At 38.1% G+C, this 144,179-nt stretch overlaps 6 protein-coding genes and 1 long non-coding RNA gene across 7 annotated transcripts in view; 4 read left to right on the plus strand and 3 right to left on the minus strand.

The window, feature by feature from the left end:
• Window positions 1–23,698: 23,698 nt before the first annotated feature.
• Window positions 23,699–50,036, plus strand: LOC137073712 (deoxynucleoside triphosphate triphosphohydrolase SAMHD1-like). The gene is made up of 13 exons (XM_067442415.1): window positions 23,699–23,818; window positions 28,748–28,830; window positions 29,204–29,364; window positions 31,894–32,009; window positions 34,691–34,747; window positions 37,392–37,405; window positions 37,883–38,050; window positions 38,143–38,243; window positions 40,502–40,637; window positions 44,591–44,682; window positions 49,148–49,233; window positions 49,431–49,819; window positions 49,944–50,036. The coding sequence occupies exons 1-13, from the start codon at window positions 23,722–23,724 to the stop codon at window positions 50,034–50,036; spliced, it is 1,593 nt and encodes a 530-aa protein (XP_067298516.1). The 5' UTR covers window positions 23,699–23,721.
• Window positions 50,037–57,120: 7,084 nt separating this feature from the next.
• On the plus strand, window positions 57,121–65,843 carry LOC137072724 (uncharacterized). The gene is made up of 3 exons (XR_010904665.1): window positions 57,121–57,237; window positions 62,458–62,529; window positions 65,815–65,843. It is a non-coding gene; the product is annotated as an uncharacterized lncRNA (long non-coding RNA).
• Window positions 65,844–66,357: 514 nt separating this feature from the next.
• Window positions 66,358–69,394, plus strand: LOC137073713 (deoxynucleoside triphosphate triphosphohydrolase SAMHD1-like). Its single transcript, XM_067442416.1, has 5 exons — window positions 66,358–66,537; window positions 66,634–66,734; window positions 66,841–66,949; window positions 68,747–68,838; window positions 69,277–69,394. Exons 1-5 carry the CDS (start codon window positions 66,358–66,360, stop codon window positions 69,392–69,394), a joined length of 600 nt encoding a protein of 199 aa, XP_067298517.1.
• Window positions 69,395–70,236: 842 nt separating this feature from the next.
• On the plus strand, window positions 70,237–78,896 carry LOC137073714 (deoxynucleoside triphosphate triphosphohydrolase SAMHD1-like). Its single transcript, XM_067442417.1, has 7 exons — window positions 70,237–70,404; window positions 74,990–75,139; window positions 75,236–75,336; window positions 75,443–75,551; window positions 77,349–77,440; window positions 77,879–77,991; window positions 78,751–78,896. Exons 1-7 carry the CDS (start codon window positions 70,237–70,239, stop codon window positions 78,894–78,896), a joined length of 879 nt encoding a protein of 292 aa, XP_067298518.1.
• A 16,561-nt stretch (window positions 78,897–95,457) lies between these two features.
• Window positions 95,458–102,869, minus strand: LOC137072663 (NLR family CARD domain-containing protein 3-like). Its single transcript, XM_067440566.1, has 7 exons — window positions 102,832–102,869; window positions 101,630–101,807; window positions 98,853–100,736; window positions 98,606–98,779; window positions 96,456–96,629; window positions 96,100–96,146; window positions 95,458–96,020 (listed from the first exon to the last, which is right to left on the minus strand). Exons 2-7 carry the CDS (start codon window positions 101,779–101,781, stop codon window positions 95,473–95,475), a joined length of 2,979 nt encoding a protein of 992 aa, XP_067296667.1. The 5' UTR covers window positions 101,782–101,807; window positions 102,832–102,869; the 3' UTR covers window positions 95,458–95,472.
• Window positions 102,870–107,695: 4,826 nt separating this feature from the next.
• LOC137072664 (NLR family CARD domain-containing protein 3-like) lies at window positions 107,696–128,169 on the minus strand. Its single transcript, XM_067440567.1, has 7 exons — window positions 128,065–128,169; window positions 123,493–123,646; window positions 115,662–117,524; window positions 115,286–115,459; window positions 115,003–115,176; window positions 114,452–114,498; window positions 107,696–109,125 (listed from the first exon to the last, which is right to left on the minus strand). Exons 2-7 carry the CDS (start codon window positions 123,618–123,620, stop codon window positions 108,563–108,565), a joined length of 2,949 nt encoding a protein of 982 aa, XP_067296668.1. The 5' UTR covers window positions 123,621–123,646; window positions 128,065–128,169; the 3' UTR covers window positions 107,696–108,562.
• A 1,870-nt stretch (window positions 128,170–130,039) lies between these two features.
• The window catches only part of LOC137073715 (glutathione hydrolase 1 proenzyme-like), a 16,368-nt gene continuing 2,228 nt past the window's right edge, over window positions 130,040–144,179 (minus strand). Inside the window, exons 4-13 of the mRNA XM_067442418.1 lie at window positions 144,035–144,145; window positions 143,667–143,856; window positions 140,610–140,770; window positions 140,374–140,523; window positions 138,557–138,693; window positions 133,777–133,961; window positions 131,534–131,649; window positions 131,063–131,178; window positions 130,613–130,720; window positions 130,040–130,509 (exon numbers count right to left, since the gene is read on the minus strand). Coding sequence (XP_067298519.1) covers window positions 130,366–130,509; window positions 130,613–130,720; window positions 131,063–131,178; window positions 131,534–131,649; window positions 133,777–133,961; window positions 138,557–138,693; window positions 140,374–140,523; window positions 140,610–140,770; window positions 143,667–143,856; window positions 144,035–144,145 — 1,418 coding nt within the window. The 3' untranslated portion in view covers window positions 130,040–130,365. The remainder of the gene's footprint in view (window positions 130,510–130,612; window positions 130,721–131,062; window positions 131,179–131,533; window positions 131,650–133,776; window positions 133,962–138,556; window positions 138,694–140,373; window positions 140,524–140,609; window positions 140,771–143,666; window positions 143,857–144,034; window positions 144,146–144,179) is intronic.

The raw sequence follows: 144,179 nt of genomic DNA on the forward strand, positions 1-144,179 counted from the left end.
TATTAAGAAAATCAAGAGGGAACTGGTACTCTTTTAATTGCAAAATGTGTTTCAAATATTTCATTATGGCATTTGGCCACTTGAATGGTACTAGAAAGTACAATTCCTGAAGAAATTGTGAGTGGTGCTTGCCGTGGCAAAACTCGGGGCCCTGTGGCATTTGTGATGCAAAAAAGCCAAGCAACATGTCTGTACGATGTTGTGGGGCTGAGATATGGCTCCTTTATGTGTTTGTACGGTTGCTAAGGTACTGTAAATGGTTGCTATGGAGTGGCTTGGCACCATCCTATAATCACCCCAAAAGCTCCTTGTCAGTATGAATGATATAAACCAACCCCCATGTGTCTATGATGTACTAAAGCCGAGATATAGGTTTTGCTAAACAGTTGCTAGGCTACTCTGTTTGGTTGCTATGGAGTGGCTTGGTAGCATCCCATAATGATAGGCCAAAAGCTCCTTGCCAGTATGAATGATATAATCCAACCCCCGTGTCTCTATGACATTCAGATGTGAAGATATACACTGTGGGTTTGGGTTGTTAGGGTGCTCGATAGTGGTTGCTAGGGCGTGGCTAGGAGGTGTTGAAGGTGATTTGTGATTGGCTGTTGATGCCCTGAGTCAAACAAACCCACCCCCATGTTTCTATGGCACTCCTATCCAGAGATATAACTTTGATCTCTTTCAATGGAAGTCTATGGGATCGGTTGCTAGGCAGCTCTAAACGGTTGCTAGGGCGTGGCTTAATAGCATCACAATGATCCTGAGATAGTGATTGGTTGTCTGAGTAGATTGAGCCCACCCCCTTGTCTCTGTGAGTCTGTGAAGCAGAGATATGTATAATTCAAATGGGATTTACCAGTGTAGGAGAAACGCATGCGTTTGATGGGACAACCACCCCATTATAAGTCTATGGGGCTTTTTTTCGGTTTTTGGGGAGCTCTAGCACCCCAGGGGTACAACTTACACCCCTTTAAGATGTGTGTCCTGAGAGATCCTATCAGCCCCTTCAAATTTCGTGTGATATATGTGTGTGTACGAAATCCTCGCTCGGAGCTACGAGGGGTCAAAGTGCGGCCTTCAAGAAAGTCATGTCTGTCATTAACATGATATTGCACTTAAAACTATCCCTGTACAATTAAATTATTATTATTTTTTATTATAGTGTGCGCAAAGACATGCAATGATATGGGATAACATTCAAACACATTGTCAGCAAAGACCTCCTTGAAAAGTACCCCTTAACGCACAACGTTGCCCTGAGGCAACAAAAAGAAAAACTGAATTTTTGAACATGCTAAATAAAAAAAAAAGTGAATAAAACCTGACAATATGCTTCTCTATAACTTCATGCACACATATATTTTTTTTTATTTACAGTTCATGTCATGTTAAATAAGATTACTAAAGCAAATAATCTCACCTTCTTCTCACACCATGTGCTCCTGTGACCACGTGTCAGAAAAGGAAGTCCCGCCTTCAAATGATGCTTGATAGAGACTCCAATACCTTAATGGACTGTTCTATAATAATTGTTTGACCATTTTGATTGGTTGCAAACATTTAAAGAAACATGCACTGGAAATGGGGCTTAAGAAAACTTTCCCTGCGTCCCAATTCGCATACTATCCATCCTAAATAGTATTCGAAAATAGAATTAGTATGTCCCAAATCATAGTATGTTGAAAAGAGTATTCCAAAGATTCCCGGATGGTTTACTATTTCCGGTCCGAATTCACAGTATGGATCGATGGGCACTCTAACAGCTGATATTGCCCACAACCCATTGCGAGTTGGACGAGGATTCGATTAGAACTACAAACGCGGATAAAAAGCGTTAAAAAACTACAAACATGGCAGATGTGCGAGTTCGACGGTTAAGTAGAGAAGTTTAGATAAAGGGGTTTGAATGACCAACTATCAATATTTAACCTGACAAAAATATATTTATTCAGTGTTGTCACATTATATTTCACCCGCAGCAGCATTGAGAACTTTTGAAATGACACGTTTGGCCATTAACTTTTAAATGCATCATTATATTTAAACTGTAAATACATGAAGAGAGTCTCTGCATTAAAGACCCACAAATGGCAGATCAACGAGCGGCTACATTTCTCTCTGATACGGCAGGAGATTAAACTGAATGTGGAGGATTTGAACTGTGATGAATCTGACGATGATTGACAGGGCAGATAAACGGTGACGGGATGCACGTAACTAAGCGACAGAGTCCGTTAAAGATGGCGAAGTAGTATGTCCCGAAGCTTGCATACTTTTCTGCTACACACTCAAAAGTATATACTTTTTCTTCACAAAAAGAGTACATACTTTTAGGACGTAGTATAAGTAGGCGAATTGGGACGCAGCATTTATGTTGCCTGAGGGCAACGCTATGCAGTAGATGGTTAATTAATCACTTAATTATCTCATCAACTTTGACACTAAATCAGTTTTACATTAAACAGTCTGTAGTGTGCACACTGAGCAGTGTTCACTTTATCTGGGCTAACCCATGCGGAGCCTCCATGGCTCTGCTGGCTGAAAAACACCCCGCTAGCGGTGACAGTTAAGGGGTTAATGATCTACAGCAAAATAGAGCAAGCTTTGGTGAGACCTAAACAAATATTTAATTACTACGTTTTGTCGCGCTAGAAATGACATCAGAAGTGGAAAATATTTGTAAAAAAACATACATTTACACACAAACTGACCAGCAAACGCAACTTTCGGACGTCATCTTTTTTCCCCAGCTCAACTGTCACTGAATGGAAAGCACAGGATTGTGGGATACCAAAGGCAGCAAAGGATACAAGTATGATGCCTTCAACAATCCATCAGATGAAGGTCTCTCAGGAGACAGGAAGTGAAGGAAACATTAGATTCGGGTGGTGCTTGATGCCTTTCTGCCTTGAAATGTGTTCTCCGAAGGCAGCATTTTCCAGGTTTTGGACGCAGCCCTTGTGTTTCTCTGTCCTTCAGTGATTCTGCTTGTTTTTATCAGGTGCTAATGAGATGATGCTCAGTCGTCACTCAATCACTTAATTATCTCATTATCTCCAATAATAATTAAGTGTTACATTTAACAGCCTGTAGTGTGCACACTGAGCAGTGTTCGTTTCATCTGGGCTAACCCATGTAGGACCTCCATGCAACATTGTGTCGGCCCAGATCTGGCCCTCATCTGGCACATGTGGAATACGGATCTGGCCCACATGCTGCGATGAATGACGGCCCTTGAGTGGCCCACTCCTGTTTGCCAGATCTGGGCCACAAGTTGGCCATAACAATGCCACATGTCAGCCAAGAGCAAAGAAATAAACCAGAACTAGACCTTATCTGAGTCACAAAATCTGTGAAAAATAAAATCAGCATTAATAAGCCTGTTAACAAGCAGAATTACTGAAGAAAAGACGAGAACAGAAAAAGAGATGAGCAGAAACACAAGAACTACAACTGACTTCAGCAACAGCTTTAGATGAAATCAACTGAAGATAAAAGAAGACATTAACCTGTTAAGCTGAATCCCAACTTTTGAAAAAATCCTAAGAAATGTATACTCAGACTAAAACAAATACAGTTTGTGAATCCTTTGCATTAAAAGCATGATTATGGTCTTATTTGAAAGCAGACACTTGGCAGTTTACTGTAAAGTCAAAATGATAATATTTTTTATAATCAAAAAAAGCTTCAAAGTTTTGTAAAGTTATTAGAAATGTATTTGTATGAAATAACTTTATGAAAATAAAATTGAAGTGGGCCTTGGAGAAATCTAGAAATGCACTACAGCTAAAGCTACAAGTCTGACCATGTTATATTTCAGATCTGAAGATGATCCGTCTAAAACTCTGAATTTTATTAAACATTTTACAAGATCGTTTCATGTGATTTTATTTTAAGATATCTCTGAAATATCAACTGATGTTTATTGCCACATCTTCTCAGCTTTCATTCGCGATATTGCCTCTATTGTTTAGAGGTGCAAACTGCCCCATTCAGTTTGTCTCCCCGGCACACATTCACACTTCTGCGGACTGGTTATGGCTCTAATTATTATTCTTTTGTCTGCATTATAATTACTAACGATTCTCTATTCAAACTGTTCTATTCAAACCTCATTTCTAAATCAAACCTCTCACTTTACCCTCACTGAGACTCTATCGAATGCATTTCGTCCAAATAAGCATTTCAGTAGTTTTACATTTAGAAAATGTTCATAAAAATAAAGTATTTACTCAGTGGCAGGTGCATCTAGGGCAAGCTAACATGTTAGCTTAGCACACCAGCAAAACAACAATTTATACAATTAAAATCATGTTTTAGTCAAAAATCGGACAGAAAATACACAATGCTAAAAGCTATGTGGAATAGCATTGCATTATAAATATCATCTATTATGAAAACACCCAACATGGTATAAAGAACACAGACCAACCATATATTGCCACGACTGTGTGTTTATTGTCTTCAAACGTGTCTATCTGCATAAAATAGCGATCTAATGATCTCTGGAAGCTGTTTTGGTTATGTCAGATACTTCCTGAATGTCACATGGTGTGTCTGTTCTTCATGAGCCATATATATATATATGGAGTGAATTTTCAGTAGTACAGCTTTCCAGCGCCCTCCGGCTGCCAGAATGAACACAGCACATCACAGTTTACTGCGCTCATAATGATACATCCGCGGATTTTGGATAAAGATTGAATAAATAATACTTCTCTGCATAGAAATTTGACTCAAACATGTAAGAATCTATCAATATTTCTCCACATCTGCACACATTTGAAGTAAAAGCCCTGAGGGAAGTTGTTTTGTCGAGAGTCTTCAGGACGACCACAGAGGAGTTTTTTATGAATGGGAGCAAATGGGATTACCAACCAGCTCTGGTTGCCAGTAAATTGCAGTTTTTTCCAGTACTTTTCCGTAAATTAATTTACAGCTACTTACCGTTAATTTACGTTTCACTCAAAGTCAAATCCAGTCAAATCCTGTAGTCACCAATGTGCTATGAATTCTGGGATAGGGAAGGCTGCAAAGTTGTGGGAAGGTTCCATCTGCTGTACCCTTCCTTTGCCTGAGAACCGAAGGGCACATTTTAAAGTCGCTCATGAATTACGGCAGCCTTCGTTGCACCGCTGTGACGCAATCGCACTTCAAAAGCGGCTTTCAGAGGTGCAGTCTTCACAATGGTACAGCCTTCGTAGTGCCGCTGTGACGTAATCGCACTTCAAATGTGGCCTTCAGAGTTGCAGTCTTCACATTGGGACAGCCTTTGTAGTGTCGCTGTGACGTAATCGCACTTCAAATGTGGCCTTCAGAGGTGCAGCCTTCACATTGGGACAGCCTTCGTAGTGCCGCTGTGACGTAATCACACTTCAAATGTGGCCTTCAGAGGAGCAGCCCTCACATTGGGACAGCCTTCGTAGTGCCGCTGTGGCGTAATCGCACTTCAAATGTGGCCTTCAGAGGTGCAGCCTTCACATTGGGACAGCCTTCGTAGTGTCGCTGTGACGTAATCGCACTTCAAATGTGGCCTTCAGAGGTGCAGTCTTCACATTGGGACAGCCTTCGTAGTGCCGCTGTGACGTAATCGCACTTCAAATGCGGCCTTCAGAGGTGCAGTCTTCACATTGGGACAGCCTTCGTAGTGTCGCTGTGACGTAATCGCACTTCAAATGTGGCCTTCAGAGTTGCAGCCTTCACATTGGGACAGCCTTCGTAGTGCCGCTGTGACGTAATCACACTTCATATGCAGCCTTCAGAGTTGCAGTCTTCACATTGGGACAGCCTTCGTAGTGCCGCTGTGATGTAATCGCACTTCAAATGCGGCCTTCAGAGGTGCAGTCTTCACATTGGGACAGCCTTCGTAGTGCCGCTGTGACGTAATTGCACTTCAAATGCGGCCTTCAGAGGTGCAGTCTTCACATTGGGACAGCCTTCGTAGTGTCGCTGTGACGTAATCGCACTTCAAATGCGGCCTTCAGAGGTGCAGTCTTCACATTGGGACAGCCTTCGTAGTGTCGCTGTGACGTAATCGCACTTCAAATGCGGCCTTCAGAGGTGCAGTCTTCACATTGGGACAGCCTTCGTAGTGCCGCTGTGACGTAATCGCACTTCAAATGTGGCCTTCAGAGTTGCAGTCTTCACACTGGGACAGCTTTCGTAGTGTCGCTGTGACGTAATCGCACTTCAAATGTGGCCTTCAGAGGTGCAGTCTTCACACTGGGACAGCATACGTCGCACCGCTGTGACGTAATCGCACTTCAAATGTGGCCTTCGAAGTGTGCGCATTTAAGTGCGTTCATTTAAAACGGGAGATTTTGCTGTGGGGTTAAAAGGGTTAAAGGAGAAAATCCACAGAGGGAGACGTAAATTAACAGTCAGCAACTGTAAATTCATTTACGGAAAAGTACTGTAAAAAACGGCAATTTACTGGCAACCAGAGCTGCCAATAGATTACCGTTAAATCAAGGAAAAACAGTAATATACTGTGAAACGTAACAGTCAGATTTACGAGATGAATCAAGATATTTTCACTAAAATATTAGTGCAAGTTAATGATTTCTGTTTAACCTGTATATGCTGCCACTGAGCCAAATAATGAAAAAGAACAATATTGCTGACCACAGCTATGCTGACGACACCCAGCTCTACTTAGCACTATCACCTAATGACTTCAGCCCCATTGACTCCCTGTGCAAATGCATTGATGAAGTTAACGACTGGATGTGCCAAAACTATCTTCAGTTAAACAAAGACAAAACTGAAATCACTACATTTGGAAACAAAGATGACATTCTCAAGGTGAACGCATATCTTGAGGTGAAAGGTCTGATAACAAAAAATCAAGTCAGGAATCTTGGAGTGATTTTGGAGTCAGACCTGAGTTTCAGTAGTCATGTCAAAGCAATAACTAAATCAGCATACTATACTATATAAGTTGTTATTTAGTTGTTGTTTTTTGCCCCCCAAAAAATACTTGTCGCTTCATAAAATGATTGTAGAGCCGCTGTAGTGAGATGGGCTTTGTAACGACGTCTTTAGTGCCTTTATGGGTCTTGAGAGAGGAAATGACATTGGTGTCAATGAAGGCCTTTCTGAGCCATCGGATTTCAACACTAATATCTTCATCTGTGTGTGAAGATGACGAGTGTCTTACGGGTGTCCAACGACATGAGGGTGAGTGATTAATGACAGAATTTTCATTTTTGGGTGAACTTTAAATTATAATACACAACCTCCTCCTCTAACACCACAGCCACATAATTTTCCTTTGGGATAAGATTTGCAGTGTTCTCCTCTGTGACCACGAAGATTCCAACATTCATTCCCATTCCATACACCTCTTCCTTTACAGTTGGTTAATGAGAGAAAAAGGAAATTATTATGAATTACAAAAATCACAGATTTACAAAACATTTGTAGACTAACAATGAATCAATTTCAAACACAGACCTGCGCGCATCAGAATAATATGTGAATAAACTATAGTACAATTAATGGTACTATAGTTACCATTAAAAATTATTATTTTATTATTTTATTATAATTATTTAAATAGAATTAAATATTAAATATAATTTATTCTGAAGCAATATTCTCACCAGTGTTCAGTCAGCTTTTGACCTTTTATAAAGGGCAGTTCCCCCCCTAATCTAATTAAATATAGGCTATAATTCAGCTTTTATTTTATGTTCTTAAATTTGATCTATTCATTCATTTAATTAGAATGAGACAATATGGGGCTGTTACCAATCAAATTAAAGGGGGGGTGAAACACTCAGTTTCAGTCAGTGTCATGTCAATCTTGAGTACCTATAGAGTAGCATTGCATCCTGCATATCTCCGAAAAGTCTTTATTTTTTTTATAATTATATAAGAAAGATGCGCTGTTCCGAGTCTTTCCGAAAAAAGCCGAGCGGGTGGGGGCGTGTCGTGTGAGCGGAGCTAAATAATGACGTGTGCTCGCTGCTGCTATTGTGTTGAGTCGAGTGCGTCGTAAAGCTGTGTCATCCCTAACAGCGGGAAAAAAACTTTATTCAAAATAAAAATATGGCTTTTAATCAGATACAGCCATACATCTATGATCCGGAATCAGACTCAGAGGCTGCAGTTGAACAGGAGCAGCAGCAAAAACGACTAGAGCAGGACGTCTCTATGTGGTACAAGTTATACACTAACTATATAATATGCTTAACGGCTTGTGTTATTTACATATTTATACTTGAATTATATCGTCGTATTTTTGTCTTTGAAGGTGTACATGTGGGAAGTGCAGTTGTGCACGTGTGTGTGTGTGTTTACGCGTGGTTTGTGTAGACAGTAAGCGGACTGGTTTTGCACGGCAGGCTAGTTAGTGTTTACATAGAAAGACACGGAATAGTAGCGCATTTGAATGAAGAAGCGCGCTTATTTAGTTCAACATATTTCCCCACTCTTTGTGTATTGTTGTTTGGAGTGCTTGTACAATACACAAACATAAAGTTACACATATAGTGGCCAGCTAAACAAATGTCCACGCACTACACATCGCATGCTCCATTGATCAATTAACTATACGTGATCATGTTTGGGCTACATGATGAGCATAGGCAAAAACACAGACATTTGAAGCAGTCTCACTCACCGCCTGCGGTTCTAACGTTGGGACCTTTATCGTTGGGACTGCTCCATCCTTCAGCATTAGGCGATCGGAAAATCCTGTGTCGAGCTGGGCCTTGTTTATGAAACAGTCGGCACCGAAATGCAGCGAACAGATATAAACATTTGCGCAACTCAGTTGCTGATCCGGAAAAGCAAATTACATCCACTGTTGCCTTATCACGGGGTTTTGGGGAATCTGTGCAGGACTGTCTTGGTCTGGCAACCAAAAACGCACTTTTTTGGTGACATTGTTATGTGCACATCACCCTTTTCAGTGCATCCTACAAGTCAGCGCTTTGATGGGCGTAGGCTGTTACTTTCGCTCTCTCCCTCTCTCTCTCTCTCACGCGCTTCCGGTAGAATTGTCCGTACGGCCCATACAAGGAAATTCCGCCCCCATTAACGTCAAAGGGGACGCATGATCGCAAAAAACTTGCCGAAACTTATGACTAACCGGAAGTAGTATTTTTGACAAAGAAATACTCCCATCAAACGTCCACCTTAACTTTTGAAACTTTGTCTATGTTTAGGATGGGATTCCAAGTCTTAACAGTGTAAAAAGATCAGTATGCATGAAACAGCATTTCACCCCCCCTTTAAATTATTTAATAATAACTGTTGCTGTGGGATGCATGTTATGGTTCTGTGGTGATCTTTAAATGGAAATAGGCCTATTTTCGCTACTGAAATAGAACAAAAACAGTCAATATTGCATCTAAAATGTAAGTGACTTAATGTTAATTGTTTATGGAACTGTTGTATGAAATGAGTATCACATTTTCAATCATGACGGTATTCAGGAAAAAAAAACACTCTTGCTTGTGTGATGTTGCTTAAAGCCCCACTTGGCTACTTTTGCTCTCGGGGTCCCCCTACAGTTTGGAAAAAATAATGTCCTCAACTACTGTCGTAAGATCTGTCCTCCTACAACAGGGGATGCCATCGCGCGTGCATTTGTTGACATGACAGCCCTAATAGCCCTGAACTAGTGATGCGCGGGTCGTCTCATAACCCGCGGACCCCGTATGTCTATTTAATGGTCGCGGGTGCGCGGCGTGTTGTAAAAATATATACAGTGGTGCGGTGCGGGCCAAATAACTTCATAAAAGCGTCCCGCGGGTCGGTGCAGCACTAACAGTTGCCCTGAACACTGCAAGAGGAGTTCTTCTGGCGTCGCGTGTGAAATGTCTTCATCCCAGGTAACGTTACAGTCAGTGGCATATGTTTCAGCATGTCATATGAATATAATTTCATGGGTTTTATTTTTTTCAAACGCCAAATAATCACGATGCTCACGTTTACAAGCCAGCGTTATTATAGTAGTCTATTGGTTACCATTTTACAGAATCTATATGATACTTCAGTTCAATGTTTGAGTGGTAGGTAATCACCATAAGCAGGACCGCATCGGTCGGGCACGCCTCCTTCAGCTCACGCCGACGAGCAAACCCTGGTCACATTTTGATTCTTGTCCTGCCTTTAATCCCATCATTTTTTCATTTCCTCTTATTGCTTTCCTCCAACAAAACCTTTTCTTTCTTATTTGTCTCTGCTGCTTCGGACATGACTATATTATCCGACGAACAAAGTTGGGCTCGCACGTCTGAATGTAAGGAAGTGTGGGTGTTGGTGGAAGTGACGTATATGCCGTAAAGCAGTCGAATTTTGTAGTTCTTTTTGTTCTCGGGTTACTACCCGAAACCCGAAGTTTAAAAGTACGATTAAAAACGATACAGACCCCATCAGGCTATGGCAGACGTGTCATTCAACCTATTGTAAGTCGATTTATCATCACAAGAGTCTTAAAAAATATATTATGAAGGTTGAAAAGTTACCTAGTGCTGATTTAAATGTATCATATTATAAATATACAATTTTGAATTTTTACCGCAGTAAGTTAATTGAGTTTCTCAGTGTGAGCTGTGCTCATTTGTTTTGGATTTCTCCTTGAGAAGTGGATGTCTTGAAGGGAGAGCTGAAAGAGAATTTTACTTGCCCGACGGACAAGAGCCTGATTAAAACACCAATAACAACAAAATAACTAACGGATCACCAAAATGCAAGAATGATTCTGCATTATTTAGTGTAAGTGGTGATTGATAGTGGATAATATATAATGCAATCAATGACGGTAACAACATGCTGTTGATGCTCGTGCAGCCTCTCGATGAGAAATCAAACAAATGTGTAGTTTTTATATTTATAACATGATACAGTTAAACAATGTGACACAACCAAATGTGCTTTTTTCCTGAATACCATCACGATTGACCGTGATTTCATGTGACAGTTCCATAAACAATTTATTAACATTTAGTCACTTACATTTTAGATGTGCAATAGAGTGTTTTTTTTTTTTTTTTCAGCAGTGAAAATAGTTTTAAACAAAGATTCCAAGCAACAAAGTTCCAAACAGCAGAACCATAACGCCTCTCACAACAGTGTGAGATACTGAATGATTCAGTGTTTGAATGAATCGGTTGAATCAAAGATTTAATGACCTGTTTGTAAACGACTGCCTCTTTCTTGAACAAATCAGTTTTGAATGAATGACTTACTCATCAAGAAAACAAAACATGTAAACATTAAAGGGTGAGTTCACCCCAAAATGAAATGTATGTCATCCGTTCATCTCACCTGTGTTCAACACACAGTTTAAGATATTTTATATTTAGTCCAACAACATATGCTAGTGTATGCACAATATACTGTCCATGTCCAGAAAGGGAATAAAAACATAATCACAGTAGTCCATATGAGACATCAGTGGGTTAATTAGAGGAAGCATCCAAAATACATTTGGGTCCAAAAATAACAAAAACTACGACTTTATTCAGCATTGTCTTTTCAACATTTTTTTGTGTGTCACAGACATCTTATTTTCAGTTCAATTTACAAAAGTTGAGTTAACAAGAAAAAGCTTGGGGAAATTAGTACTAAGACTTTTTTTTTGTTGTACAAGATTTTCACAGTATGGATTTTTGCTGAACCAACAAAACAAAATCAGTCTTCTCAACTTTTTTCAATTTGTCTTTTTTACAGATTCATATGCATTGTTGAGATTCATATGCTGAGAAAAAATAAAATAAATAAACAATAGTTTCTTCTGACAATGTATTTAACAATCAAAATTCAGATGGCTTGATCTAGGCAAGAAAATACTGTTGGTGAAAATCCATTAAAAACAAGTAACTGCTTTTGGTTAATGATATAGTTGTGGTTTCTGTGGGTTATGCTCGTCGTGTTCAAACCAAAATGCCACAGCTGACATGATGAGAAACACACACACTAATCAATGCGGTCCAATGCTGTTTCAACACCAGCCTTCCTCAACATATCTTCCTCTGAGGCAAAAGAATAGACACGACAGCAGTGATATAACAGTTATTCAACACTGAGATAAAGACTTTTCCATTACACCTCACAATGAGCATTTATAGATCCAGGAACATCTGATAAAAACTCTCCATGTGTAACAGGTTTGCTGGGGTTTATAGTTAGTATTTTGATGTTTAATATCTTTTGTTCCTCATTCATGTCAAGCCTTTGTTTGATCAGGTTTGTAAGTTGATGTGACCGGTAATGTCCTGAAAAACAAAAGACACACAAACACCCATCTGAAATACGCACCTGAACAGGTTCAAACTGTAAGGTGTGGAGTGTTTCCTTTCAATGATCACATACATTAAATATTTCTGTGGTTGACTTTAATAAAGTGTTTTTAGTGGAACAGGATCTGTGTGAAGAACAGGTGGAGCAGCTTCAGATGATAAACAGCTGATCTTTGTGTGTTTCCATTGTGAACTTTCCCTGTTTTACACGTCACTGTTGTTGTGGAGTGTGCAAAAATAAAAATAAAAATGACATTGAAGCTGTGAAACAAAAGGACAAACATTACAGCCGCATAAAAATGGTATTATGCTAAAGTGTTGTTCAATAAACCATACATAAATCTGAATATTTCACCTCAAAAATACAAAACTTAGCTGTTTTTAATTGAATCTGGAGTTGAAAATTGTTGGTATAATTTTTAAAATTTAACAGAGGTTTAGATGTTGATGTTTTATTGAAAATAATAGTTCTGTTTGAAGTCACCATTATGGAGATCAGTGTTTGCTTTATGTGGCATTACGAAGGGAGGGTTATAGATTTAATTCAGCGACTACACCACCCTGGAAATTCGCGAGAAACGATACCAAGTAAATTCTCTTTTGTTAAAACACCACAGGTTCGTTATCTATATGGGTGAAGAGATGCAGGTCGCATGTATAAAAAAATACTACTTTATTTTATTGCATATCTTGAGGCTAAAGACCTGATAAAAACAAATCAAGTCAGGAATCTTTGAGTGATTTTGGAGTCAGACCTGAGTTTCAGTAGTCATGTCAAAGCAATAACTAAATCAGCATTCTATCATCTGAATAAAATATTGCAAGGATTAGATGTTTTGTTTCCAGGCAAGACTTATAGAAACTGGTTCACGCTTTCATCACCAGTAGGGTGGACTATTGTAATGGCCTTCTCACCGGCCGACCCCAAAAAGACCATTAGACAGCTGCAGCTCATACAGAACGCTGCTGCCAGGATTGTGAGCAGAACCAGAAAATATGACCATATCACACCAGTCCTCAGGGCTTTACACTGGCTTCCAGTTACATCTAGGATCGATTTTAAAGTACTACTACTTGTTTATAAATCTCTCAATGAGCTAGGACCTCAATAAATCACAGATATGCTGATTAAATACAAACCCAACAGATCACTCAGATCAGCAGGATCAAGTCAGTTAGAAATACTAAGAGTTCACTCAAAGCAAGGAGAGTCTGCGTTTAGCTATTATGCCAGCCGTAGTTGGAACCAGCTTCCTGAACAGATCAGATGTGCTCCAACAGTAGCCACATTCAAATCCAGACTCAAAACACATCTGTTCAGCTGTGCATTTACTGAATGAGCTCTGAGCACTGTACGTCTGACTGATTACACCTTATCTATGCATCATTTTTAAAATTCTTTTTATAACTGTTTTAGTTTGCCTGTTCTTTTCTTTGGTTATCATTTTATTATTTTTAATTCTCTTTACATTGTATTATTTTTCTTATGCATTTTTTTTATCCCTATTTCAATTCCTTTCTATGTAAAGCACTTGGTTGGTTATTAACGTTACTGTAGTGAAGCAGAGCAGGAGCGAGTGTTGTGGAGCTGAGCACGGCTGCTGGAGCGATTGGTTATTAACGTTACTGTAGTGAAGCAGAGCAGGAGCGAGTGTTGTGGAGCTGAGCATGGCTGCTGGAGCGATTGGTTATTAACGTTACTGTAGTGAAGCAGAGCAGGACTGAGTGTTGTGTAGCTGAGCACGGCCGCTGGAGCGATTGGTTATTAACGTTACTGTAGTGAAGCAGAGCAGGACCGAGTGTTGAGGAGCTGAGCACGGCCGCTGGAGCGATTGGTTATTAACGTTACTGTAGTGAAGCAGAGCAGGACTGAGTGTTGTGGAGCTGAGCACGGCCGCTGGAGCGATTGGTTATTAACGTTACTGTAGTGAAGCAGAGCAGGACCGAGTGTTGAGGAGCTGAGCACGGCCGCTGGAGTGATTGGTTATTAACGTTACTGTAGTGAAGCAGAGCAGGACCGAGTGTTGAGGAGCTGAGCACGGCTGCTGGAGCGATTGGTTATTAACGTTACTGTAGTGAAGCAGAGCAGGAGCGAGTGTTGAGGAGCTGAGCACGGCTGCTGGAGCGATTGGTTATTAACGTTACTGTAGTGAAGCAGAGCAGGACCGAGTGTTGAGGAGCTGAGCACGGCCGCTGGAGGGATTGGTTATTAACGTTACTGTAGTGTAAAGCAGAGCAGGACCGAGTGTTGAGGAGCTGAGCACGGCTGCTGGAGCGATTGGTTTTTAACGTTACTGTAGTGAAGCAGAGCAGGAGCCAGTGTTGTGGAGCTGAGCACCGCCGCTGGAGCGATTGGTTATTAACGTTACTGTAGTGAAGCAGAGCAGGACCGAGTGTTGAGGAGCTGAGCACGGCCGCTGGAGCGATTGGTTATTAACGTTACTGTAGTGAAGCAGAGCAGGACCGAGTGTTGAGGAGCTGAGCACGGCCGCTGGAGCGATTGGTTATTAACGTTACTGTAGTGAAGCAGAGCAGGACCGAGTGTTGAGGAGCTGAGCACGGCTGCTGGAGCGATTGGTTATTAACGTTACTGTAGTGAAGCAGAGCAGGAGCGAGTGTTGAGGAGCTGAGCACGGCCGCTGGAGCGATTGGTTATTAACGTTACTGTAGTGTATAGTAGAGCAGGACCGAGTGTTGAGGAGCTGAGCACGGCCGCTGGAGCGATTGGTTATTAACGTTACTGTAGTGTAAAGCAGAGCAGGACCGAGTGTTGAGGAGCTGAGCACGGCCGCTGGAGCGATTGGTTATTAACGTTACTGTAGTGAAACAGAGCAGGACCGAGTGTTGAGGAGCTGAGCACGGCTGCTGGAGCGATTGGTTATTAACGTTACCGTAGTGAAGCAGAGCAGGACCGAGTGTTGAGGAGCTGAGCACGGCTGCTGGAGCGATTGGTTATTAACGTTACTGTAGTGAAGCAGAGCAGGAGCCAGTGTTGTGGAGCTGAGCATGGCCGCTGGAGCGATTGGTTATTAACGTTACTGTAGTGAAGCAGAGCAGGAGCCAGTGTTGTGGAGCTGAGCACGGCTGCTGGAGCGATTGGTTCTTAACGTTACTGTAGTGAAGCAGAGCAGGACCGAGTGTTGAGGAGCTGAGCACGGCCGCTGGAGCGATTGGTTATTAACGTTACTGTAGTGAAGCAGAGCAGGACCGAGTGTTGAGGAGCTGAGCACGGCCGCTGGAGCGATTGGTTATTAACGTTACTGTAGTGAAGCAGAGCAGGACCGAGTGTTGAGGAGTGTGTTCATATGTACATATTATATATATTATATATATATATATATATATATATATATATATATATATATATATATATATATATATATATAGTAGCCACATTGACGGGGTCTGTTCATCTGGCAAACGGCCGGATGCCTCTCGTCTCTCGCGAGGCGCTTATCAGATCATGGTAATACGATTGTGGCCGGGGAAAGGCACCACGATGTCTGGAAACCACGCTTTGATCTCCCTTGGGAGACATCAAGCAGGCCCCGTAGTGACTTTTATTGCCCCAAATGGCCCTGCACGATACCTGACACCCCACACACACACACCCATAGAGCACTGCCAGAATCAAAGGAATGTATGAATAAAAGTCACTCCAAAAACGTATTAAATGTATGATTTTCTGCTTAAAGTGTTTTTATATGTGTCTGAAACAATTATGAGAATTATTGGATGTAACTCAAGCTGTGTAGGCCAACAGACAGTGGAAAGCCTGTATTTGTGTATTCCCAGATCTCAGACTTATGATCCATGGTATCCTTGTAATCAGAAAAATGCGATCGTACCGAATCTTGTAAAAGAATTTACAGAACATACATTAGTACAAAATTACCAGCATTGTAAAGAAAAATGCATTAAGCATATCTTCCTCGGAAAGAACCAAAAAGGAGGGATTCAGCTGAACAAAGAACTTTTTTTCGCGCCGAAAACGCTCTGATCGATTGGACCATCCAGGAAATGGGCGTCGCTCGACTTGATCTACAAATGCCAATGTGACCCTCACCCTTTCGCTTTTGCATCGCATCAAACGCCGCAGGGCCATCCGCCATCCGCTTCCCAGCCCCCGAGGGCATTCTGCAGAGGGGAGAACTCAGCACACTTCAAAGAGACCCTCCACTCCACACTGACCTCGGAAAGAACCGCCGGACACGCAGGACATTTGAACTCAGAATACACGCACACACGCGAGAAGCCAAAACCAAAGCAAGTATTCTTATTTCTAAAACCCAAACTGCTGTTAAAAGGGTCGTGTTAACCCGTTTGGGACAAGTTAACTCCGTGAGGGCTCTGTGTAACGAACTGAAGTGGACACTGTCTCTACTCTACTCTACCTTCTTTATGCATATTTAGTGTGTACTTTCTGTGTGAATTGTAGTGTTATTTTTAGTCTGTGTTTATTAAACTTCCAAAAGACATTTTTGAATTGAATCTTTTACTCTTCCACATACACAAAGTCAATGAAACTTACGATCCTAACGTTACCTAAACTGCTTATGCTACTATTTTAGTAAAGTAAACTGTACGAACATTTGAAATATTGATTTTGTCCTGATCAGTAAAGTTAATGTTTCTTATGCGCTCGTAAAGCAGTAATGCCTTATTGAGAATTTATTTGAAAGTCTAAAACTAATTTGCAGTACAAACTTAGTAAGATAATTTCAAGCAATTCCGTAAAGGGTTACTTTTAATTAAACATTTTTGCTTATCGGAAAATTTTAATACGTAGGCTAATGAACGACTAGCAAATTATATTCATAAATTCATGAATATTGAATCCCTTTTGAGTTAATTATTCCCCGAGACATTAAACTCATAGTCATTTTTATTACATATTATGGTGGAGAAATTACAGAGCAAGTTTCAAACGTTTGAGTATGTGTGAACGATATTCATATTCTATTCATTGTGTATTTATGGGGTATTAATAACCCGCACGCGTGTTTTTGAATTGTGAGGTACCGCGCAAAGCGAACCCAAGCATAAACAGATGCTAAAACATGTTGAAGTAGCCGGATTATATTAATGAAAGTATAAACGGCACGTAAATCCAATATTGAAACAGAAAACCACGAAAACCTCTGCAGCCGTAGGCGCAATAAGGTTCATCCGCGTGATTTCCAAAAAAATTTATTGTAGAATCAACGCGAGGTATTGACTCGAGCAATATAATACATGTTCCATCAAAATAATGAGATTTTGGTGTGGTCTGTAGACATGTACGTTGCGTATCCCGTTTGATCTGAACGACGAAAATCTTCTATCATTGCGGTAGATTGGAACAGGACGAGACTCTCCTGTCTAATAATAGGCCTAATAATAATATTATATCGTTAAGATAAACGATAACTCCTGGTTTAAGTCTGGCTTAGCTAACCAAAGATCTGAGACCTAAAACATTTGAATCAAAGATGCTGAAAACCGTCAGCCATATTGATAAATGTCTATTAGAGTCCTTGTAAATGCGTGATAGACAGACGGTAAATTCCTGTATTCACCAGTTTCGTTTCCCGTGCCCAGCACCAAAGGTACCGGAGTCATTTTGAGTGATTGTGAGCAAGAAAAGTGTTTGCAGAACGCCAGAGGGCGACTCAAAAATTGCAACGCCGCTTGCAGAACGCCCGAGGGCAACTCTAAAACCAGACAACGCCATCTGGTGAGCATTTCCGCCGAACTAACTAGTCTAGGGCAGACGCAACAGCGCCATCGCGTGGATAAATTCGGATAGTGTCACTCTCCCCTATTTGATTCTGCCTTAACAAAATAAGTTTGAGCCTATACATTTTTTATTGCTTACTTTTGTGCACAGTTTCATTTATACAATTTTTCTAACAACCAAGTCTCCTTTCTCGCTGATTAAACACCCTTATTCGAATTTGAATTTTAAAAAGAAACATAATTTTCTTTTTAACTCAAAGTGAAATTAGGTTTAAATCACAGACAGTCCACTTGGAAGGAAGGACGTCACCTTGTGGCTGTACCCTGCTAAGCCAGCGCACCACTATCTCCCTATTTCCTTTCTGATTAATTCTTTTATTTGGACAACTCCCACTTAGAGATTAATCATTATAGGATAGTATTTTGATTTGCTTTCTTTTATTGGATTTTCCTTACAGGCTTATTTAAATTTCATTTAAACTTGCTTTGAATGTAATTTGAATTAAGTTGGGCTTCTAATTTTTTTATTATTTATAATTTTTTATTTTTATTTTTATTTTAATATATATATATATATATATATATATATATATATATATATATATATATATATATATATATATATTTTTGTAATTACTTTTTTTTTATTATTATTATTTTTTTTCCCTGCAAAAGTTTTTCTCTTCCCCTCCCATTGGGAATAAAGCTCATTTTGGTAATTACAAACCGTATCAAAAGTGCTTTTTGTTTTATCATTACTTGACAGAAACTTTTGCCTTTTTCTAAATTGCTCTTGATATGTAATCTTCCACTTCCTTCTCACCTACAATCATAAAGCCTTTGATCCGGTGAACAGGAGAGTTTTTAATTCATGTTAATTCCACCTGTTTACCCTCTTTGTGTATTTATTGTAGGGCTCACAAGCATCTATGGTGAAATGAGAATCGTCTCAAACTGGTCTCCAAAGGGGGGGCTGCCCGACCGACGTGACCGACACCGGCTGTGTGTGAATCTCGGTTTCTTGTATCTCTGTCCGCGGCTGCGGCCCGCAGTGGCGACATTAGCAATTTGACACTCCAAAGAAGTCAACCAGTCCAGCTTACGCACGCAAGGCAATTTCTGGGACCAATACCCAAACCAGGGCCTAATAGGGGGCCACTCTCGAAAGAGAGGGTTCTGGGGAACGTACCGATTTTGCTGTGCGGGCCGGCGGTTGATGGATTGGTGTGTCAGGTTGTGTTTAAAGTCATAAGCTGTTTGAGTGGGCGCAACGCGACACAGAGTAGCGAGGGACCGGGGACACGGCAGTTGGGTGTTTGGAAACGTCTGAAAGGCCGACCACACCGCTGGGTTTTCCACCTGAGCGACCTCAATTCACCCCGGATGAGTTAAATGGGATAAAACCCATAGTATTAGTATAAGCCGAATTTTAGTATATCTTGAGCATTTGGCCTATTCATTTTTCCCTAACACTTCCAGCGCGCACGCTGACATTCCTTTCATTACAGACCAATTCATTTTGTGTTTGTTTCCACTGTGCTCTTTCCTATCCGCACTGTTGGACTGTCCCGATTGTGTTTCCTTCAGTTCACCAAGAGACCCCAATGAGAACTAAGTAGTTAAGTGACGACCGAGCAGCGGGTCACCAAGTGACCCCTCCGAGGGCTGCCGCCCAGCTAATTGTCTAAATTGTCTAATTGTCTAACTGCCCAACTGTCTACATCAGTTAGCCAAAATTCCTAGCTATCCCGTACGATAGCTCGTCAGCTTTAGAATAAGCTTGCATTGGCCTCTCTCTGTGTGTGTGTGTGCTGTGTTTCTCTCATCCACAGTAAGCCAGCAATGTCCCGTTCATCCAGTCCCGCCGTCCTGTGGGATCACCTAACGACATGGCTGGAAGCGCTAACGGCCACCAGTCAAGGAAATCTGGGGCAGCTGAGCCAGGAGCAACTGGACACCGAGCTAGACCAGCTGATGACACATAATCCAACGCAGAGCTACTCCAACAAAGAAGTGGCCAAGATCCTCGGAAGCCTCGCCCACGTCCTCATCGCTCAGGCACGTTTAAGCGAAGGGAGCTACGCCAATCTGGATCAGGATGCAGCAACGCTAAAGCTTCAAGCCGAGGAGGCCTGGAGAGACCAAGCCCTCACGCTGCTTCGTCTAGATCAGCTTCTAGACACAGAGAAAGAGGATGAAACGGACAAGGAACAAAGAAAGGAAGTAGAAAGACTTCAAAAGACCCTGGAGGAGCTCCGTCGTGATGCCGACCGACGAGTACAGTCAGAGAAAGACGCCAGGAAAGACCTTGACGAACAGCTTCGGCATGGCGAATCCCTCCTGGAGAGAGCCAATGATGAACTTAAAGACGGAGACGCTAGAGCCAAAGCCTATGCAAAACATTTGCAGTCGGCACAAGCTGAGATCGATGAGCTCATCCAGCAAAGACACGAGCTCGAAGATGAACTTGACATGGTGCAAAGAGAACTGAGACAATCATATAAAGTGCAACATTACCGGAAGGGGGAAACACGCAACACAAACAGCCCCCTGTTTAAAAGGTCACCCGCCAGTCTCCACGAATCCCCATCAGCAGCAGAGGAAAGGATGCCCTTCCAGGAAGTCAAGGTCAACAGCCACGAAACTTCAAAGAACCTTGACAAGCTGGCCAGAAATATCCTACCTTCAGCCCAGACCCGGCAGGAGGACACAACGTCCACGCATACTTAAAAGACATAGACTTTTACCTGCAAACTGTCGCTCACGCAAACAACTGGGACAGACTGTACCTACTCAGGGCCACGTCTAGTCGTGACGTACGGAGCTTTCTGGATCGACAACCAGAGGCCATCAAAGCTTACTACTGGCATCTACGACAAGCTCTAATTCTTGAGTACTCTGATCCTAAATCAGACCAGGGGGTTCATCACTGCCATGGACCTCAAGCAAGCCAGACTTGAGACCTCACAGAACTTTTATAACCGACTGTGACGTGCTTACTTTGGGGCACGTAACGACCCAGGCATGGAGGAAGACATCAACTTCAGAACTCTGTTCCTCCGAAACCTGCACCCTACCATCAGTCACCACCTGGGGGTGCTGGCGTGCCCGCACAGTATGGATACGCAACAGCTAAGAGACTTAGCTCACAAAAAAAGCTTACGTCAAACAGAAAACCATTTCTGAAAAGACTGTAAGACCGCCCACCATCTGCCCTGTCTCTGAGCACCGCCCAGAGCTAAACCTAGAGGGCGCCCAACAGAACCACAGTTACCAACCCGTCAACAGAGAGTCCAAACCACTCCAAGGCAGCAGAGGGCAGCGTGGTCATGGTGGCGACCGTCCACGGCACCAGAGCGATCGCTCTGAAGGATCCTGGGACCCGCCTCGCCCCTTTCACAACCAAAAGGGGGTGAGCACCTGGGAAGCTGGCCGGCAACCCAGACGGAGCCGAAACGAACCTCCGAGACCACCCAGCCCAGAAAGCCAGCGAAGGGATCACTATCGACGTGACAATGGTAAGCTCAGACCTGAGCCCACATCTGACAAAGAAAGTGCAGCCGCTTCTGAAGTTGCAGAGCCCTTGTGAGGTTTCTTTTTGGAGAAATTCTTTCAGTGTTTAAGAGTTTCTCCAAAAAGAAACCTCACAAGGAAGACAAGAAGGACGGACCAGGTACAGCATGACTGGACCTGATACCTGAAATCAACTTTCCCGACCTTCCTGCAACTGAACCAAGCACCCTGAACACTGTTCCTCACCCACAGACTAGTGAACTAACTGTTGCACCCCCACACGTCAGCAGCACACACTCATTACAGCTAACAACAAGCCAGTCAAACACCAACACCTGTTCCAGGAATGTGACAACATCACGAGTACCCTAACCCTGGGCATCGCCTTCCTCCTGTACAGAAAATTCAATAAGATGAGAACCTCCACAGCCAAGCTCACAACGGCCGTGTCCGGAGGTCTGATGGAAACCACGGAGGGAAATTACAACGCCCGGAGCAGAGACGGACTTCATCGAGCTGGCTCCCCAGCCGTAACAAACACCTGCTGCCCGACTGTCCGACTCAACTACCATCCGTCCATTGTGACAGGAGGTTGTCCGATAATGACCACAGGACATCAGCCAAACAAAAAGGGGGAATGTAGCCACATTGACGGGGTCTGTTCATCTGGCAAACAGCCGGATGCCTCTCGACTCTCGCGTGCCGCTTATCAGATCATGGTAATACGATTGATGGCCGGGGAAAGGCACCACGATGTCTGGAAACCACTCTTTGATCTCCCTTGGGAGACATCAAGCAGGCCCCGTAGTGACTTTTATTGCCCCAAATGGCTCTGCACGATACCTGACACCCCACACACACACACACCCATATAGCACCGCCAGAATCAAAGCAATGTATGATTAAAAATCACTCCCAAAACGTATTAAATGTATGATTTTCTGCTTAAAGTGTTTTTATATGTGTCTGAAACAATTATGAGAATTATTGGATGTAACTCAAGCGATGTAGACCACCAGACAGTGGAAAGCCTGTATTTGTGTATTCCCAGATCTCAGACTTATGATCCATGGTATCCTTGTAATCAGAAAAATGCGATCGTACCGAATCTTGTAAAAGAATTTACAGAACATGCATTAGTACAAAATTACCAGCATTGTAAAGAAAAATGCATTAAGCATATCTTCCTCGGAAAGAACCAAAAAGGAGGGATTCAGCTGAACAAAGAACTTTGTTTCATGCCAAAAACGCTCTGATCGATTGGACCATCCAGGAAATGGGCGTTCACCCAAAAATGAAAATTAGACCATGTTTCACTCATCCTCAAGTCATTCTAGGTGTTTATGACATTATTCTTTCAGACAAATAAAATCGGAGTTGTATTAAAAAAGGTCCTGGCCAATCCAAGCTTTTTTAAAACAGTGAATGATGTTCTGTTTTTGAATGATGTTCTGTTTTTTTTCAAGGAGTTCAATTTCGGGTTGAACTCCTTAAGGTCTTGAAGTCTTCCATTGTAACCCAAGTGTAAGGGTTTTTCAGTCACACGATGGCACCAGACAGTCGACAGGTTAAGATAACTCGTAGTACCTGGATGAGCGGTCACTTTGGAATCACTATCTGGGAATAACATACTGCTGGAATGCACGATTGCCCAGTCAGAATCAAGTATTCCACAGAGCGGCGTAATAATTCTCAATAAGAGCTTCTATAGATGTCTTTCAGGGTTGGAACCAAACTCTGCAGGACAGCGGCTCACTGGGACCAAACTGAGGAAAACAATGGTATATTTGTACCCTAAGGATCAATTGTGTACCTTTTAAAGGTACATTTAAATGTTTTGTGCTCCAAGGAAAAATGTTTTACCTCCAGTGTACCTTTTTTTCAAGAGTGTAGTTGTTTACTCTCAATGAATGTAAACTCTCTCTGTGGCCCTTGAGCAGCTGCTCATCAGCTGTGAATTGGAGCCTGGTCTCTCACTAAACAGAAAAACCAGTGCCACTGGGTTTACTTGCTTTACATGAAACCACATAATGTTTTAAATACGTTTTTTTTTTTTTTCTCAAGATATATGCCTTACCTTTACCTCTTCTCACGTGTCTAGTGTCAGTGATCAAACTCACCAGTCTCTGGGACACACCCCTCACAGTCCCTGGGTCTATAAAAACTGAAAGCAGATCAACAGATCTAAGTTAACATCAGTATCGTTCACTACAGCTGACCAAAACAACGACATTAAATGCTCCAAAGCAAAAGAAAGATGTCTGGTACTGACGAGGCAAACTTTGAAGGCACTGTTGAAGCTCTAAAAACATTGTATAGCAAAGATACGACAGGTAAGAAAACAAAGTCATGTGAGTTTTTACTTTTGTAAATCTTTTCAGCAAATTGTTTTGATTTCAATGTGATTTCTCTAACTTTTATTCATATGTATATTGTGTTTCTTTTACGATGAGCCACAATATTATACACAGTACTGTGCAAATGTCTTAAGCACATTAGATGCTTCAAGCAAAAGATTATTTATATGTCTTGCTTTAGCCACAGCTTTAGATGATATCAACTGAAAAAACATTAAATCTCTTATTACAATCAAAATAGATTATTTCTGTCAGACGTCTACAGTTCCTTTTGAGAATAAACAGGTTGACGTTGATGAATTATTGAAAATATGCTTTAGTTAGACAATATGACTATTGGCTTGAGATCGTTGTAGTAGTGTTTATCAAACACATTGTTTTTTTTTGTTGTTGTTGTTGCTGCAGAAAAGCCATAAAATAAAGATGGTTAGGTGATATATACTTCCTCATCTTAAAAATGTTGATTAATATAATCCCTGACAAATTTTGGTTATTTGTTATTAATAGATTATCAACTATACTTTCTTTCCATGGTTTAAACACTGAATTTTGATTTTTAAATATATTGTGGCTTAATTTTATTGAAGATCCACATACATCAAGAACCATATGTAGGGCCCTATAAAATCCGTTTTATTTTTTCCCAAATTCCGTTTTTTCCGTTTTAATTATTGCAGATTCCTTTTTTTCCGTTACAATGTTTGGCAATTCAGTTTTTTTACCCTTTACTGTTATTTTGGTGAAAAAAAGAGTTTGCTTTTAATGTTAATATAATAGAACATAAAACAAAAAAATAGGAATGACCTTAAATTTATTGAGGTAACAAACATCACATTTACTTTTTAGGACAAATATGATGCAACATAACAATGCACTTCAAGTACTTCAGATATTAATGGTTATTAGCTTTAAACTTTCTGGTAAAATACATTATAGTAGTTTATATAAGTTTAAAATGAAAGCGCTCCATTAGCTTTTTCTTTCAAATAAAAAAATTAAAAAAGAACTAAAAAAAAATCATAAGAATTATCTTTTACATACAGTACTATTAAGTAAAACATTTAAAGCTGAAAATTAACATGAAAAAATTACACATTTCACCATGAAATCATGTAGTGAAATGTTCTGTGTGTTTAACAATCACCATTATGATATCCAGAGCTGTGAAAAATAAAGATACACGAAAACACAACACTGCCTGAAGTTTTTTTCCCCAACTTCAAAGGCCCCTTTAAATGATTAAAACTAGATGCTTATCTTAACTTTTAGGTTACTTTTATCATGTAAACTACCCATATACAGCATGTTAAATGCATATGTTTGGAACAGAGGGGGAAACGGTCGCATTTGCAGCAGATATGCATTGCTGCCTAATGTGCCCATTATAAATCAAAGCACGAGATGACAGGGGTCGAGAAGAACACCGGAAAATCTGACAGAATGGACAATAATTGTCTGTCTGTGCAATCCATGAGCCGCGGTTCAGCTGCGCGCGCGACCAATGCTGCCTGAGCACAACAAGCGCACGGCTCCCGCTCTCCACATGCAAAGCTTCTGCGCCGCCTGCAGTGTGAAACCGCCGTTAGCGTCGAGTTTCTTAACTTTTTTGCTACCGAAAGCAGAGCCGTGGAGACCAACTTCACCGTACTTTCATTGTTTTGAGGGGCGAGCTGAAATTACGGGAGGGGTTGTGTCGCGAAGATTTGCTTCCCCCGGTCTGCATTTTCCTCAGACATATGTTCTCCACCCACATGACACAGAATTTCATTACAAATACGTAAAATTCCGGGAAAATCTGCGTTAACACCAGATTCCGTGTTTATATGCAGATTTTGGTTAATATGCCAATTCCGCAATTCCGTCCGCGATTCCGTGATTGCGGAAATTATAGGGCCCTACATATGAATCTCAACAATGGCGACATGCTGCAGTACATTGTGGGAGCCATCATAGTAGAACACATCAACATTGTTGAGATTCATATGGTGTTTCTTGATGTCTGTGTGGCTATAATTTTTAAATGACTGATCTGTGGTAACCATTGTTAATAAAAATCTATCAACAACAAATAACCATTTTAGGTAAGTGATATTATATGTTTTGTCTATGGCTTTGTTTGCTGCAAATTATGTGTTTGGTAAACACTGTTACAAAGACCACAAACTGACATAAAAATCCAAGCATCAAACTGACCAACTAAAGCAAACACTGATTCTGAATATCATCATAAATATTTTCAATAAAACATCAACATCTAAACCTGTTAATTCTCAATAAGAGCTGTAGACATCTGACAGAAATAAAATCAGTCTGGTTTGTAGTTAGAGAGATGTAATGTGTTTTCAGTTGATTTCATCTAAAGCTGTGGCTGAAGTCAGTTGTAGTTCTTGTGTTTCTCTGTCCTTCAGTGATTCTGCTCATTATCATCAGGTGTTCATCATTAACGCTCAATCATCACTCAATCTCTTAATTATCTCATTAACTCTAACCCTGCTTCAGGGTTACTTTAACACCCTGCTGGTGGTTCCCATATGAACACTGACCTGTGTTAATTCAAAATGGTTTGTTTTGTGTTTGTGTCCAAAGCATATGTCCAGGGGCCTGTACCATGATGGTAGTTTAACACTCAGGGTTACAGGATTAGTTTCAGGTTGACAAAACCAAACCAATCTATTCAGGCTTTGTTGGTCCCATGATGCTGATCATCAGCTTTTTCTGTCAACTCAGGCTTTGATCCTGAGTTCAGCAGTTTAGCTATGACATCCATAGTGAACAGCCAATCCCATGCTGTTTCACTTCTCACGAGAAAGCAGCGAGATTAATTTCTCTCTTCTGCAGAATATTTTCTAATTTATACAGCAAGAAGAAAAGAGCTGTCTATGAAAGAGGACCACGTAACCACTTCAGCTCTGTGACCCACATTTGGGTCCAAATTTGCATACGTCATAATTATTTGAAATTTGCTGCAGAGCTGAAGGGGTTAAAGAAAAATCTTACTATGTCAATGGAAGTAAAAGTTATGAAATTAGTTTAGTTAATATATAGAGATAATTGAACATTTAAGCTCACATCATGTAGTATTTTTTTTTTACCTTCATTTATTGAATTTAAAGTAATGCAATAAATAAATTGCCCCCCCCCCCCCCCCCCCCCCATACATATCTGGCTAGCCAGCTAAACCGGCTTCATGGTACAGGCCCTGCAGTCCTCATAATACATTACATTGTTTGTTGGGTCAAAGACGGGCCACTCATGCCTAGGGATGGGTACCGAAAACCGGTATTAAACGGGCCCCGGGGGTGAATTTTGAAAGACCGTTGTATCGATAAGCTTGGACGTTATCGGTTCTGCTGTCGGTACTTTTGAAAATACACGTGACGAGAGAGAGAGAGAGAGAGAGAGAGAGAGAGAGAGAGAGAGAGAGAGAGAGAGAGAGAGAGAGAGAGAGAGAGAGAGGCGCAAAATGACAGCCGAGGACAGAACCAAACCTTCAAACATAGCCTGGTTACACTTTAGATCTGTGATAGTCTGCTTTTACTTTAGATTTTGGCTTCCAAAGATTATAATAATATTTATGTCTAGCGCAACTTAATTCCCTTTACAGCAGTAGCCTACGCTGCCATTTCTCCCTAAAACTCAAACGTAATGACAGAATCAGCACGATCAGTGATTGTTGTAACATACTAGCAACTGCTGGTAAATTGTGGGACGCGTTTAATAATAAAAAGAGCGATTAAAAGCACAAAAATGTGCGCAAGAGGCTGTTCCCAAGTCGGCGCGCGCTCCGAAACAGCCGCAACGAGACGAGCAAATTACACTTTCGGTTTCACACTCGCGTCTAAACGATCAAATGTACACAAACATCTATGTCAAAATGACCGGCTTGGAGAGTCTCTTAAACACAGTTTGTGTCTAAAATGGACGTTGTTATTATGGATATAGTCTGGAGAAAATAGTGCATCTGCCTATTATCAGTCGCCTATAGATCTGCACACCTGTCTTAAAGAGGCAGCGGTGTAAATAAACATGCTGATGAATTACTGCGAATTAAACAACCAAATGCAGAGAGAAAATCACTCACAGCTCTTGAATGAATAACTTCAGCTTTAATAAGCATTATTTTGGCTATTTATGATAAACTATGCAGTGTTATTTTACATTTGATTAGTAGAATTCTTCCTGAAATGAAAGCACTGCATGTGTAGGCTGTGTATTTTTGTTAATTGTGTGTGTGTATGTGTATGTATATATATATATATACACTCAAAAAGTACCGATAAGAATACCGTTAAAGTACCGGACCGATAAGCAGTATCGGTAAGAGTAGTAATACCGTTAAAACCTTAACGATACCCATCCCTACTCATGCCCAGCTTGCTGTTGGTATTAAAACATCTAAATATATTTTATTGGTTTTCTTTGTTGTGGTTCTTTTCACTGGGGTTATTTACCCTAGACAAGCACCACATTATTATGTATTTTTTAATCTTCGCTATTGCTTCAATGCAATTGAACAAGAGCACCGTTATTTGTTGCATAGTGACATGTGCAAGTAAGCCAGAAATGTGCAGATTCTGTGCAAAATGCTGTATTTAATATATTGTGATGACTCACAAGTGGAGTATTTGCATTAAATCTATGCAGATTTGGCTTAAACAAACTTCCACAGCAAAGTGAGTCAACATAAGTAACATAAGTAACCCGCCAAATAGGCTAGTAATTTGACAGCATTACCCGCCACAATTGATTTTTACCCGCATTTGGCAGGTGTTAGTTTCAAACCCTGCTTGTAATTTTCTCATATTCAGTGGATTGGAACTGATAATATCATTCACTTTATCCTTCTGTGTTTTGAGTTGTTCTTAAGATGAAATAAATTATTTCTATTTGTACAATGCTATTTAGATGCCACAAAGAGAAAAAGGATCCATGGAGAGTTGCTAAACATTGAAGATAAATATTCATTGAGCCTTCCTACTGAAGTGAAGGTAAGCTCAAAGCTTAAAGGTAAGCTTATAGAAAAGACCTGAAAAAAGTCAAGACAAACTTTAAGTTGGGTTGAGAAATCCAGACGATAAAGTTAGACGTTTTAAAATCTTGAAGTTTGAAGATTTCAATTTGAAGTAGTTTGAAGTTTAAAGTAGTTTAAAGTTTTACAGTTTTGAAGGCAATATCGATCATAGATTGCTGTGAAGGTTTTATAAATTCCTTTTTACCCCTAAAAAAATGTATTCTGAGTAGATCAGGACCTTTGTGGCATTACTGAAAGTTAACAACTGCTTAGTATATAACAAGGCATAATGTGGAGTGCACTGTGAATGACTAGCACTAAGTAATTGTTTTTTATTTTGTAACCTGTAGGTTGTAAATGACTCTGTTCATGGTCACATTGAGCTGCACCCCCTGCTGGTGAAGATCATTGATACGCCTCAGTTTCAGAGACTCCGTAACATCAAACAGCTCGGAGCGGGATACTGGGTCTTTCCTGGGGCCTCACATAACCGCTTTGAACACTCCATTGGGTAATGCAAATATACAGTGTGTGTGTGTGTGTGTGACAGCAAAACCTGTCAGTGAGTCAAAATCGGAGCTAAAATCGGGCAGTGTAAAGTAGTGACCGACCGATATATCAGATTCCCAATATTTGTACCAATATTTAAACATTTTCCCATAATCGGGTATCGGTTTTGTAATATCGGAGTTTCTGATAAATGGCGCCATCTTTATGGACTTTTGAGAATTGCATAGGACTGCATCTGAAGGGAAATTATCAACAGCGGTGTTCAGGGGTAAAAAAACCTGCATCCCTTAATTAATGAACTTTAACATAACAGTAAAGTAAAATGTAAGATGTTATGAGACAATGATATGTATAATTATTTAGTTTAAACTTGGCGCTAGAGACGAACTCACTGAGTCAGTCAGGTAATCCGTCATCATGTCACATTAAAGACGTAACTTCACATGAATGAAATAAAACAGCCATGAATGAGAGCATGATGGAAATAAAAGCGCCAAACTGTGTTTATGCTCAGTCGCGTTCAGCCGTTCCCTCACCGAGTTGTTGCTCTAGCATATAGGCTAGTTCATAGATAAGGGCTAGTCACAGTATGTAAACAAGACCGACTCGTTTAAAACTCCTTAAATTATATTAACGTCTGCTATATAACATTTAACATTATATAACAATTTGATGTTTTATAATAAACATCAAAATTAATTACAGCTCCGTGAAAATGAATTACTATGCCTATCTCGAGATATATCCGCGGATCTGCGAGACGTGTAAGTTAAACGCAGAGATGAAAATAGCGCTCTGTCATCAGGACACAAACATTCATTTTGATACTGAACTAGATGAGATTGACATAAACCACCCGGCGAATACATCAGCTTTTACAATCTTTGCATATTCCAGAGAATATTCACTCTTTAGTCTATTAAACACATAAACCTTTTAAAACTGTAGTTTAAAATAAATGCTTATATTTATGCTCATAGTTATGGGGATTTGATAGACTCAACTCTCATTTATGTTCTCCATTTGAAAATATTAGACTTTATAAATGTATTTTGCCTGTTGTAAATATGGCTGTATTTATGAATAAAAAGGTAAAACAGCATTAATATTAAAAAGACTTTGCCCTGTATTTAAAAAAAAAAAAAAAAATCAGAGTATTTATTGATTTAGATGTCTTTTGTTCTGTATGTAAGGGAGTGAAACTGCAAACATTATAGTGTTTAAAAAGCGCAGTTCAGTGCTGTTGCTGTAATTGTAAAAACAGAAATAACACAAAATAAATAAATATCGGTTCTATATCGGTTATCGCCACATAAACATCCAAATAATCGGTATCGGTTATAAAAAATCAAACACTGCTACAGCATTACTTTAACACCCAGCTGGTGGTTCCCATATGAACACAGAGTAGTGTTGATCCAACACCAGTGAATTTTAGGGCTGTGTATTGCCAAGAATCTGGCGATACAATACGTATCACGATACCGGGGTTTATTATTACAAAGGCAATTTGGCACTTTGAGAAGCTTGATAAATACAGGCCCTTGGCATATTTATTTTGATGTTGTATATTAAGTTTTTGTGTGTGTGTGTGTGTGTGTGTAATCTATTTTTTTTTTTTTTTTGGCTTTTGTTTTAATTTATTTTAGTACATCAAGTTGAAACTAAATAAAATTAAGAAATGTTGCCTTGGCAACTTACTAGCTTAAATAAAATTTATTGTATATTTTATTTTATTAACATGCATTTAATTACAATTTTATTTCAAGTAACAAAAATGTTGTTTTGTGGTTTTGCAATTATCTCTGTGATACACTACTGTATGCTTAAATATCACAGTCCACTTGTGTGTGTAACAAACAGCCTACGCTACACACCACAGTACCAGTATACGACCGTTTTCAAAATGTAAAAATAGGACAATACACAATCTCACTACAGAAATATGGAAAATCAAAAATATGAGTAATGCAACACGATTTCAACAAGTTGCAATGCAAGTACGGCAGTGGGAATACTGTACAAATAGAACAAAACAACATAAGTACAATTGTTTTATATTTCCCACTTACACATCATTTGAGTGAAAGGAGAGAAAATAACACTCACATAACGATCAGCTCCTACATAACATAGTCTACCACCACATTCACTTCTTCACAAGAGCTGTAATCACCAACATTATATGGTACACCGTGGATAATCAAAAAACCTCCACACTTTCCCGAGAGTGCGCGTCTCTCTCTCTCACACACACTGCTCGCTGCACGCATGCGCATTGCTTTGCACGCACAGTGCCACCTGCTGACGACTCCAGAGAACCACAGCTTTTCTTGTCCTTGCAATTCACTGAACACAGTAAAGGACAATGAAATAACAGTTTTAAACATGCAAGGAGATAAACAAAATGTTAGGGTATTTACCACCCGGTTACATATATTTACTTGTTATCTTTGGCCAATTAAATGATTCATCTATCATGTTTTCCTAGAAGTTGACTGACTTTCTGTTGCTGTTGTTGTTGTGCTAGTGTGGCACATTTAGCAGGATGTCTGGTCAAGAGTCTGCAAGAGAAACAACCAGAGCTACACATTAACAACCGAGATGTTCTTTGTGTTCAAATCGCTGGTCTCTGCCATGACTTAGGTGAGTGCCATGAACGCACACCTTTTGCAAACCAATGACAAATATTTTTTTTATGAAAGGTTAGATGTTTAAATGTAATATAAAATTATTAAACACAATTTAGTAAGAATAATCTGTACAATATATGTTCCTTTGCCTTGTATTTTATGTTTTTAGGGAAGGCTTAGCTGACCAGGCTATTAATACAGTTAACTACAACTCTCTTTTGTTGTTTTACCCATATGTCATAACAATGTCAACATTATAAAACATTTAAACCACATTTTATACATTTGGTCACAGATTTACTTTCTGATCATCCCCCCTCGAGGCTCTATATGTAAACGTTGTCTGCTGCTTTAAATACTCAAGCTCTTTCCCAGTAGGCACAGGATGTGGACTCCTATATGCCAGTAGGATGTTGGATTTTGGTTGAAAATGAAAGTTGGAATGACGTCTAAATCCATCGTTTGTTTAATGTCAAGCATGTTGGGCAGACCGCAAATGTTGGTTGGAATAAACACCCCCCAAAAATGTCTTTAGTGATCTGGCCCACATGCTGCGATGAATGACGGCCCTTGAGTGATCCACTCCTGTTTGCCAGATCTGGGCCACAAGCAGGCCATAGCAATGCCACATGTCAGCCAAGAGCAAAGAAATAAACCAGAACTAGACCTTATCTGAGTCACAAAATCTGTGGATGATAAATATGGAGTCATTTCAGCATTAATAAGCCTGTTAACAAACAGAATAACTGAAGGAAAGTAGAGGACAGAAAAAGAGAAGAGCAGAAACACAAGAACTACAACTGACTTCAGCCACAGCTTTAGATGAAATCAACTGAAGATAAAAGAAGACATTAAATCTCTGAAGATCTCAGCAGAGGATTAAACAACTCCACAAACAGCATTACCAGCTTCACACATTACTAACCAGACTGACTTTATTTCTGTCAGACGTCTACAGAAGCTCTTTTTGAGAATTAACAGAGGTTTAGATGTTGAAGATTTATTGACAATCTTTAGTTTGAAGTCACCATTATGGAGATCAGTATTTGGTTTAGGTGTGCAGTGTGACGACTGATCTGATGATCATCATGTAGCGCTTGCTTCACTGATCATATTCAGAGTCTATTATTTGTCAAAATATCATTAAGCATGTCACCATTGTTGAGATTCATATGCTGATAATTGATGTCTGAGTGAGTCTAATAGATAGCTTAGAAATCTAGACGCATCCTAGCGGCAGCAAATTTAATCTGCCGCGAGTGTAATTTAGGAATTCTCAATACCCTTCTGAGCGGTATTCCTCTCAATCTGGACGGGCCAATCACATCATGTATAGAGTCGGTGGGCGGGGCCATAATGACGACGGCCGAGTGGCGTGTGCGTGCTTCTAGTAAACACAGAAACTGGCGAACGGACTCGAATCAGCTTTGACCGCGACTCTGGAAGACTTGAGTTAAGCTTTTCTCTGAGAAAAGAACAAAGAACGGCACTGAAGTCATTCTTAAAAAGGGAAGATGTGTTCGGAGTTTAGCCGACCGGATACGGCGAATGTTTAATCAGTCAGTGAGCTCTGCTTCACCTTCGTTGCTCTGGTTGGTGTAGCGCTATCCTATCGCGTGCAGAGGGAGTTTGACAGACAACCGTTTATCCGCCCCTCAGATTGAGCTGTCAATGGTGAGTTTCCAGACCAAACATCTTGATGTGGGTCTGGCTTGTCAGGCTATGCTGTAGTGGAAAATTTAATTACAGGGTTGATTATATATATATATATATATATATATATATATATATATATATATATATATATATATATAAACAGTGTTGTGCAAACTTCCAACCTGTAATATATTATAGATTACTTATTACTGCTATTTAAAAGTAATTATTTACATTACAATATTACTGTCTCAGAATTGTAATGCGTTACATTACTCTTGTATTACTTTTGAGTTACTTTCACCAAAATAACTACAGAAGTAGCTATTAATAGCTTTCTTGAAATAAGATGAAACCGAAAGTTAAAGAATGACACATTCATTGCATTTAATCGTGAAATGAGAGTCCAGCGTCATTATTAAAATTATTAAAATGTTACTTTTTATTACTTTACCCACCTGACCCGCGGATATAACCGCAATCTGCGCAGTAGGCTATGCGCTAGTCCTCTCACAAAAAATGTCTTTCTGCAACATGACCATGCAATGATTTTTTTAATTTGAGTAACTCAATTAACTCGAGGAATCGTTTCAGCTCGACTTCCAACAAACATTGGGCTTAGACATCAACTCGACTTTCATTTTCAACCAAAATACGACGTCTGACTTATGCTGGATTAGTTGGAGTGAAAGATGAACAAATACTGTAAAAAAAACAAAAACATATATATATATATATATATATATATATATATATATATATATATATATATATATATATATATATATATATATATATATATATATATATATTGTAAATTGTTAGTTAATCTTAGTTAATACATTAATGTTAACAAATGAAACCTTATTGTGAAGTGTAACCAATTTTTTTTTTAAGTTTGTAAATTTCTGAAAATAATATGTGTGTAATAATATGCAGACAACAAGGGGTTTGTGGATGTGTCAACAACCATTGGTACCATCAAATAATTTTTACTAATACAGATATCAGTTTTACACTTACATTTTCATTCCTAAGGTCACGGTCCGTTCTCTCATTTGTTTGATCTGCAGTTCCTTCCTGAAGTCAGGCCTGGTAAATATCAGTTTATTTAACTTCTGTTGGCTTGTTGTTTGCAGTTAAATGTATAAAAGTGCTAATTATTACGTTGTGCTCCTAATATTTTTATAATTAAAAACCCACATCATTGTGGATAAAAAAGAGTTAACTTTCACACAGCTGTTTTCCATAAAACAACACACACCAAGTGTCCTGAAGTCATACTCACTCTCAGAAAAAAAGGTACAGTGGAGGTACAATTTTGTTCCTTGGGGAACAAAACATATAACTGTACATTTAAAGGTACACAATTGGTCCTTAGGGCAGTGGTTCCCAAACCTGTCCTGGAGTACCACCAGCCCTGCACATTTTGTATGTCTCCCAATATCTATCACGCCCATTTTAGGTCTTGCAGCATAGACATCATATACGTAGACGCCCCATGATGTGCTGGAGCGTGATCCAGCGTCGCCGCCATATTGGTTGGGTCTCTCCACTCAACGCTAGCATTCAGAGTCAATGGAGAGCGAGCAATTATGCCCGTTTTTTATGCAGCTGACGGTTGCAATAACGCAATATTAATACCAGATCGCATGGGATTACATTTTACAAGTAAGATTAAACAATAATTTAGGTTATTTTACAATTTATACATCATTATCATTTCATGCTTGTGTCATGTGTGGTGTCTGTAGGCCTATTTCACAAAGTAAGGCTGCAGCACATCAGTTACAGAGAGCAAGCATACGCAAGAAGCTGTGCAAACCAGTTCTTCTTAAAGGATTTTAGCTCCCCAGTCCCAGTTGCAAGCCTGACAGCGTAATGTAAGATGCTGGAATGACCTGGAATTATAACGTTTACTTTAGGCCTTTACAAAAATAATAATTCTGAGCTGGTACAGTATATATGGGAGCTTGTATGTGTCTCAAACTGCAATCAAACTGGTTTCTATATAAAAAAATATAAAATTCATTCATTTATACATTTATCAATATGTCACAATCTACCATATGTCTTTGTTAAAGCTGGTAATACAAAGTCTTTCTACATGAAAGCAGAATGTTTCAATGTGTGACAGCGTCCTGTATCATAAATAAGTGTCTGCAGTTTGTAACAAACCAAACCGTGTGAAAATCCGGTAAAAACTCGGGGAGTTATGATCATTGTAGTTGAGAATACATCTTCCTCATTCGAAATAAATCCGTGGGGCGGCGCATTGGGGACCCATCCAAGATGGCGCCGCGCTGATACGTCCGCTCCAATAGGCCGCGTAAGTCTATGGGGCGTCTACGTATATTATGTCTATGTCTTGCAGTCTCTACTAATGAGCTCATGAGTTGAATCAGGTGTGTTAGATGAGGGATACATACAAAATGCGCAGGGCTGGTGGTCCTCCAGGACAGGTTTGAGAATCACTGCCTTAAGGGTACCACCCCAGTGACGGCCACTTGTACCTTAAAAGGTACAATTTTGTACTTTTTTAGTTTTTTTGAGAGTGCTGTATGAAAAAAGGTTTTAAAAAAACCAAACAAAACAAACAACAGTCAATGACTCAACAAAAAACATAACATTAAAGTAAAATATTCTAATATAAACAGAAGTGCAAAAAGCAAATTGGTAGTTTACAGGTAATTATTATTATGAACAAACACATTCACAGTAAATTAAAAAAAAAGTTTAAGCATCAACTTAATATAAACCATTAAAGGTCCCGTTCTTCACGCGTTTTAGAAGCTTTGATTATGTTTACAGTGTGCAATATAACATGAGTTCATGTTTCTGTACAGCGCTGTTTCCTCTGTCCTAAAAACAGCCTGATGATTTCACGTAGAAACACGTAACGAGTTCTGATTGGGCCAGCGCTTCCCGTGTTGTGATTGGACAGCAGCTTAGCGCACTTTGCCCAGAAAGGTCCCGCCTCTTACCATAACGGGGCGATGCAAGCGCTGAATGCGCGCTCTTCTCCACGCGGGAGCAACGAGACCACGGCCCCTATTTTGCTTGTTCTTGTGGGCGGAGCTTTAGTCAACAAACGGTTCTAGTGACGTCATTACAGCAGGAAGTGCAGCGGTGTAGCCCAAACCGGCCGCTCGCTGTAGGCTTTGAAAGAGAACTTCTGTTAAATAAAATATCTCGCTTGGCATTGAACTTTGAGCTTTATAATTGTACAGGTATTATTTATGCTCTAACAGCAACATTACACACTAACTAAAGTTTGAAAGATGGAATCGCAAAGAACGGGACCTTTAAAGTGCAAACATTTTTTACAGAAAATTATTCTGTAAAATATAAAATATAATATAAAATAATAAAAATAATATAATTATTTTTATTTTTTTCACAATGAAGGTGTTTGATATTAATTCAGGAAATACCTGTAAAATAAGCGTTTTTCTGTTTATTTCATGTAGGATATTTTAGTTTAAAGTATTTTAATTGGACCATTTTGTCATTTATCTGCTTTGTTACTGTTTAATTACAGATTATTTTTGTAAATGTGTATTTAGTTTCAGAAAACACAGTCATTTCTTTGTCTGTAGCTTTCATTTTGGCATGAAGTCTTGAAAATGTCACTGTCTTGTGCTGTTTTGGTGGTAAATCGCCTTGATTGAAAAACAAATTGATATATAATCTTCCCATTTCAAATATATTCCATGTTGTTGTTTTTCTCTAACTGTAGATCTGAAATGGAAGGTGCGTCCGTCTACAAACAATACGTCAGGCTGAGAGTGAAATGAGAAGCTCTTTAATGAGAGCGCAAACAAACTTTTGTCACAAACACGCATTACTCAATCTCATGCTACTATTTACTTAACACAACTACATAAAATAATGAAATAAAACAACATACTTTGCCCTGGTCCAGTCAATGTTACAATGTGATGTTGGCTCAAAATCATGCTTGCACTATCTGAAAATCAAATCCAATGATTTCAGGCTGTGTGGCTTTAAGTCAGTTTTAGTTGTTGTGTTTCATTTTCTGAGAGTTAAAGCATGATATTGAACCAAAATCACGTGATCACATCACATCACCGATTCAATGACATCACGTGATGATGATTCAATGTAGTTAACATTGACACATTAACATTGATTTAACATTATTTCGATGATTGCTTGCTATCTGGGTAATAGTGTGTGTGTGTGTGTGTGTGTGTGTGTTACTTTCAGCATGAAAAAGGCTCAGTTGACATGTTGGAGTTCTTGATAAAAGAGAATGGACTGCAACCGCAGATGAAAGATTATGGACTGAATGAAATAATCCAAAATAATCCAAATGAAAATGACCTTTCATTTATTAAAGAATTAATTAAGGGTGTGGATACTTCAAAGAGAGAGGTATAAACTCATGTAAATTGTGACTACAAACCTTCAGTTCATATAAAGATTTAATAGTTGATATTTTAATAGTTGATTTTTCATTCTTTCAGTGGTCAATGAAGGGCAGGACTGAGGACAAGGCTTTCCTGTATGAGATTGTGGCAAATGAACGGAACAAAATTGATGTGGACAAATGGGATTATTTTGCACGGTAAATATAAATGTGGAATTTCGTATAATTTCGTATTATATTTTTGTCTGCTGTATCCGTTTTTAATGGACGAGAAATAACCCCTGGATATCCATATGGATGTGTTGACTCATAATTTATTATGAAATTTTGATTTTCTTCACATATTTGCCACTGAGAAACATTGCTTACTCCAGGAAAAGAGTGCATACACTGTAAATTCTAAGTTCAGTTTCCTTAAAGGGGGGGTGAAACACTCAGTTTCAGTCAATCTCATGTCAATCTTGAGTACCTATAGTATTGCATCCTTCATATCTCTGAAAAGTCTTTAGTTTTATTATATTTATAAAAAAAATATATGGGCTGTACCGAGTCTTTCCGTAAAAACAGAGCGCCTGGAGGCGTATCGTGTGGGCGGAGCTAAAGAATGATGAGCGCGCACAGCTGTTGCACGAGAGCGTCTGAAAGCTGACATCCTCAAGCGTGGAAAAGAAAACGTTACCCTAATAAACCATGGCTATCAATCATATTCAACTAATACAGATATGATCCAGAATCAGATCCGGAGGACGCAGTATGTCTCTGTGGTACCGTAACTGTATTAAGCGGCCTGTCAACATCTGTGTGCGTTTACTCGTGGTTTATGAGGACATGATTTGGTTTATAGACTAGTGTATGCGACTAAACCTTAGCAGTAGCAAGCAAAACGGCTGGGGTTTTATGTTTGGGTGGTTTTACAATAAACAAACTGACATCTATAGTTGTCAGCTAAACAAATGTATTTAAACACACACCATAGATCGCATGCTTCATTGATAAATTAATAACGTTATACTCGATCGTGTGGTTTACTGATGTTTACTCATGCGACGATAGCCGACTACACACAGAAATTTTAAGCAGTTTTACTCACCGCCTGCTTGCAAAGCACGACCGTGAACCTTTATCACTGGGACCGCTCCATCAAAACACACTTCTTTGGTGACATAGTTGATTTGGTGAAGTCCTGAGACAGCAGTGAGTGCAGAGAGTGTTTACGGGCGTGCATTTCCTCTCTCTCCCTCTAGTCACGCGCGCACCCTACCGGGAGAAGAGCCCGTACGGCCCATACAAGGACCTTCCGCTCTAATAACGTCAAGCCGACCCATACTCGAAAAAAACTCTCTGAAACTTGTGAGAAACCGGAAGGAGTATTTTTGACACAGAAATACTCCATCAAACGTCCAACATTAGTTCTTGAAACTTTGTCTATGTTTAGGATGGGAATCCAAGTCTTTAACAGTGTAAAGAGCTCAGTATGCATGAAACAGCATTTCACCCCCCCTTTAATAAAAAAGTTTGGAAACCGATTGCCTTATTTTTGCAAAACAAACTTAAAGGGTTTGTTAAATTAAAAGTTAATTTAATATTCAGCTAATACTCAAGTAAAGAAAGCTAACACCTTCCAAGTGAATAAAGTAATACATATCAAGTTAGTTTAATGCAAATTCTAGTTAACATGCTCTAGATATTTACTAATAAGATTTAATCGTAAGAATATTTGAGTAGTTTCATTTAACTCAATTACGTAAGCTTAATTGCATCAAGTTATTCTTACTTAAACCCTTTAAGCAAAGTTATGTCCAAAAGACATCCACTAGAGGCAGACGTTGAAAAGACGTCCACTGAGGAGCCAGAATGAAAGTTTTTATGACGTCTGTTTTGGACGTGATCTGCACGTCTGATATAGACCCTCATGGACCTCAAGGTTAAACACTAGTTCAAATCTGCTCATTGTGGACATATGTTCTATTTGTAATTACAAAGCAACTCACAGACAATGTGTGTATAGGGTATTAATATCAAAATTATTACCCAGAATGCATTGTTTCTACAGTAAATTACTGTTTTCATTGAAAATAGTGTGTTACTGTCAGAATTTGGCCGTGTTGTACAGCAAGGTTTAACAGTGCAGATTTCGCAATACACTTTGCTTCAGCTTGAAAAAGGCAGAAAACCAAATTAATATAATTATTACATTAACAAGAGGCCTGGTTGTCATATTTTGTGTAATTCTACAAAAAGGGGAAACATGTATTGAAAGCATGAAACTATTCTTGTTCTACAAACACTATGCAAAGTTACAATTTGTGCTATTATTTTAGATTGTTTTTGTTAGAAGCTTCTGTTGTTCAAGCTTTAAACAAAGCATGTCGGGAAAATTATAAGGTTCATAATAAATAAATTATAATTCTGAATTATTGTACTTGAATCATCATTATATTATCTTTATTTCACAGAGACTGTCATCATCTTGGCATCTCAAAGAGCTTTGACCATCAGCGGCTGCTGAAGTTTGCTCGAGTGTGTAAGGTGGAAATAAAGGATGAAACAAAGGATGGAAAAACGAGACTGTCTATCTGCTACAGGGACAAGGTACCTGATCCATTTGCTAACCCTGTCAACAATTTGTCTCACAATGATCTGAAAGTGTATCCCCACAGCGCATACACTTTGTGCTCATACTATGGCCACAACGTGAGTTCACACCAGCTAGAAATTGTATTGGAAATGTGTAGCAACCAAAGGGGTAAAATCCAGGGGCCCAAGAGTAAAGGTCCTGTCATATTTGTATTCCACTCATGAACTCAGTCAGCTGATTTCACTAATTCATTCTACCTCCTGGCTGAAAAACTGTACTATTAGCAAATCCAGGTGTTTGGAACAAAATACAGAGCCAGACTTTTTATCTTCTGAACCTGGACTTTCCACCGCAGTCCCTCCAGCACAGCCACCTGGAGCCAGATGGGTTTGACCTGGACTCTAGACAGTTTTGTCCTCAGTTTCCATGGAGGTCCCACATGGGTTAGCCCAGATGACATGAACACTGCTCAGTGTGCACACTACAGACTGTTAAATGTAACACTGCATCAAATCATGTTAATAGGGTTAATGAGATAATTAAGTGAATGAGTGATTACTCAGCGTTATTGAAGACGCTTGATGATAATAAAGCCTAGTTCACACTGCTCGATTTTTGCCCCGATTTTAAGTCGCCGACAGGTTTTGTGAAATCACCGACAAATGCCCGAGATCATAGGCAAATCGGTACTCATGCACGTGAATGACAAACACACAGGGCCCTATCTTGCACCCAGCGCAATTGACTTTGTACACCGACGCATGTGTCATTCCTATTTTGCACCAGCGCAAAGCGCGCTTTTCCCTCCACAGAAGCACATCACTAAACTAGTGAATGAACTTGCGCTCCCTGGGCAATTCAGCACACAAAAGGAGGCGTGTTCCGGCGCAAACAATCCCTGGTGCTATTTTGCTGTTCCATTAAACAGTTGCGCCACTGACCAGAAAAAACCTGGTCTAAAGTCAGTGGCGCGTTGTTCATTATGCTATTTTAAGGGCGCATGCTTGACCATAATGTATAGCGTACACAACGCGCATACACTTTGCTCATGTAATCTACAGATGCAACAGTTATTTTTGCAAATCATAAATTGTTACACTAAAAAAAAATATTAACACATTGTGGTGTGCCACGAAGATGTGAAAAAATAGGCATAAATCTAGCTTACAAATTATTCAGGCTTATTGTAGTAATTAAGGATCAGACCTGTTTGCCCAATAGTGGCCAGACATATCTGTATATAAGGACGTCTGACAAATTGGTTTGTCCGTCAAGAACCAGGAAAAAAAATCGACTGAAAAACTGAAAAAACTGTTTAACCGACGCTCTTTTAGGTGGGTTTCTCCCATCCCCATACAACACAAATCCTCTGTCTTTCACTCCCTTACGAAAGGACAATATATTTACCAATATATTACTTGAAATATATTTTAATATATTGTAAATATATGGAATAATATTTTGATGGTATTATAAAATATATTATATATTCATGTAATATATTGCAAAATATACAAATGATTGCCGCTTTCAATATATTGCAATATATTGAAAGATATAAATATTAATACCCATATATGTGAATATATTGCCTAATGTATTGCATTACATTTTCCAATATACTGCAATATATTTTTGTTTCGTAAGGGCTTGAATCTTGAATCTCAGCTCTTTATAGACATGTGGATCATGATTCTAGACCAATCAGAGCCCAAGATCTCCCTTTACAAAGTTGAAGAGGCGGAGCCTTCCTTTTCAATTTCCTAGTGGCCAGTTTATGTCAATGCAGATGCGTAGGAGTTGTTTGACACTTTGGTCAGATAAATCTCAATAACTTTTATTTTCAAGGAGATATCAAGAAAATTATTTTTTCCCCTGTTTAGTGCCAATTGATAGAATCAACAGAAACTTCCAAAAAGCCATTTATCCCGCCGGGAATATAGCAACAGCGCCCAGACCCGCCCACAAAGTTACTTGCGCTTCACGCTTTGACACTTGCGTTTCAGATCATTTAAATAGGGCCCACAGTGTGAATAATCAAAGACGCGATCAGAGAGAATCGCCAACCAATCGCAGACGCCGGTGATATATTGGCATGCTAAATATCTGGACCTGTCGGCGATTGAAACTCCTGCTGTGTGAACTGCGTTCTGACTGAAAATTACATCGGCGATGACCGACAGCCAATGAGAGAGTGAGATACAGGGCAGCGGGAGGTTCAGGGAGGAGTTATGCTGCTTTCATGTGCTATCGGAATTATCGTAAATACGAGTTTTGACGTAAATATTGCACATGAACGCCGTCTGATCTCGTGTTTACCATTGGGAAGTTCAGAAATAATTTTGATACCCAGGTTCCCGAGATGGGCGTGGCATAACCGTTAAAAATGGCAGATGGGAGACGAATTTCTTCTGTGGCAGGTGTTTTATTAGTTTTTTTTCCACAACAATGTAATTTTCTTGTCTTGTCGTTAAAGTACATATTTACATATTTGTCGTTAAGTACATATTTACATAAATTAACAATCATTTGAAGCATATTGTGTATTTTAAACACATCGGAAATCACATCTAGTTGACCATCATTCCAGAATAGTGAGCTAGCTGACTATCTATAGATCGTGTGGTAAAAGTAGCCATACAAAAGGATCATGTATGGCTGAAAACTATTGCCATTTTACTCTTTAAGCAGCCTTTATTGTCTACATTATGCCTTTATTGCGAATCTTATTATAAACAATATGATTTTGTGTTGTGCTGCTATGTTTGCCAGTGATTCTATGAATTTCTGGGACCGGGAATTGACTGAAATGGTTATAGTGCTAAAATAACATTTTCCAAAGACGCACAAAAGTATGAACCTGGCGTCCTCCATTCTTTCCGACAACAAAGCCCTTGAACACAACAAGCTCGTAATCACGACCTCTGAAGTGGAAAGTAGGAAACTTTCGATAGCACATGAAGGCAGCATTATAGACAGAATATCAGTATTTTAATAGATATATTTACAATTCTATCAAACAGAAAGCCCAAACATTTGCACATCCAGCCACAGCAGCAGCACATTACAAAATGATTTAGGTATTTACCTCAAACTGTCTTTGCAGAACACAATCCTTGCTCCCTTTGTCTCTTCAACAATTTTATCTGCCATAATCTTATTTATTTTTCTCCACAAATCAGTGCACAGACAATTTGGTGCAAACTTTGTGAAGTTTATAATTTTTTATAACAAATCCAGTCTCGCGTGAGAACTGGAGTGTTGTTTACTTGTCACATTGCATGTGTGTTTAGTTGGGAAAAGTATTTGCACACCAGAGAGAGAGAGAGAGAGAGAGAGAGAGAGAGAGAGAGAGAGAGAGAGAGAGAGAGAGAGAGAGAGAGAGAGAGAGAGAGAGAGAGAGAGAGAGAGAGAGAGAGAGGGAGGGAGGGAGGGAGGAGGAGGGAGGAGAGAGAGAGAGAGAAGAGGGGAGGAGGAGAGGGAGGGAGGGGAGGGAGGGAGAGAGAGAGAGGAGAGAGAGGGAGGGAGGGAGAGGGAGGGGGAGAGAGAGGAGAGAGAGAGGGGGAGGGAGGGAGAGAGAGAGAGAGAGAGAGAGAGAGAGAGAGAGAGAGAGAGAGAGAGAGAGAGAGAGAGAGAGAGAGAGAGAGAGAGAGTTTTCACCTTTCTTCCTCTTGTAGTCATACAGAATCAACTAAAGATAAAAGAAAAGATTAAATCTCTGAAGATCTCAGCAGAGGAGGATTTGGAAAGGCAAACAAAAAATCTGTTTATCATACAGATTGAAAGTGTGAATGGTCTCTCTCCCACTCTCCTATAATATAATATATATATAATATAATATAATATAATATAATATAATATAATATAATATAATATAATATATACATCATATTTTTTTTTAGTAATGTATTGAAAATGAATGCCTGCTTTTACATCACATTGTGGTGTATTTGTCTTTCTCTAACAGGAGGCAAGTAATATTCTTGACATGTTTCGCACCCGATACACACTTCATCGCCAGGCCTACCAGCACAAGACTGTCAATATCATCGAAATCATGTAAGCTTTGGTATTTTAGTCTATTTATAGCAGGTAAACTGTGTGTGTGTGTGGGGGGGGGGGGGGGTCGAATTCAGACCATATTATTTTCTTCTATATAATATAAATGCAGAAGTTATTGGGTTATTAAGAAAGCTGAGCTACTAATCTTTCAAATGATACCATATATGTCTAGTTTTGTGGTGCGTGAGTTATAGATAATTTTTGTATACTCCTAATGTATATTTGTTTCCTCTGTACATGATCGCTATAACTGTAATCTGGTCATAATTGTAATATGTCGTCATCTGGACTGTCGGCTCGTGTTCTATCGAGTTGTTCATGAGAACGGTTTGTGTTTTGTGATCGCTATAACTCTAATCTGGTCATAATTGTAATATGTCGTCAGCTGGACTGTCGGCTCGTGTTCTATCGAGTTGTTCATGAGAACGGTTTGTGTTTTGTGATCGCTATAACTCTAATCTGGTCATAATTGTAATATGTCGTCAGCTGGACTGTCGCTCGTGTTCTATCGAGTTGTTCATGAGAACGGTTTGTGTTTTGTGATCGCTATAACTCTAATCTGGTCATAATTGTAATATGTCGTCATCTGGACTGTCGGCTCGTGTTCTATCGAGTTGTTCATGAGAACGGTTTGTGTTTTGTGATCGCTATAACTCTAATCTGGTCATAATTGTAATATGTCGTTAGCTGGACTGTCGGCTCGTGTTCTATCGAGTTGATCATGAGAACGGTTTGTGTTTTGTGATCGCTATAACTCTAATCTGGTCATAATTGTAATATGTCGTCAGCTGGACTGTCGGCTCGTGTACTGTCGAGTTGTTCATGAGAACGGTTTGTGTTTTGTGATCGCTATAACTGTAATCTGGTCATAATTGTAATATGTCGTCATCTGGACTGTCGGCTCGTGTTCTATCGAGTTGTTCATGAGAACGGTTTGTGTTTTGTGATCGCTATAACTCTAATCTGGTCATAATTGTAATATGTCGTCAGCTGGACTGTCGGCTCGTGTTCTATCGAGTTGTTCATGAGAACGGTTTGTGTTTTGTGATCGCTATAACTCTAATCTGGTCATAATTGTAATATGTCGTCAGCTGGACTGTCGGCTCGTGTTCTATCGAGTTGATCATGAGAACGGTTTGTGTTTTGCGATCGCTATAACTCTAATCTGGTCATAATTGTAATATGTCGTCAGCTGGACTGTCGGCTCGTGTACTATCGAGTTGTTCATGAGAACGGTTTGTGTTTTGTGATCGCTATAACTCTAATCTGGTCATAATTGTAATATGTCGTTAGCTGGACTGTCGGCTCGTGTACTGTCGAGTTGTTCATGAGAACGGTTTGTGTTTTGTGATCGCTATAACTCTAATCTGGTCATAATTGTAATATGTCGTTAGCTGGACTGTCGGCTCGTGTTCTATCGAGTTGATCATGAGAACGGTTTGTGTTTTGTGATCGCTATAACTCTAATCTGGTCATAATTGTAATATGTCGTCAGCTGGACTGTCGGCTCGTGTTCTATCGAGTTGATCATGAGAACGGTTTGTGTTTTGTGATCGCTATAACTCTAATCTGGTCATAATTGTAATATGTCGTTAGCTGGACTGTCGGCTCGTGTTCTATCGAGTTGATCATGAGAACGGTTTGTGTTTTGTGATCGCTATAACTCTAATCTGGTCATAATTGTAATATGTTGTTAGCTGGACTGTCGGCTCGTGTTCTATCGAGTTGTTCATGAGAACGGTTTGTGTTTTGTGATCGCTATAACTCTAATCTGGTCATAATTGTAATATGTCGTTAGCTGGACTCGTGCCCGTGTTCTATCGAGTTGTTCATGAGATCGGTTTGTGTTTTGTGATCGCTATAACTCTAATCTGGTCATAATTGTAATATGTCGTCAGCTGGACTGTCGGCTCGTGTTCTATCGAGTTGTTCATGAGAACGGTTTGTGTTTTGTGATCGCTATAACTCTAATCTGGTCATAATTGTAATATGTCGTTAGCTGGACTGTCGGCTGGTGTTCTATCGAGTTGATCATGAGAACGGTTTGTGTTTTGTGATCGCTATAACTCTAATCTGGTCATAATTGTAATATGTCGTCAGCTGGACTGTCGGCTCGTGTACTGTCGAGTTGTTCATGAGAACGGTTTGTGTTTTGTGATCGCTATAACTCTAATCTGGTCATAATTGTAATATGTCGTTAGCTGGACTGTCGGCTGGTGTTCTATCGAGTTGATCATGAGAACGGTTTGTGTTTTGTGATCGCTATAACTCTAATCTGGTCATAATTGTAATATGTCGTCATCTGGACTGTCGGCTCGTGTTCTATCGAGTTGTTCATGAGAACGGTTTGTGTTTTGTGATCGCTATAACTCTAATCTGGTCATAATTGTAATATGTCGTCAGCTGGACTGTCGGCTCGTGTTCTATCGAGTTGTTCATGAGAACGGTTTGTGTTTTGTGATCGCTATAACTCTAATCTGGTCATAATTGTAATATGTCGTTAGCTGGACTGTCGGCTCGTGTTCTATCGAGTTGATCATGAGAACGGTTTGTGTTTTGTGATCGCTATAACTCTAATCTGGTCATAATTGTAATATGTCGTCAGCTGGACTGTCGGCTCGTGTTCTATCGAGTTGATCATGAGAACGGTTTGTGTTTTGTGATCGCTATAACTCTAATCTGGTCATAATTGTAATATGTCGTTAGCTGGACTGTCGGCTCGTGTTCTATCGAGTTGATCATGAGAACGGTTTGTGTTTTGTGATCGCTATAACTCTAATCTGGTCATAATTGTAATATGTCGTTAGCTGGACTGTCGGCTCGTGTTCTATCGAGTTGATCATGAGAACGGTTTGTGTTTTGTGATCGCTATAACTCTAATCTGGTCATAATTGTAATATGTCGTCAGCTGGACTGTCGGCTCGTGTTCTATCGAGTTGATCATGAGAACGGTTTGTGTTTTGTGATCGCTATAACTCTAATCTGGTCATAATTGTAATATGTCGTCAGCTGGACTGTCGGCTCGTGTTCTATCGAGTTGATCATGAGAACGGTTTGTGTTTTGTGATCGCTATAACTCTAATCTGGTCATAATTGTAATATGTTGTTAGCTGGACTGTCGGCTCGTGTTCTATCGAGTTGTTCATGAGAACGGTTTGTGTTTTGTGATCGCTATAACTCTAATCTGGTCATAATTGTAATATGTCGTCAGCTGGACTGTCGCTCGTGTTCTATCGAGTTGTTCATGAGATCGGTTTGTGTTTTGTGATCGCTATAACTCTAATCTGGTCATAATTGTAATATGTCGTCAGCTGGACTGTCGGCTCGTGTTCTATCGAGTTGATCATGAGAACGGTTTGTGTTTTGTGATCGCTATAACTCTAATCTGGTCATAATTGTAATATGTCGTCAGCTGGACTGTCGGCTCGTGTACTGTCGAGTTGTTCATGAGAACGGTTTGTGTTTTGTGATCGCTATAACTCTAATCTGGTCATAATTGTAATATGTCGTTAGCTGGACTGTCGGCTGGTGTTCTATCGAGTTGATCATGAGAACGGTTTGTGTTTTGTGATCGCTATAACTCTAATCTGGTCATAATTGTAATATGTCGTCAGCTGGACTGTCGGCTCGTGTTCTATCGAGTTGATCATGAGAACGGTTTGTGTTTTGTGATCGCTATAACTCTAATCTGGTCATAATTGTAATATGTCGTCAGCTGGACTGTCGGCTCGTGTTCTATCGAGTTGATCATGAGAACGGTTTGTGTTTTGCGATCGCTATTACTCTAATCTGGTCATAATTGTAATATGTCGTTAGCTGGACTGTCGGCTCGTGTACTATCGAGCTGTTCGTGAGAACGGTTTGTGTTTTTTTGATGGAAAGGGTGACTTTTTCATTGAATATTCAACCTGGATTAGTAACACACAGATTCTGCCATAGTCGTTGCCTGGGTTACGTATATGTGGGGCGGAGCTATCAAAATAGGGGCGAGACACTTTTGGGGGTAGGGGCGTGTTTGTTTTGGTGATTTGAAATAGCAGCAACGGTTACCAGATAGCACTTACCCCACCTTTAAGTAAGGCGCCCTTTTTGAGAGTTGACAATTGAGTGCATAGGAATCAGATTAGCTGATATGGGCAGGGTTTGAATTTTTCCAATCAGCTGATAATGGAGCTTGACTATGTGGTCTGTCTGAACTAAAAGAGATGCTTGATTTAATGTATTAACTAATTCTACATTTGTTAATGTGTTTGTTAATATTTGTTTACTTTAGTTAAAAAAAATACAGCTGTTCATGTTAGTTCACAGTACATCATTGTTAACAAGATTTTAATAAAGTATTAGTAAATGTTGAAATGAACTTTAACAAAGATAAATACATTATTTATAAGTGCAGTTCATTTTTAGTTCATGTAATGTTAACAAATGAACTTTATTGTAATGTGTTACCTTTGCATTTTAGGATTAAAGAAGCGCTGGTAAGTGCTAATGACCATTTCCAGATCTCTGAAGCAGTACATGATATGGGAGAATACACCAAACTCACAGGTCAGTGGGAAACTTGCATATGGGCCTAAAATAAAAGGGGAATGGAAGGACAGGAAATTATATCCACATTTGGTAAAATAATAAATCTATAAGTCTACTTAGTATGTTGTTTGTGGATTTATTATTATGATTGTTTTAACTAAAATGCAAAAATAAATAAATAAATACAAATAGATATGTTCTCCCTTTTCTAACAGATAATATTCTTGAGAAAATGTTACACCCTGAGTATGATTACAAAAATATACTCAAAAATGCCCAAAGAAATCTTAATGACAAAAAACCAGATGTGACCAAAATAATACGTGAGACTGCTGTAAAACTCCAAAAAGGTGCAGACAAACTTAAAAAAGCTGCAGAGGAACTCCAAAAAGGTGCAGAAAAACTTGAAAAAGCAGAAGAGGAACTCCAAAAAGGTGCAGAAAAGCTTGAAAAAGACAAAAAAAAAGCACGAAAAATGCTTCAGGCTGTCCAAGAAATCCTTCAGCCAGAAGATCTTCAGGATGCTAGAGAAAAAGTGATGAAGATTCTCAAAAGGGACCTGCCAAAATGTCTGGGAGAGGTCAAACTGAAGAAGAGCCCAGAGGTATTGGACCGCATACAACTAAATAAACTTAGCTCATATAATCTTTATTGCCATATGACTTTCAGGTAATGAGATAATTTTTGCCATTTGGTTTATTTTACTGTTGATTTTCTTATTTCTTAAGGTAAAGGATGACTGGAAGAAAGCAGTGGAGAAAAAAACAGATCTGAAGGCCGAAGATTTTGTGGTTGATGTATGTTCAAATATAAATCTTTAATATGCATCTCTTGATCTCTTCAGTTTAAGTTATCTCTTAAATTATTTGAATGGATATTGGTTCTCATCCAGGTGGTTCAAATTGATCATGGCATGAAGGATAAAAACCCCATGCACAGTGTCTATTTCTACAGCAAAAGGGACCCAAACACAGTCTTCCTGAAAAATGATCAGGTACCTATGTGATTTTTAAATATTAAAAATACATATTCAATTAGAGACCAGGATTATAAACAAATTAGTTACACAAAGAAGCCCATTCATTCCTCCATGTATACATGTCTAAAAAAGGTTAACTATTTCAAGTAAAGTCATATTTATTTCTATTGTGCATTCCACTTGTCTTTTTGAAGTAATGTAATGGAAAACATGTATAATCTTTTGAAAGCTACCATTTTTTAAAGAAAAAAGTATACAATATAGTTATAAAATATTATTCTATTAATTTCTGACAACTCTTGTTATGACAGATGTTCCAGCCCAAAGATTTTTATGAACAGCTGTTTAGAGTGTACTATAAAGGCCCAGAAGAAAAGCTCAAGGACGCTCAGCAGTTCTTTGAGGAGTGGAAATTGAAAATCGATCCTAAAGCGATGGTATGACCTGCCCTCTCATGTGTTAATACCTCCTCAGTGTATGCACGTGTTCATATGTATGTATGCAGGCTCAGCATATATTTGTGTGTTAAAATTATGATTTTAGTCATTTTATGTTCCAGAACACAACCCAGTAAGATCATAGATCAGGTTATGGTAAGTTAAGATAACAGTTTGAGGAATCTGGTTGTTTCAAATCCAATATTTACAAGGACCATAAACTTACTCTATTTGTCCACTTACAGAGGCTGTCTGAAATCACACCCTATACCCTCATTTTCAGGCTGAACCTTATGACAGACATGTAGATGACAAAAATGAAAAATCTGTGATAAAGTAGCATCATTAAAGTATCTAAATCCAAGTAACAGTTATAAAACTAAAGTGGAGGGACATTCGAACTGGAGCTGACCTTGGGTAAAATTGCTGGCAATGGGATGTTTTAGTTCTTCACAGATATTAAACATATTTATGCACAATAGCAAATTGATATTCTATTTGCTTGCTATTTTTTTCACACAATATGTTGGATGTTAGATAGGTACAAAATCATGATTAACTAGAGGATGGTGAAGGGTTATGCTATAACAGGCTTGTTTGGTGATTGATTAATACAGGTAAATGATGAATCATTTAATATTATGCCACTCCTTTGTGTGTGTGTGTGTGTGTGTGTGTGTGTACTGATCTTAAGATATATTTTGGGGGTTTACATATTTTTTAGGAATTACATTTTATATATCTTTCTAGATGTCTTTCTAGATCTAATCTTTGACATTGTTTCTTGTTATTTGAAAGTTACGAAAAATGCTTTTCAGCTGTTAGAAACTGACAAAAAAACTGTATTGTGTTTACAGCAATGGTGGACCAATGATTTATTCTCTTTTATCTACTGTAATAAATGTAATATTTCCTTTATTTTGTGCACAAGTTCCATAGATGTTGTATGATTAATGAATCTCTAATTAATCTAAAAAGTTCATTAAAATATGAAGGTTTCATACACTAATGAGTGTGTTTCTCAAGGACGGATGAACAAGGATGCAGTTTGCTCTTGAGCCATCAAGAAAATTGTTTCAAAAACTCTCAATGTTTTTATGAAACTGTACTAGAGATGTTGTATTCTGATCAAATGGGCGTAAATAAGGCGTAAGTAGGTAAATAACACTGTAAAAAGTTGTTTAAAAATATGAAAGAAACTGAATTTTCCAAAACTGGTTTCAGTACAAAAATACACAGAATCAAGCGAGCACACTTCATTAAATAGCATGCTAAAATAATACTAAAAAAGCTATTGTGATTGTCCAATTACCTGCAGGGAGCACTCAAGAAGTTGTTCTGACCACTAGGACTTTAGATAGACATCATTGTTAAATGACCTGTTCACAGTGTCTAATAACAGGTAGAATGAGAATCTGACTGTATAGAGCTGGCCATGTGACCTCAATGTTTAGGCACATTTTATTTTACTATAGTTACAATTACAATGATTGCAACAACATATTTCATTAAGAACAGAACTAACAAGCTTAAAAAAAAAATAGTGGTTTTAAGAGTGTTGTTAATGTGATTATTAATAATCATGATAAGAGTTTTGTTTTGTTCCCTTCACAGTTTAGTGTAGAAAGACTGAGCATAAGACTGAAAGATGATCTACATTATCATTGTCTATTTGCTCAAATATTTCTCATCTGCAGTCCAACAGAATTATAATCTGAGGGCCACTAATCAAAAGAGAAACGAAAAATAAATATTTCAAATATATATATAAATAAAACTAAGAAATAAAACACAGAAAGGTTTCATACGAGTCACTGCTTCAACGCTGAACATCAGTAAAGGTTCATTTTCAGAGAAACAAGAAATGCGTGTCAGAGACAATTTTGCTGCAATCAAACAGAGGAAGAGATTTGTGTAAATTTGAGAAGGGATTTTATAGTTTCCTAACGTTGAAATGAGCTGGGATTTAATTGTACAGTTTTCATGAGGATTTCTTTCTGCTACACAGATGAGATTGCATACATCATGATTGCTTGTGATGGATAGTTATGATCATGGGAAGAACTCAAAAGACAAAAAAAGTGTGTTCAAAAGAGGAGTCTTCAAAATACACAGCTCTGCACACTTTGAATGTCTCCCTTATCTAACACACATGATTCAGATCATCAGCTCATTAGGTGAGAGCTCCATGAATTCAACTAGGGGTGCATCTCAATCAGGTCCATAGTTCAGTATCAGGGCACTGATCAGGGAGTCGGCTAGCCTAGAAATCTAGACGCACTCTAGCGACAGCAAATCTAATCTGCCCGCGAGTGTCATCTAGCAACTCTCAATACCCTTCTGAGCTGTAAAAGCCAAACTCGGGGCTTAACATAAATGACGGCAGAGTTGCGTTTGCGTGCTTCTAGTAAACACAGAAACTGGCGAACAGTGGCGGTCTTTCGAATCAGCTTTGACCGCGACTCTGGAAGATTTGAGTTCAGCTTTTCTCGGAGAAAAGAACGGCACTGAAGTCATTCTTAAGAAGGGAAGATGTGTTCGGAGTTGCCGTTCGGACACGGGAAATGTTTAATCGATCAACAAGCTTTGTTTCACCTTCGTTGCTCTGGTTGGTTATCCCGCCCCTCAGATTGAGCCAAGGCTGGACTGGGGCTAAAATTCGGCTCTGGCATACCCAGCCCATCCGGCCCATGAGTTCCCCGTGAAGGTTTTTGCTGGGGTTGGGGTCTTAAATTGGAGTATAGAAATAAAACTAGGACAAGGACAAATAATGATAGATATAATCGAATTTGCTGCAAATGCTGATAAACTTAATATTGCTTTTTTTGTCACACAGAAATGCCCTTGGCAGTAAAGCACTGATGATTTTGAGCTAGGATGCAGTAAAGTAAATTTACTTCTTTTAAATGCCGTCATCATTTACTCACTCTCGTGTCTTTCCAAACCTGTCTGACTTCTGTGAAACACAAAAGAAGATGTTTTGAAGAATGTTGGCAAGCAACCCATTTTGGTTAGGCTACCCTTTGAATATTGTATGAACAAAAAAAAAAAGACTCAAATTATTTTATTTTATGCTACACAGAAATAAATTCATTTAGGTTTGGAATGACATTAGGGTGAGCAAAAAATCAAATTTTTGGGTTGAACAATCATATTTTTCAAGAGTTAACACATCATTTCAGTAAGACACTGATATCTATCTTTCATGACGCTATTAAATTTCATTAAATTTATTAAAAAAAGTTCATTCAACTTTAAAGAGGAAAAAAAGCTTTGTCCTTTATTCATGGGATCCAGACTTTAAAGCTGTTTTATGGACTGTAGTTTAACTGTAGGCCAGTTTCATTTAAATGTAAGATCACGGTAGTCACCGGGTAAAACACAGACTGTACAAACCCTGCTCCACATTATATGGCTATATGGTTTCTAAAATATATATAAAACATATAATAAACTATTATATTTGTAAGTAAAAAAAAATGTAAACACCTGTAGAAAATATGAAAACAGCCTCTATAAAAGTGATTTATATTCTGCAATATTAAAGTAATATAGCAACATTTTTAATAAATGTTTCTTCCAAAACACCATATTTCTTCGCTGTTAGCTGCAATGTAAATTGTGGTTCTGCTAAAGTGAAGCGTTTCTGTGTTGCCGTTTTTTACCTCGTCATGAACACATGCTCGCGGCTGTTTTCAGCTGATTCAACACAGAACCTGTTATGTTTCCATATCATACACAGCAAAAACTCCAGTGTTAAATTAACTCTCCTGAGAGTACATGTGAGACCACACTCAAGAGTGTTAAAGTGTTAAAATAAGAGTGTTAAAGTAACACTGAAGCAGTGTTAAAGTTAATAAGATAATTAACTGATTATTGGCAATTATTGAAGATACCTGATGATAACAAGCAGAATCACCAAATGAGAACATCACAATTCACAAGTGGACATATTTTCCATTTGTAATTGCAAAGCAACACAGTGTGTGTTTGTCCGAAAATCATAAAAATAAAAGAAACTTCACTCACACCTTTAGACACTTTAGACAACTTATCATCTGTAATTCACACATTTTTGGATCATGAGAGAAACCAGACCTGAAGGAAAGACTCTCTGGCTCAGGATTCAATCCAGGATCTTCTTGTTGTGAGGAGCCAGTGTTTCCCACTGAGACACTGTGCTGCCCTTAATCACAGATATAAGACACACTTTGACTATTTCTGTCAGAGTCAGACGTCTACAGAAGCTCTTACTGAGAATTAACAGAGGTTCAGATGTTGAGGATTTATGGTTCATTTGAAGTCACCATTGTGGAGGGAAGCGTTTGCTTTAGTTGGGCTCTTGGTCCCCGTACGTGTGTTAGCGTTTCTGAGGCTGCTGTAACTGTGTGTGTGTGAAACACAAGAGTTGTGGCTGAGAAAGCAAAGCTAATGTGACATCAGATGTTGTTAGCTCCTTGTTGATGATAACTAAATCATCAGAAAGTGAGCATCTGATGTTGTTTTTTGTGTTCTTGTTTGGCACAATAGTTATTTGTTTATAGCCTCTATAATCTTGTAAATCTGCATTATTTGGCACCAATAGCAATAAAAGGACCACCTATCCTGACGGATGAGAAAAAAAGTATGTGTACCCAATGTTTTGAGAAAATATTTCCCATGGTCACACACAGATATCAAGATTTGGCCTATGATTCACAACAATGGTGACAATCAAGCATCAGTTTTGTACTACGAAGCCACCCATCATGCATTGCAGCAGGAAGCGTTTTTGTGTCACCGTTGTTGTGAAACATAGGCCAAACCTTGATGTCTGTGTGTGATCATGGGAAATATTTTCTCAAAACATTGGGAGTATGTACTTAATCATCCTTCAGGATAAGGCTATTGGTGCCAATACTGCAGAGGCTATAAACAAATTACTATTGTACCAAATAAAAATATAATATCAGATGCACACTTTCTGATGATTTAGTTATCATCAACAAGGAGCTGACAACACCTGATGTCACTTTAGCTTTGCTTTCTCAGCCACAACTCTTGTGTTTCACACACACACACACAGTTACAGCAGCCTCAGAAACGCTAACACACGTACGGGGACCAAGAGCCCAACTAAAGCAAACGCTTCCCTCCACAATGGTGACTTCAAATGAACCATAAATCATCAACATCTAATTATCTGTTAATTTTGTTTTTATGATTTTTGGATAAACACACTTTGTCTGTGAGTTGCTTTGCAATTACGGATAAAACATATGTCCACAATGAGCAGATTTGAACTAGTGTTTAACCTTGAGGTCCATGAGGGTCTATATCAGACGTGCAGATCACGTCCAAAACAGACGTCATAAAAACTTTCATTCTGGCTCCTCAGTGGACGTCTTTTCAACGTCTGCCTCTAGTGGCAAAGAAATCATTAGAATTATATTGAAAATGCTGGATCTCATGTTATAATCAACCAGATAAACCCAACTAAGAGACTCTAAATTAGTTGAGTGATTCAGATCAAGTAATGACAACATCAAAACATAACCAACACCAAACAATCAGCTTTTCTCATGGCTTGTCTGACTGTTGGTTACGGCATCAAACAAAATATAATCTTACAAAGTCAAGGGTCAAGAGCCCAAGTTAAACAAACACTGATCACCAAAATGGCCTCATTTGGTAATTCTGTTATCATCAGGTATCTTCAATAATTGCCAATCATCACTCCATTAATCAGTTAATTATCTTATTAACTTTAACACTGCTTCAGTGTTACTTTAACACTCTTACTTTAACACTTTAACACTCTTGAGTGTGGTCTCACATGTACTCTCAGGGGAGTTAATTTAACACTGGAGTTTTTGCTGTGCAGCGTCAGCATCAAATAGAAGGAGCACTGCAGTGGCAGTATCGAAAACGGTGGAGCACTGTAGCATCAAAAATAGGAGAAACACTGCAGCGGCAGCATCAAATAGGAGGAGAACTGCAGTGGCAGTATCAAATAGGAGGAACACTGCAGCGGCAGCATCAATTAGGAGGAACACTGCAGCGGCAGCATCAATTAGGAGGAACACTGCAGCGGCAGCATCAATTAGGAGGAGAACTTCAATGGCAGTGTCAAAATGGTGGAGCACAGCAGCAGCAGCATTAAATAGGGTGAGCACTGCAGCGGCAGCATTAAATAGGAGGTGAACTGCATCGGCAGCATCAAAATGGCGGAGCACTGCAGTGGCAGCATCAAATAGAAGGAGCACTAGAAGGCGAGATGGGAGAAGAAAGGCCTATAGCATTCTTAAGCAGGAAACTGTTAGACAGAGAGAGCAGATACTCTACCATGTAGAAAGAGGGTCTTCCGATCAAAACTGAGTACTTAGTTTTTGACTGGTGTCTGGTGTAAACTGGTGTTTACTTTAAGTGAATGACTGTGTATGTGTGTGTGTGTGTGTGTGTGTGTGTGTGTGTGTGTGTGTGTGTGTGTGTGTGTGTGTGTGTGTGTCAGTGTGGCACATTTAGCAGGTTGTCTGGTCAAGATTCTTCATGACAATCAGCCAGAGCTGAAAATCACCAAACAGGATTTCCTATGTGTTCAAATCGCTGGACTGTGTCACGACTTAGGTGAGTAGCACTGATGCTTATGAAAAGTGAAAATCATTGAGCAGCTTTATTTAACCCTTTCCCCACCTGCCGTTTTTTTTTTTTTTTTTTTTTTTTTTTTTTTTTTTTTTTTAAACCATTTTGAAAACATTTTTATGGCCTCTGAATTGTTGTTATATGAATATCTGAACATGCAATATAGAGCCTCTGCTTTTAAAAAAATGTTTTCTAGCTTCATGCATTCCTTTTTATTAACATTTTAATGTACGTAGAATTTGAAAACATTTTTAGCAAAAAGCTGAGAAATTGTGTTTTTATCAAAGTCTGCATCCAGATCAGATTCAGAACAATGATAAAACAGAGTCCATCAGCACCCTCAAAGCTTCACAGTGATAGCTCACCCTGGGTCGACATTTCATTCAGTAACATTAGACAGTTTTGATTTATATACTGTTTAATGTTGGTGGTTGGTCATTTTACATTTGCATATGATTACATATGCTATTGCTTGTTTCTGCTTCTTCTTCACATGTGTTTTGATCAGGAGATTATGTACTCTTTCAGATGTGTAATAGAAAGCCAGAAAAGTATATCATAGGTGGGGAAAGAGATAAAACTAGAGGTGCAAAAAAAAAAAAAAAAAAAAAAAAAAAAAACATACTGATCTCCATCAAACTAAATAATTATTTTCAATAAAACAGAATTGACAGAAATACAGTCAAACTGGTAATGCCCTCTCGGGCATGCAAGTTCTCGTCCGGTCTAACGGGCAAAGCTTACACAGCCTGCGGAGAGAGCTTTGCATGCCATGGCGCTCCTGCAGGTCTACCAGGCCAAAGCGCTCATTGAACTGCACGAGGTTAGTTCCGACCAGGGCGTTATGCAGGAACTGCGTCCGGCGACGGACCTCGCCTTCCGGGTGACGAAAGGCACCGCACGCTCCCTGGTTCGGGTGATGTCCACCTTGGTGGTCCAGGAACGCCACCTGTGGCTGAACCTGACAGACATGCGTGACTCGGACAAGGTGCAGTTTCTAAATGCCCCTGTCTGTCAGGCCCGCCTCTTCAGCGACGCCATCGAGGACTTTGCCCAGCAGTTCTCGGTGGCCCAGAAGCAGACGGAGGTCATCAAAAACATCCTGCCCCGGCGGCCAGTTGCTGCTGCCTCCACCCAGTCGCCGGTGGCAGCACCCCCGTCCGTTCGTCGCAGAGGATGTCCCCCTGCGTCCGCCTCCGCCTCCGCCCCTGCCAAGCCAAAGCAGGAGCCTCCACCGGCAAAGCAGCTAAGCCGGCCGGCAAGCGCAAGGGGAAGTGGCCCTGAGACAGGCAGCCCAGGGAGAAGAGGAGCTGCTCTGAGGGAGATGATGTACGCATCCCTCCCCCACCTCCCGGTGGAGGACCGGGGAGCCCCGACTTGTACAATAACACCTATGCCGCTGGCTCTCCTGAGTCCAGTGTTATCCACATTCTCACAAAAAGAGCAGTTTCCTCTCTCTCTGGGCCCCAAGAGGGTCAGGTTGGCAGTGTACGACACCCCAGGCCTTGTCACTCATTTCCTCCCCTCCTTTTGCCAGGGGGCAGCAGTGTGGGCCTCGGGGACGCCTCCGGGCCTTCTCCCCCACCTTGGAGTACTCAGTCAACACTCCGGGCCACCCCCGGGCCTTCTGAGTCGGGTCTGAGTGCTCCATCTCCCTGCCTCTGGGCAGTGGGCAGCAGAGTGGGCTTCGAGGACGCCCCCGGGCCTTCTCACCCACACTGTGCCCAAACCAGGAGTGCTCGCGCAACATTCCGGGCCACCTCCGGGCCTCCCGAGTTGGGCCAGAGCACTCCACCTCGCTGCCCGACCCCGGGTATATCTGTGGCATGGCACGTTGGTCCCGTCCCACTTTTTCGGTCCCTGGGGGCCTGGCACGGTCTCCTCAGGCCGTCTCGCTGGCTCATCCGTACCATCAGACTCGATTACGCGATTCAGTTCACTCACGGGCCACCCAAGTCCAGGGTCATTCTCTTCACCTCTGTGTGAAGCAGCGATGCTAATGTCGTGAGGTCAGAGATCGAGGTACTGCTGGTGAAGGACGCGATCAAGACGGTTCCTCCAGCCGATACAGCCCCTACTTCATTGTTCCCAAAAAGGGGGGGTTGGTTATGACCAATCTTGGACCTGCACATTCTGAATCGGGCCCTGCACAAGCTCCCGTTCCAGATGTTAACGCAGAAACACATTTTCGAATGCATCCATCCCCAAGATTGGTTTGCAGCTATCGACCTGAAGGACGCGTACTTACATGTCTCTATCCTTCCTCAACACAGACCATTCCTACGCTTTGCGTTGGAGGGGAGGGCATACCTGTACAAAGTCCTGCCCTTCATGGTGTCCCTGTTGCCTCTCATCTTCACGAAGGTCGCCGAGGCAGCCATTGTTCCGCTCAGAGAACGCAGCGTTCGTATACTCAACTATCTTGAAGACTGGCTCAAACTCGCCCAGTCGCGGGAGCAGTTGTGCAAACACAGGGACATGGTGCTCAGTCACGGGCCTTCGGGTCAACTGAGAGAAGAGCAAACTCTGTCCCACACAGAGGATCTCTTACCTTGGTATGGTGTTGGATTCGGTCAACTGGCCTGCATGCAGGAGCTCACAGGAATGAGTCCAGTCAGTGTTGAACTGCTTGAATTCATTCAAGACCAGGACAGCGGTCCCACTGAAACTTCATATGAGACCACTTCAACACTGGCTTCAACGCGGGCGTGGCAGAGCGGTCAGTACCAGGTCCCAGTGACTCTTACCCTTACTGCCGCCAAACTTTCAGACCGTGGTCCAATGCTTCGTTTCTCTGGGCCAGGGTGCCCCAGGCATGCTGTGCTGTTCACGAATGCCTCTGCTACGGGCTGGGGGGCCACGTACAACGGGCATGCAGTTGCAGGTGTGTGGACAGGGCCTCAATTGCATTGGCATATCAATTGCCTCGAGTTACTGGCAGTACACTTGGTACTGCATCACCTCAAGGGACCGCTACGTGGCAAGTATGTACTGGTTCCGTATGGACAGCACCACGGCCGTTGCGTACATCAACCGTCAGGGTGGCCTTTGCTCCCGTCGTTTGCTCCAACTCGCCCGCCACCTCCTCCTGTGGAGTCAGAACAAGCTGAGGTCGGTTCGAGCCATTCACATCCCAGGTGCGCTCAACCAGACAGCCGAAGAGCTCTCTCGGCAGCCGACACTTCCGGAAGAGTGGCGACTCCACCCACAGGTGGTCCAGCTGATATGGGACCTTTTCGGAGCCGCACAGGTAGACCTGTTTGCCTCTCCGGACTCGACCCATTGCCAGTGGTACTATTCCCTGACAAGGGGTACCCTCGGCACAGATGCAGTGGCGCACAGCTGGCCCCGGGACCTACGCAAATATGCGTTTCCCCCAGTGAGCCTTCTCGCACAGACACTGTGAAAGGTCAGGAAGGACGAGGACCTTTTTTTAAATAAGTTTAGTTTTAGTTTGTTATTTGATGCTATAAAAACGGCTGTGTGATATCATGATTGGCAGCTAAGATCGACGTCTTCGAAGTTGTCACTGAGGCACTAACAGACTTTTTGCGGGATTTTGGGAGCAGATTATTTAATTTAATTTAATTTCCATAACTGTTTATTTCACACCAACATAATTAATTGTTCTGCATCTTTGAGAGTATGGGTGTGCTTTTGATATCGCTGTTGTACTTCCTGCTCTGCGCAACTCCGGTCCCAGACTTTTTTATATTTACTGTTGCACTAAAATCCAAAAGTGAAGAATTTATGTTATTTATTACTTGATTGTTCAAGCTATCTCACAGAAGTGCTCTGTTTGTTAGAGTTGTTGAATGTTAAAATAGGTCTTGTTAGTTGCGCCCTGCTGGCCCAACTGGACCTGGTTCTCAGAACTAACTCTCCTCGTGACAGCCCCTCCTTGGCCAATTCCCCTGAGGAAGGACCTTCTTTCTCAGGGACGGGGCACTCTATGGCACCCGCGTCCAGACCTCTGGAATCTCTATGTCTGGTCCCTGGACGGGGACGCGGAGGTTCTAGGTGGGCTACCACAGGCAGTAGTAGACACCATCTCTTCAGCTAGAGCCCCCTCTACCAGGTGCCTCTATGCTCTGAGGTGGAACCTGTTCATTGAGTGGTGCTCTTCCTGCCGGGAAGACCCTGAAGGTGTTCGATTGGTGTCGTGCTTTCCTTCCTGCAAGATGGGTTAGAGCAAAGGCTGTCTCCCTCCACCCTCAAAGTGTACGTCGCAGCGATAGCTGCGTATCACAACGCAGTTGAAGGTAAGTCCGTGGGAAAGCATGTCCTAATCGTCAGGTTCCTCAGAGGTGTGAGGAGACTAAATCCTCCTTTTCCAAACTCGGTACCCTCTTAGGACTTGACTCTGGTGCTCAGAGCACTTCAGAGCCCTCCCTTTGAGCCTTTACAGTCTGTAGACCTAAAAATTCTGTCGATGAAGACGGTGCTCCTGGCATTGGCTTCCATTAAGTGGGTAGGGGACCTGCATGCACTTTCGGTCAGCGAATCGTGCCTAGAATTCGGGCCCTGTAACTCTCATGTTGTCCTGAAACCCCGGCCTGGATACGTGCCCAAGGTTCCTACCACTCCCTTCTGGGACCAGGTAGTGAACCTGCAAGCGCTGCCCTAGTTTTGTTATGTCCGGTTCACGCTCTTCGCGCTTATGTAGAGCGGACTCAAAGCTTTCGGACCTCAGAGTAACTCTTCGTCAAACAAAACACGCACAGGTGTTTGCGAAGAACTGGAATGAAAGCAGAATAGGGGTCTTTCTAAAGCACAAGCAGTGCTATCACGCATATGCAGTTAAAAACTCTAAATCAATTCTCAATTTCTCGGAATTGATCCAGAATCGATGGAGAGAGACTCATGATGCATTGCTTTTTTCTTGCATTCCTAGTTAAAACAACAAACAATGAATCCCTTAATTTACTTTAAAGTCTTTTATTTGGTGACCAATAAACTGTATGCACTGGAAGTTCAGGTTAATGATTGTAACATTTTTCAAATGTACTATTCACTTTTAGTTTTTATGTGGAGAAATAAGAAACATTTTAAAATAAATATTTACTGATTGTTGTCTTTATGTCTGTCTATTTCCACTGCTTTTAGAAATTGTTTATGTATTTTTTTGAGGGTCTGAACTCTGCCTGGAATCATAATGAGGAAAAAATGTAAACATTTTTTATTTATTTTATTTTTTATCTTTAGGTCATGGCCCTCTCTCTCATGTTTTTGATTGTCTGTATATCCGTAAAGCCAAAGAAGAGAAGAAAAATAGAGGTAAGTGCAAGTGTGTGTAAATTTGTGCCATTGGTATGTTTGAACATGCACAACTCAAGCTGTTGTAAGTGTACACCGTTAAAATAAAGCAAAATGCTGGTTAGTCTCCTGGACTGAAGCACAGGCTCTGCTCTTCAGCACAATGGTTATTTACAAAACACGGACCACAGAACATTAACCACTAGCAAATCTCCCTCATCTTCAATAATAAATTTTAAAAAAATGCACAAATAATCACAAGCTAATGAATGCCTCATGAAGAACTAAACCATTTATTAATGTTTACTGCATTTGCAACTAATGAACATTCTAAATGATTAATAGATTAAGAAATCAATAAATTGTTATTAGTTAAATGTGCACAGTAAATTCCCCAGTGTTGAATTAACACCGGTCGGTGTTCATATGGGAACAGGTTCTTAAAGTAACACTGAAGCAGTGTTAGAGTTAGATAGATGCTTAAGTGATTTATTGAGTGTTGATTGTTTGATTATTGATGACACCCGATGAGAATGATCAGAATCACAAAAATAAACATTGATCACCATATTGGTGACCAAACACTTTCAATAAATCACCAACACCTAAACCTCTGTTAATTCTCATTAAGAGCTTCTGTAGACGTCTGACAGAAATAAAGTCAGTCTGGTTAGTAATGTGTGAAGCTGGTAATGCTGTTTGTGGAGTTGTTTAATCCTCTGATGAGATCTTCAGAGATTTAATGTCTTCTTTTATCTTCAGTTGATTTCATCTAAAGCTGTGGCTGAAGTCAGTTGTAGTTCTTGTGTTTCTTTGTCCTTCTTATTCTTTTGAATTTAATGGAACAAACACAAAATGGTGTTTTTACTCACCTTCAAAAAGTGATAATTTTAACATGCTATACAAAAAGTATTTTGAGTATTGTTTTTATATATATATATATTTTTTGTATTTTGAAAATGTTTATATTTTGAGCTAAAACTTTACGCGCACACACACACATAGGGATGTCCCGATCCGATCGCGTGATTTCAGACTCGATTGGAATCGGACATAACATCCCGATCAGGACTCGGATATTCTGGGGTGAGGTGACCAGGGGTGCCGTGTAAAAGGTGCCGGGATGCACTTGCACCGCGGTTCATCTCACATCTGATGACGCATCAATAATATGGGTTGTAACTTGAAAATAATGCGTTATGTATGTTTCTGCAGATGGATACACGCGCTGGCTCCTCAGTACAACAGTGCTAATAAAAGAAAAACGTGGGCAAAACGGTCTATATGTGTAAACTTTGTTCAATTCATGCGAGTGCTGCATGTTCAAATATGACCAGTCATTTTCACCGTCATCTCCTGGGTATATTCGCCAGAAGAATCGAATGAGAGCGCGCCCTGATCTGTCTCTGTGCATCATCCGAAAGCGTGCACTCGTCTCACAGCGCGCAAATATTGAGTTCTCTTTCAAGTCTTGTGCTTAAATGGGCCAACTCACACAAGAAGTATGTCAGCATGTCCATCTTGATGAGTATCCAAGCAGACATAGCCTGAATATGCCTTAAGAGGACTTTATACAGCCGAGAAAGACGACGCAGAGCCTTCCATTAGGTCTTAAAGGGGCAGTAACCTTTACTGCTGTCTGTTTAATGTCAAACAAAAGATAAGGAATCACTCTCTTACTGCACTGCTCTTGATTAAATAGCTTTTGTAATGATTAGTCTTTAATTTAAACAGTTAAATATGCAGCTATTTTACATTTGATTAGCCTACTTTATTCAATTTCTCTACCTAAAACTAATGTTAGACCTATAAAAACCTGAAAAGCATTGTTACTTACACTTCAATCAAATCACACAATTTTTTCCCCAAAGTTAGTTTGTCATTGTAGGCAGTTATCATCACGATGATTTCATTTCAAGTGTTCGTTTGTTAAATAAGTTTAGTTTAGTTAGTTATCTGATGCTATAAAAACGGCTGTGTGATGTCATGATTGACAGCTGAGATCGACGGCTTCTCTGAGTGAAGTTGTCACTGAGGCACTAACAGACTTTTTGCGGGATTTTGGGAGCAGATAATTTAATTTAATTTAATTTCCATAACTGTTTATTTCACACCAACATAATTAATTGTTCTGCATCTTTGAGAGTATGGGTGTGCTTTTGATATCGCCATTGTACTTCCTGCTCTGCGCAACTCCCGTCCCAGACTTTTTTATATTTACTGTTGCACTAAAATCCAAAAGTGAAGAATTTGTTTTTATTACTTGATTATTCAGGCTACCTCACAGAAGTGCTCTGTTTGTTAGAGTTGTTGAATGTTAAAATAAGGTGAATAAAATAAAAAATAAGGAACATCCTGGTTCGTTTTTTCGCTCTTCTTTATTCTTTTTCAATGTATTATAGAAGTATCGGATCGGGACTCGGTATCGGCAGATACTCAAAATCAAATGACTCGGACTCGAGGGCAAAAAAACCTGATCGGGACATCCCCATCCCCATCCCCAGACACACACACACACACACACACACACACACACACACACACACACACACACACACACACACACACACACACACACACACACACACACACACACACACACACACACACACACCCTAAATCTACCTATCACAGGAAACATTCTGCATTTTTACTTTCTCAAATCTCATTCTGAATGATTTATAAGCCTTTTGAAAAGTGGGGACCGCTTGCTGGTAATCTCAGGCTTTACTATCCTTATGGGGACATTTGGTCCACACAATGTAATATAAACAAGGACACACAGACACACAAGTCGGGACATCAGAGATCATGTTACATTATAAAGGGCATTATACCACCCCTTTAAAATGTTATGAGGAGTTGTTTTATGAATGTTTATTCCAACACCCCTAAACAAGATCTCAACTCTTCATAAATCAATAATCATCTTACAGTGTGGAAATCTCCCTCCACTGTCAATCGCTAAAGTTCATATTTATATAAAAAAAAAGGTATTTGATGCGGAAAAGTGCTTAGCATCACATCAGGGTCTTAGCAGACCAGTACTTTTCCTTGAGACAGAAAGTCGGAGAACTTCAGGTATTTGGAAATCTAAAAAATTCTTGCTGCTCGCCGTTCTCAAGAGAAGCATTTGGACATGGATATTTAAAAAAAAATACAGGACAAATCTATAAATTATAAAACTACTGTAAAATTACAGATATATATTTTTAACAGTGTACATCTGGTTAATGAACCTGGAAAAAGTTTACTAATGTACATACTATGAAATAGTGAAATCTGAAACCTGCTTCTTTTTCTTAGGCTTGCCTGATGACATCGATGGAAATTGGAAGGTGAGTACATTATATCTGTATGTCACAAAGTTAGCTGACTCTTGTTCTAAATAAAACTTGAGAACAAAGTGATGCATTTTACATTCATGACAATACTTCATTAAGTATAGCATGTCTATCATGTAAATATATCGTAATGGTTCCTACAAAAATATCATCATGCCCTGCTATTCCTGTTCAGATTATTATATTCTTCTTTTTCTTCTTCTTCTTCTTATTATTTAAAACATTTTTTTATTTTTTTTTGTAATTCTATATTATATTTTATTAGCAAAACTGGCACCTTCCAAAGTGCAGAATAATTAATCAGAATAATCTTAAAAAGGACAATAATCAATAAAAACTTAACTCATTATCACAACAATTATATGATTATGAAAATACCCATTAAAGAACACAAACACACAGCAAGAAACAGTGACAAACAGAGATATAGTCAGCACTAATTGGCAATCAACAGAAAGAGAAAGAACTCAATTCTGCTCACCAGTGGATCTGTTATGTATTTAAGATGTCATCTGTCTGTGTGTCTTTACTGCAGCATGAGCAGATGTCAGTTCAGTTGTTTGATGACATTGTGAAGAGTTTGAAGGCTGAGAATGAGAACGTGTTGAAAGAGAACGGCCTGGACAATGGAGACGTCACCTTCATTAAAGAGTTAATCGAAGGGGCAAAAGCTTCAGGTGATGAGGTACATACTGATACTCCAGCTGTGTTAATACAACTGAATGACTTGCTGCCCTTGTGGAAAATGTTGAAGTGAAACAGATATTGCTGTTCTTTTCAGTGGACATACAAGGGCAGAGATAAAGACAAATGCTTCCTCTATGAGATTGTGGCAAACAAACAGAACGGCATTGATGTGGACAAATGGGATTATTTCGCACGGTAAGGAAAAATCGGATTAGTAGATATACTGTGCTTCTGTCATTTATGATTCAGCTTAATTGTGTTTAATCACCTATATATAATAAATTTATCTTTTACTGCATAGAGACTGTCATCACCTCGGCATACAAAACAGCTTCGACCATCAGCGTCTGATGAAATCTGCTCGAGTGTGTAACGTGAATGAATGGAATCACATCTGCTTCAGAGACAAGGTTCGTGATTCAATTATTTACAAGAAGCACTTCCAGAGCGTGCTGATTTAATTCAACATTTACCTAAACAACTAATTTAGGTCCAGGTGTTCAAAAGTTTAATCTGGATCAGAATGATCTGATACACTGCAAAAAAAACCTTTAAAAAAACAGTTATTTTCTGGCAGCAGGGGCACCAGAAAAAGTCTAGTAAAAAGCAGAAAAATACTGTCAGGAAAAAAACATAGCTAAACTGTAAAAGAAACAGTAATTTCTTAACCTAAACTTACAGTTTATTACTTTTATTCTACACAAAACGGTTATTTTCTGCTAAGAAAGAAACCAAGTTGATCAAGTGTTCAGCCTCATAAACTCTAATAAATCAATATTATTATTTCTGTCCAATATTTTACCAGCAAAACTTTATTGCAGTAGAGCAGACCTTCTGAACTTGAAATCCATTATTGGGGGGAGTGTTTTTCCACACACAGGCATCAAGAATCAGCATGTGAATCTCAACAATGGTGACATGCTTCATGCCGCAATGCATGCTGGGAGCCATCGGTGTATTAAAATGAGTGCCCCCAGCATGCATTGTGGCATGAAGCATGTCACCATTGTTGAGATTCATATGCTGATTCTAGATGTCTGTCTGTGTCTAAAAAAAAAAAAAATCCCACAATGTATTTAAAAATCAAAATTCATATTGGCTGATCTGCTGCAAAAAAAAAAAAAAAAAAAAAAAAGCTTTGGTGGTAAATATAATGTACCATTATTTAAAAAAAAACCTTCATTTTAATCATGAATAAAGTGGTCAGCTACTCCCCTTTATAAACCTGTTATCTAGATCACTTGATCATTATTTGCAACAAATTATGTGTTTTGTTACAAACTCATACAATTTGCTCAGACTCAAACTGCCCAACTGAAGGAAACACTCGTCACCAAAATGGTAACCAAACATTTTCAATAAAAAAGTCTACATCTGAAGCTGTTCATACATATACACACAGCAGCATTTGCAACTCGATTCGGAAACCCATAAAATGTACATGAATAATAGATGTGGTTAGGAAATTTAGGGGAGAATTAGTCAAAATTAACAAAATTTTTAAAAAAAATAACAAAATTAGCTTTTTTTTTTTTTTTTTGCAAGACAAAGTTAAAAGATAAGTTGAAAACCTACAGATACTATTATTTAGCCTAAAAAACTCGCTTTAACAAGCACATTATCTTGTTACTGTGTTAAACAAGACAATACACATTAAAAATGTTGAATGGCTGCTGATTTCTACATTAATTTCCTTTTTCCTATTTTTACAGAAAAAAATCTGTAAAAATACAAAATTACATAATCAAACTTATGTAAAAATACAGAAATTTCCTCTTAAAAAACAGAAATTTCATGTAATACCAAAATACAAGCAATTCCTGTAAATTTAATAGTATTATTAGTAAATATAGTATATATATATATATATAAATAAATATATTATATAGTAAATTACAGCAAATATCTGTAAAACAACAGGTATTTCACTGTATAATGAAAAAACAGGAAAATCCTGTAAAAAAATACTGACCATGACCTGTAAAATTACTTTTTTTTTTACAGTGTAGAATAGATAATGTGATTCAAAATTAATTAATACAGTAATTGGCATGTCACTAATGCATTCAATCAGCAATAGGGGCAGGAACCAAAGCACAAAAGCAAAAACACTGAAAAGTGAAGACATGACTAACTAAGAGACAAACAGGATGAAAAAAAGCCACAATTATGTTACAGTTTGATGCTTTAGGTTGTATTTTTAACAGGAGGCAGACAATGTCTATGACATGTTTCGAACCCGATACACACTCCATCGCCAGGCCTACCAGCACAAGATCGGGAATATCATTGACATCAAGTGAGTTTCTCTGTCATTAGGAGGATGTGGATATAAAACACACAAACAAACAGCAGTGAAGGTGACAGTGTTGTATATCCTCATTGTTATTGTTCAAACAAGACATTATATCTTTAGTAAACCAATTCAATTAATAAATATGGCAAAGTTGCTGGTAGTTATTATCATTAAACAGATAATGTGATCTTCATTTCCACTTGTGTCATTATGTTACTGCTCATTTGCTTAAATTCAAACTATACAACTTTGTTGCATCATCAGTGTTCGGTTGGTAATGTCCACTCATATCTTGAATTCTAACTGTAAATGAATGACTGCAGTTTGCTTTGTATCTGAAAATAACTCCTCCATTTACGTTCAATATAAGGTATTAGGCTAACTGCATTCTTTACTCACACCTGTTTGAAATATTGATTTATGTATTTTATTGTTTACTAGGTTTACAGAGGCCCTCATACTAGCTGATCGTGACCTTCATAAAGACAAACCTAAAGATATGTTCACAATTTCTGCAGCCATAAAGTCGGTCAAAGACTACATTAAGCTCACAGGTTAGATGAAAGTTAACACTTTTCTCAGAATTATCCATTTAAATAATAGACTGTCTATTCACAATAAGTGCAAATAACATGCCTTGTTGGTAAGTGCTAGTCGCACTAGCAATGCCTGGCTGTGCCAAACAAGATAAAAAATAAAAAACACCCATAATTCAACATCCTCAGAAGCGCAGTCAGTAAAGTGTATGGCTAATGTATCATTGTTTTATCACGATCAACATGGTTTCAAATCCGACTTTTGCAGAGCTTGCTCTTCTCTCTTTTCTCATCACAAATCATTTTGGAAAGAAAGAAATGTTCTAAATCTTTTAGTGTTCCTTTAAGGCTGCATCCATTTAATAATTTAAATAAAAAGATTAATTCACACTCTGTTATCGCATCCTGTTAATCTACAACAATACTGAGGTGCAAATATATGTATCGGTTTAAAATAAATTATAAATTACATGTAATTACTATTTATATAGCAAATAACTGCTTTTATATGGTGTAAATAGAATATATATCACTATTTTCACTTAGTAAATAGAAACTACAGCTATTTGCAAATAAATATCATCAATCCATCACTGATTGTAAATATAATCTAGTTGCTATTAACACAGTGCAAATAGCCACGGCTTTTAAATAATATATCTACTGTTTAATATTTTCTCTGCATATAATCTGAGGAGATAATCTTGCATATAATCTGTCCATACAGTTATCAGAAAGAATAGTTTAGTTAGAATAATTATCTCATCCCTCCATCAGATGATATCATTGATCAGATCTCGTCCTCAGAGCACTTCAGAGCCCTCCCTTTGAGCCTTTACAGTCTGTAGACCTAAAAATTCTGTCGATGAAGACGGTGCTCCTGGCATTGGCTTCCATTAAGTGGGTAGGGGACCTGCATGCACTTTCGGTCAGCGAATCGTGCCTAGAATTCGGGCCCTGTAACTCTCATGTTGTCCTGAAACCCCGGCCTGGATACGTGCCCAAGGTTCCTACCACTCCCTTCTGGGACCAGGTAGTGAACCTGCAAGCGCTGCCCTAGTTTTGTTATGTCCGGTTCACGCTCTTCGCGCTTATGTAGAGCGGACTCAAAGCTTTCGGACCTCAGAGTAACTCTTCGTCAAACAAAACACGCACAGGTGTTTGCGAAGAACTGGAATGAAAGCAGAATAGGGGTCTTTCTAAAGCACAAGCAGTGCTATCACGCATATGCAGTTAAAAACTCTAAATCAATTCTCAATTTCTCGGAATTGATCCAGAATCGATGGAGAGAGACTCATGATGCATTGCTTTTTTCTTGCATTCCTAGTTAAAACAACAAACAATGAATCCCTTAATTTACTTTAAAGTCTTTTATTTGGTGACCAATAAACTGTATGCACTGGAAGTTCAGGTTAATGATTGTAACATTTTTCAAATGTACTATTCACTTTTAGTTTTTATGTGGAGAAATAAGAAACATTTTAAAATAAATATTTACTGATTGTTGTCTTTATGTCTGTCTATTTCCACTGCTTTTAGAAATTGTTTATGTATTTTTTTGAGGGTCTGAACTCTGCCTGGAATCATAATGAGGAAAAAATGTAAACATTTTTTATTTATTTTATTTTTTATCTTTAGGTCATGGCCCTCTCTCTCATGTTTTTGATTGTCTGTATATCCGTAAAGCCAAAGAAGAGAAGAAAAATAGAGGTAAGTGCAAGTGTGTGTAAATTTGTGCCATTGGTATGTTTGAACATGCACAACTCAAGCTGTTGTAAGTGTACACCGTTAAAATAAAGCAAAATGCTGGTTAGTCTCCTGGACTGAAGCACAGGCTCTGCTCTTCAGCACAATGGTTATTTACAAAACACGGACCACAGAACATTAACCACTAGCAAATCTCCCTCATCTTCAATAATAAATTTTAAAAAAATGCACAAATAATCACAAGCTAATGAATGCCTCATGAAGAACTAAACCATTTATTAATGTTTACTGCATTTGCAACTAATGAACATTCTAAATGATTAATAGATTAAGAAATCAATAAATTGTTATTAGTTAAATGTGCACAGTAAATTCCCCAGTGTTGAATTAACACCGGTCGGTGTTCATATGGGAACAGGTTCTTAAAGTAACACTGAAGCAGTGTTAGAGTTAGATAGATGCTTAAGTGATTTATTGAGTGTTGATTGTTTGATTATTGATGACACCCGATGAGAATGATCAGAATCACAAAAATAAACATTGATCACCATATTGGTGACCAAACACTTTCAATAAATCACCAACACCTAAACCTCTGTTAATTCTCATTAAGAGCTTCTGTAGACGTCTGACAGAAATAAAGTCAGTCTGGTTAGTAATGTGTGAAGCTGGTAATGCTGTTTGTGGAGTTGTTTAATCCTCTGATGAGATCTTCAGAGATTTAATGTCTTCTTTTATCTTCAGTTGATTTCATCTAAAGCTGTGGCTGAAGTCAGTTGTAGTTCTTGTGTTTCTTTGTCCTTCTTATTCTTTTGAATTTAATGGAACAAACACAAAATGGTGTTTTTACTCACCTTCAAAAAGTGATAATTTTAACATGCTATACAAAAAGTATTTTGAGTATTGTTTTTATATATATATATATTTTTTGTATTTTGAAAATGTTTATATTTTGAGCTAAAACTTTACGCGCACACACACACATAGGGATGTCCCGATCCGATCGCGTGATTTCAGACTCGATTGGAATCGGACATAACATCCCGATCAGGACTCGGATATTCTGGGGTGAGGTGACCAGGGGTGCCGTGTAAAAGGTGCCGGGATGCACTTGCACCGCGGTTCATCTCACATCTGATGACGCATCAATAATATGGGTTGTAACTTGAAAATAATGCGTTATGTATGTTTCTGCAGATGGATACACGCGCTGGCTCCTCAGTACAACAGTGCTAATAAAAGAAAAACGTGGGCAAAACGGTCTATATGTGTAAACTTTGTTCAATTCATGCGAGTGCTGCATGTTCAAATATGACCAGTCATTTTCACCGTCATCTCCTGGGTATATTCGCCAGAAGAATCGAATGAGAGCGCGCCCTGATCTGTCTCTGTGCATCATCCGAAAGCGTGCACTCGTCTCACAGCGCGCAAATATTGAGTTCTCTTTCAAGTCTTGTGCTTAAATGGGCCAACTCACACAAGAAGTATGTCAGCATGTCCATCTTGATGAGTATCCAAGCAGACATAGCCTGAATATGCCTTAAGAGGACTTTATACAGCCGAGAAAGACGACGCAGAGCCTCTCCATTAGGTCTTAAAGGGGCAGTAACCTTTACTGCTGTCTGTTTAATGTCAAACAAAAGATAAGGAATCACTCTCTTACTGCACTGCTCTTGATTAAATAGCTTTTGTAATGATTAGTCTTTAATTTAAACAGTTAAATATGCAGCTATTTTACATTTGATTAGCCTACTTTATTCAATTTCTCTACCTAAAACTAATGTTAGACCTATAAAAACCTGAAAAGCATTGTTACTTACACTTCAATCAAATCACACAATTTTTTCCCCAAAGTTAGTTTGTCATTGTAGGCAGTTATCATCACGATGATTTCATTTCAAGTGTTCGTTTGTTAAATAAGTTTAGTTTAGTTAGTTATCTGATGCTATAAAAACGGCTGTGTGATGTCATGATTGACAGCTGAGATCGACGGCTTCTCTGAGTGAAGTTGTCACTGAGGCACTAACAGACTTTTTGCGGGATTTTGGGAGCAGATAATTTAATTTAATTTAATTTCCATAACTGTTTATTTCACACCAACATAATTAATTGTTCTGCATCTTTGAGAGTATGGGTGTGCTTTTGATATCGCCATTGTACTTCCTGCTCTGCGCAACTCCCGTCCCGGACTTTTTTATATTTACTGTTGCACTAAAATCCAAAAGTGAAGAATTTGTTTTTATTACTTGATTATTCAGGCTACCTCACAGAAGTGCTCTGTTTGTTAGAGTTGTTGAATGTTAAAATAAGGTGAATAAAATAAAAAATAAGGAACATCCTGGTTCGTTTTTTCGCTCTTCTTTATTCTTTTTCAATGTATTATAGAAGTATCGGATCGGGACTCGGTATCGGCAGATACTCAAAATCAAATGACTCGGACTCGAGGGCAAAAAAACCTGATCGGGACATCCCCATCCCCATCCCCAGACACACACACACACACACACACACACACACACACACACACACACACACACACACACACACACACACACACACACACACACACACACACACACACACACACACACACACACACACACACACACACACACACACACACACACACACACACACACACACACACCTAAATCTACCTATCACAGGAAACATTCTGCATTTTTACTTTCTCAAATCTCATTCTGAATGATTTATAAGCCTTTTGAAAAGTGGGGACCGCTTGCTGGTAATCTCAGGCTTTACTATCCTTATGGGGACATTTGGTCCACACAATGTAATATAAACAAGGACACACAGACACACAAGTCGGGACATCAGAGATCATGTTACATTATAAAGGGCATTATACCACCCCTTTAAAATGTTATGAGGAGTTGTTTTATGAATGTTTATTCCAACACCCCTAAACAAGATCTCAACTCTTCATAAATCAATAATCATCTTACAGTGTGGAAATCTCCCTCCACTGTCAATCGCTAAAGTTCATATTTATATAAAAAAAAAGGTATTTGATGCGGAAAAGTGCTTAGCATCACATCAGGGTCTTAGCAGACCAGTACTTTTCCTTGAGACAGAAAGTCGGAGAACTTCAGGTATTTGGAAATCTAAAAAATTCTTGCTGCTCGCCGTTCTCAAGAGAAGCATTTGGACATGGATATTTAAAAAAAAATACAGGACAAATCTATAAATTATAAAACTACTGTAAAATTACAGATATATATTTTTAACAGTGTACATCTGGTTAATGAACCTGGAAAAAGTTTACTAATGTACATACTATGAAATAGTGAAATCTGAAACCTGCTTCTTTTTCTTAGGCTTGCCTGATGACATCGATGGAAATTGGAAGGTGAGTACATTATATCTGTATGTCACAAAGTTAGCTGACTCTTGTTCTAAATAAAACTTGAGAACAAAGTGATGCATTTTACATTCATGACAATACTTCATTAAGTATAGCATGTCTATCATGTAAATATATCGTAATGGTTCCTACAAAAATATCATCATGCCCTGCTATTCCTGTTCAGATTATTATATTCTTCTTTTTCTTCTTCTTCTTCTTATTATTTAAAACATTTTTTTATTTTTTTTTGTAATTCTATATTATATTTTATTAGCAAAACTGGCACCTTCCAAAGTGCAGAATAATTAATCAGAATAATCTTAAAAAGGACAATAATCAATAAAAACTTAACTCATTATCACAACAATTATATGATTATGAAAATACCCATTAAAGAACACAAACACACAGCAAGAAACAGTGACAAACAGAGATATAGTCAGCACTAATTGGCAATCAACAGAAAGAGAAAGAACTCAATTCTGCTCACCAGTGGATCTGTTATGTATTTAAGATGTCATCTGTCTGTGTGTCTTTACTGCAGCATGAGCAGATGTCAGTTCAGTTGTTTGATGACATTGTGAAGAGTTTGAAGGCTGAGAATGAGAACGTGTTGAAAGAGAACGGCCTGGACAATGGAGACGTCACCTTCATTAAAGAGTTAATCGAAGGGGCAAAAGCTTCAGGTGATGAGGTACATACTGATACTCCAGCTGTGTTAATACAACTGAATGACTTGCTGCCCTTGTGGAAAATGTTGAAGTGAAACAGATATTGCTGTTCTTTTCAGTGGACATACAAGGGCAGAGATAAAGACAAATGCTTCCTCTATGAGATTGTGGCAAACAAACAGAACGGCATTGATGTGGACAAATGGGATTATTTCGCACGGTAAGGAAAAATCGGATTAGTAGATATACTGTGCTTCTGTCATTTATGATTCAGCTTAATTGTGTTTAATCACCTATATATAATAAATTTATCTTTTACTGCATAGAGACTGTCATCACCTCGGCATACAAAACAGCTTCGACCATCAGCGTCTGATGAAATCTGCTCGAGTGTGTAACGTGAATGAATGGAATCACATCTGCTTCAGAGACAAGGTTCGTGATTCAATTATTTACAAGAAGCACTTCCAGAGCGTGCTGATTTAATTCAACATTTACCTAAACAACTAATTTAGGTCCAGGTGTTCAAAAGTTTAATCTGGATCAGAATGATCTGATACACTGCAAAAAAAACCTTTAAAAAAACAGTTATTTTCTGGCAGCAGGGGCACCAGAAAAAGTCTAGTAAAAAGCAGAAAAATACTGTCAGGAAAAAAACATAGCTAAACTGTAAAAGAAACAGTAATTTCTTAACCTAAACTTACAGTTTATTACTTTTATTCTACACAAAACGGTTATTTTCTGCTAAGAAAGAAACCAAGTTGATCAAGTGTTCAGCCTCATAAACTCTAATAAATCAATATTATTATTTCTGTCCAATATTTTACCAGCAAAACTTTATTGCAGTAGAGCAGACCTTCTGAACTTGAAATCCATTATTGGGGGGAGTGTTTTTCCACACACAGGCATCAAGAATCAGCATGTGAATCTCAACAATGGTGACATGCTTCATGCCGCAATGCATGCTGGGAGCCATCGGTGTATTAAAATGAGTGCCCCCAGCATGCATTGTGGCATGAAGCATGTCACCATTGTTGAGATTCATATGCTGATTCTAGATGTCTGTCTGTGTCTAAAAAAAAAAAAAATCCCACAATGTATTTAAAAATCAAAATTCATATTGGCTGATCTGCTGCAAAAAAAAAAAAAAAAAAAAAAAAGCTTTGGTGGTAAATATAATGTACCATTATTTAAAAAAAAACCTTCATTTTAATCATGAATAAAGTGGTCAGCTACTCCCCTTTATAAACCTGTTATCTAGATCACTTGATCATTATTTGCAACAAATTATGTGTTTTGTTACAAACTCATACAATTTGCTCAGACTCAAACTGCCCAACTGAAGGAAACACTCGTCACCAAAATGGTAACCAAACATTTTCAATAAAAAAGTCTACATCTGAAGCTGTTCATACATATACACACAGCAGCATTTGCAACTCGATTCGGAAACCCATAAAATGTACATGAATAATAGATGTGGTTAGGAAATTTAGGGGAGAATTAGTCAAAATTAACAAAATTTTTAAAAAAAATAACAAAATTAGCTTTTTTTTTTTTTTTTTGCAAGACAAAGTTAAAAGATAAGTTGAAAACCTACAGATACTATTATTTAGCCTAAAAAACTCGCTTTAACAAGCACATTATCTTGTTACTGTGTTAAACAAGACAATACACATTAAAAATGTTGAATGGCTGCTGATTTCTACATTAATTTCCTTTTTCCTATTTTTACAGAAAAAAATCTGTAAAAATACAAAATTACATAATCAAACTTATGTAAAAATACAGAAATTTCCTCTTAAAAAACAGAAATTTCATGTAATACCAAAATACAAGCAATTCCTGTAAATTTAATAGTATTATTAGTAAATATAGTATATATATATATATATAAATAAATATATTATATAGTAAATTACAGCAAATATCTGTAAAACAACAGGTATTTCACTGTATAATGAAAAAACAGGAAAATCCTGTAAAAAAATACTGACCATGACCTGTAAAATTACTTTTTTTTTTACAGTGTAGAATAGATAATGTGATTCAAAATTAATTAATACAGTAATTGGCATGTCACTAATGCATTCAATCAGCAATAGGGGCAGGAACCAAAGCACAAAAGCAAAAACACTGAAAAGTGAAGACATGACTAACTAAGAGACAAACAGGATGAAAAAAAGCCACAATTATGTTACAGTTTGATGCTTTAGGTTGTATTTTTAACAGGAGGCAGACAATGTCTATGACATGTTTCGAACCCGATACACACTCCATCGCCAGGCCTACCAGCACAAGATCGGGAATATCATTGACATCAAGTGAGTTTCTCTGTCATTAGGAGGATGTGGATATAAAACACACAAACAAACAGCAGTGAAGGTGACAGTGTTGTATATCCTCATTGTTATTGTTCAAACAAGACATTATATCTTTAGTAAACCAATTCAATTAATAAATATGGCAAAGTTGCTGGTAGTTATTATCATTAAACAGATAATGTGATCTTCATTTCCACTTGTGTCATTATGTTACTGCTCATTTGCTTAAATTCAAACTATACAACTTTGTTGCATCATCAGTGTTCGGTTGGTAATGTCCACTCATATCTTGAATTCTAACTGTAAATGAATGACTGCAGTTTGCTTTGTATCTGAAAATAACTCCTCCATTTACGTTCAATATAAGGTATTAGGCTAACTGCATTCTTTACTCACACCTGTTTGAAATATTGATTTATGTATTTTATTGTTTACTAGGTTTACAGAGGCCCTCATACTAGCTGATCGTGACCTTCATAAAGACAAACCTAAAGATATGTTCACAATTTCTGCAGCCATAAAGTCGGTCAAAGACTACATTAAGCTCACAGGTTAGATGAAAGTTAACACTTTTCTCAGAATTATCCATTTAAATAATAGACTGTCTATTCACAATAAGTGCAAATAACATGCCTTGTTGGTAAGTGCTAGTCGCACTAGCAATGCCTGGCTGTGCCAAACAAGATAAAAAATAAAAAACACCCATAATTCAACATCCTCAGAAGCGCAGTCAGTAAAGTGTATGGCTAATGTATCATTGTTTTATCACGATCAACATGGTTTCAAATCCGACTTTTGCAGAGCTTGCTCTTCTCTCTTTTCTCATCACAAATCATTTTGGAAAGAAAGAAATGTTCTAAATCTTTTAGTGTTCCTTTAAGGCTGCATCCATTTAATAATTTAAATAAAAAGATTAATTCACACTCTGTTATCGCATCCTGTTAATCTACAACAATACTGAGGTGCAAATATATGTATCGGTTTAAAATAAATTATAAATTACATGTAATTACTATTTATATAGCAAATAACTGCTTTTATATGGTGTAAATAGAATATATATCACTATTTTCACTTAGTAAATAGAAACTACAGCTATTTGCAAATAAATATCATCAATCCATCACTGATTGTAAATATAATCTAGTTGCTATTAACACAGTGCAAATAGCCACGGCTTTTAAATAATATATCTACTGTTTAATATTTTCTCTGCATATAATCTGAGGAGATAATCTTGCATATAATCTGTCCATACAGTTATCAGAAAGAATAGTTTAGTTAGAATAATTATCTCATCCCTCCATCAGATGATATCATTGATCAGATCTCGTCCTCAACTGCTGACAAGCTAAAGAAATCCAGAGCCATCCTGAACGAGATTTCAGAAAGAAAACTGCCAAAGTTTGTGGGAGAAGCTCGATTAATGGAAGAAAACAAATTCAAGGTAGGCTAGACCGGGGTGAATATTGTTATACTTTCACTTATGGCATATTCTTCATAAACAGTATTTGCATCTGACTTTTTCGGGTCTATAAGAAAATTACCTGTAAGTAATTATCATGTTTTTTTTTTGTTTTTTTTTTGACTTGGCAGATAAGTCCTGACCAAAGATACAGCATAACAGTAAGTTCTTACAGTAAAGTAGGTATAGAAAATAACATGATTTTAATATTATCTGAGTATAATAAGATTCAGCGCATTCACTTCGTACTGGATCAAAGCGGTCACATGAAAACCCTCCTGGGCCGAGATTTAGGGCTACCCAGTCCTCACACTCTTCATTTTGTGAACTTGTTCTGCAATTGAGTGACAATGTGGGACTAATTACTGATCAACCCTAACTCTTTCAAATCAGAAAATTGAGGACAAGCTGAACAAAACATGGAGGGTTGCAGTAACGCAGTATACACCGGTTTCTCTACATGCTGATCATTTCTCAGTTCATGTAAGTTATATACCAATTACTTCACACCTGCCCCTGTGTGCTCATAAATTAACTGATTTATCTCCTTTCTACAAAGGTGGTCGATCTGGATCATGGCATAAAGGGCAAACAACCCTTTAAAAACATTTATTTCTACAGTAAAAGGGACAACACCAGAGCCTACAATATTGAGAAGTATCAGGTACTTTTACGATAATTATTCAGATCTAATCTGCTTTTAAATGATTTGATCATAAATTTTAAATCACAAACCAGATTAGCTCACAGAGATTTTGAATGAACTTCTGCTTTTTGGTCCGGGCATCACGTTCCTTAGTTTTTTTATTTAATAAACATTTTTCAATTTATTATTTTTAGAACTTAAGGGGGGGGGGGGGGGGGGACACTCAGTTTCAGTCAATCTCATGTCAATCTTGAGGACCTATAGAGTAGTATTGCATCCTTCATATCTCCGAAAAGGGAGTTTTATAGACCCCTTCACGGGTGACGTCACAGGAAAATTCATAGATCACACTGCCCATGTCGGGGTCAGAAAGTTCATTCCATCCCATTGAATTGTATGTTAAACAGAATTTCTCGTCAAGAAAAAAAAAAGCCTACTTGCATCATGAACTGTGAAAAACAAAAAAAAAAACAAAAAAAAAAACAAAGCACCAGTTGTGGAGTCAAGTTTTTCAGGATTTCCACAGGATCTCATCCGTTAAAGAAGATCGACGACATATGTGGCTGCAAGCTATAACGGGCTGGGGTGTGTTAATGTCACGCAGGTGGTGGAGTAATAACCGCTTTTAATGAATTAGCTTGAGATTGAATTCATGCTAGATTTTTTTTGCTATAAATTATAGACATGGCATCTGAGGACTAAGTCTCTTTTTTTCTCCGTTATTTTGCTTTCTTCTCAGATTTGTTTAAGCACGTTAATGTACGCACATGCGCTCTTCAAAAAAAATGCCGCATCGATAAACTAAAAGACATTTGTATGTGTGGCGGGGCGGTAATTGGTAAAGAATCACACTAGTGTACCACTAGAACAAAGCAGACTACGCCAACATGTTCCAATGAACGGGGAAATTTAGACCCAAATATAAAGCACACAGGTTGGGTTCCACTAAACACAAGAGACGGGGGGTATAAATACAAAACACTTATTTTGTAATAGTTAAAAAGGTAGAAAAACAGCTGACCAGACAGAAATGAAATCAAGAGAATCAAACTTTTCAGGCTGAGGCTTACCAGTAGGGCGGCTAGCTGCACATTGAGTATCTTAGGGCACCCCACTGGCCCAGGTATGCTCCACACAAAACACTCACACCACACACACACACACACACACTAAGTGAGGGAAATGCAATGGTCACAGCAAAAACACTCGGTGAGAGAAACACCACCACCACAGGGTCAAACAGCTAGCTTCCCTCACTGGAGGCCTACAGCTCCTGAAATAAACAAAAGAAACAACAAGTAATCAACACAGAATTTCACAATTTGCATTGGATCAAGTTCAAACCATAGATGATGAATATGGACAAGTCGCTGGCCACAATGGTTCAAACGACGGTAGAACCAGTTCGGTTTGAACCAAAAGCTTGTGAACCTATCGCAATGACAAATCTTGAGAAAAGAAGAGCAAAATGAAAATATAAACCAAAGCAAAAACAAGAGTTCAAATCAAGTCACAAATTAATCAAGAAGAGAATATTAGAGATTAACGAATACTCAAATCAGTACATTTAAACTGAAAAACACTAAATTAAACCTCCCAGGGTCCAGATATTATATGTCCTTCCAAGGCGTCCCTAGGAAGAACACAGACCAAGAGGAAAACAAAACAACATGCTGCAGGCGGCGATTACCAGTGGCGCTAATGTGCTCTATTAACGGCACGTCGCCCGTTAAGTGACGGCTCAAACCAGCCACCGTTCCCTTAAGCCACCAGCATCAGCGCGAAGCAACAAAAAGACAGGAATCAAATGTCAGTGGTCACAAAATATTAAAAATATAGCAGCAGAACAAGCAGTGCAATGTTGTATAAGGAGTAACTTATTTGCCCTGCAGTCCACAGTGACGAGATGCTCGTGAGAAATTGCCCCCACTAAAATAGACACAAATGAAGACAGATCAGTCAGACATCAACCCAATAATGATCAAGGGACTCGATATACATACCCAGGAGTAGATCGCTAAAAACACAGGTTCAGTTTACTCGCGTTTATTAAAAAAAAAAAAATAAATCAACGAAGGGCAAATATGCGGGTGTTCCATCAGCACATACACAGACTGCAATATGATTGAGGCATAAGTTACGAGTCACAACACAAATGTTAAATCCATTGGAATCAACATACCTGGAGTGAAAGACAGCCTGTACCCAACAGCAACGTCGTGCCAATCAAGAGGGTAATCTAGCGCTCGGAAAGCGTTCCACCCATAGGGGCTGCCATTGCTAACCAAGCCATCACCTGCTGTTAGCATCCCATTGTCTCCCATTCATTTTTGAGTCACTTTGACAGTGAATAACTTTACATCTGAGGCGTTTAAAGACTCCATTTGTCCATTGTTTATTTCTAAAGAAACACGACAATGCATAAAAGGCTCCGTTACCTTGTATCTTACACTATCGCCCCGCAGAAGCTGTTTTTGTAAAAATAGGCTAACGATTGCGTCATAACCAATGCGACTCTGTCGCACAGTTGAGAAATTACCGTATAGACCTGAGGAGACGCTCGCAGGCAATCTTTACTGTCTATGAGACAGTCGGGGGGACGTGGAGACATAAAGTCTGATAAAGTCAAGGGGGAAGAATGAGGAGAAGCCCATAGTGAGCCAAACGCAACGGGAGAAAATATTTAAACAACGTGATTCAGCTTTCACTTTCCACATCTACTAGAAGACCAGGTAAAAAAAAAAACAAAGTGGTAATTTAACGTTAGTAGTTAGCCGTAGGCTAACGCCAACATTGTGGCAACGACGATAGAGTTAAGCCCTGGTAAGTAAACAATGTTTTCTGTAAACTGTAGACTGATTCAGTAGTTAGGTGTAGTTTGATCTGGCAATTTGACCTGTGGCATGTTGCAGACTTACGCTTTACATTAGTGCTTTCCCTATGATTACAGTAGATCGCATTGTTTTTCTGACCCCATGCTGCGCGCACCTACGATGTTTATAAACATTGAAGGGGTCTATTATATTTAGAAAAGAAAGATAGGCTGTACAGTGTCTTTCCAAAAAAAAACGAACAGCAGGCGGCGTATCGTGTGGGCGGAGCTAAAGAATCACGAGGCGTATCGTGTGGGCGGAGCTAAAGAATCACAAGGCGTATAAGGTGGGCGGAGCTAAAGAATTGCGAGGCGTATCGTGTGGGCGGAGCTAAAGAATGCGTATCGTGTGGGCGGAGCTAAAGAATCACGAGGCGTATCACGTGGGCGGAGCTAATGAATCACGAGGCGCATCGTGTGGGTGGAGCTAAAGAATCACGAGGCGTATCGTGCAGTCGTCCGAGAGGGGCTGCCCGCGTTTTACTTTCGTTTTGTTGATTTATTTTGAATTAAAGTTTGTTGAACGTTCGCCGGTTCCAGCCTCATTCCCATCAAAGAGTCGTTACAGTGTCGTTTACTGATGTTTACTCACGCGACGATAGCCGACAGCACAGACATTTGAAGCAGTTTTACTCACCGGCTGCTTCCAAAGCAGGACCGAACCTTTATCGCTTGTACTGCTCCGTCAAAAACACACTTTTTTGGTATGATTTGGTGAAGTCCTGTGACAGCAGTGACCGTGGAGATCCGCTTTTGCGACGCGACTGAAGCGATGTTGTGAAGCTTCTCATCATTTCTGCATTCAAATCGGTTCAAATGCAGCGCTGCCTTCCCAGAATGCTGTGCTGAAGCGTTGAAGTCGCTCGACGTCACCCATAGGAATAAAGTGGAGCGCGGAGCGTCATAAGTGTTCACGGACGACTGGATCTGCAGCTGAGAGACTGTTTATGGGCGTGCATTTCCTCTCTCGCTCTAGTCACGCGCACCCTACCGGGAGAAGAGCCGTACGGCCCATACAAGGACCTTCCGATCTATTAACGTCAAGTAGACCCATACTCGAAAAAAACTCTCTGAAACTTGTGAGAAACCGGAAGGAGTATTTTTGACACAGAAATCCAATTAAATCCAATCAAAGAATCCAAGTCTTTAACAGTGTAAAAAGCTCAGTATGCATGACCCCCTCAGACCCCCCCCCCCTTTAACTTGCAGACCAATTGATGCAAAGTGAATGTGCAATGGGGGGGGGGGGGGGGGGGGGCGGGGGAGGGCTGGATATTCATGCAGTGTGCACATCAAAAAATGAAAACCCTTTTTGAAGCCTATGACATATAAATGTGCGCATCAACCCGATCACTTTATTTAGCATTCATGTACACCCAATTAGAATGATTTGATACTGGCTGAAGCGAAAGGTGTCCATGTAAACATAGCTGTTATTTCTGATTCCTCCTGAACATGCAGGTATCTAGTTTACTGCCGGAGAACTTCAATGAAGAGCTTGTTAGGGTGTACTGTGACAACACTGATGAGAAGCTGCTGGAGGAGGCTGAGAAGTGCTTTCACCAGTGGTGCAAATCAAATTTTGGACTCCCTTGCAATGTGTGTATGGTTTGTTGTGTGTGATTTTGTATATAATTATAATGATTTATGGAAAACTGTCAGAGCAAATCGCAATATGATGCACATTTAAAGGCACTCATCCAAAAGTTAAATCTGTCATTACAAGTGCGTCATATTATAAATTGGCTTTCATATATTATAGACAAATACTCTCTATTAATGGTTGTACCATCAGTATATACTTGTGATTTAACCCCAAGATTTAACCAGTCCCAAATGAAGAAAACCTGATTGAACTGTGACCTGTAATTCTTTATAACGCTCTTCTCAAACTAATACATTAGTAAATAAATGTTATCTGCTTGCAGATCATTTTCTATGAGGACAAGTACTTCAAGGGCAATAAATACACTTGACTTAACACTTATTTGACAATGCCTTGGTACAAATTAAAGTTAAACAGTATACAAACAGATCTACATTAAACATTTTCTGAAGGTTCAAGTTTGACTGTTACTAGCTATGGAAACAAGCTGCTATGCTAAAAATGCTATGGTACCATTTTGGTACTGTTTATGTAATTTTTGCATCTTGACAGCCATAGATAGGCAGCTCAAACATTCTGCTAAATATCACCATTATATTTCACAGATGAAAGAATCACAGAAGTTTCAAATGATATGTGATTGAGTGAATATGGAGACATGTAGTGTCATTATTGAACGAGTTAACCATTCTCTGTTAGTAAATTGTATTTCACATGCTCATTAACATGCACTTCAATCAAGTAAAAAGAACAACTGCTTTTATTAAAAAAGTCGTTACATGATAACAGAACATTTCAGCTGTGTGACTTATAAACACACACTATTTTTGTCTTTCACTATTTATCACCCTCCTCCTTTTTGTCTCCTTCTCTAGGGCCTAAGTTCTACAAGTAAGATCCAGTTCTTTGAACAGGAGGATTTTAAAGGCTCAATGCATGAGGCTACAGGTGACTGTTGTTCTGTGGAGGACCGGTTTGGTATAAGAGAGGTTCACTCCTGTAAGGTGCTCAGTGGTGTCTGGAAGCTCTATGAGGGCCGTGACTACAATCAGACCTGTCATCAACTGGAGGAGGGGGTGTATCCCAAACCTGCAAACTGGGGATCCCAGTCCAATGCTCCTGCGCTGTCTCTTAAACTTGAGACAGAGGGTCAAATCTGACCACTAAATTCATCCATCACCCGTGTTCATCTTTAAACCAGGGCTGTCAATTTAATACAATAATTAAATTTGTGTAATAACAATTAATACAGTCTAATCAAGGATTCACTCTGCGGCCCAAAACTTTCTATTCTTTTGTGGAGGTTTTCTTAGCAAATATTAAGATATACAGTGAAATTGCAATTATTAGATTAATAATTACTTGGCATACATAAAATCAGAAAATGTTTTAGTTCTTTCTTTGCTATTTGGGCTGACTTATATTATTGGTTGAGTAGCTCAGTTTGCATGCTTTCATGTGCAACACTATGTGGGTTTGGGTGTTGGTGATATATAGGGCTTTACAGCAGTGGATGATTAAGAGTTACAGTATGTTATGCAATGACAGGTTTGTTTGGGTAATGATAAATCAATTAATCATTTAATATTATATCATGTATTTGATGTGTGCAAAGATTTGATTACCATGGTTTTGGGGTTACACAGTTTTAATGATACAAGTTAAACTGGTATGTATCTTTCTATCATTTGTTGATATTTACCTTTTCTGAGGACGGAGGAGGTCTGTTATATCTATTCTGGGAAAACATGAGTGATTAACAAAAAAAAAAAAAGTAAATCTGGCTTTACAGTTTGATATTAGTAACTCTTTTATCAACTGCAGTGGTGAAGCTGTGATTTATTATATCATTGTATCTAATAAATGTGATGCTGTTTCTCTTATGTTGTGCCTGTATTTTAAGCTTGGTTTTAAAAGCATTTAAAGACATAAACACAGTCAATTTACATTTACATTTAATCATTTAGCAGACGCTTTTATCCAAAGCAACTTACAAAAAGGGGAGAGCAATAGAAGCAACGAAACAGACAAAGCCAACAACCTGTAAGAGCTGTAAGAAATCTCAATTAATTAGCACAGTACACACTTTTTTTTTTTTTTTTAAATAGACATCTACAACAAAAACTCACGTACGCAAAATGCCGAACACTGGATTTTGATAGCTATGATAACAACCCATTAGGACTAAGGCTGTTGCCCCAGCTGTTGTCGTTAATGCGGATTCAGTGGCCCAATGGGTTGGTTTTGTATGGCATTCTAGCTAAACGCGCAGCAATAGCCATCTACAACAAAAACTCACGAACGCAAAATACAGTACCGGATTATGATAGCTATGATAACTATGTAACACACCCGCCTGAAGGCACAAATCCGGATGAGAGACGTAGATATGATCCAGGAGTGTGCGCTTTTTGGTCGTTGCTGTGGTGATCAGTAAGTGCTATTCTGTATTGGTCAAGTGCAAATGGAAGAGATGTGTCTTAAGATGTTTTTTAAAAATGGCTACAGACTCGGCAGCACGAATTGAGATCGGCAGGTCATTCCATCAGGTGGGAACGGTCCAGGAAAATGTCCGCGAGAGCGATTTCATGCCTCTTTGGGATGGAACCACGAGGCGCCGCTCGCTCGCAGAACGCAAGCTTCTGGAGGGTGTGTAAGTCTGAGCAAGTGAGTTTAGGTATATTGGTGCAGAGCCAGTGGTTGTTTTGTAGGCGATAACTAGTGCCTTGAATTTGATGCGAGCAGCCATTGGCAACCAGTGCAGTTTGATGAAGAGAGGCGTAACATGCGCTCTCTTCGGCTCATTAAAGACCACTCTCGCCGCTGCAATTTCCAGCCTTTCTGCAAAATGTTCCAAGCAAAAGGAGCCGAGTGGACAAAGGCTTTCTTCCCCAGTTCTGTGCGGGCAAAAGGAACAGAGAACAACAGCTGATCGTCTGATCGCAGGGAGTAAGATTCAACACTTCTCTTTGTGAGTAAAGTACAGATGTATGGAGGCAATAATCCTAACAGAGCCTTGTAAATAAAAGTGTACCAATGTCCCCGTCTTCTAGTGGCCAGAGTAGGACATTGCACACGTGTGTACAAATCACAGTGAAGTGTCATGGCTCTACAGTTAGTAATGAACCTCAGAGCAGCGTGATAAACCGAATCCACCATTTGAAGACAAGAAAATGAATATGCATTCATATACAGGGACTACGGTAGAAAATAGCAATTTGCTAAAACCCGGTGCAATGCATCTCTCGTTGTTATAAACAAGGTTAATGTTTTTATTGTGCACTGTCCCTGTCTCAAATAAAAGTAATAATAATAATAAAGATCACCATAATCCAGCACAGATAAAAAAAAAAAAGTAGCAGTGACAAGGCGCTTTTTCACTTCAAAAGAAAAACAATTTATTACGGAAGAAAAACCCCAGTTTAAATTTTAATTTCTTCACAAGTTTTTCTATATGTGGTTTAAAAGTAAGGGAGTCGTCACTCAAGGTACCATGGTACCGAGGTACTTATATTCATGAACTAATTCTATGACATTCCCTTCAAGAGTGGACACTACTGGGACAGTTTGAGGCACCTTCTTAGAGTTTGTAAAGAACATTAGTTTTGTTTTGTCAGCATTGAGAATTATTTTTAACTGAAGAAGTGATTGCTGGATGGTAACAAAAGCCTTCTGCTGTTTTTCAATTGCCTGAGAAAGAGATGCTCCAAAGGAGTAAATAACTGCAAAAAAATGCATGTTAGCATTAGGTGACATTTTGACCTAAGTCATTGATGTCCAAAATAAAGAAGAGGGGCCCCAAAACTGAACCTTGTGGCACTCCTTTGTCCTTTACAGAACAGAGACCTTCATATTTAATGCATTGAGTCCTGTTATTCAGATAATTTGAGAACCATTCAACTGCATGCTCTGACAATCCAAGGCTAACAAGCATGGTCAACGGTGTGAAAAGCTTTTGACAGATCAATAAAAAGTGAAGCACAGTGCTGTTTCATATTAAGCGCCACAATAATACAGTATCATTTACCACCTTCATAGTAGCGGTGATTGTACTGTGCTTTTTTATAAAGCCTGATTGAAATTTGGAGAGGATATCGTTAGAGTACAATAATTCTTTCAACTGATTGCAAACAAGAGATTACAAAACTTTTTAAAGAACACATACATTTGATATTGGCCTATAATTAGTCAGAACTGCAGGATCTCCTCCCTTTAATAAAGGTACAACAAAAGCTGATTTCCAAACTGATGGGATTTCTTTAGTTATGATTGAAAGATTAAAAAGAATTGAAAGTGGCTCTGCTACAAAATCTGTTGCCAACTTTAAAAAATAAGGCTCCATAAAATCTGGTCCAAGGGGTTTTCTGTGATCTAATGTTTTTAGAGCCCTACACACTTCATCTATAGTAAAAGGTGTAAAATAAAAAGAGTCTCCAGAAAACATTGTGTATGCTGTGCAGGGATTCATCGAGGCAGTTCGTGTAGAGTCAAACAAGGAACCAGATGATAAAAAGTGCTCATTAAAACAATTTAAGACTTCAGTTCTGGTATAAACTGGGACTGAGTCTTTAAAAACAAATGTAGGAAGAGCCTGAGAGATTTTGTTCATATAAAGAGACTTAATCACTTTCCAGAATTTCTGTGGATCATTTAGGTTCTCAGTGGTGACAGAAAAAAAAAAAAATCAGATTTGGCCCTTTTAACAAGAGAAGTGCATTTATTTCTAAGTTGTTTGAAAACAGACCAATCAATGGAAGAATAGGTTTTTCTTGCCTTGTCCCATGCTCTATTACGCTCATGTATAGTATTTAGGGGGGCGGCAGTGGCTCAGTGGTTCATGTAGGTTGTCTACAAACCAGAAAGTTGATGGTTTAATCCCCGGTTCCACCTGACCAAGTGTCGAGGTGTCCATGAACAAGACACCTAACCCCAGCTGCTCCTGATGAGCTGGATGGCGCCTTACATGGCTGACATCGCCGTCGATGTATGAATGGGTGAATGTGAGGCAAAATGTAAAGCGCTTTGGATGGCCAGGCCAGGGTCTGTTAAAAGCGCTATATAAAATGCAGTCCATTTACCATCTGCAATTTCTGTTGAAAACCAATTTCTGTGGGTTTTTCGCTCCAATTTCTGTTTTTTTTCCCGCCCCTTCACTCTGAATTTCCTAAAAGGGGCATGTTTATTTACAATTTGCATAAAACCTTCCTTAAAAAAACGTCCAAGCTATCTCCACATCAGGTATAAGCCCTATGTTTTACGATTTCACCAATGACAAATTATGATGGAAAGCTTGTTTATTAAAATGTTTAAAATTCCTCTTACAAACAATGTGTGGCTTACAGTTTGGAATTTAAATATTTCGACAAGCAGCAACAACACAGTGATCACTTAAATCATTACAGAAGACACCCACAGAAGATAACTTATGAGGCACATTTTTAAAAATAAAATCAATCAAAGTGGACTTTTCTGGACTTTTGAAATTAGGCCTGGTGGATAGATTGACTAATTGTGTAAGATTAGCAGAATCACAAAACCTCTTAAATTTATCTGAAGTCGCATTAGCCAATACCAGTTCAAATCTCCAGCCCTAAGTAGTTCAGTGTAATTTAATTGTGCCAAAAGATGCTTTAACGTATTTCATGCCTCTTTTGAAGCAGATGGAGGCCTGTAACAACCAACAACAGCAATAGCAAGGGACTTTGCCATTTCTACATTCAATGGTTGGGACAAAACAACAGAGGCATTAAATCTAGATTTAACATAAACAGCTACATCACCACCTTTTTTTGGTCTGTCAGTGCAATAAACATTGTACCCAAGTATATTAATGTCCTTATTAGTAATGGATTTACTCAGCCAAGTTTCAGAAATTATAACATCTGCCCCAGTTGATTTAACCCAAAATTTGACCATGTCCATCTTAGGCAGTAAACTGCGCACATCAAGATGTATATATTTAAGACCAGATAAAGATTTAAAATCAGAAGGAGTCTGTGAGCATTGCAGCTCAGGGCCAGGGTTTGGATGCACATTTCCAGACAAGAGCAGAAGTAAGACTATCAATAATCTCTTGTTCCAAGATCCCAAAAGCCCAAAAGGGATATAAAAATAGTAATTAATGCCATCATCCTCTACTTTTAGCATATAAGGGAAGTGAAGAGTACAGACCTCAGAATGGAAAACACTTAGCAGGTAGTCAAGCTGATTAACTCCAGGAGAAGGCAGCCGGCTCAGGCTTGTTAGCTCCAGGAGAAGGCAGCCGGCTCAGGCTTGTTAGCTCCAGGAGAAGGCAGCCGGCTCAGGCTTGTTAGCCCCAGGAGAAGGCAGCCGGCTCAGGGCCCCAGGAGAAGGCAGCAGGCTCAGGGCCCCAGAAGAAGGCAGCAGGCTCAGGGCCCCAGGAGAAGGCAGCAGGCTCAGGGCCCCAGGAGAAGGCAGCAGGCTCAGGGCCCCAGGAGAAGGCAGCAGGCTCAGGGCCCCAGAAGAAGGCAGAAGGCAGCTTAGGCCTGTTAGCAACAGGAGGCTGCAGTCTTCAATTTCAAGAACATCCACAATTCACTTTTTTTTGTCTTATAATAACTGAGTGCCATATTCAGGAGGTAAAAAAATGTTATAGAAAACCTTTAAAAACAGTAAAACACATACAGACACTAAACAGACAAAAGACTTGCTGCCATCTTGGTTTAGGGGTGTGGTCTGTCCTTCCAGTAGTAGGATGAGAAAGAGTACAAAAAAAATAATGTTCTGCCAAAAAGAAAAGAAAATGTTTGCTTTTTGTTCCTTGAACCATCACTAGTGTTTTACTAAAAGTCACCCACCTCCTGTTATTCAAGGACCAATGGCCGTCTCATCTCAGAGTTTAGAGATCGAAAGCTTAGCATCTACGCATGGAAAATCTCATCCAGGGACTTTTTTTTTTTTTTTTTTTTTTATTAATTCCCAAAACGCAACACCTTATATATCATTTGAAATATAATATGTGGGTTGTCCTCTCTACTGACTGTTTTTACATACATTTTTGCATCATAAAAGCATTTTGAGATTATTGCACCACTTATATAAACACACTTCGGTTTTCTTGTTCTTAAGATGAAATAAAATATTTATATATGTTAACTGCTATTTAGATACCACAAAGAGAAACAAGACCCATGGAGAGTTGCTAAACATCTAAGAGAAATATTCATCAAGCCTTTCACCTGAAGTGAAGGTAAGCTCAAAACAACAACAGGAGATATAGAAGAAGAACTGAGAAATGATCTTGTGAGGTTTGGTTAAGCAGCCCTCTGTATTTTAAACAGAAATGTTTTTATGTCACAATACATTTCAACCTGGTCTCACAGAAGTCCACGTGAGTCCACGGAAGGGATGCCTATGCAAGTCAAAGACAGTATACAGACGAGATTATCATCATGATGAAACTATATATTGGACTATGATTGAAACTATGATTTTGCCATTGTGACATGGAGTGTGATTCTCGATTTAATCAGCCAGCATATTTACATTTATTTTATTTTTTTTATTTACGGTATTCAGACATGTTTGAACACGCAACTCAAATGCTTCCCTAAACCTACCCATTTGTGTATTATAAAAACAGGATATAACAGGCAGATGCGACTGCAGGCACAATTTATTCAGAAAGTACAAATATTCCAAGTTTTCCGAGGCCAAATGATTGATTTGTGTGAAGAAAATTCCCAAAAGCGATCAGCAGCAGAGTCAATCTGCCGAAGATCATTAACACATTTCAAATATTGCCGTTGGAAGAAACGTCAGGTCAGGTTTGACAGAATTGGCTCTCATATGTCTTGTGACCAATTTCATCATTACATCAGCTTTGATTGTAAAATGCCATTGGCTCTTGTGCATCTCGTGACCGTTTGGGTAATGCCAAAGAATCGTGTGTATCATTTGAATGAATATGAGTGGAGTGCACTCAAAAAGTTGTTGTTCAGACTACTCGAACGTTGAATAGGACATTTAACAATGACGTCCATCTAGTGTTTAATAATGGGTATAATGAGAATCTGACAATATTCAACTCAACATCAATATTTCGGCACATTTTACTATAGTCAAATCACAATGACTGCAACAATATTCCATTAAGAACAGAACTAACAAGCTTTAAAATAAATAAAAATAAAAAAAAATAAGTGTTTTTTTTCCAACATTATAATTATTAGTGTTTTTGAGAGTGTTGTTAAAGTGATTACTAATAATAATGATAATGGGTGTTTTGTCATGTTCCATTCACAGTTTAGTGTAGAGAAACTGAGATTAAGACTGAAAGATTATCTACATTATCATTGTCTATTTGCTCAAATATTTCTCATCTCCAACAGAATTATAATCTGAGGACTACCGATCAAAAGAGAACCAAAAAAATAAATATTTCAAATATTTATGAATAAAACTAAGAACTTGAAAGTGCAATACCAAACACAGAAAGGTTTAATGAGTCACTGCTCCAATGCTGAAAACCATTAAAGATTCAGTTTCAGAGAAACAAGAAATGAATGTCAGAGAGAAAATTGTGCTGCAATCAAACAGATGAAGAGATTTGTGTAAGCTTGAAAGGGGATTTAATAGTTTCCTAATTTTGAAATGAGCTGGGATTTAATTGTACAGTTTTAGTGAGTATTATTTTTTTTTTTTATTTTTTTTTAAAGGGGTGAGATTACATATATCACAATTGCTTGTGATAAAAAGTTATGATCATGGGAAGAACTCAACAGACGCACAAAAAAAAGTGTGCTCAAAGAGGAGTCTTCAAAATACACAGCTCTGCACACTTTGAATGTCTCCCTTATCTAACACACATGATTCAGATCATCAGCTCATTAGGTGAGAGCTCCATGAATTGAACTAAGGGTGCATCTCAATCAGGTCCATAGTTCAGTATCAGGGCACTGATCAGGGAGTCAGCCATTTTAAGGGCTCTTGAGGCCAAAATCATTCCAGCGCACTGAAACGTTTGTACACTATGCAAACCATTATTCAAGTATATGTCTGGATAAACATACATTGCCAGAAAGGTAATGAACATAATCTATATATAACAAGCTTTAAAAATTAAAAAAAATAAAAATAAAATAAAAAGTCAAAAGAATACCAGTAGGGATGTTGTACAGTGAGAAAGTTGTCATGTCTCTGGAAAAACAGTCAACAGTGTTCCAATAATGAGCCAGTGTCATTACTGTCCTTACCAGTGTCTGAAACCATAAAGACGACATACTCGTCATGACCTTGGAAGCCAGGGCACTGATTGAGACCGATGATACCTCTAGTCTAGAGATTCTCATCAGCTGAGAGATGTGCTCTGTTTTTGTGCTGCTTCCCTCCCGTTGGTAAGCAGGTACAGCTGGGAAAGCAATCAGGCTACCTGAGAGAGTGGAGAGTGGGAGGAGCCAAAGGAGAGCCGTGGTCTGTTCTCAATACGTCGTTAACTTAAGCCAGGTGCACACTGTGCGATTTTGCCCACGATTTGGCCGTCTGAGACAAATTTAGCAAATCCTAAAAGATTTCTCTGATCCTAGGCTAAAATCTGACGTCTTTGGTCGTTAGTTTGACATGTTCACCGGCAGCCGATTAATGAGCACTGCGATCAAATTTTACCTCAGACGAAATTCTGCCAGTGTCACACAATCCTGCAGTGTGACTTCTACGACGACAGTCAAATATCTCGGTTTTTCAAGACAAACTATGACCAAAGCGAGAGCTAGAGATTTCTTTGTAGCCAGCATTTCAGTCCCATGTGTAATGGAGCTCACTGTCACCAAATGCGTCATTCATTGATGATATAAAACTCCGGACGAGTTTTCTTGTGCGTCTGTTTTTAGCAAGGATTCACTATCGTGCAGTCTTACATTAATGGCAGCTGAGATCTTACAGTGTGACATGGCTTACATCGGGGATCATGTTTGTACAGTGGGACAAGGGACATTCGCAAAGGATTTTGAAAAATCGCACAGTGTGGAGGACCCATTACTTAGCTGGATTTGATTGTTGTAATTGTAACACAGAGCAGTTAATGATCCAGGGTTATTTTGTTTATATAAAATAACAAATATAATATAAGTGAAATAATTTTGTTATTATTTCACTGTGTTTTATATAATTAATATAGTTATTAATATAACCAAATGTGTTTGTTATATAATATGCAATATTATATATTAATTCTAAAGCATTATAATAAAATAATAAAAATAAAAGCTTAAATGTTAATGCATTTCAAATATATTTATTTTATTGTCATCTCAAACATGGATCTACACTCAATTAATTTGCTTCAAATAAACAATATAATCCTTATTCTCAGTGAATAAAGATTACTTATTAAAAGAAAACATTGAAAAAAAAGATTACACAATAGGTGACAATATGCACTGTTATGTAAATCGCCATTAAACAAAAGAAGAAGTAGAATGGCGCGCTCTTTCTTAGCGTCTGTTTCCATGGTGAATCATTGATTTGTTGCTGTGTTGACAATGTCTTGTGTGTTAACCAGGAACACTCTGAGTTTTCTGAACTTACTCCGTGACCTCGAGTAACCAAGGTTTGGGTTAATCAACCGAGAGTTTGCGGTACATGTGACGGTAAGTTAACCTTGCGCTCTGGAATACAATCCTGGACGTGATGTCATAGCAACAGGTCGGTAAGCTTAAACCTGCTTGAGAGCAGCATATTTCATGTAAACAGGATTAAATTGCATCCTAAAGTGAGACTTAAAATTGTCCCAGCCACTGCTACTTTATTAAAAGAGTTCCTTACTGAACCAGGGGCAATAATAACTTTAAATAATAATAATAATAATAATATAAAAGTTTATTTGAAAATAATAGTATAATGCTGTGTAAAATGTGCGTATTTATTTGTGATGGAATAATTACTTTATAGTTGCACTGGAGATTTACACATGTTGTGCTTTCCATCGTGCATTATTTTGAATGATGATGGATATTATGGGATGGCTTGATGTAGCACAAGAGATGCAGATAATTTGATCTTGACCATTAAGAAACTTCAATTAATACTGTCATGTAACAAATCTGCTTCAAATTGAATTAAACATTAAATTACAGCATTGAAATAAAAATGTAAAATATGTACAAATACTATAAAATCGTGAATGTAAATATTTGGGAATCATGTTCATCAAAATGATGAGAGTTAATCTAACACTAGGGATTTTGAATTTTATATATATATATATATATATATATATATATATATATATATATATATATATATATATATATATATATATATATATAAACAACTAGGGACAAGAGCTTTATCTAATGCACTAGAGACTCTGCCACATAAACAATATTATAAGAAAGGTTCTATATAAAATTAAAAAAAAAATCACACCAGAGTTTAACATATAATAGAAAATGTGCACGTGATTTGTTAATAAAGTAGATATACGTTAGTTAGTCTTGTTTTGTTGTGTTATCTGACACAAAAACAGTTCAGTTTCATAAACCCGGAATCCAGCATAGAGGGGTTCAGTGAATGTGGTGTTGATTGTGTGTAAGTGTGTGAGTGTGTGTGTGTCAGAGACACTGTAGAAGGACAGAGTGCCAGACGACCAGTCCAGATACACTCCTACTCTTTTAGACAGTGGTGAAGGAACTGATAAGTCAGTACGCTTTTTATCATGCCAGAAAGTGAATCTGTTATCAGAGCAATCCAGACTCCAGGATTTATCATTGTATCCAAACCTACAACGACTCCCACCTTCCCTGCTGATTCCTTTATAAGTAACTGCTGCATGACCCCATCCACTCCATTCAACCTCCCAGTAACAGCGTCCAATCAGGCTCTCTCGACACAGAATCCGTTCACCACCATCAAATCTCTCTGGATGATAAGAATATGGCTGCGGCTCTTCCACATATGTTGCCTTCCTGTTTCCCTCAGACAGAATGATGTAAGAGTTTGCCGTGTTTGGATCCAGTGTGAGATTACAGGCATCTGAACGCAAGAAATGTCTCAAAAAATAATTCACAACACTATTACATTTGTGAGAGACAGATTGATAAACAGGACCTACATTTTTTCAGACCAGGTGTAATTCTGAAATGGCCTCCATGATCCAATCTAGAAAGAGACAAATATGCAATTACAAATGCCTAATTATGATTATTTAGTAATACATAATATATTAGTGCAAATCTTCTACATAAGTTCAAGTTATAAAATGAATATGAGATATAACAAAAAAATGTTATTGTATGCTGCACAAAATTTAAAAAAAATATTTGATATGTAAATAAGGATTGTAACAAACATAAATAATAATGGCCAATGTTTTAATTAAAAAGGAGGAATTATATCCCTCTGAAAACATAATAAAATGATTTGAAAACTTCTGTCACACAAATTAAAGTATTAGACTGCCAAACATACTTGAGTATTTGCAGTGAGCAGTTTGGATCCTTCAGTTTGTCCGAGAGTAGTTTCATTCCTGAATCTCCAGGGTGATTGTAGCTCATATCCAGCTCTTTCAGGTGTAATGGGTTTGAACTCAGAGCTGAAGACACATAACCACAGCCTTCCTCTGTTACCATACAGCCAGACAACCTACATAGAGGGAAATTAAATCAGAGGTCAGAATTGTGTTATATTCAAACAAACAGGCCTGTGTAAATAAAAGTTATTCATATACATTGTTTTATCAGTTGCTACATTTTAATTTAATAAACACTTTACAAAGTGCAAACTTGGTTTATCTCTTAATCTTATCTCTTCATGAACTTTTCTCAAAAGTAGCATCATTGTGGAGGTGTTGAAGTGTGAATAATTGAATAATGTACAGTACAGTCATTGAGTTTGAAACATTGTCTTGTACTTTGTGTACATGCATTCTGTACTCATCTATTGATTAAATGGTTAATATTTTTAATATCTGTCCATTTTGCCTTATTTTCAAAATGATATCTGTGTATGTAATTATAATAAAAGGAGTTTAAGGGTCAAGGGTTACTCTTTTGCCGCAAGTCGGCTGTGTTGTCCCTGAGCACACTCACTACATGTGTTGAAACTGACAAAACGTCATCTCTTTTTAGAGTGTAGAGACAATTTTGCCTTCTGGTTTCTCTTGTGAACCAAATGCATTTAAGTTGTTTTGAGCTTATATCTCAAGAACGCTTTTTCCCCCAAATAGGTAACAATGTCACCTACTGGTCAGGGAGTGCAACTATATCAGGCTTGTGCACAATTCAGAATTGAATTGAGAATGACTCCTGAATTACAATTTGAATTTAAATTAAAGGAAGCAGAATTTAAATTCAATAAAAATTCAAAGTAATTCATATACATGTCCATCTTGCCATAGCAGCTTCCTCTGCACCTGTTGAGAGAATCTATTGTGTTGCAGATCTTCAGACCAGAACATTGAAGACTCAATGATAAAACATTTGAGGAGCTATTGAGAATTATATGCAAGTGTTGCTCAGTGAGTTTTGCACTGGAATAAATAATACCTGCATTTACAATAATTTCTTTGAAAAATAACATTGTAACAAAATAAATTAAACAACATTGAGGAGGTAATTTATTTCACGAATTTGACCTTTATCCTTATTTAAGTTGATACTTAAAAATAGAGTGTATATTTTCTTAATAAAATTGTAGTTCAGTGTTGTATAGAAAATATTGAGAACATTTCACTAATAAAACCAAGAGATACATTTTCCTATTTTTTTAAGGAAATGTGAGCAATCATGACTCGAAGAACAAAATAAGATGATAAAATTAAGAAGAAAAAAATAAAATTATATGTGAATAACTGCAAGTATCATTATTATGAAGCATGTTGCTTTGTTCAATGAACAATAACTTTGCTAATGCTAGTGCAATACCAAGTTTGTTTCTACTTGTGCTAGCAGCAAGCAGTCTATTAATTGTATAACATAACTCAAAGTCAAATATAAACTGGTAATTTCTGTTTATACCCTTTTTTAAACTTAAATTTAAAAAGCACATTCCACTAATAATATTAATTTCAGCATGTGCTAAAAACTAAATAATCTAGAATATTTACTTAATGTATTCAGGTGGATTCCACAAAAAAAAAACACCCATAAAATTACTTAAATAAAATTACTTAAATTGAATGGAGGCCAATTCTGAAATTAGGAATATTGCACAAGCCTGATTTTTTTTCTCACAAAGTTGGCTATATTGTCTATATGCCATTTACATTTAATTGTACTCTAGTTAATCTTTAAATTGCTTTAGTGTTTTGACATTTAGTTTAAGCATTATTTGGTGTAAGCCTTATCAATACCATGTTATATGACCCGAGAGAACTCAAAGACAGTGGTTTTATTTATTTTATTTTACATTTATTTAACCAGGTTAATCAGTTGAGAACAGGTTCTCATTTGCAACTGTGGTACTGAGTTCTCTGTGTTAAAATGGTCAAAAATGCACATATTCAAACACATATTGGTGTAGAAGGTTTTGATCTTATTTATTTTTTTATTTTTTTATTTTTTTAATATTTTAAATATTCAATGTATAATTAAAATGTTGTGTTAACATGTTTTACACACCTCAGTATCTCCAGCTTACAGTTTGGACTCTTCAGTCCACCCGACAGTAGCTTCACTCCTGAATCCTGCAGGTCATTGTTACTGAGATCCAGCTCTCTCAGGACACAGTTTGAGGATATTAGAGCTGATGACACAATTTCACAATCCTTATTTGGGAGATTACAGCAAGCAAGTCTGTGGGATATAGTGAAATAAGATGGTAATTCAATGTTTTAACCAGAATATTTATTCATAATTAATCACTCACAAAGCTTTCCTGCAGTTGATCACAGCTGGTATCAGTCTTCTTCTCCCCTCATCTGATGTGTTGTATTTCTTGAGGTCCAGCTCATCCAGCACCTCCTCTGAGATCTGAAGCATGTAGGCGATTGTTGAGCAGTGAGTAGGAGAGAGTTTCTTCTCTGAGTGTTTGTCTGATTTCACAAACTCCTGAATCTCTTTGGACAGAGTCTGATCTTTCACTTCCAGCAGACAGAGGAACAGATTGATGGATCTTTCAGTGGAGAGTCCATGTCCATATTTGATCTTCTCTTTAATGTACTGTGTGGTTCTCCTGATGCTCTCTGAGCTATTCTCTGTGTGTGTCAGTAGATCCTGTAAGAGTCTCTGATTGGACTCCAGTGAGATGCCCAGCAGGAACCGCAGGAACAGGTCCAGCTGACCATTCTCACTTTTTATGGCTGCATCTACTGCTCCTGTAAGCAAATTATGCAGCTCAAAAAAGGTTAGTGTCTCCATAATTGGGCAAGAATTGTAGTGAAAAACAAAGAAAGCTGCAAGAAACTCCTGGACGCTCAGATGAATGAAGCTGTAGACTTTGCTCTGATGAATCACAGATTCCTCCTTAAAAATCTCAGTGCAAATCCCAGAATACACTGAGGCATCAGTGATGTCTATACCGCTCTCTCTCAGGTCCTCCTCATAGAACATCACATTGCCCTTCATCAGCTGTTTGAAAGCCACTTCAGCAAGTTTCACAATCACTTCTCTGTTGGACTGCAGGAGTTTCTCTGGATCTCTCTCTTCATACTTCTGATTCCTCATGTTGATCTGAATCAGCAGGAAGTGGATGTACATTTCAGTCAGAGTTTGAGTGATTTCTGCACTCAGATCTTCTTCCAAGAGCTTTTGAAGCACAGTGGATGAGATCCAGCAGAATACGGGTATGTGGCACATGATGTGGAGGCTTCTTGTTCTTCTGATGTGTGAGATGATTCTGCTGGCTTGATGCTCATCACTGATTCTCTTCCTGAAATACTCCTCCTTCTGAGGCTCATTGAATCCTCGAATTTCTGTCAAATGGTTGATATATTTGAAGGGGATCTGATTGGCTGCTGCTGGTCTGGAGGTGATCCAGATGAGAGCAGAGGGAAGCAAGTCTCCTTTTATGAGATTTGACATCAACACACCCACTGATGAAGTCTCAGTCACATCAGAAATTTTCGGAGCATCTGAAAACATCAGTGTGATTCTGCTTTCATCCAGACCATCAAAGATGAACAAAACTTTACATTCTTTATAAATCTTTGAGTCCAGATCTTGAAGTTCAGGATGAAAGTCCAGCAGAAGTCTGTGAAGACTGTACTGATGATCTTGGATCAAGTTCAGCTCTCGAAATGGAAGCACAAACATGAAATCTATTTCCTCATTGGCTTTTCCCTCGGCCCAGTCCAGAATGAACTTCTGCACAGAGATGGTTTTTCCGATTCCAGCGATGCCTTGAGTAAGAACAGTCTTGATTTGGTCTTTCTCCTCACATCCTGGTTCAGGTGAGCCTTTAAAGATGTCATTGCAGTAGATTGGAGTGTCTTGTGAGTGTTGTGTTCTGGCTGTTTTCTCCATCTGTAAAACCTCATGTTCTTCATTCACTAATTCCCTCTCTCCGTCTATGATGTAGAGCTGTGTGTAAATCCTGTTCAGGAGGGTTTCATTGTCTTGGAGTTTGTTTCCCTCAAATAATCTCTCATACTTGTCCTTCATGCTGGTTTTGTGCTGGTTTTTGACTCTCTGCAGTTCTCCAGTCTCCAATGTGTGTGTTTGCAGGACTGCTTCGGTTTTGATCAGGCTGATGGGAGTCTGAGAGTGGGGTGTTGAGGACGGCACAGATCTGATCAGCCCTTTTGTATCTCTCCTGCAGAGATTACAAAGAAAAGAGCAATACAAAATTACAATGACTGTCCGAGTGCTTCAGAAATATATCAGTTACCAGATATTATTTTGGTGCTTCTCTTCAAACTGCACCCCTGTACAGTACTTTTTTTTGTTAAGTACAGCAACTACTTGTATTTACTAACAAAAAGTCAGAGGTCACTGTTCTTTCACTGAATTTTAATGACTGCTGCATGGATCTGTTGCTCTTCAAATGCACATCACTGGGCTCTGGAGTCTCTGATCTTTGTGCCCTGTTGACACCAAAAAAACAAAAAAAAATCCTAGCAAGACTACAGTGAATTACAGATGAGTTACAGGTGCACAATGGAAGGGCAAACAAACTTTGCCGTTGAAGACCATTATATGAAATAAAATCCTGAAATGTTTCCCTCAAAAATCGAATTTCTTTATGACTAAAGAAAATCATGAACATATTGAATGGCATGGGGGTGAGAAAATGATATGGACATTTTTATTTTGAAGGGAACTAATTAATTAAATACTCAAAATAATTATATGCCCTATAATGTCACAAACAGTCTGAAAAAGAAAGGGCATATGGCTTTAGAACAAAACCAGGGTAGTTAATTAACTAAATTTTCATATATATGTCAATTAACTCTGTAGTGTAGTGTCTTTCCTTTTGAGTAAATAAATAGTATATCATAATATAAAATATCAGTTTTTGCAAATTCCAAGGTACATTTTTTTAGGAAGATTGAGAAGTTCATTCCACTGGTGAGACAGTGAAAGTTCAGGAAAGTGATTTTGTGCTTCTTTGTGATGAACATCAAGCGTCACTCAACAAAAACAAGGCTTCTGGAATGTCACTTTGGATTAAAACGTCTGATAAATGCAAAAATATTTCCTTACCTCGGGTCAGAGGTCACTGTTTCATCACTGAGGTAAGGAGGATTAGTCTCCATGGACTGATTACTCTTCAGAGACACACAGCTTGATACAGGAGATGAAGAACTCCTTTTAGAGGCAGCACCATCACCATCTTCCTTGACATGGAGACTCATTTTAAAGGCACGGTCCCTCCCACTTCCTTTTCACAAAAAAAGTTCTGTGATTGATCCTACTCAATGGAATCAAAACTATAACACATAGATTTGCAAAATAAAATAAAGTATTGCAAAAATAAATATATAATTAATTGCAAAAATCAATGACAGGAGTAAAAGAAGCTTAAGAACTTTGATCCTATTTTATCAAAGATATTGATTTAGTTAATTTGCAACATTTCTTTTATTCTGTGTTTCAGTCAAGTGTGTGCTCGTGATACCATTTCCCCTTTGCACTTTTCTGTGCGTTTCACTTCATGATTTGGAGGTGGAGTCAAGAAAATAAGGGATTTTTTTTTTTAAGGGATTTTACTTAAATGTTAGACTTTGACCTCAATTGTGTATTTTAGCTCAGACAGACAATCATATGACAAAACCATATCATCTGCAAAGAGGAAGTGATACAGTCACATGGGCGATGGGCAATGAAAAAACTAAAGATTATTGTTCAGATATGTCATTCTAATTTGGAATTTAAAAAAAAGAGAGATAAAAAGTAATGTTAATATAAGAAAACTGATGTAAAAATGTTCTTTATAGCATCATTACATTTCTATTTAGATATTTCAAATCATGGTGTTTGGAACCTTATATATATATATATATATATATATATATATATATATATATATATATATATATATATATATATATATATATATATATAGGTTATATGCTATTGACAAAAAGACAAACAAAAAAAAGTAATCTGGTACAATTTAACATCAAGAAAGCTCAAGCTAAAGTTTAGTGCAATACAAGTTAAACCCACTACAGTTTAACTTAACATCACAGTATCTAGAAGTATATGTATATAAAACAATTATACATGATGTTTTTAATAATTATCTTTATAAGGTATTATATAGCAAAGATCTGAGGAAAAATGACAAAAATGTAATGATCCATTTTAAAATCCCAAGTAAAGAAAAGCAAAAAACAAAACTAACTAATACTAATAATTGTATATGACAACATGTTTACATGAAGATTAATTTATGAACTTACCACAGAATATGCAGCTGTCCAATGCAGTGTTAACAGGTTTAAAGCTTCAGAATCCCTTTTTCCTTCTTCTTCTTTTTCACTTTTGTTTCTGGTGTGAAATCCAATCACAGAAGGACGCTACGGGAAGGGGAAGCAACATGAAGAGATAAAGAGATTAAAAAGATGTGGCATCTGTCCCTTCAAGTGTTCATCAAGTGTTTTCCAAACAGGCACATTATGAGAAGAAAAGGCTGGCACTCCTCGATTAATACCAGGAGAAATCCACAGGGAAGATAATGCAGTGCTGGGATCCAGAATGACAGACACTACAAACTAAGACAGAGATTAATCCTTATTAATATATGAACATATACTTTATGTTTTACGCTCTCTCTCTCTCTCTCTCTCTCTCTCTCTCTCTCTCTCTCTCTCTCTCTCTCTCTCTCTCTCTCTCACACACACACACACACACACACACACACACACACACACACACACACACACACACACACACACACACACACACACACACACTCACTATAGGTGACGACCATCAACATCATCTTCCACAATGAATTTCATATTGGTCACATGATCAGGGAAATTATTCAGATACCCAAACAGCTTCTCTGGCTTCTGTTTACACTCTCATATTATAGGACAACATCCAAAAATCAGGATAGATAGACGACGGTTGCTCTAGATAAAATAGATAAAAGATGTGGTTATAGGTAATAGGGTTGCTAGATGTGGCTAGCTATGCAGTTACTAAGACATTCTGGGTGGATGTTTTGACTGTTACTAGGGAGTTGCAAAGGTTTATTTATATTTATTTAACAATGTGTGACAATCTCTATCATTAATCTTTATCTCTTCTTCAGTCGCCTTGATGGTGCTAGAAATGAACTCAATCAGTGTATTCATGTTTCCCTCAGAACTGAGTCTGTGTCTCAGTCTGGAGAGTTTGAATCTAAATGACACAATTACACTAAAGAACATGCAACATGTTATATCCTTGATACGAAGTAATGAGGAGGCATTCGAAAATCAAGAACACTTTATTTTAACCACAGCAGGTAGTATAGCCGTACAGCGCATGCAATAGTAGGTGGTTTCACTCTGGCTTCTTATTCTCTTCTTTCAACATACCCTAACTCAAACCTCTACTGCCACCTACTGGCCAATATGCTCAGAAGAACACAACAAGAATGAGAGCATGCAGCTTACATGAACAAACTACAAACACACTCATTAGAAATTATAATATACCATATATACTTAAAGCTCGGTGTTCTTCATGTGTCAATGGTCTTTCACTCACGGCTCACAGCGATCAGATGATCCAGACAGAATAGGGACAGACTCTGGCCATGTCCCACAGAGAGATGGATGTCCTGGACACACAGACTCATAGAGACAGCGACTCCATCGATTCAGGACATGAGAGAGGAACCATTGAAGATGAAGAAATAAAACAGACGCAAGAATTGAGGAGATCAGACAGTGTGTGAGTATGACTTCTGTCCACATTTACATTTATTCATGTAGCAGACACTTTTATCTAAAATGACTTACACATGAAGAATACAACAAACAATTCATCATATGGAGGCAATAACACAAGAACAAGCGCACAAGTGCTAAGAAAAAAGTTTGAAACCTCATTCAAAACAGTACATATTTTATACCGATTTCATCTGCCTAACATATTGAACGGAGCGAGAAAACACACTGACCAATTGACCAAACAGTAACAGTTTATGACAATCCAACATGATGACACTGAGCCTGTGGATCCTTTGAGACAGTGACAACATCTAGAGCAGATTTTATAAGATCACACGAAAGAAGGAGTGTTTCTACAAACCAACACCTTTGACTCACTGAAGTCTCCTATGACCAAAACAATGTCCCAACAAGGACTTCTGATACTGCCATTTTTGTGGGGACATTTTGTTCACATAACGTAGGGCAGGGTTCCTCAAGTCCAGTCCTGGAGGGCCACTGCCCTGCAGAGTTTAGCTCCAATCCTGATCAAACACACCTGAACAAGCTAATCAAGGTCTTCAGGATCTCTAGAAAATCACAGAAAGGGTTAGTTCACCCACAAATGAAAATTATTTCATTAATTACTCTCCCTAATGTCGTTGCACTCCATTGGCATTCAGTACATTCCCACTCACATATTCTCCTGCTTGTGTCAAGTTCATGTCAATAACTTGGTGGATAAAGTTGGGCTTGTTTTGGGCCCCCACCCCTTTTCCCCAGCCCTCTAGGTATTCTTCATACCTGTAACAGAGAAGAATATTAAACAGATGTCAGAAAATCCCTATAGCCTCACATGTTGTATTTGAAACTACTCTTTACTCATATCAATGTTGTTGTGTTAATATTCATTGTCTATTATACACTACAGTATCCGATAATACATTTTTATAATATTTTCAATGCTTCAAAAGGCATAAGAAAGCCGTTTCCCTCAAGAAACTGAAGTCCAATGCTTTATAGCAGAGGTTTTAAAGTGGGGACGGGGACTCTATGGGGGCCATGGCAAGCTGGCATGAAAAGTATAGCAAAACTAAATAACTGAATAAATTAAATAATTAAAATAAACCAAATTAATATGTGGCCCATAATGGCCCTAAGTTTGGGCTAAAATGACCCATGTCTATTTGAAAGTGGAACTGTTTTGCAATATGAGGTCAGTACAATACAGGACTGAAGCTGCTGTGCATTGTTCTAGTGCAATATTCTGTTGAAATACAAGGATTTTTGAGAAAATTTACATTTTATAAAAGAGGTTCAAATAAATACAAATCTTACAGACATACATGATTTGTATAATTATTTCTGTGGTAAGAGGACTTGAAATGACTGGAAACTAAAATGGTAGGACTTTGGACTCGACTTGAGACTTGCCTCATCTTTGACTCGACTTGATTCGGGACTCGAGCGCAAAGACTTGAGACTTACTTGTGACTTGCATAACAATGACTTTGTCCTACCCGGTATTTTGATTATCCCAGATGATTCCAAGAATGTTTAAGTCCAGAGAAATAAGCAATGTTTGCTCACTCAATGTATTTGTGTTGTTATAAGGTAACTTGTTGCAATAGTCAGTAATAAAACAAGAATAAATAAACACATTAGAAGCAGTAGCATAAATAAATGCATTATAATAAAGATTAATTAAAAGAATAAAAAAAAGAACAAAGACACATTAAACAATGCTGTATATTTTTATTAAATTAGGATGTGCTGTCATGGTTCAAAGATTTTAATGAACATAAACAAACAAAAAAACAGGATCAAAATAACACTGAAAAAACACAAAAGAAGAAAACACGGGTTACAGAGAAAACCTGCATGACATTAAACATGACATAAAACAACGACTGACAAAGAACTGAATCACAGGGGTATAAATACACACAAGGGAACAAGGCTAACAAGATAACAAGGGGAGAGGTGAATGGGAAACACATGGGAAACTAATCAACATAAAAACTACAAGAACTACAAAACCCCACAGACAGGAAGCAGGACACAGAAACCAATGCACAGATAACTTCAACATAAAAGTCCCACAGCGTGTCAGACACAGAAGAGATGTGACGTGCAAGAACCGCTGTGGAAATGTGTAAATCGTCTTATTCATGTATTGTCAAACTGCACCTTAATGCTAAAGCAAAATAAATATGATCTGTATTCTTCTGTGTTCTTTTTTTCCACGCTTACTCTTTTGACGTTTGTTTTTGTCCGGCAAAAGTATTGCAAGCCTGTGAACATCGATTTGCAGAATCAGGAACAGCAAAACAAATTGATCACAAAAAAACAACCTTTGTGTAAAAGCAACATAATATCCAAATTACGTCTTGTATATGTAGGGCAAAAGTTCCTGAAATAAAACGATTTGTACAGTTCTGTCTTTCTTTTAGCTGCGCTTACAGTTTTGGCATGAATCTCTTGCTCACTGTGAGATAATAAACTTGTCTCCAGCGCAACGACTTTGATCTTTCATGTATTCATACTCTTGTGTAATCGACGTGCCATCCTCAATAAGACCGTCTCTTGCATGATACCCAGAAATTTAGAATATTCTGATCTAATATGATTTCTGACCTGTAAGGCTGCCAGAATTATAATCATACACTGTTTAATAATAGGCCGGAGGAGAACTGGCACCCCGACTGAGTCTGGTTTCTCCCAAGGTTTATTTTTCTCCATCATGCCCTGATGGAGTTACGGTTCCTTTGGTCGCCTTTGGCTTGGCTTGCTCAGTTGGGCACACTAACATTATGAATTATAAGTTATTTAACTAAATATACAAATAGAATTAATTAATTAGGTCTTATTAAATTCTATAAACTATAATACTGATCTGCCCACATTGTCGCTCTATGATAAATTAAAATAAGCTGATAACATCACTGTTTTCGTCCAGAACGACTGTACAGCCAAATCTAATTTTGTTGCAATATTGCCCTCTTTAACACTGTGAAGCTGCTTTGACACAATCGTGATTGTAAAAGCGCTATATAAATAAAGTGGACTTGACCCTCTTCTGTATCTTATTAGTGAACAATTATCAGTTATTTTGGTTGTACCTTATTTTACAGTACGTGCAGTTACAGTGTACTTGTACATGGGCAAGGGTTAGGTTTAGGTTCAGGATTAGGGCCCCACTTTATATTAGGTGGCCTTAACTACTATGTACTTGCATCAAAAAGTAAGTACAATTAACTTATAATGTTCATATTATATTGCAAAGCACTTTTGCTGATATTGAGGTGCGGGATACAGATAGAGCTAGGGACAGGTGTGGTGGTGTGGGTCAGTTTAAGGGTAGAGTTAGGTGTAAGGGAAGTGCCAACTGTGAAATTACAAATGTAACTACATAAATTTATTACAGATGTAATTACATGCAGGTAATTTTGAAAATGTAAGTACAATGTAAAAACATGTATGTACACAATAAGTGCATTATATCAAATGATTAATTACAATGTTAGTATATAGTAGTTAAGGCCACCTAATATAAAGTGGGTCCAGGATTAGTATCCAGTTAGTACCCAGTTATCATAATTACTATAATAAGTACATCATATATACATACACAGCCGGTCTGTAAAATAAAATGCTATCATTTTTTAGTAGAATACGACCTGGAGTTTCATTTAGATCTTCCCACATGAAGCAGTTGGCTTTCTTCACCAAGCAACACATTTGACCCGCTGAAGTCTCCACTGTCTCACACACAATAACAGATGATACCTGTGACATGTAGTCACCCCACTCAAACTATTCAGAAAAGGGCAGACAAAAATCAGGATGTAATGTAATGAAGAACTAATAAAACATTAACTATTAATCTAGTGTAACCAGATCACAATGCCAAATGTGACTTATATTGCTGGAGTTCACGAAATCTTCCAGAAGAAACTAACTTCTGCAGGTTACATAGCAATATGACAGAAAATCTTATCAATCCAATCTCTTATTTGCTCTTGTAGAAGTTGAACTGCATATCTCATTGAAGGGGAACCTTGATGTGGTAATTTCTCATAACTGCAACTTTATATCTCACACTATAAATATATATTACAATCTGACTTGGTTTTCCACAAAGTGACTATAGCTCACATTTGCAGCTCTATTTCTTACAATTGTGACACTTAATTGACAATTGTGAGAAAATTGCAATGACAAAACATAAAATTGCAATTACGTTTCATAATTTTTCTTTTTTCTCTTAAGTGGAAATGTGTATTTCTGGCTCCTCTTGCTGAATCTGACACAGAGACACTGAAGATTCAGGATAAACCCCAAATCCAGCATAGAGGGGTTCAGTGAATGTGGTGTTGAATGTGTGTATGTGTGTGAGTGTGTGTGTGTCAGAGACGCTAAAGAAGGACAGAGTGCCGGCTGGCACGTCTACATACACTCCTAATCTATTAGAGCGAGCTGAAGGGCCAGATACATCAGTGCTGATATTATTGAACCAGACCGTGTAATTCATATCAGAACAGTACATACTCCAGGACTTTTCATTGAGTCCAAACCAACAGTCAATCCCACATTTCCTGCTGATTCCTTTATATGCCACTGCCACATGACCCGAGCCACTCCATCTAACCTCCCAGTAACAGCGTCCCGTCAGACTCTCTCGACACAGAACCTGCTCCTGGTGCTTAAATCTCTCTGGATGACCAGGATATGACTGATGATCTTTCACACATGTTGCCTTCCTGTTCTCCTCAGACAGAATGAGCTGAGTGTGTGCTGTGTTTGGATCCAGTGTCAGAACACAGGCATCTGAACATAAAAAGAGAGATTAGAAAATCAATGACAATATGACATTGCTAAATATACAGTCTTGTTCAAAATAATAGCAGTACAATGTGACTAACCAGAATAATCAAGGTTTTTAGTATATTTTTTATTGCTACGTGGCAAACAAGTTACCAGTAGGTTCAGTAGATTGTCAGAAAACCAACAAAACCCAGCATTCATGATATGCACGCTCTTAAGGCTGTGCAATTGGGCAATTAGTTGAAAGGGGTGTGTTCAAAAAAATAGCAGTGTCTACCTTTGACTGTACAAACTCAAAACTATTTTGTACAAACATTTTTTTTTTTCTGGGATTTAGCAATCCTGTGAATCACTAAACTAATATTTAGTTGTATGACCACAGTTTTTTAAAACTGCTTGACATCTGTGTGGCATGGAGTCAACCAACTTGTGGCACCTCTCAGCTGTTATTCCACTCCATGATTCTTTAACAACATTCCACAATTCATTCACATTTCTTGGTTTTGCTTCAGAAACAGCATTTTTGATATCACCCCACAAGTTCTCAATTGGATTAAGGTCTGGAGATTGGGCTGGCCACTCCATAACATTAATTTTGTTGGTTTGGAACCAAGACTTTGCCCGTTTACTAGTGTGTTTTGGGTCATTGTCTTGTTGAAACAACCATTTCAAGGGCATGTCCTCTTCAGCATAGGGCAACATGACCTCTTCAAGTCTTTTAACATATGCAAACTGATCCATGATCCCTGGTATGCGATACATAGGCCCAACACCATAGTAGGAGAAACATGCTCATATAATGATGCTTGCACCTCCATGCTTCACTGTCTTCACTGTGTACTGTGGCTTGAATTCAGAGTTTGGGGGTCGTCTCACAAACTGCCTGTGGCCCTTGGACCCAAAAAGAACAATTTTACTCTCATCAGTCCACAAAATGTTCCTCCATTTCTCTTTAGGCCAGTTGATGTGTTCTTTGGCAAATTGTAACCTCTTCTGCACATGCCTTTTTTTTAACAGAGGGACTTTGCGGGGGATTCTTGAAAATAGATTAGCTTCACACAGACGTCTTCTAACTGTCACAGTACTTACAGGTTACTCCAGACTGTCTTTGATCATCCTGGAGGTGATCATTGGCTGAGCCTTTGCCATTCTGGTTATTCTTCTATCCATTTTGATGGTTGTCTTCCGTTTTCTTCCACGTCTCTCTGGTTTTGCTCTCCATTTTAAGGCATTGGAGATCATTTTAGCTGAACAGCCTATCATTTTTTGCACCTCTTTATAGGTTTTCCCCTCTCTAATCAACTTTTTAATCAAAGTACGCTGTTCTTCAGAACAATGTCTTGAACGACCCATTTTCCTCAGCTTTCAAATGCATGTTCAACAAGTGTTGGCTTCATCCTTAAATAGGGGCCACCTGATTCACACCTGTTTCTTCACAAAATTGATGACCTCAGTGATTGAATGCCACACTGCTATTTTTTTGAACACACCCCTTTCAACTAATTCAACTAATTGCCCAATTGCACAGCCTTAAGAGCGTGCATATCATGAATGCTGGGTCTCGTTTGTTTTCTGAGAATCTACTGAACTTACTGGTAACTTGTTTGCCACGTAGCAATAAAAAAATATACGAAAAACCTTGATTATTCTGGTTAGTCACATTGTACTGCTATTATTTTGAACAAGACTGTATATACATTGTATATATACAGGTATGTGTGTGTGTTCAAAAGTTAAAAAATCATTATGTCTTACATACAGCAGTGTATTGGCATAGGCCATAGTAATAACAACAACAGCAGCAGCAGCAGTAGCATCATAGCAGATCTACTCTGCTAAGACCAAACATACTGTATCTACATTGTCATATCCATTACTATGGCAAACACTCAGAAAGAAAGGGGGTGAAATGCTGTTTAGTAAATGGAAATGGACTGCATTTATATAGCGCTTTTATCCAAAGTGCTTTACATTCTTGCCTCACATTCACCCATTCATACACCGACGGCGATGTCAGCCATGTAAGGCGCCATCCAGCTCGTCGGGAGCAGCTGAGGTTAGGTGTCTTGCTCATGGACACTTCGACACTTGGTCAGGTGGAACCGGGGATTAAACCACCAACCTTCTGGTTTGTAGACAATCTACATGAACCACTGAGCCACTGCCGCCCCTACCGGCTATGCAGACCTTATGACTATATGAACCGGCATACTGTCATACCGGCTATGACAGTATGTTTCATGCATACTGAGCTTTTTACACTGTTAAAGACTTGGATTCCCATCCTAAACATAGACAGAGTTTCAAAAAATAAGTTGGAAGTTTTTGATGGAGTATTTCTGTGTCAAAAATACTCCTTCTGGTTTCTCACAAGTTTCGGAAAGTTTTTTTAAATTTGGGTCTGCTTGACGTCGACAGAGCGGAGTGTCCTTGTATGGGCCGTATGGCTCTTCTCCCGGAAGGGTGCACGCGCAAACGACCAGAGAGTGAGAGAGCAGATGCACAACGCCCATAAACGCTGCACTCACTGCTGTCACAGGACTTCACCAAATCAACAATGTTACCAAAGAAGTGTGTTTTTGATGGAGCGGTCCCAGAGATAAAGGATAACGGTCGTGCTTTGGAAGCAGGCAATGAGTAAAACTGCTTCAAATGTCTATGTTGTTGGCTATCGTCGTGCAAGTAAACATCAGTAAACAACACAATCATTTAGTTAATTTATCAATGAGGCATGCAATGTATGGTGTGTGTTTAAATACATTTGTTTAGCTGACCACTATAGGTGTCAGTTTGTTTATTGTAAAACCACCCAAACATAAACCTAGACAGTTTTGCTTGCGAATGCTAAGGTTTAGTCGCATACACTAGTCTATGAATCCAATCATGTCCTCATAAACCACAAGTAAACGCACACATATGTTGACAAGCCACTAAATGTATTAACGCGCGATTAATGCAGCGCACATTTTCTGTTTGATCCATGGTGTGGCCCGTAGTTGGAAATTGAGATAAGCCACAGACGTAAAGGATGCAGTAGGGAAAGAAAAGGGGTAAGATTAAAGGAAGTGTATATAAGATTGTAGCCAAAACTGGTGCTGCAATCACTATCCCCCTTCCCCTGACTCGAGGTTGTCAGATTGGCTGCAGGATCAGCAGGAACATTTGTAGATCTGCAGCTGTGTTAACTAGAGCAGATCTGGCAACCCGGATGCAGAAACACTACTGACTTTGTGACTGGTCGATAGGTGGAGGGCGGAGCTTCAGGCCTAAACATCACCGATGTTTTTCTTAATGTCTGTTTCTGCGATGATTTCTTAATGTCTAGTGACATATCAGGGCCATTTTATGATTCATTTAAATATATTTCTTACATACAGTTCCTTTAATTTATCTATTCTAAACCAAAAATGCAGTTATTGCTACCATATTTTCTGTCTAACTTTTATTAGACTCCAGGTCGAAAGAAAAGTGCGTTTTTACACTGAGCACATTCTCTGCAGTCTGAGCATGAATACACTGCAAGCTCACTCTCACTCATATCTGAGGTAAATCATTAAACCCATCACCACTTACAGTAAATGTATTTTATTGAACTAAATACATAACAATCGGCTAAAACTAATACACAGGTTACTTTTCTTAACAAGAGCACTGCCAAATCCGTATTTCTCACAGTGTTCGTGTGAACCACGGCAAAGTTAGGCACACACACATAAAATACCGGCAGTTCAATAGGGAACGAATAGGGAATGTTAGACGAGGTCGAAGTATTCATAGGACAGTTAGGGGGCAACGTGGAGGCATGATGGGGAGTCACAATGACAGTGACAGTGGTCTGAGCTGTGCACACCCGGTGTATGCTCAAGGCAGATCTGGACGCACTGCTAGTAGCAGGAGCAGATGCGGTGTGACACGGGGCAGGGGCTTTTATGCATAATATATAATATATATGTGCCCCATATATGGAATCAGAGTGTCTACTGTATGTAGTAAATGGAAAATCTCTACAGCAAAAGGCAAACCGTTACATGCATTCGGTTTGTTTTGACCATTTATTAGTAATGATTTACACAGTTTGTTTGCTATTTACTATTTACCTGAACATTCAGTATTGTGCAATATAGCACACAGAAGGTGAGGGACATTTTGTGGGGAAAGAAGTGCTACATTTTATCATTTAAACAGACTTTTTATGAAAATTTGATAATCCAAGATTGCCACACTATATGACCTCATAATATGCAAATTATATGGTAATGTTTAGGAAAAAACCTCTGGTGCCTAAAGGGTTAACTAATTTGTAGGCTACTTACATTTAAATTACACAAAATAAGTTTATAATAATAATAACGTTATAATAATATATTTTAATATTACACAATCATGTTTGTACGCAATTCAATCATACATTAAATAACTATTAAATAACAGATTAAGTAGAAATTCAATGAATATACAATATTGTGTAAATAATAAGTTCATTTTTCTAGCTGACTAGCTAGTTTTTGGACATTGAATGACTTTTCTAAGGTAAATGTAACATTGTGTGACATTTTATGGACGTCTTTTTGCAGTTGAATCACTGATTGAACGATTACACGGTTTTCGGTAAGTTGCACTGTATCTTTCAATATATGTTCCGATGTTCATCTATGTTTATTTTGTGTTTTAACCGGTAATAAAGCGGAAAAGATGTGTTCACCTAGTGCTGCCTCTTTGCTTTGCTTTGCTTTGAATTTCATAATAGAATTGACAGAAATTGTTACATCAGAAGTAACAAAGCTTATTTTTATTTATTAAATGAAGGACCACAACAAAGGTTTGTTCATACATCTACTGAAAACATCATAGACTGAGAGATCCGAATCTTGGGATTAATAATGGTTCTTCAAAATGAGAATCAATTAAAATCGAGATTTTTTTTTACCCAGCCCTACAAGTTTGTGTGTGTGTGGGTGTGTGTGTGTGTGTGTGTGTGTGTGTGTGTGTGTGTGTGTGTGTGTGTGTGTGACCTGGTAATCCCTACGTTATGGGGACAAAATGTCCCCACAAAGATGGCAATATCCGAAATCCTTGTCCTTGTGGGGACATTTTTAGGTCCCCATGAGGAAAACATCTTATAAATCACACAGAAGAAGTTTTTTTGAGAAAGTAAAAATGCAGAATGTTTCCTGTGATGGGTAGGTTTAGGGGCAGGGGCAGTGTAGGGGGATAGGATGTACAGTTTGTACAGTATGAAATCCATTACGCCTATGGAAAGGCCCCATAAAACATGGAAACACGACATGTGTATGTGTGTGTGTGTGTGTGTGTGTATGAGAAAACCTACATTTTCTCAGGCCTGGCGTGATTCTGAAATATCCTCCATGTTCCAAACTATGCAGGGACAAAAACATAAATGATATGCGGTAAGATTTTTACAAATTGTTTAAAAAAAAGAGTTGCACGTCAATTTCTGTATTAGATGGAACTATTACCCTTAAGGTTTTGTGAATATAGCCCCTGGTTTAACATAATAAAACATTACAAACATTGCGAATAAGAGACCAAAAGTACTAAAAATTGTTAAATAAGTACTGCAAATTGTGATAGCATTTAATCATTTAACACTTGACTCTCTTAAATCCTAGAAGAACTTAAAAATAAATTGGTTGTAGTAATTTGTTTTTTTTTTAAAGTTTTTTTTTCAAAAGAATTTGGTATTAAAGTAACAGTCTCAAAATTAACCACTATTCAATACTTTTGTGAGATTTGTGGATGTTGCTGTATTACAGCCAGATAAAAAGTAATGAGACCATAAAAATATTTCACAAGCAATTCTTAATAAAAGATCCTTCTTAGGGGACCAAATCACATATTAGTCATAACTCCTAAACATACTTGAGTATCTGCAGTGAGTAGTTAGGATCATTCAGTTTGTCTGAGAGCAGCTTGACTCCTGACTGTCCTGGGTGATTGTAGCTCAGATCCAGCTCTCTCAGGTGTGAGGGGTTTGAACTTAGAGCTGAAGACACATAACCACAGCCTTCCTCTTTCACCATACAGCCGGACAACCTACAAAAACGTAATATTGATAAAACATTTTTTTTTTTTTGTCCATATAACATACCCCTAATTAAAAAGTACTGGGCAGCCAAAATATCTAAGATCAAATCTTATATACCTTAGTATCTCCAGCAGACAGTTTGGACTCTTCAGTCCATCAGAGAGCAGCTTCACTCCTGAATCTTGCAGGTCATTGTTACTCAGGTCCAGCTCTCTCAGGACAGAGTTTGAGGAATGAAGAGCTGCTGCCACAATTTCACAATGCTGAGCAGTGGGATTACAGTTAGTAAGACTGAAAGAGAGCAAAACACAAAATAATTCAATTTGCAAGCTCTTTCTAAAACTGATATTTCAATAACATCAGCTTCATTGTAGTAAAAAAAAGGGAATTCTAAAAATGAGCAAATTATACTGAAGGTAAATTATTTAACAACAGAAACTGTAATTCCATTTAGAAAAGACTCTGTATTGAAACTCATGGATTAATCACTCACCAAGCTTTCCTGCAGTTGATCACAGCTGGTATCAGTCTTCTTCTCCCCTCATCTGATGTGTTGTATTTCATTGGATCAAGCTCATTCAGTGGCTCCTTTGACATCTGAAGCATGTAGGCGATTGTTGAGCAGTAAGCAGTAGAGAGTTTCTTCTCTGAGTATTTGTCTGATTTCACAAACTCCTGAATCTCTCTGGACAGAGTCTGATCTTTGACTTCCTGCAGACAGAGGAACAGATTGAGGGATCTTCCAGTGGAGAGTTCATGTCCATCTTTGATCTTCTCTTTAATGTACTGTGTGGTTCTCCTGATGCTCTCTGAGCTGTTCTCTGTGTGTGTCAGTAGATCCTGTAAGAGTCTCTGATTGGACTCCAATGAGACGCCCAGCAGGAAGCGCAGGAACAGATCCAGGTGTCCAGTTTCACTTGCAAGAGCTTTATCAATTGCATCCCTATGCAGATTATGCATGACATGACACAAATGCAATGTGTCAATATGTTTGATAACATAATGATAAAATGCATATAAAGCAGCAAGAAACTCCTGGACGCTCAGATGAATGAAGCTGTAAACTTTCCTCTGATGAATCACAGATTCCACCTTGAAGATCTCATTGCAAATCTCAGAATACACTGCGGCGTCAGTGACGTCTATGCCGCTCTCTCTTAGGTCCTCCTCATAGAACATCACATTGCCCTTTATCAGCTGTTTGAAAGCCACTTCAGCAAGTTTCACAATCACTTCTCTGTTGGACTGCAGGAGTTTCTCTGGATCTCTCTCTTCATACTTCTGATTCCTCATGTTGATCTGAATCAGCAAGAAGTGGATGTACATTTCAGTCAAAGTTTGAGGGATCTCTTCACTCAGATCTTCTTTCAGGAACTTTTGAAGCACAGTGGATGAGATCCAGCAGAAGACGGGTATGTGGCACATGATGTGGAGGCTTCTTGCACTTCTGATGTGTGAGATGATTCTGCTGGCTTGATGATCACCACTGATTCTCTTCCTGAAATATTCCTTTTTCTGAGGCTCATTGAATCCCTGAATCTCTGTCAGACGTTTGATATATTTGGAGGGGATCTGATTGGCTGCTGCTGGTCTGGAGGTGATCCAGATGAGAGCCGAGGGAAGCAGTTCTCCTTTCATGAGGTTTGACATCAACACACCAACTGATGAAGTCTCAGTCACATTAGAAACTTTCTGAGTGTCTAAAAACATCAGTGTGATTCTGCTTTCATCCAGACCATCAAAGATGAACACAACTTTACATTCCTCATAAATCATTGAGCCCAGATCTTGAAGTTCAGGATGAAAGTCCAGCAGAAGTCTGTGAAGACTGTACTGATGATCTCTGATTAAGTTCAGCTCTCGAAATGGAAGTACAAACATGAAATCTACATCATGATTGGCTTTTCCCTCGGCCCAGTCCAAAATGAACTTCTGCACAGAGACGGTTTTTCCGATTCCAGCGATGCCTTTAGTAAGAACAGTCTTGATTTGGTCTTTCTCCTCACATCCCGGTTCAGGCGAGGCTTTAAAGATGTCATTACAGTCGATTGGAGTGTCTTGTGAGTGTTGTGTTCTGGCTATTTTCTCCATCTGTAAAACCTCATGTTCTTCATTCACTCCTTTTCTCTCTCCCTCGATGATGTAGAGTTGTGTGTACATTCTGTTTAGGATGGTTTCATTCTTTAGGAGTTTGGTTCCCTCAAATAATGTTGCATACTTGTTCTTCATGCTGGTTTTGAACTGGTCTTTGACTCTCTGCAGTTCTCCAGTCTCTAGTGTGTGTGTCTGCAGGACCACTTCAGTTTTGTCCTGCCTGATTTGAGTCTGATAGCGGGATGTAAAGGATGCTACATATCTGAACATACAAAAGACACAACATCAACAAAATGTAAGCATTAAAAAGGTCACACATTAATATGATCTAAAGAGGGTAAATGTACTTTCAACTTAAATGTAAAGGTTGATAGCAACCGGAAATGCCTGAATATGCAAATGCATATTAGGATTAAGATTGCGATTAAGCTTTTAAATCTTACCTGTTTATAATCCATTTTGTTAAGTGTACATAACAATCGTCCAGACAAGACGATCACAATAAGTTATATTAATAATTATAGTAGTATTAATAGAAAAATCCTCTGATTTAATTTTAAATACAATTAAAAACCGAGAGGCAAGATGCAAGTTGCATTTGAATTAAATGAGAGTGATATCAAGATGTGCGCTGTGCGTTGCTGTTGACAGCGGTCAATATAAGGAAGGAAATCCCGGTCTTCCTTAAAATGCATAGAGCTGCTAGTTTTATTTGTTGTTTGTTGATTTTCAAAGATAAAACTTGTTGAAATGGTTTCAGTGTGTGCATCTGTTCTTTTTGTACTCTTTCATCTCATTTGAACAAAACCATAATAATGCTGACAACCGTGATAATTTGGGCCCCTATAATCGTCATATGGAATTTTCATTTAGTTTCATCCCTACCTGTATCTGATGCAAATTACAAAATATTGAGATTGCAACAGCATGCATTATATTTTGAACTCTGAATGATCAGCCAAATCCGAACCAGCTGATTAAATATTCCACTGATGGACAGTGTTGACACTCAAATTGATGATGCAAAAGACGGTACACGCGCAGTGAGGCCAATAAAAAAAGGCTGAGTGACGGAGTAAAATAATGATGCAGTTACAACAAGGTGTATATAATTTACTTAGTCAACACTACAGTAGCTTCTGTTCAGTTTGTTTACTGCTTCTCTCATTCTAGTCAATTCTGAACTCTTCCCTCTCTTGATTAAAGCTACTGATGAATGGTTGCCAATTAAAACTCTGGCAACCCTATCTGCTGCTTTCCCTTAAAAATGTAGCATAAGGGAACACTTTAAAACAATATAACTGTTTGTACTAATAAATAAAGTTAAAATAAAGTAAATGTAATTTATTTTGAATAAAATAGTTCAATAAAAATATTTAGATATTAAAAAATGTAAAGTAAAAAACATTTTTAGATTAACTGCTCCCAACTGATATAAAGTAAAAAAAAAAAAAAAAAAAAATATATATATATATATATATATATATATATATATATATATATATATATATATATATATATATATATATATTTTTTTTTTTTTTTTTATATCAGTTGGGAGCAGTTAATCTAAAAGTTTATCAATATAGTTTACCAAATAAATAATTTATCAAATAAAATAAAAATCAAACAAGGTGAAGTACTTTTCCTTTCTGTGTTTTACCTTTCTGTGTTTATTATATAATGCCCTTTTTGTCAGAATAACAACATAAATGACTTTAGTGTGATGTATATCATTAGCGTGTGAAATAAAATAATAAGATAAGATATAATAAGATAAGATATACTTTATTGTCCCCGAAGGGAAATTTGTTTTGGACTCATAAATTTCCCTTCGGGGACCAATCACTCCGTGAAACTGAATGTTGATCACTCACCTCTAATTGGTGAGTGATCAACATAATATATTATTCATCATAATAATAATATATAATATATTATTCATCATAATATATTATTTTTCTCCTGAGTCTTTGCACACAGAAACACTCACATACTGTAATCAGGTATGCATATATCACTCTTAGATTAATCTTTGAGCAATTGATTTTGTTTATTTAACATTTTTTAATTCGTATTGTGGTTATTGTGTCTTATTCTGGTTTTTATTTTTAAATTATTTAATTCTAATAACTATCCTAGCAATTAAATTATTTTCCTAACTGTGAAATACTTGCTCCCACATTGAGTAACTGACTAGATGCACATTCATTGTAAGGCCAAATGAGGGCAGGCTGCCTCAGCTGTGAATCTGGTTCCTCTCAACGCTTTTTTCCCTCCACCCCCTAAATGATTTAGGCCCTGTTTCATGTTTTTGTTCTGATTATTGTTGGACACTGCTAACTTTACGTGTAAACAGGGTTGAAAATGTTTTAAGGTTTGTCTACTAGGTTTTGTCTACTAGGTTTGCCGGATCACTTTCGTAGTGTTGATTCTCATGAGGTCAAATGTGTTTAAAAAGCCACAAGACAGACTGGGAATGACTGCTGCTTTTCATCATCTTTCATGTTAATAAGTAATGGGTCCTGCACACTGTGCGATTTTTCAAAATCCTTTGCGAATGCCCCTTGTCAGACTGTACGAACATGATCCCCAATGTAAGCCATGTCACACTGTAAGATCTCAGTTGGCATTAACGTCAGACTGCACGATACAGAAGGCGCGCTAAAAACGGACGCACAAGAAAACTCGTCCGGAGTTTTATATCATCAGTGAATGACGCGTTCAGTGACGGTGAGCTGCATTACACGCGGGACTGAAATGCTGGCTACAAAGAAATCTCTAGTACTCGTTTTGGTCATAGTTTGTCTTGAAAAACGGAGATATTTGACGGCCGTCGTAGGAGAAGTCACACTGCAGGATTGTGTGCCAAATCTTCTGACACTGCCAGAATTTCGTCTGAGGTTAAATTTGATCGCAGCGCTCATTAATCGGCTGCTGGTGAACATGTCAAACTAACGACCAAAGACGTCAGACTTTAGCCTAGGATCAGAGAAATCTTTTAGGATTTGCTAAATTTGTCTAAGACGGCCAAATCGTGGCCAAAATCGCACAGTGTGCACCCGGCTTAAGTTGCATGAGCTCATTTCATCCATTAGAAGAAGAAAAAAAAACATATACAGTACAGTATATACACAACACCTTGTGTAATATATTTCTAACAACAGCACAAAAAAAATCTTGATACCAAATCTTACAGAGTTTTTTTACTTGCCACAATTGAAATTGTCTATTCACTGGAGACATTAAATCAGCACTAGGTAACTTTTCAACCTTGATAATATATTTTCAAGACTCTTGTGATGAGACATCGACTTACAATAGGTTGAATGACACGTCTGCCATAGCCTGATGGGGTCTGTATCGTTTTTAATCGTACTTTTAAACTTCGGGTTTTGGGTAGTAGCCCGAGAACAAAAAGAACTACAAAATTCGACTGCTTTACGGCATATACGTCACTTCCACCAACACCCACAGTTCCTTAAATTCGGACGTGCGAGCCCAACTTTGTTCGTCGGATAATATAGTCATGTCCGAAGCAGCAGAGACAAATAAGAAAGAAAAGGTTTTGTTGGAGGAAAGCAGTAAGAGGAAACTAGAAAGTGATGGGATTAAAGGCAGGACGAGGATCAACATGTGACCAGCGTTTGCTCGTCGGTGTGAGCTGAAGGAGGCGTGCCCGACCGATGCGGTCCTGCTTGTTAAGGTGATTACCTACCACTCAAACATTGAACTGAAGTATCATATAGGTTCTGGAAAACGCTAACCAATAGACTACTATAATGACACTGGCCTGTAAACGTGAGCATCGTGATTATTTGGCGTTTGAAAAAAATAAAACCCATGAAATGATATTCATATGACATGCTGAAACATGCCACTGACTGTACCTGGGATGAAGACATTTCACACGCGCCGCCAGAAGAACACCTGCATGTGAACTCCTCCTGCAGTGTTCAGGGGAACTGTTAGTGCTGCACCAGTGCTGGGGCCGCTTTTATGAAGTTATTTGGCCCGTATATTTTTACAACCCGCCCCGCACCCGTGACCATTAAATAGACATACGGGGTCCGTGGGTTATGAGACGACCCACGCATCACTAGTTCAGGGCTATCAGGGCTGTCATGTCAACAAATGCCCGTGTGATGGCATCCCCTGTTGTAGGATGACAGAGCTTACGACAGTAGTTGAGGACATTATTTTTTCCCAACTGTAGTGGGACCCCGAGAGCAAAAGTTGCCAAGTGCTGCTTTAAGCATACATTAAAGCGGTGGTTTCGACTTTTTTTTCTAGGCTTGGTTGTGTTTATGGAGCGCAGTATAACATATCTTAATTCTTCTTTTTTTTTGAAACGCCGTATTTTTCTTATATTTTACATTTATTCCACACCGCCGTCTCCACTGTCCTTTGAACGTAGGCATGTGCTGATATCAATTTTTCATGTTGCGATTAATTGATGAAGTTTTATCACGATATACAATATTATCACGATATTGAAATAAGTTGCACTAGAACTATTTTTGTAAGAACAAAAATAACTGAATATTTAAATACAATAATGCACCAAAAATATATACAGCTCTGGAAAAAAAATGAAGAGACCACTCTTGAGAAATCAATGTTATGTGGTCTCTTGATTTTTTTTTCAGAGCTGTAAAAGTACAATTTTCAAACAGATTAAAGTGCAAAAGAATTAGGCTATAAAGAACAACAGGTAACAAATTACAATAAGGGCTCATTAGTTAATGCATTAACTAAGATTGAGCAATAGCTACATTTGGTACAGAAAGTATAATGTTTTTGTTAATGTTAGTTAAGAAATACTGATCATTGTTAGTTTTATCTTAAGTCCATTAAAAAAGTTATTTTGATTATTTATTTTAATGTTATTAAAAAGTAACTAAGAAATTAACATAGAATGATTAATTCTTTATAAGTATTTTTCATTGTCAGTTTGGTAATAATGAATTAACATGTTAACTAATGAAGTCGTATCTCAAAGTTATACTGAACAATAACAAATAATTAGAACAGTTCTAATTATTAGGGTTGTAGTCTAGATTAAAACATAAAAATGTTTAAATTTGAAAATAAATAGCCTATTAAGTCTTTAAGCATTGAGTATTTGGTGCTGTGATGAACAACATTGAGATTACAAAAACGAATGGCTGTTTTAAAAACTACACGCGTTTTTTTGTTTGTTTGCTGGTTTCCGGGGTAACCGGCTGCATTCTGCAGTTCATCAGCGCCCTCTGCTGTCACTGAGCGGCACTTCAGCAGCGCGTCTCCTTCACCGGTTCAGTCATGTGCAAACGCACGTTGGGCTTGTTTATATCTGAGCGCGTGTCCCTTTGACGCAGAATACAGCGGTGTTGAGCATTTATACGGTTGATGGGCAAAGTATTCTTGAGTGCATTATAAAAAAAAATATAAATTTTTAATAAATTATTATTTACGATATTTTAAAGTGCCCACGATAACAATATCGTGCATATTCATTATCGTGATAAATCGCATTATCGAAAATCGGCACATGTCTATTTGAACGGCTCGTTTGCTTCTTGCTTCTATGAAGCCCATCCCTCCGAAAAACGCAATGGTCTTAGATTGGTTAGATGGCCAAATGTATGTAAAGTTTCATGTATTTCTATTGGCTTAAGTGCCAAGCACAGGTTGTCCGGAAACGCCACGCCCACTTTGTTGTGTGTTCGTGGGGGCAGTGTTTATGTTAATGGTATGGGTTTATGATGTCACCAACCCAGGAAGAAGCTCGTTGTAGTCCAAACCGGCCGTTCTTGTAGGCTATAAACTGCCATAACTTTAAAAGACAATATCTCCGTTTGCATTGAACTTTCAGCGCTGTAACTTTGTAGATACTGTTTATGCTCAAGCAGCGACATTACACACTAACAAAAGTTAAAAAAGTGAAATTGCATGCAACCACCCCTTTAAGGTCCTTACAGGTCTTGGCACCCACCTCCAAGTTTATGTTCCCTATTTAATACACTATCAAGCTGATCAGCTGAATTAGGTGTTTTAAAGCTGCTTTACAACAATATTTATTGTGAAAATAACTGTAGCCTATTCATCCTTTTAAAAATGTTGGACCTACTGAATCTAAAGTTTGTCTATCAATCCGCTGTTCTAATTTGTTTTACTGGCTTGCTTGAATGCACTGTAAACTGTTCTGAAAGCATCTGCCAGATGCATGCATGGGTATCAAACTTTACCTGGGGTCAGAGTTGAAAGTAATGGGGTTTTGCATGGACTGATCACTCTTCATTGACACACAGCTGGGTCCTGCATCATGCTTGTCATTCTCCTTCCGGCCTTCTTCCGTCTCCTCACAGTGATGCATTTTGAAGGTGTGTTCTTCTCTTTCACCTGATTTAGGCAAGGCAAGGCAAGTTTATAGTTACATTTATCAGTTGCTGTACCACTGCTGAGCGACCGGGTCACCGGATCGGCTCCTCAGCGAAAACCAAAAATGTGATGCATCCGCTCCTTATTTATACCTACTGGCGCTGCAGGGTGGAGCGTCAGATGTAAATCTCGAATGCTAATTTGGCCCGTTTAGTTACATTCAAAGTGGATCTGTCTTTCAAAGGGATCCCCAATTCGTTGGTCAGTTCTGGCGCAACATTTTTATTCCCTCCTTCAGGGAATAAGGGTTACATATGTAACCGAGACGTTTTATCAAATCATACAATATCAAAAGTGGCTAGATAAAGTGGGCTGGTGGGATTCAGGTAAAGCCGGAGAACTTTAACCTTCAGTAATTATACTAAAATTAATCAACCCTTGTATGGTGTTCGGGTCTGGTGGACCCGTTTTTATTTTCAATCAAAAGAAAAATGATGCGATTAATTATTTTTTCAAACTGATGAAACCGGTCGGACCAGTTCACCAAATTGAACTGAATCGTTCTAAACGGTTCGCGTGTCAAATCAGGGCTGATCCCACAAGTTATTAACTTTCTGACATGAGTGACAGTCTCTCCGACTAGAAATAATCTAATATCTTGAAGTAGATGCTGTAACTCCAATCGTTAGCTTAAGTGAGACATGTTTTGCTGAGAGATCTGATGAACTCACGAGCAGCTGATACTGAGCATGCGCGTGTAACCGAACGTACCGGTTGTCGGATCTCGGATCAGCAGTACAGAATCAAAAACCGTTTCTGTCGGACACGTTCGATACTGAGAACCGATGAGCCGATGAGCTGTGCATGCGTGTTATTTGTTCAGAGGAACGAAATAAAGGTTAAGTGTATAAAACTAATCACGTTTGGAAACATCATAACAAAGCTGTCTTATCACTGTATTATTTTAAAGTTTGGAAACAATGGATTGTAAAACGGTCAAATTAAACATTTATTTGTTTTATCAATAATGCATGATATTTTCAGGAACAGCTTTTATGTACAACTTCGCAGTGCAGAATCGTGAACCGTTTCTATCGGACACGTTCGATCTTTCGGACATGTTCGATTGTGTGAACCGGTGAGCTGAGATACTGAGCATGCGGGAGAGCGTCGTACCCGAACTGTTTCTCTCGGACTGGGACAGCTGATGCTGATAATACATGAGCCCGGGTGAACACTGAGGATTTGTGTAAGTATTATGTCAATGTAAGTTTATTTAATCCGTGTGTTTTTCGTAAATCAGTGTTTGCTCGACAGTGGCTGAACTGAGTGCTGTTGCAAAACATAAATGAAAAAAATGTATCCAGATTAGGGCTGGACAATAATTCAATATCAATATATATCGCGATATAATTTTTTTCAATAACGGTGATATGATTTTTAAACACATTTCCGATATTTCGATATGACTGACGTTCAGGGCGCATGCCATCAGAAAGAGCAGAACACGATTGGCTTCTTGCGTGATGACGTAGGCCTACACCACGGACACGCAGCCAGTGCTCAGCAGTAGTAGGCTGATAGATCCAACGCGGCACGTTTTAGCTACAAAGAGAGTTTCCCTGACCGCAACACAAATGTGACTGAACGAGCTTCCACAAGTAAGGAGAAATAAATAGTTGATAAGAGAAGAAAGACTAACTTTCTTTAGTGGCGTGGAAGTAGTTCGTCTATCTAAAGCACTATTCGCACGGGATTAGTATTATCTAGGGACCTCTGTGATTTAGAAATGACTCCCCCACATCTGAGTTTTGCGTGGCGCATTCGCACGGGATAAGCAAAGCCTGTGATTTTACTCGAATTTACTGACTTCTCCCGGATATGATGTTCGTTATAGATAGCTGTATGAAATCATAAACAGGCATCGATATCGTTTTGATTATTTTACAGTAACCTAATAAATAAATATAATTTCGTTCAGTTAGCGAACAGACGCCATGAACTGAGCTCAGACCAGCGGCAGGAATCAGATTTCATTTATCACGAGTAGGAAGCTGACAATATAGCCTACGGCGGAAGATTCAGTTTCAAAACTAAATGTAAAAGCGCCTATTTAAACAAGATTGTCATTGTACTATACTGTTCTGTTATGTTTTTCATTCAGAACAGTATTGATGTTAATATTAAACACACCATTCAATCAGATTACTCTCAAATTGATACTCATTCTAAAGTGAAAGTATAATCCGTGTGGGCGCGGCTGCACGGGAATTAACGGTGCGCATTATGAATGCAGACTTTATTCTTCGTGAAAGATAAAGATAGAAATGCTCACAGGGAGAAAAAAAGCTTGCAAAAAGTATATACAATCCGCCTAATCCTGGCCAAATCACAGAGATGTCGATTCGCACGGGACTAATGTTATCACAGGACCCCGGTGTTCAGCGAAATATGGTAGGTAGGCTAATTTGCGGGGGAATTTTTACTTTACAAATTACAGACATGGCCGATTCGCACGGGATTAAGTTCACAGACATTCTCTGCAATTATTACAAATCACCAGAGGTCCCCAGATAATACGAATCCCGTGCGAATGGGGCTGATATTAAACTTGTGCCGGAGAGGTGCCGACTAGGGGTGTAACAATACATCGACATAGATGCATCAATCTAATGTCTAACAATACGATGCCAAGCGTTACAAATAATCCATGTAGACTATTTATGTAAGAGGCAAGTGGCACATTTGTTTTAATACTTTCCACATTTGCACACAATGTCATGTATTAACACCAATGCGTTCATTCTCGTTTAAATTACCTTTCAAAGCTTGTGAAAGACGGTCAGACATGGCTTCACGAAAATGTATCATTTTCTCCTGTTTAAAGCCTTGCAAAAAGCAGCGTGCACTCATCTCAAACAGAGCACAAATAGGCCACTGAATTGAGTCTTATTTTATTTATTTTTTTGTGCTTCAGTAGATAAAGGTATAGTTTTGCATAAAAGGAGAATATAGCGCTATGAATCGTTCTTCACTGAAATTTATAACTTAAAAGAAAATGCTCAATAAACTGCGTCTGCGAAGTGAGAGTCTTGTTTATTTGATGGTGATTTCACATTTCTTGTTCGTATAAAGGCTAAATACAAATAAAAGGTGAACATTAATTTATTTGTACCGTTTTTATTTCTAAAATATTATATAGTTTTATAGGAGGAGGTTTCATAGACTTGGCAAATTAATTTGTCAGAAGTTTGTAGGTACAGAAATCCTTTGTGGCAGTTCTTGGTAGTTTTTCTAAAGCTTTTATATAGTTCATATCGATATCGAAATTATATCGTATCGACCAAAATTAAGAAATATATCGTGATATAAATTTTGGCCATATCGTCCAGCCCTAATCCAGATGATGATGATGTCAATAATCACTATTACTATACTAAGTTTTGATTACAAATACTTTATATGGATGTGCTTGAATGTATTTTCATCTGTTGCTATGATAGAAATCACGTCATTACGTAAAGACATAAAAGAACCGGAGATCTGTTTTTTTTTTTTACCGGATCATTGAAACGAACTGTCCGGAAAAGAACCGAACTTCCCATCACTACTTCCTAGGTTTTGTACCGTGCGCATGTGGGCAGATCCTGTAGCTATTGGGGCAGCCATGGTAGCGAGAGAAGGTGCCGGGCCAAGCCAATCACTTGATACGTCCCGAAAGAAAATAATGAGCGGTGTTTATTGCTGATTAAAAAGTCTAGAGTCACTTGATTTTTATACTCTCTCTTTCAGAGTACTTACATTTTAATTATGTATTGACATATAAATAAAGTTTAAACAAATTTGGACAAAAGTGTTTTAGATCATTCGTACCTACCCTAAGGTTAGCTACTAACATATTGAGAATCCCTTACGAAAGGAAAATATATTTACCAATATATTTTCTTGAAATATATTTTAATATATGGATTAATATATTGATGGTATTATAAAATATATTATATATTCATGCAATATATTGCAAAATATACAAATGATTGCCGCTTTCAATAGATTGCAATATATTGGAAAATATAAATATTAAATCCCATATATGTGAATATATTGCATGATATTTTCAAATATATTGCAATATATTTTTGTTTCGTAAGGGAAACTAACACATAAAACATGAGTTATGTGGATAAATTAAACTCAGACTCCCGTCCCACCCACTTTTAAAACAAAATGTTCACTTGCTTTTAGTCTACATTTTTAGAATAATATAATTACATTTCTAAATATCAAAAGTGGTTTACTTACATAAGTTTAACCGAGATAATTTCCGTTATCTGCACATGCATTTCGTCCTGTTTGAAATCCTCTATAAGGGGGCACCTTCATGACAGGGTATTTATATTATAACCTGCAATAATATAATGATAAACAACTGAACTTACCACACCATAGACCGAAGTAAATGTGTGTTGTGTTTTACATCTGCGCGTCTCTTCCGTCTCTTCTTGTTTTCTGGTCACATAAGGTGAGGCGAGCTGTGCTCTTTTCGACCGTCGGTGCTCTGCGAAGTGAACTTCATAGGGTACTCCGCCATCTTAAGTGAGATTACAGTCCGTACGTGTTCAGAAAACTCGAAGGGCACTGCATAGGGTACAAGGGTACATAGACATCACTTCGTCGGAAGCGGAGAGTGAAATGACTACCTGTTACTGCGCAGTAAGTCTAAAGATGGTAAAATAACCGCGGGGAAGGAAGTGCGCGAGATGTGACAGGAACAAACTATCATTATGTTTAAACGAGAGAAAAGACAAATCGTAAAATAAGCTAACATTTAACATTGCAACAAACATGTATCACTTAGTTTAGCTTCAAGTATAACAAATTATAACTAATTAATAACACATTTTATTTTAAATATACATATGTATCCGAGCCTTCATATAGGCTATTGGATGAACGTATGGTATTTTATATTACATGTTACTTAAGTAGGCCTATTTATGTCATCATACATTACAATGGCGTGAAGAGTGGTGCACAACCGAACGCTTTTGGCTTTCTCAGTTTGTGGAAATCCACAGGTTCAGAGTATTTATTTTCCCCCACATTAATTTCCCACATGTCTAGTATAATTATGTGGCTTTGTTTAATTAAAACAGTGTGTAATTGGTTTTTGACTTACCGCAAAAGTATGGAAGTGACCTGTGACAACATGCCCCATAGGTGGAGTTCATTAAAACATGAGCATATGACAGATTAAAATGTTATCTGATACAATCAAAAAATATCCATGACAAATTAAAATATGTTGTCAATAAAATACAGTTATTAACTTTTTTTTTACATGGCATTTTTAAATCATTTATTACAGTTATACGGCATTGTTCAAAACATAATAATAATGAATAATTTCTAAACATTGACGCTCAGTCTTTTTTTTTTCACCCTTTTCTCATACTTTCTCAATATAATTCATAAAAGTATATTATTTAATATTATATTTCTTATAGGGGCTCATTGTGTGACAACTGTGTGACTGGGACTAACCCCGGCTCGTGTCTTCTGCTGTTAGATCAGCATTAAAGAACAATCTCAACTGATAGAAGATTACAATATTATCCGATTTGTCTCATTTTAAATAAACACAAAAACAAAAACAGAGATGAAAATTTTCCATAAGTAAGAATCGTACTTTGCTATGATTAAATACACGTTCAGTGATATCTTCCAAGAATGGCATTTGTATTTATGTTTAATATAGTATAGATATGGCTGTTAAATACACTACGTTTGGTCATCCTGGCATGTGTGGAAAGTCTTCAACCATGTGTGTTACGACTAACCCTGTGTTTGGTTCTCCCCTATCTGCTCAGACACACCTTGTGTAAAGACACACACCTGAAACAGATATCCTGTGCTCCTTTAGTCTGTGTCTGATGATGGTGCACACATTTCTCAGGTGAAGTGAACTTAAACAGATACCCTGTGCTCAGGGAGCAGTGAACACTGTGTAGGGACCCTGTCAATGGGAACACACCCTTGTTTTTTAGGTCTCTCTCTCACAGTGAGCATCTCTCTCACTTATTTAGAGAGAGAAAGCTGACTGGATAACACCTGAGCGAGTTTCCTTTCATTATACACGGCTGACTCGACTAGATTAATCTTTATTTCCCTCTATTAATTTAAAATGAATATTTAGTAGTATAACTGTCACGGTTATCTGGACTAGTTTCACTTTCAAAAAGTGTCTCCTTCCATGCAGACTCATATATTATGATTATACATGTACTTGTCTGTAGTTGCTCAAATCATCTATGGTGCACAAAAGGACACGCTGCATTGTGTTCGGTAATTTACTCACCAATGTGACATTGACAGAACAACACGTATATTAAATATCTTTATTGATTTGACAGAACTCCATTACAATGCAACTATCAAACTCTTTTCAGTAAAGATTACAACAATGACAATTATTTTCTTGTGTATATTGAGATTTTTTAGAAGATTTCAAAGTGAAAGTGATATCAGTAAGCTAAACTGACAAGCTGGAATACTACTGAGAAAATGTGCAGCACGTTTAGAAGCTGTGTGAAATTGTAATGCAAGATGGCTGAAACAATGCCATTTATGAATAGCTTTTCGTACATTACTTGCTAAAGTTTAATTGACACCATAAAACAGCCCAACAACAGTTCTGGAGTTTTTGTTTCTTTTTCAGCGTTTGACAGCCGCAGCAGCGCTCAGTATCCAGCAGGACGGCCATCTTTCCTCTTGTCGGATTCGGCACAGATTGTGTCTTCCTGTCGTACAGCCGCCTGGACCACTGATGTTTCAGTATTGTTGAGTATATTATGACTCCTCTGCTTTAAGCCAACAATTACACTCTGCATTTATGAATACAGCACAGAGAAAAATAATCCAGTTATCTCTTTTCTGACTTTGTGAATATATTTTAGATGACAAACATCTGTTGTGTAAAAATCTTACCTCATCGAATTGACCTTCTATATTTGTCTCATTTAGCGTGATCTGAACTCTGGGTGCATTAATAGCTTTCTGCAGATCATAGTCAAAGAACAGATAGTTCAGGATCACCTGAGATGAGGGACACAAGGGGGGGTTCATATATTTAAATATAACACCAACCTGTTATTTATGTATTAAAAAACATACCCATAGCCATAGACCTAACAGACAAATGTTGTTTTGTTCAGAATAATCAAATGTCAATGAATTGATTTTGCTTTCTGTAAGGTTTAATTGTTCAACTCTCTTAACAGAGTTGTGTTGTTGTTGTTGTTTATTTGTTTGTTTGTGTGTGTGTGTGTGTGTGTGTGTGTGTGTGTGTGTGTGTGTGTGTGTGTGTGTGTGTGTGTGTGTGTGTGTGTGTGTGTGTGTGTGTGTGTGTGTGTGTGTTGTGTTTTGTTTTATTGTTACCTGAGCAGTTGCAGTGGTAATATTTGTCCCACCTTCACCTCCAACCACCATTTTGACCTGTCTGTTCTGTTCGTCCAGTATTATTGTGGGACACATTGATGAAAGTGGCCTTTTACCTTGTCAAAACAAATAACACGTTTATATTTATATAGGTTATTTTCTTGAACTTTACTTTTTCCCTGCCTTTTTTTTTTTTTGCCTGCAAGCGCCAGCATTTTTTATAATTTTCACCAAATTTGAATAGCCACCAGAATATTTTGTTGAATGAACATCTGTGAAAATGCAATGGATCAAAAGAAAATACAGCGGAGAGAAACAAAATTGCATTATTTTGTAATCAACACTTGAGATGTGTAATAGTGTCCCCTAACGTATAAAAGTGAAAACACGGACTGCTGGGAAATTCTGTCTATGGCAGGGAAAAAGTCAAAATTGAAATAATTTAATCTCTATGACATGCAATTTTTTTACCTGCTTGAATGAAGTTGTTTTTGATAATTCCACTTATTACTTCAGGATGAATGAAATCACACATATGGTCATTAAATATAATGCCTGTTGAGTGTGACATCACCCCAGAACCAAAACTGTGAGAACAAAAACACATTCAGACAACAAGATTGAAAAGAACAGCAAAGCAACAGCGCTTCATGAAAATAGACATCAAAAGGTGTTGCCACTGAAAAAATCTTGTTAGCAATGTTTCATTTAAATATTGTTAAAGCCTATGTGCCACTAGCTGATTGAATGATTTTGGTAGGAGAAGTTAAATGTACTGACTGGCCTTTCTCAGTCAGAGGACTACCTCTGACTTTCTTGCTTGACTTAAAATATAGGGCTGCCCCTGACTAAAGATTTTTCTAGTCAACGAGTTTCATTTGTTCATTTGTTGACTAAATCGTACATTTATAATAATTGAATTACTTAAATATAAAGTGGAGGTGGAATATAGCCTATTCAGCACAAAGCACTGGCAAAAGTAATGATTTTAAAAGCAGCCATTTTATTATAGTGATTATAGTGAGTCGGTGTTGGCTGCAAAGATGAAGTTCACGATGCTCACTCGCCATCTCCGCAGTATAGTGAACGTCTGTTTAAAATGAGACATTTCAAGCCTTCTATAGTTATATTTATGATGTTTGTGTAGCCTATTAGCCCGTTCACAGAGGCAGAGAGAACAGAAAGTGCATCATAACTCTTTTCTTTATCAACATCTTGCTGTTATTGTGAGTTTACACAAATAAAAGTAGACCCTTAACAGTTACCCTTTCCCTCTATCTGTATTATCAAAATCAAATGATAAAAAATTATGTTTTTTTCCACTGATTAATTATAATAGCCATAGTTAAATAGCTGTCAATGTAGGGACAGAAATCTCTCAGATTTCATTAAAACGATCTTATTTTGATTTCCATTGGGTTTGAAACGACATGATGGTGAGTTCGTCACATGACATCGCCACTTGCTGTGTATTTATTTTTCTGTAACTAACTGACTATTAAAAATTTGGTAAACTAAGCCTTTTCTCGCCAACTAACATTTGGTCGACTGTTAGGGGCATCCCTATAAAATACAAATAGAAGCACTGCATGATCATAGACAGAAGAGTAGAAGTGTAACTCACAAAGTTCATGCAGTAATCTCACCATATAAAAGCGGATGATGTATTTGTTTCCTCTGGTCTACGGAAGCTGTGATAATTGTAAACTTGCTGAAAGTTGCCCGACACTGCTGACTTTAACAACTTCCAACATGTCTGATATCATCTCAGCTAGTTGGTGGGGAGTTGATGTAATCGTTAGATACATTACTTTTCACCTCTCTAAAGCCCTATTAATTTTATATAAAGCCCGGTAATTGTTTCTGGTGGGGTTGTAAGGTATTTTACTAACAAATTACGTACTGTTTTTTGATGAACACCAAGATTGTGTGGTCATTTAATGGCCGTATGAATCCACATCTTTGAGTTTTCAAGAAGAGATCGCTTCAAAATTCCCTGTTTATATGCTTTTGGACCACAGCGGCGCACCGTATCGCTGCACTTCGCTGTCATTTGGATGCATTTTAAAGATCTAGCCTACACTACTGTAACTACATTACTGTAATGCTGGAAAGTATCCGCAAGAATAATCTTTTATCACCGCTCAAAACATGTAAACATTTGAAATGAGCCGTTATTACGGCATTAAATAACTTTATATAGACTAAATCTGCTCATTTCCACATTTTTTAAAATTACATTTTTTTTAAACCAGAGATTTAAATATTTCATAATATCCTATTATCAAATTAAATATGATTTTATTCTTATTATACCAATATGACATGTTTACAGCAGACGATCATTCGACTGACCACATGTGCAGGATCACAAAACTCGCTCCTCCACTGTGAATAATTCGCCATCCGAATCCTCGAGTTTATCACTGAGGTGGCATGCAAATGTATTTTTACGGACGTCCACGTGACACAATTACCGTCCGAATAAGGCTATAGAGACACAACCACTCCACTCCAATTCCCTCTGATTAGCCAGAAACTATACAAATCAGTCTCCTAAACAGAAGGCTCAAAAACAATCCAGTGGTAATTCAGCTTAAAGTTCATATTGTTGGAGGTGATGTGTTATGAATAGAGGAGCACTCAAAAACTGAAACTGGGTGTTAGATCAAGACAAGGATTGAGAAACACTGATCTGTTTGTATTTCTCTTACTGATTATTGATACTGCTGGTGACGGCCACTGCACTCCCATCTTCTGCGATGATAGACAGGTGAGATGTGCCATGGTCATCAGGCACTTTATAGTCGTCTTTAGAGTAGCTGGTTTGTTTGATGTCATCTTTAATCTTACTCCTGATGTGGTCCGCAAAGTCGTCTGAGATCATATTTTTGACAACCTGACAAAAGTCAAAAAAATAAGTTAATACAGGTAAAGTGAAAGGCTTTGAGAAAACAACGCCACAAATGGGGAAAAGTTTAAGGTCCCAGAATTGTTATTTTTGGGTGAAATATCCCTTTAAGGCAGGCATACACTGTGCGATTTATGTGCTCACACTATGCGGTCTGATCATCGAGTTGCGACTTAAATGTTTATCACACAAATGGTGTGAGCAGTCAAGTCGATTAAACAATGAATTACAGGCCTAAAATGAACAGATAGTAATTTAACACAAAATACTACATATAGTTAAACCAAACCTGATTTGATTTTGCCCTATCTCAGAAACCTTTACATTCATTTCTACTGCTTCTGTTACACTTTTGCGGGAACCAACCACAGATTGGCTTATCCACCTGGTGCCCTATTGGCGGGTTTAACACGATGACGGATAGAGAAGCGATGGGCCGTTGGCTGTTGATAACGCTTCTTGTGGTCTGATTGGTTGAAGGACTTTTCAATTGAGAGTCATTCAAATAATACTCATTGATCACGCCTCATGTGCAGTAGAAAACACGGAGCAGACTCCCCAGACCAATGTTTAATCTTAAATTGAGCTTGGTCTGGTAATAGCCAGATGTTGATGTTTTATTGTTTTGTTTGAATCATCATTATTATAGTGATCAGCAGAGGTGTGGACTCGAGTCATGTGACTTGGACTCGAGTCAGACTCGAGTCATGAATTTGATGACTTTGGACTCGACTTGACAAAATGTACAAAGACTTGCAACTCGACTTGGACTTTAACATCAATGACTCGTGACTTCACTTGGACTTGAGCCTTATGACTCGAGAAGACTTGCTACTTTTTGGCAATTTTTCTTTCACACTGCCGCGCTGCTCTCAGTGAAAAAAAGCTGCACCTGTATGCATTTAGAGAGCACGCGCGCTGCCAGCACGAGTCACGACATCCAATCACTGTATTCCCACGTTGGTTTGATTCAACAGTATCCATAGCTACCAAGTCCGCGTATAACACGTGACTTATTTGGGCTTCTTTTTTTGGCAAGTCGCGGTAAAAAATCTCGAGTTGCGGGTCGCGGTTTTTTGGGCTTATTTAAAAAAATGTGGTTGCTTGTTAGGAAAATATGACAAGCAACTTCGTTTCTTTACATTTATGGTCGCTGTTTTGTCCAAATACATTGCCTGACACTGTCTTCTCACAGCTAATAGACATAGTGCAACGATACAAGTGCTGTAGTCATTCGTCCTCATACATCCCGCCTCCTTCCCTTCATTGAAGAAAAATTGCGTTCAACGTGCAGGCATGTGATGTGATGTTATAAATGTAATGATAGTTCGTAGACGTAAATAGACGAATACATTTTATTATTATTTTTTACAAACAATGCAACCAGCAGAGATATACAGAGATGGAGAGGAAACAAGAGGTAAGCCACCTAATTTAATTTTAAAAATATTTTTTTATAATGTAGGCTATTTATTATGACTATTATTATTTGGCTATTATAAAAATAAATAATAAAAAAAGTATAGGCTACTAATAATAACAGTAGGTATGGTTCGAATATATATTATTATAAACATGTCTCTTTGCAGCGCTCTCAGTGTTTTCCTATGCACCAACTCCCAATAGACTGTAAAAAAAGTGCATAATAATCCTAAATAGTAGCTATGTGACATTAGTAATTTTCAACACTCTTTAGGGCAGATTGCACATTGAGATGCAGGGCTTATCCTTTTTACGGTTTATAGTGTGCATGTTCACCACTGCTCCTTATATGTGTGCAATAACTCCGACTGGAGTTACCATAATCCTTCACGTCACTTTTTCTCTTTTTCCATCTCCAAACCTCTTCTGTTCACAGTCTTTATTGCAACTTGAAGAATTTTGTAAAATCCCATCTGTATTTGCTTTTTAAACTCCACGAGATTTCAATTTAATATGTTGCAGGCACATTTATTGATACATTATTAATCATAAATTATACTGATGATAATAAATAATATAAAAATATTGGGCTTGTTTTGGGCCCCCCACCCCTCTAGGTATTCTTCATACCTGAGAAGAATATGAAACAGATGTCAGGAAATCTATAGCCTCACATGTTGTATTTGAACTCTTTACTCATATCAATGTTGTTGTGTCAATATTCATTGTCTATTATACACTACGGTATACAATAATATTTCAGTTTCAGTGTATGCAATATTAAGAATATTTTCACTGCTTCAAAAGTCATAAGAAAGCCCTTTCCCTCAAGAAACTGAAGTCATATGCTTTGCCATGGCAAGCTGGCATAAAAAGTATAGCAAAACAAAATAATTGAATAAATAAAATTATTAAAGTAAACCAAATTAAACCAAAAATAAGCTAAACAATATTCCCATAATGGCCCTAAGTTTAGGCTAAAAGGACCCATATCTATTTGAAGTTTAACTGTTTTGCAATATGAGGTCAACACAATACAGGACTGAAGCTGCTGTGCATTGTTCTAGTGCAATATGCTGTTGCAATACAAGCATTTTCTGTGAAAATTTACATTTTCTGTTTTTTTACTGTATTTGCTTAATGGCATTGTATAAAAAGAGGTTTAAATAAATACAAATCTTACAGACATACATAATTTGTATAATTTTTATTTTTGTGGTAAGATGACTTGAAGTGACTCGAAACTAAAATGGTAGGACTTTGGACTCGACTTGAGACTTGTTGGCTTTGACTTCTGACTCGACTCGAGACTTGACTCATCTTTGACTCGACTTGACTCGGGACTCGAGGGCAAAGACTTGAGACTTACTTGTGACTTGCATAACAATGACTTTGTCCCACCTCTGGTGATCAGTGTTTGCTTTACTTTGGCTCTTGACCTTTTAACGTCATATTTTCTCTGGCTGCTTTAACTGTGTTTGTAAGACACATTTGTTGTGACAAAGAAAGACAAAAGAGGTGATGTTGGTTTGTTTTAAGGACATAATCATCACCTAGATTTAGTGTGCAATCTTTGTGAGGTGTTATTAGTTTTATATGTTTAATTATATAGCCCTGTGATTATGCAGTATGGGATCCAGCAGTGTTATAATTACTTATAACAGATTTTTTTATGCATAATAAGAAACAAAAATGTTGAACTACTGTGTCATTTGGACACACACGTACATCAATAATATATGTATGGTTCATGCTGCAATGAATGCTGGGTGCCTAGTCTTTGATCAGTGAGTGCAATTTGACCTCATCATTTGACATCGTGACCACATCACAAATATCCTAGAGCTCATGATGACTCTCATCACTCTCAGATCATATTGTTCAATGGGCACAAGATAAACATTAAGCCTCTTTAATAGCTACCGTTATCAGCATATGTTCTCTGAAAGAATATATATGCACTGACATTTTTACTTTCACTTTCTGTGTAGTGAATAGCTAATTGACTGGGGTTTGAGATTCTTCATCGGCATAACTCTTGTGCAAAGTTTGCACATTGCTTGTGTGATGTTTAAAATGTAAAAGTTTTCAATATTGTTAAAGCTTTGGCTGAAGTCAATTGTAGTTCTTGTGTTTCTCTGTCCTTCAGTGATTCTGCTCATTATCATCAGGTGTTCATCAATAATCAAATGATCATCACTCAGTTAATCACTTATGTATCTAATTAACTCAAACACTGTTTCAGTGTTACTTTAACACCATGCTGGTGGTTCCCATATGAACACTGAGTGGTTTGCTAGTTTGCTAATGTGCATTGCATTCTGGTCTTTACTTATCATTGTCTACACTAAGCATTTTCAACAGTTTTCTATGGGAGGAAAATGCTTAACATGTAAATAAACGTGTTGCTTTTATATTCTGGGCTTATCTGTTTTTCTGTACATAGTATGCTTTATTATAATGATGGGTAACACTTTACAATAAGGGTGTACTAACACGCATTAATTCATGCTTAACTAATGCACAGATAATCATGAGTTAATGTATGACTAAAGGTGAACTAACACATTTATTAATGATAAATGTAAGTTGCTGATGCAGTAATCATTAATAAATGGGTTAGTTCACCATTAGTAATACATTAACTCATGATTATCTGTGCATTAGTTAAGCATGAATTAATGCATATTAGCATTAATGTATTGCACCTGCACCTGTATTGTAAAGTCTTACCGAATGATGTTTACTAAATTCGTTTTTTTTATATATATATATATATCACTTACTTGTATTATATTAAGCTACGTTAAGCTACTTTACACATTAAGCATTTTCGAACATCCCCTGTGTAATGAGAAAATAATAACACGGATTTTACGGTCAGTCGGTTCGTAGCGCTGCGTCATGAGAGTGATAACCTCAAAAGGGGAAACCAAAATTACTGACATGCCAGAAATTCATCCGACCATCCGATTGCCGGTCAGGAGAGGTTTAATTGCCTGTCGGTTCCCCCTGTACACTGCACGACAAACAACATAGCTGAACATCAGCCGGACTCAAAAAAAGCGTCACATGAGTCAGAATTCGCCTCAAAATTGCACAGTGTATGCCCAGCCTTAGACTGCAAATATCCAGGAATCCAAGAGTTGAGTTGAGTTCACCTCAGAGATGTCAACATAACGTGAGTCTCCCAGTTTACTCTTTTGGGCATCGGCGAAGCGGAAAGCCTCTATAATACGATGATAGGTCAAAGTCTTGTTCTGTATTGTGGACACACTGCTGCTTGAGATGTTGTAACCTGAAAAAGAACACTTAAGTCTTTGTGCATTGTCTTAAATGTTTTGTTTTTTAGAGCGTTTGATATGATCTTAAATTTAAATGGTGAATTTCTGGAGTAACTCATGGTTGAGAAATATATGTTGAAATATATTGTTGTTTCACAACAAACTCAAGATTATTTGAATAAAACTATATTAATTCAATTTAAGATAATAGGACATGAGTTGCATGATCATATAGAGAATGTACATTGAACGTCTCTCTCACTGTCTGGTTCTGTCTCTTCAGTCAAGTTTATTCTTAGTTTTGTGGCCGAGAAAATCACCCAGATAGTCTTAAATACTGAAAGCACTCTTTGTTCATTGCTTGTAAGGTTTTTGTTCCTCATAATTTATTTACTAGTATTTATGTTTTGAAGCTATATTAGTTTATAGATATATATTTAAAATTCTTAACATGCATTGTTTGTTTTAAATAAATTTGTGTTAATTAAATTATTTAAAACATTACTTATTGTATAATTAACTTATAATCCCACCATGATTTTTTGCTCATCATACAGAAGACAAAGAGCTTAAAAAAATGTATATTAAATCACAACTGCAATATTGGTTAAAAAAAAAAAAAACCACAATTAGATTATTGTCCAAATTTGGTCAGTCCTACTGCCTTGTTTGCTCCCTCTTTATTCTTCTTTTGTTTGCTGTCCTGTCAGATTTTTACAGTGTTCCTGCTGTCTTAGCTGGTTCAGCTATGCTGGTGTTTGGATTCTGAGTTGTTCCCAATGGGGTAGTTTTTGTTTTCATGATCCCTCAACCCTGACACTCACACATACACTTACAGTGTGTATTCAACTCTTGTGCTTCACTAGGTTTCTAATATGGCCAGTGTTGTGCTGAATTTTGAGTGCCGGCCAAATTATTACTAACTTGTTGACGCTGCTACCTGATTGAGTAAACCAAATCTATTTCCAAACATGTGTCACAATTCACCAGTGTGAGTGCCCGTGTTCACCACCAGAGGGCACTCCACCCCGGACTGTCACTCAATCACAAACTACATTACCCATAATCCTTTCCTCGGACTCATTAGCACTCTATGTTTACACCTGTGTCTCATCACCTCATTACCTCTGCCTATATAAGCCAGGTTATCCCTGTCATTCATGCCGATGTCTTGTTTAGTATCACAACTGCATTTCTGAGCGTTTCCCTGGTTTCATGTATCTTGGTCTTTGATTTCTTGCCTTCTCTGTGGATTACCCTTTTGCCTGTTCCTTCTGTTTTGCTTGCCTTTTCGGACTGCTTGCCTGTGTATGACATTTGCGTGTTTTATGGACTACGACTTTGGATTACCCTTTAATAAATACTGCGTTTGGATCTCCAACCTTCTGTCTCAGAGTAGTTTCGTTACAACATGATAATAATCAGTCAATCACACTTATATTTAAAGAGAGCTGGCAGTAAGCAAGAATCATTCACGGTACTGTGAAAAGCACAACACATAACTGCGACAAAGAATTAAGAATTGGGAGATTAGTGCCACAAAATAATTTTTTGCTCCCTAGCCAACTGCCTTATCATCTATGCCAGGGACCTATCCTGAATGAAGTTATAGCTGCATTAAAATGAATAATTATTTGCAGTAATTGTAGAGTGCTGGCTTTAGTATTCACTTACTGTAATCCAAACACACTGACCTTTGAGTATGTTGAGTATCAGAGCAAGCACAGGTCCACCGAATGGAGCATCAGGAGCATGAAATATGTATTTTCCCACAGTGAAGTTTAATGCATACTCATTCAGAACTGGCTCATAATTCTTCAGGTCCTCACGTGTTATAATCCCTCCTGAGAAACAAAGATATATTGCATACTTTAATACTATTAATTCACAATATCCTTTAGATATGAGTCACATTTAAGCATGAAATGACCTGCAGCCTTGATATCATCCACTATGGTCTGAGTCAATGACCCATCATAAAAGGCATCCGGTCCTTCTTCTGCGATCTTCTTAAGGGTGTCAGCTAGTTTGGGAAATCGTATCATATCATTTACCTTTAAGGGGTTATTGTTTAAGTCGCAAAACACTTCACTGGAAAAAAGAAAGAGAAGGACAGAAATGAGATGTTATCATAAAAAATGAAAAGGCAGATGCTTTAGAAACACTGGTGTATTACAGACATACACTGTAAAAAAATACCCATCAAATTTACGGTAAAAAACCGGCAGCTCTGGTTGCCAGAACTTTTCCGTAAAAAATACGGCAGTAACATTTTAGGTTTTACGGGACAACAGCATATAATTTAAAGGTTTATAATGCGGTAATTACGGTTAAAACTGGTTTATTTTACAGTTAAAAACCCTATAATTTGAAAGTTTATATATAAATAATTATGTGTACACAGTACACTATAAAACAATAATGGTACCGTAAATTTTATGGGGATCTTTTTTACAGTGTACACTGTAAAAAAAAACTACAAAAAACTGTTATTTTTACAGGAAAATGCTGGCAGCTGTGGTTACCAGAGAATTATGAATCTATGCGCACTATGAAATTCAAAATTAAGTCTGTGGTTAGAGGAGGCACAGTTTTTTTTTTCATTTTTATTAAAAATAAATAGAAAACCAGTAAGTATTACATTAAAATGTAAAGCATAAGATTTATGTATGTAAACTGCATATACATTTTCAATGCATTTGGATTATTTTTACATAGACAAATTAATAAACTAAAGATGATTGATATATGCCAGTTATACGTAAATGAAACAGTTAGGAATTATGTAAAAGTACACAGAAAAACACCCATGTTAAATTAACACTTCCTAGTGTTCATGTGTATGCTCACTACTGAGTTAAAGTACCATTGAAGCAGTGTTGAAGTTAATGAGATAATTAATTGATGATTGAACATTAATGATGAACACCTGATGATAATGAGCAGAATCACTGAAGGAAAGAGAAACACGAGAACTACAGCTGACTTCAGCCACAGCTTTAGATGAAATCAACTGAAGATAAAAGAAGACATTAAATCTCTGAAGATCCCATCAGAGGATTAAACAACTCCACAAACAGCATTACCAGCTTCATGCATTACTAACCAAACTGATTTTATTGTTGTAATTTATGTTTTAATTAAAATAATAGTTTTATATGAAGTCACCATGATGGTGAGCAGTGTTTGCTTTAGCTGGGCTCTTGACCCGCCAACATTAGTTTTCTGGCTGCTTTAACTGTGTTTTTAAAGCACTTTTGTTATGGTATGGAAAGTCAAAAAACCATGGCCAGGTGATTTGGCTCTTTAATGATGATTATATTAATCGTCATGTAGTGGCTGAATCACTAAACTCATTCAGATTCTAATGCTCTGGTTATAGAGGTAATGTGTTAATTGTGTAGCATGCGTAATAAAAGCCATGTGGTTTACATTATAAACTCATGCATTGTTGTGGCAATCAAACAACTTGCAGGACCAAAAAAAGGTTTACTCTATGGCATTATTTAGACAAACACAGACATCAAGAATCAGTGTTTGCATCTCTACAATGGTGACAAAAAAAAAAAAAAAAAAAACACAATTCAGATGCATAATTTATTCATGCCGCAATGCATGCTGGGACTCATTGGAGAGTTTTGATTGGTGGTACCCAGCATGCACTGCAGCATTAAGCTTTTCACTGATTGTCACCATTGTTGAGATTCATACACTGATTCTTGATATCTGTTTGTGTCTAATGAATGCCATAGATTAAAACCTTTTGTGCACTATTTTTTTAAATTCCGCATATTAGATTGCCACGACAGCGCTCATGCTATAGAATCAACTGGCCACTATTATGATTAAACAAAATTAATAACACATAAACAGAGTCTTAGACTCTGAACAAGACCAGTGATCACTAGATGATGATTATATAATCATGAACAAAGAGACAAATCATCTGACCATGTGTTTTCTTGGCTTTCCATGCTGTAACTAAAGTGCTTTATAAACACAGTTAAAGCAGCCAGAAAACTAATGTTGGAGAGTCAAGGGTCAAGAGCCCAACTAAAGCAAACACTGCTCACCATCATGGTGACTTCAAATAAAACTATTATTTTCAATAAAACATCAACATCCACAGAAATAAAGTCAGTCTGGTTGATAATGTGTGAAGCTGGAAATGCTGTTTGTGGAGTTGTTTAATCCTCCTCTGATGAGATCTTCAGAGATTTAATGTCTTCTTTTATCTTCAGTTGATTTCATCTACAGCTGTGGCTGAAGTCAGTCGTAGTTCTCGTGTTTCTCTTTCCTTCAGTGATTGTGCTCATTATCATCAGGTGTTCATCATTAATGCTCAATCATCTCTTAATTATCTCATTAACTTCAACACTGCTTCAATGGTACTTTAACTCATTAGTGAGCACACACATGGACACACATGCATGGAACATTTATATGCAATACAAATACATGTTTAGACATTTTTTAAATGCATAAACGTGTAAAGTGACTTACATTTTTAAGATTAACAAAAAATTGTAATTGTCAACAATATTTGCATGTCAAATTAACAAACTAGTTTTTACAGTATTTTCTCAAAAAACGTACAGGTTTTTAATACCAATATTTGTAGTTTTATCAAATAAAATTTTATTATAATCACATGTAAATATAACTAAATATTCTGTTTAATAGTTTACAAAATGTGACTGTGATTCAAACAAAAAATATATATGCTTTTGGGTTTTCTATAATTTTCTTTTGGGATTTTACATTGTTTTTCTGTAAATTTCACTGGCATAAGGTTAGATCTATTGCAGTTATTCACCGTATATAGTAAGGAAACTTTGTGTTAACCAAATAACAGTTTTTAACTGTAGCATTTTTACAACCTTTGACCGTTAAAATCACGATCATTTTTTACAGTGTACAGTCTCTTCATAGGGTCAGTAGTGTTTTTTTGTTTTTGTTGTTGCTAGTTTACAAATGACATTCTTACCTCAATATTTTACTTTTCAGCATTGCGTGACGCTCCACAGTGATAGCATTAGCCAAGGCTTTACCAATCCTAAAACCCTCTGATGCCAGCTTTATACTGGGCTCAAACAGCTCCCTCCATTGCAGTCTTCCGTGTCTTTTGTGTGCCAGCGCATAACCCCGCAGTTCTCCTGGTACAGCTATGAATAACCCTGCAATTTATGACAAAACACAGAGATTTGGTCTGATCATTCAAGAGTCAAAACTGGCAAGAAATCATCATCATAATCATTTAACTATTATAATGTGTGGACTAATGTGCTTGCTGAATGTGTGCTGTAAAACCATAACAGAGGCTAGATGTGGGGATATAGATTTAAGCTGGTTTACCTGGTTTTGCTCTCTTGACCTTACTTTCACATTCTTTCGTGCTTTCCCCAAACATGTTCTCTGTAGCATGCATTGGAGCAGTTTCTTTGGAATTAATTGTCTCCACCTTTCCTGAGGGTGAAAGCGTTACACTTTTTTGTGGTCA

Source organism: Pseudorasbora parva, chromosome 4 (assembly GCF_024679245.1).
Source record: "Pseudorasbora parva isolate DD20220531a chromosome 4, ASM2467924v1, whole genome shotgun sequence".
Classification (NCBI taxonomy): domain Eukaryota; kingdom Metazoa; phylum Chordata; class Actinopteri; order Cypriniformes; family Gobionidae; genus Pseudorasbora; species Pseudorasbora parva.

Bases quoted from the DNA above. Each gene is read 5' to 3' on its own strand.
- LOC137073712 (XM_067442415.1), top strand. From the start codon at position 23,722: ATGCTCCAAAGCAAAAGAAAGATGTCTGGTACTGACGAGGCAAACTTT. The intron at 29,365-31,893 runs GTAATGCAAATA...TTGTTGTGCTAG, and splicing joins CGCTTTGAACACTCCATTGG to TGTGGCACATTTAGCAGGAT. The intron at 49,234-49,430 runs GTCAGTGGGAAA...CTTTTCTAACAG, and splicing joins AGAATACACCAAACTCACAG to ATAATATTCTTGAGAAAATG.
- LOC137072663 (XM_067440566.1), bottom strand. From the start codon at position 101,781: ATGAGTCTCCATGTCAAGGAAGATGGTGATGGTGCTGCCTCTAAAAGG. The intron at 98,780-98,852 runs GTGAGTGATTAA...TATATCCCACAG, and splicing joins ATCAACTGCAGGAAAGCTTT to ACTTGCTTGCTGTAATCTCC. The intron at 96,147-96,455 runs GTATGTTTGGCA...GTCTCTTTCTAG, and splicing joins TGCTCACTGCAAATACTCAA to ATTGGATCATGGAGGCCATT.
- LOC137073713 (XM_067442416.1), top strand. From the start codon at position 66,358: ATGTCATCTGTCTGTGTGTCTTTACTGCAGCATGAGCAGATGTCAGTT. The intron at 66,735-66,840 runs GTAAGGAAAAAT...TTTACTGCATAG, and splicing joins AAATGGGATTATTTCGCACG to AGACTGTCATCACCTCGGCA. The intron at 66,950-68,746 runs GTTCGTGATTCA...TATTTTTAACAG, and splicing joins ACATCTGCTTCAGAGACAAG to GAGGCAGACAATGTCTATGA.
- LOC137072664 (XM_067440567.1), bottom strand. From the start codon at position 123,620: ATGCATCACTGTGAGGAGACGGAAGAAGGCCGGAAGGAGAATGACAAG. The intron at 115,460-115,661 runs GTGAGTGATTAA...GCTCTCTTTCAG, and splicing joins ATCAACTGCAGGAAAGCTTG to TCTTACTAACTGTAATCCCA. The intron at 109,126-114,451 runs GTAGGTTTTCTC...TTTTATGTTCAG, and splicing joins CACGCCAGGCCTGAGAAAAT to ATGCCTGTGTTCTGACACTG.
- LOC137073714 (XM_067442417.1), top strand. From the start codon at position 70,237: ATGAAGACGGTGCTCCTGGCATTGGCTTCCATTAAGTGGGTAGGGGAC. The intron at 75,140-75,235 runs GTACATACTGAT...TGTTCTTTTCAG, and splicing joins CAAAAGCTTCAGGTGATGAG to TGGACATACAAGGGCAGAGA. The intron at 75,337-75,442 runs GTAAGGAAAAAT...TTTACTGCATAG, and splicing joins AAATGGGATTATTTCGCACG to AGACTGTCATCACCTCGGCA.